Source organism: Trichoderma breve, chromosome 3 (assembly GCF_028502605.1).
Source record: "Trichoderma breve strain T069 chromosome 3, whole genome shotgun sequence".
Taxonomy (NCBI): Eukaryota; Fungi; Ascomycota; class Sordariomycetes; order Hypocreales; family Hypocreaceae; genus Trichoderma; species Trichoderma breve.
Genome location: NC_079234.1, coordinates 619,400 through 753,408, shown reverse-complemented (window position 1 = coordinate 753,408; position 134,009 = coordinate 619,400). Strand labels below are relative to the sequence as shown.

Genomic DNA, 134,009 nt, shown 5'->3' with positions numbered 1-134,009 from the left:
CACCACAACCGGGTTAGTTATGTCACCATCGGCGTTAGTCTGAGCGACAGAGAGTCGAGCGTCTTCGTAGCGCTCTTTGCTGACCAGCCAACGGGGTGATTCAGGAATAAAAGGCAGCACGAGAATACAAGCAAAGGAGAAGATTCCCTGGAGCAGCGATGGAACACGCCAGGCCCACGTAGACTGCCACTGGCCTGTGCCAAGAGTGACTCCGGCAGCGATTAGCGAACCAACATAGTAGAAGTTGTTCAGAATCTGAAAACAGTAAATGAATGGTCAGCTCTCATAAACAACTTTTTTTGCCTGGGTGAGTGAGATAAAACAGGTGAACACATACACCAACACCCCATGCGCGATATCTGCTCGCAAATGTTTCACTCAGATAGACGGCGCCTGCAACGGACGAAATGGCACTACCCCATCCAAGGATGATTCTCGCAACAACAAACATGGCAATGTTTTGTGCTGCGGTTTGCAAAATAATGCCCAATAGCGTGACTACTGAGCCCCAGAAGATGGCGGGACGACGACCGAGACGATCAGTCATGACACCAGCGAAAATCGGGCCAAAGAAGCCGCCGATAAAGACGGACGCGGTGTTGAGGCCGGTAGTAGCACTGTTCAAGTTGAAGTAATCTGTGTATGAAGGCAAAATGTTCAGGCCGTTGAGCATGGAGCCATCGTAGCCACCAGTTGCGGACTGAACCATGGAGCAGATCAACAGAAGAACAGAGACGGTTGTGGTCGATTCCGGGACCCAGGCCGGGATCCAAGTCCCTGTTGGGGTGCTGCGAAGCATCGTGTACGTTCGTCTTGCTCTCAGCAAGTATGTAAGTACATGTAGCTATACCGATACTTGAAGGTGTCGCATCAGTCAGAGTTCAACTGATGAGTGCTGGCGCTGGGGCGATTAATATTAATTCCCCTCGACCTCTATCGCACCTCCTCCAAATTAATCATCTGCAATCATCCCCTCATCCCCGGCTGCGGGCCCTCGGCAGATACCAGAGACATCTTACACATCTAAAGACATGCCTAACTCACGGATGCAACGTGAGCAAAACCAGTCCATTGACACCGCAGACCGCCTGATAGCCAACAGTTTCCCAATCAAAAGTTCGCCGAAGGGGTTCATCGGGTACCGGCAGCGTAGCGGGACGCCACCCGATGGAGAAGTCTTCATGGCTGATCCCCAGATATCGTGAAGCCGTCTTGTTCCCTCATCGCAGATTGGCCAGATCAACTTTAACCAAGCCAAGCCCCGTCGGGTAAAAGTGGCAGACCTGCATCTGATTTCCATTTACGGACAATCTTTTACTTATCTAAAACCTCAAGCTTGTTGGTCGTGATACCCCGCGCTGTTCCCCCACTGATCACCAGACGTGGAACGAGTCTAGCCTCGTCTCACTCGAAGCAACTGGCGCGGGTAAACGGCCTTTAGTGATAACCAACGCTCCGTATTGATGACACGAAATCGAAATCGTCAAGATAAAAGACAAGGACAAGGAACGGAAGACAACAAACAAAACAGCTAGTTACCTCCCCGCCCCGCTCTTCTCGACGTCTGGATAATACCTGCGAGGCTATAAGAAGGGTGGAGGAGGATAGCAATAGCACCAAGCCAGGGCTAGCAGAGATACGGTCAGCAAGCCGTCAGCCAACCAGAACATGTCGAAGCGTCCGGTTATCGCCGTTGCTGGCCTTGCCTGCGAGACATCGACCTTTTCGCCCGCCGTCACGCTTGCCCCGGCCTTCCACCCCAAGCGCGGCGATGAGATTGTCGACCGATACGAGTTCCTCCACGCCGATAAGCCGCTGGGGATAGATGCAGAGTGGAAGGGCGCGCTCATCGGACATGCGCTCCCCGGAGGCATTGTGACTCGCGAGGCCTTTGAGACGCTCTCCAAGGAGATTGTGGAAAGGCTGCAGGTGATTGTCGCAGAGAACAAGGTCGATGGCTTGTGGTTCGACATCCACGGCGCCATGTGCGTGCAAGAGCTGGACGACGTAGAAGCCGAGCTGCTGAGGCGCGTTCGTGCTGTCATCGGCCCGGATGTCATTGTATCGGCGTCGATGGATCTGCATGGCAACGTCTCGCGGGAGCTGGCGCACATGTGCGATCTCATCACCTGCTACCGCATGGCACCGCACGAAGATGCCATGGACACCAAAGAGCGAGCGTGCCGTAACCTCGTCAACATCTTGCAGGGAAAGGAGCCTGGAGTGCGGCCGTTGGAAGCTTGGATTCCTGTGCCTATTCTTCTTCCTGGAGAGCAGACCTCGACGCGAATTGAACCTGCCAAGCACATTTACGCCGCAGTACCAGAAGTGGAAGCTGAGGATGGCGTTTTGGATGCGGCAATCTGGGTGGGCTATGCCTGGGCTGACGAGCCTAGAAACCGCGCCGCCATTGTTGTCACCGGATGGGATGAAGCGGCAGTTGCTCGAGGAGCAGAGAAGCTGGCCAACCTGTTCTGGGATGCGCGAGCTGACTTCAAGTTTGTTGCGCCCACGGGCAGTTTTGCCGAGTGTCTGGATGCTGCTGTCAAGTCACCTCCTGAGGAGCGTCCATACTTTATCTCTGATTCCGGTGATAATCCCACGGCTGGCGGCTCGGGAGACATGACTTGGGGACTGACGAGATTGCTTGAGCGGCCCGAGTTCAAGTCGCCTGATTCTGGATACACAGTCATTTATGCAAGTGTTCCAGGGCCCAAGGCGATTGAGACGGCCGTTGCCGCAGGTGTTGGAGCAACTGTTACTGTGACTGCTGGAGCCGACGTCGACAACCTACACGCACCTCCGCTTACAATGACTGGTCGAGTTCACTCCATCAAGCACGGCGATCGTGATGCCGTAACCGAAGTTGTCTTGCAAGTTGGATCAGTATACGCCATCTTGACCAAATTGCGAAAGCCGTACCACAAAGAAAAGGACTTTACCGATCTAAATCTCACCCCACGATCCGCCGACATTGTCATTGTTAAGATTGGGTACCTTGAGCCGCAGCTGTATGATATGGCCAAGGGCTGGATGCTTGGGCTGACGCCAGGCGGCGTTGACCAAGATTTAAAGAGGCTGGGTCATCATCGGATACGGAGACCTATGTGGCCTTTTGACGAGAACTTTGAGAAGATGCCCGACTTGAAGACGGTATGGATTGATAAGTCAAATGAGCCGTTGAGTGGCCCAGACGTTTGAGAGGTTAAAAATGTACATGTACGATGAATAAAATAAGGTACGAAAACTTTTAGACTTTTTCACTCTGTATGTCATTCTTCTATATCGATCGTAGGCCAGCTAAGAGGCACAACTCTTTCTGTAGAAAGGATTAACTTCAAATGCGCAAGCTGAATATGCTAAACTTGTTCACTCTACCAAATCAGTGCTGGAAATGACATCCTTCCACTCTTCCAGAATCCGAATCGTCTTGTCGCACTTGTTCTTGATGACCTCATAGCCATCAGGTCCAAGCGGCATGCGCACAGGAATCGTCTTGCCCTTGGCAGTCCCTTCTTTTCGAACGAGATCCACGACAATAGCCACTCCTTTCTTCGGGTCACCACTCTGTGCGTGGTTCTTCTCCTGAAGTAGCTTGTTGAAACCCTTGGATGCTTCCTTATAATCGGGGATGCTTGATTCCACAGTCTTGAGGTTGGCCTGCGAGAGGAGGTCGGTCCTGAAGAAGCCGGGTTCTATCAACAGCGTTCGGATTCCGAGATCCCTCACCTCTTTGTTCAGACTTTCGACCATTCCTGTCCATGGTGTGAGTAATTGGAGGTTTCATACTAGTTTGTTGGAGTGATCCTGGTGAAAGCTTTACCTTCAAGTGCAAACTTGGTTCCAGAGTAACCTGCGTTGAACTGCATCCCGCTCCATCCCGAAATCGAGCTGATAAAGACATTCATACCAGTCTTTCTTTCTCTGAAATGGGGCAACACAGCCTTGGTGGTTTTCAGGGGCCCAAAGACATTTGTCTCGAATGCATCGTGAAATTGTTCGTAGCTAATAAGCTATCAGCATTTGTTCCACCTTCATTATCCAAATGTGAGAATGAGCTCTTACGAAAGGTCTTCCCATGCACCGCCCAAGACATATGCAGCATTGTTAATGAGAACATCCAGTTGACCATAGATCTGGATGGCGTTCTTGAAGGTCTCGTTGATACGTTCCTGGTCCCAGGTAACGTCCAATTGAAGCACCGCAGCACCCGTCTTCTTCAAGTCCTCGAGGCTCTCCAATCGGCGAGCGGTTGCAATTACTTTGTCCCCACGACTGAGAATCTCATTGACAAAGTCTAGTCCAAAGCCGGAAGAGCATCCAGTCACGAGCCACACGAGAGGTGCCATTGCGATAAGAGCTGATATGTTGTAAAGAGTAGAAGAGTGATGTATATTCGAAAACGAAGCTGATTCTGAGAGTTTTCAATCATCATGACAGTTGTTATTCTTCATCGACTTATATACACAATGGCCAATATCTCTTTTACAAAAATATGAAGCTATATCCGATGCGATCGCCTGGAGCGGACAGAGCGGACAGGGCGGAGAGTGGGTACCTTTTTGGAGCGGACAGCCCGCTCGTCTCTGGCCCAAGGCATTTCGTAGGACAACGCCGAATGAACCACTTTGATTCGGATATAAATGTAGAATCATCTATAGGAGTTTAATGTTTATACTCCGAAATAGTTAAAAACCGATCATTTCACGGAGCACAGAGCGATCTCGCCAAGACTAGATCATACCATTTTTACTGTGCCTTGTAGTGGCCTGGTTTTACGCTGTGCTATCGCCGAAACGCATTTTTATACAACACAATGTCTGTCCAAAGACGTCACATACCTAAATTTTCAAAGTACAGTATGTGTAGCATTCCATGGCAATGAAACTCCAAAATAACAGCATATGACTTCATCACGGCCTTAAGCTGTTCATCACTGGAGATAGAGAGCGAAATCCGAAGAGTTGGCTGCCGAGTTCCCAACAGAGAGTCATACCAACTCATGAGTGCTACCATGCAGCCTTTAATTTGTCTCCCGTCGTTATACTATTAATTTGTCTCTCCATCATCAACGAAATAGTCCAACTCTATAGATGTAGCCCGCTAAAACCCCAATGACATAATAAGATGAAACAAGATAGACTACATATATCTATGGTTATAATATTCGTGACCTTCTTCCTCCCCCTCTTCCTCTTCTCCCTTCTTTTTGTCTCACTCTCTCCTGCTTCTTTTTTTCATCATTTATTTTACGATGGAGCAAACTTTGAGGCAGTTTCGCAATTTCTACTTCAACGCAAGATCTGAAAAGAGTCACATCAACCAACATACTCTTGTCCTAGTTATCGCCTAATGGGACGAGCTCAGCCTTTTTAATCGCTCAATGCAGTGCTCTCCATGTGTCGATAATTTATAAAACGAGAAATAGGGAACAGAGACATGAATCATACACACACCTGTAGGTTCATAACTCACGCTGGAGGGAAATGGTCGATCCCAGTATATAATTAGCCTAACTACATTTAATTAAGCATAATCTATACTATTTCCCCGATCCCAGCACCTATTATCATCGCTATCGTCTTCGTGAGATGACATGGGCAGGATTAAATAGCAGAGGTGAGCCGGAATTAGTGATGACTAATCGGCATTCTTAAGCACAAAGTTAGCTTTCGGGTTACGTTACTCAGCGGCCTAAGCCCAAGCTTCAACTTTAACTCCGCGAAAATAACAGACATGGATTATTCAAACAAAAACAAGCAGATAGTCACGAGTTGAATATCTTGATTCAAGGAGGAACATACCCTATTGTCTCTAGCAACTCTCTCATCACCCTGACGCGATGCCGCCAAAAGTCTATGCTTCTCAAGCCTGTCGAGCCTGTCGGTATATGATCCACTCCTTCACCATCGCTTCCTATCCTCATCCAACAGCCCTGAGTGCTGACACGATTCATTACAGTCGTCTGAAGAGAAAATGTACTCGAGAAGTTCCTACATGTGCTCTGGTTAGTCACTCCCTCTACGAGCAGCTTCATTGGCCAACGTCCCAGCAACTCACGAGTATGGCAGTGCTACCGTCTCGGCAAGAACTGCGAGTACGCTGAAACTGCAGCCTCGGACTCAACCCTCTCTACCAGGCTTAGTCACATTGAGCAGATTCTCCACGTTGACGGGGTCTCTCCGTCAAGGAGCCTGCCGGGTATCAGTCCTGCCGCCTTCTTCCCTAGACCAGCGGAGGCCTTTCCGCTGCCCTTTTTCCTGGATTCGGAGTATTTGTCTCCCCAGGGGCTCAACTCTCTCTCTTGGAGTCAAAATCCACAGCTTCATCAGGTAGTGGCTGAACACCTGGACGATGATCGAGTGGCGCTCTGTGAAGAGTACCTCAAGACAGTGCATAAATGGCTGCCCATAGTCAGCCGGAAGCGCCTCCTCAACGAGCTTAATAGCGATCCAGCAGAAGTCGATGGCTGTCTTGCCATTTTTCTCCTGTGCATAAAAGCATTCAGCACAAAGGATGGAGAGTGCGCCAAGACCTCATCGTGGTATTTGCTGGCTAGATCGCTTTGTTCGGAAGCAGAATCAGCGGGCTTTGTATCCCTACGACTTGTTCAGTCTCTCGTTCTGCTAGCAGTCTACGAGCTGTCGCATGCCATCTATCCCGGCGCATACTTGACGCTTGGGCGCGCGTCGAGATTAGGTATTCTTCTAGGTATACATGACCGGAAGAACAATCAATTGTTTAAGCCCGCAGAGACCTGGACCCTTCGGGAAGAGCAACGCAGGACGTCGTGGGCGATATTTTTACTTGACAGGTCTTTGCCTCTTTGGTATTTCTGTTTAGTCGATCTAATGTCTAACTCTCATTCACAGGCTTATGAATATTGAAACAAATCTACCATTCACCGTTCCCGAACCTGTTCAAGACGAGCTACTGCCGATCAATGATGAGGACTGGGATGAAGGGAAAATTGTTCCCAGCGAGCCGCTGTTCACATTATCCTTTAGCAGCCTGACAGCTGTGGGTTCTTTCGCAAAGATGTGCCAGGCCGCCCACATGCTTGGCAAAGTCTTGTCTCACAGGGCGAGTAAACGTTCTTTGCAGGATGTCGGGAGTCTTCTCCCTGAAGCCGTGGCCCTTCATTCAGCGCTGTCTGCGTTACATCTCTCTATCAAAGAATACATTTCTGGAACAACATCTTCCGACTTTTCCATCTCCGGCATCATATCGCTTTCTTTGTGCTGCTCTGCTCAGCTTCTCCTCTACAACATGTATGGCTGTAACGAGCCGCTCGTTCTTATCGAGCAAAGTCGGATCGCCATGGAGACGGAGATGCAAAGCGTTAGCCTCCATGGAATCAAATCAATCTCTTTCGATGTTATGCCGGCAATCGCGCGCGCCAACATCGAATGCCCACTCATAACGCAATGCCTATACCACGTGGCGACGGAGTGTGCGTGGTTTGTACGAGAAGACCATGAGCCACAGATGTACAGCGCCTTGGAGGACGTTTTACGAGAGCTAAAGTCTACCGGAGAAAAATGGAGGATTGCCATGGAGTATCTTGCGCTGTTGCAGCAAGCTGGTGTTTTGAGTCTGATCACTGTTGACACGGATGCATCTTCCACACTAACCCCATCATCTGGATAATTCTACTCCATCTTGTGTGACGAGGCACATAGATTTCTTTTCCGTAAGATATATTCTATATGAAGCTGAAATACTATGTGGATAGAATTGCTAATGATGATTTCGAATACAGCTATTTTGAATAATACCTAACGCTGGCCTTTGTTGAACAATCTCAGCACTACTCATACATCCGTCGACTTTGCCACTTCAGCCATCCTCTCATACCCTTTCTGCAAACCGCTAAGCGTCTGTCCATATAATCCATAACAATCTGACCCTAGTTGGACTCTCAGGGCTTTGCTCTTGTCATGTTGGGCCCAGATGCTCTCAAAGAGGCCCTGGCTCTCAACAGCATCAACTACCCTGTCACCGAACTTGGCTGGATCTCCATTCACCAAAGTCAAGTCTTTCGACGCCTCGCCAATAAAATCTATCCAAGCTTGGATTGGCTTCTTGTAGTCTTCTGAAATGCCGCCATCTGCCTTGGAGTTGTTGCCCGGGAAAGGAGTTCTAAACCCTCCAGGCTCAATAATCATAGTCCTAATGCCATGCGGCTCTAGCAGAGTAGCATAGGACTCGGTCAGAGACTCAGTCGTCGCCTTTGCAGCGCTGTAGATCATTTGCTCTGGTCGGGGTGCGAAGCCAAAGATGGATGATATGCTGATGAGGGTACCCGTTCTGTTGCGACGTAGAGTCGGCAGCAAAGCTTTCCACACGCGGACAACACCCAGCAGGTTAGCCTGCAAGTACTGCTGGATCTGATTATCGCTCATATCTTCTACCGCTCCAATCAAAGTGCTTCCAGCATTGTTCACAACAACCCAGTGGGCCGACTCCTTCTCCTTGCCGAGCCGCTGCTCTTCTTGCGCGACTAGCCCTCGTATGGTCTGCTCAGCATCGGGCTGGGCAACGTCCAGCTGGAGCCATTGGCCGCCAAGTTTGGTGAATTCTGGGTGTTCAGAAGAAGCCTTTTCAATATTTCGGCCTGTGCCAATGACACGATGACCAGCACGGAGGGCGCTCAGGGCCATGTTGAGGCCAAGGCCCGAGGAGGCGCCCGTGATGAACCATATTTTCTTGGATAAGACAGCGGATGCCATTATTTTGCGTAATTAAAAATAAATTTGATCAAAATTTCAGGAGAAGTTGTGTCAGTTGGAGAAAGATACAGCGAAGCTGAGGGAGCCGATAGCCCTCTTATACGAGGCCAACCATCACTCCGTGTCCAGTCAATATCCATCTTTAAATGGATCAAATATACAAATGAGGTCATTCGGATTCTATCAACTTCTTTTGATAGACAATTGAATTATTGTTTAACTCCTTTTACATCCGTAATCCGCCTCTATGTCCGCTCTGTCGTCCGCTTCACGCTACCTCTGGTTCTGAATCCCTTCAACTTTATGTAATCAGGATCGAAGTCGCCAAGAAATGGATCACATCTCAGATCCTTCCAATAAGGCTAGATCCAGACTAACAAGACCTCTCTGCTATCGATACCACGGGAATGTGTAGCTCCCGCTTGTGGCCGCCGAGCAAGCGGACGGGGGAGCGGACGCGAAGCGGATCACGGCGGAAGATTCCGCCTCGCTCATGGAAGATTACGGGCAGTGCGAATTGAGACGTGCGTACGGCCTCGCTGCCCCCGTCTCGGTGACGAATAGACGCGGAAATAGCTTCTGATTGCTGTAGCAATTAATAATTTAATTTGTTTGTGGACGGCCCTTTTCCGTTGTGGGATTATTCATCACTCCGTTTCTGTCAGTCGATCTAGATCTGATAATACAGATGGCGCTAGGACAGCTTCATGAACTGCTTTGCGAAGGATATAAGAGTCCGCGGTGCCTCATATGTTGTGACAAGTCTGAACTCATCAGATCAAGTCAATCAATACAACAGAAGATACACTTCCAAGAATTCCAAAATGGCTTCGACTAAACTGATTGTTGTGGTTGGCGCTACCGGCAACCAAGGTGGTTCAGTTGCCGACGTCTTCCTCTCAACCCCTGGTTGGCGAGTTCGGGCTCTTACACGAAACCCTTCGAGCGCCAAAGCCAGAGCCCTCGCTGCCCGCGGCGCAGAAGTCGTTGCCGCCGACATGGATGTCCCATCGACGCTTGAGCCTGCTCTCCAAGGCGCAAACGCCGTCTTTCTCGTCAGCGACTTCTGGGGCTTATACGGAGATCCAGCCAACAAGGACAAGGCCAAGCCAGGACAGCCGCTCAACGTATGGGCCGCGGACCACGAAGTCCAACAACTGAAGAATGTCATTGATATTGTGGCAAAGCTCCCGACCCTGGAGCGCTTTGTCTACTCGTCTCTTTCGAATGCGACGAGGTGGTCCTTTGGGAAGTACACTCATGTGTACCACTTTGACTCCAAGGCTAGAGCCGAAGACTACGCGAGGGAGACTTATCCCGATTTGTGGGCGAAGACGAGCATTTTCCAGGCTGGTTGGTTCCTGAGCAATTTCATCCTTAACCCGATTTTGGAGTTTGTCAAGGTAAATACGCATCAGTATGAATCCGCTGACGAGTACTGACCGCCGGTTATAGGGAGATGATGGCGTTGCCCGATTCACTGGCAACCTAGATGTAGACGTCAAATTCCCCTTCATTGCCGCCGAAGAAGATTCAGGCCCCTTCGTCAAGGCTCTGGTGGAAGAGCCCGCGGGCAAGAACGTCATCGCCTATAGAGAATGGCTCACTATCCGAGAGGTTGCTGCTATCCTTTCCAAGGTAATCGGTATTCCGACCGAAGCTGTGCAGTTGCCAAAGGGCCAGTCCAAGGTTACTGAGCCACCTGAGCTCAAGCTGGAGCTGGATGATAACTTTGCGTACTGGAGCGAATATGGCTATGAAGGGCGGGCTGACCCTACCATTATTCATCCGAAAGACGTAAGTGGCCTCTCTGTTTAAATCTCTGTACATTGGCGCTGACATTGGAGTTGCTAGTTGTCAACCCTGGGTAAACTTGATACCGTGTTCGACTATTTCAAGAAGCAGGACTGGACCAAGCTGAAGGCTTAAACTGAAAGAGACGGATGCTACAGCCAATTTTTCGCTGTTCGGCTTGAAAATAGTATAGTCGAGTGGCCTTTTTAACAGATTGCCGAATACATGTACATTTGTAGTTGTCGTGGTAGCAGCAACTTCAGCCGACAGGGTCTATTGAACAAAAGTTTGCGTGTTGTACACACTTCAGAAACTCTGACACCATGAAGCCTTGGCTCTCTACTTGTACACCATTTCCCTTCTAGCATCTTGCAATAATAACTGGCTACGAAGTTGGCCTACCTTATTTGCTATCAGCGCCGCGTGAAACGTGCCAATTTGGGGCAGTAAAATGATTCAGACTGAGTTGCTGTCAGACGCGAAATGCGCAGCACATTCCACAGCTCCATATGTGGACAAAGCAGACAAAAGTAAATTCCCACGCACAAATTCCAATAACTTGCCTAAAGAAAAAAAATCGAACAGTGACAAAAAAATCCGATCTCAGAATTCGTTCGACGGGAAAAAAAAATGAAATCCTATGACACCTGAGGGATTCGAACCCTCGCCTATTACTAGACCGCGAAGCAAGATAGATCCTGAACACGGCGCCTTAGACCGCTCGGCCAAAGTGCCTTTGATTGGTTGTTGTGGGAAGTAGGCGACAATTCGATTTTGAAGCTGGAGTGGGTGGTGTGGAGACGGGTTTGTGTACCCTAGACCTCAGACCTGGGTGGGCGGGAAATTGGAATTGGAATTGCGAGGAAATAAGAGGCATGTGGAAAATATGGATTGATAAGGCTATAGACTGATTTCGATTGTGTATTTCATAATGGATTATCAGTTGCCTCAGTCGTTGGTGGAGTGGTTGTTGGAGAATGGACACTTCGGTAATGATCAGACTAGAGCACACAACAGCATCAGATGCAAAGCTCTACTCTACTGATCACTGCCCAAGAAGAATAATAATTCCAGGCTCCGTTTTATTGTATATAGATGACAGGCTGATACAACTCGTAACTTGATCAAAGAAATGTCTTCACGCATATTGCTAGTCTTTCTGCACATAGTATTCCAACGCTTGTTGGAAGTCTATTCTTTAAATCCCGACCCAAGAAGTTGCAATGAACTCTCTGGACTAGCCACCTGATCTACCGGTCAAATCTTTGGTCCGCATCCTGGTGGCTTGGAAGACTCGTTGAAGAATTGACAACGAAGAGAGAAAAAGAGACAAAAAAAGAACAAAGCAGCAGCAAAAAAAGCAAAAGATGAAACACTAAGCTCCTCCGGGAAGGCTCGAACTTCCAACCTCCTGATTAACAGTCAGACGCGCTAGCCAATTGCGCCACAGAGGAGATTTGCTTGTTTCCGAACTGCGTAAAACAGCTATGAGAACCTTCCAACAGACAGACAGATATCGTCAAAGTGATCCATCTCCAGAATATTGAGTTGTCATTGTTCCACAATCAGCTTCCTATTCCTGTTGGGGCTAGTTTTCCGACGTGAATCATTGTTTAAAATAATAGAGAGTTGAAATTGATACAAATATTCCTAGGTACCTCCTAATGTAATTGCTAGAAAGTATTTCCTTGATTGTTTTTCATGTCCCAGCCTGGATACCCAACCACCAACGCTCAATCATGCCTCTAGACACATATTTACCTGCTTTGTACATATATGAACGAACGCCGCCCGATAAAACTTATCCCAACATTCTGTGTCCCTCTTCGAGACAAATCACCTCTTGTACAAAGCAATATCCAATCCCAAAGGCTTCCTCAAGAAGCCCTCTCGCGTCTCCATAGGCCCCTGCAGAACCTTGGCACCATATCTCCTCGCCCAGGTAGCCGCAATCAGCTTCATCTCCATCTCAGCCACGTTTCGTCCAACACAAGCTCTAGGGCCGTGGCTAAAAGGAATAAACGCATCCTTCTGTCGCTGGGTCACATTTGCCCATCTGTCAGGGTTAAAGTCCTCGGCATCGGGGCCCCAAATCTCGGTGGAGTGGTGCATCGTGTAGGTAGGAACGCTGAGGACGGTGCCGGCCGTGAAGAATTCACCGCAGATGGTAACGCCGGGAGATTCTGGGGGAACTTGACGAGGGAGACCAATGCCGGAAGTCGAGTGGTGGCGGAGAGTCTCGTTGATGACGGCGGCAAGGTAGGGCAGATCGCGGACCATTTCGAAAGTGGGAACATCGACGCCTTTGGGAATGGCGGCATCGAGCTCGGCCTGCATCTTGTCGAGGACACCGGGAGTACGGACAACATAGTTCAACAGCGCGCATGACGAGTTGGAGGTCGTGTCACTGCCGGCGATGAGCTGAGTTAGAGCCTCTGCCGTCAGTTCTTCTCGTCCAAGAGGCTCGCCCTTGTCGTCACGACCTTCCATCAACCGAGCGAGGAGATCCTTGCGTTCAACGTCAGGAGGGTTGTCGATGCGTCGCTTCACACAGGCAATGGCGATTCCGGCAAGATTCTGGATGGCAGCGAGACCGTTGCTGTAGAAAGGATCCGGAAGGTACTTGGCATAGGGCTTCAAGGCCGGGAAGCAGCCCAGAGTTGCGCTCACTTCACCGCGGCGGTTCAGAATCTCAATAGCGGGTGCATAGATGGGCGGGCTGTCGGGAGCATCTCGCACTTCGGCAAGATCAACACCCTTTTCAAGCATACCAAAAGGAGCGCCGAATGCAAGGTCGCCAATGACATCAAAGGCGAGATAGTTGAACCAAGGAAGACAGTCGATGCGAGCCTCCTTCTTGCCATCCTGGCCTTTGAACTGGCTGGTGTCGACCAGACGATCCATCTGCTTGACAAACAACTCGAGGTTCTGGTGGATATACGGCTCAAACTGAACAATGGACTTTACGGAAAAGGTGTGAGAAACCATCTTTCGCTTGCGAGTGTGTTCAGCGCGGTCGCGCGTGTTGAAGAGGCCACGACGAATGGAGACAAAAGCATCGTAAAATTCACTGCTGCAAGTCAGCACACAACTCATTCAAAGGTCTGAAACAAGTGAGCCATACGACTTCAAGAAGCCATTGCTGTGGCCGTAGACGAGGTTGATGGCCTCGTCATCGGCGATGGAGACGTGGTTTGGCTGGATCCGCACAAATTTGCCCAGCTTCTTGTGCAGCTTGTCGACAGTAGCGTATCGATCGCCTCGACGACACACGGACAAGAGCCAGAGATTCGAAAACTGCGCTGGAAAGGGAGCTGCAAACCGGCGCAGTGGTGCGTATGTGACAAAGTACTGGTAGAGATACGATGCGACCAGCGCTCCAGCAAGAGCAACAATCGCCCAGGGCGAGAGGGCGTATTCAATCAGCGCCATGGCGGCGGCTGTCTTTGTTGTCTTTGAACACTTGGCGCAGAGATTGTTGCGAAAGAATGAATAACTTGGCCAGGGAAAAAGATAACGATGCGATGCTGCAGCTTTTTCTGGGTAGGGAAAAGCTCTCTATATGCAGTTTAGCCCCGGGGATGCGGAGACGGCGCCTCTTTTTGTCGTCAACGGCGCTGACCAACCGACGGCGGTAGGGCTTACAGCAATGGGAATGTGGTGGGATGCCGTGATGATCGCTGGATGGAGATTTAACTTTTGATTCCGGCTCTCGTCGCTGACAGGCACAGCTCTATCACTTGATGTCGATAGGCAGCACACACAACACCACGAATGTCCAGGACTCTTACGATGATGCTTCGAACTGGCCGTTGATATATATATATACCAAACCCCAGCCAACCTCGAGCTAAACACAACACCATTACACGCAGCCAATACCGTCTCCCATGAAACTAAACATCCATCATGTCCTAGTCTCAAACCCCGCAATCTGCCCCCCCAGACAGCCATGGGGTAAATCGGTAGACAGTAGCGGCTTCTGGCATGGCCCAGCTTTGGAATCCTCAAGTCTCCGTGTGTCGTGTCGCCAAACAGAGACAGGCACAAGGGCTGGCCGGTTTAGTTTACCCACCTTCCCGCAATGGAGGGGGGCTTGCTGCGATCGCTCCGAGGCCCCGAGGGATAGTTCAAGTCTCCGGCATGCGGTGTCGGCAAACGAGATTCTCTCTGCTGTGTTGCTTTTTTCGAAGGTTTCTGGTGCCCTTCTCCCTCTTTGTTGCTGCCTCAGGATGCCTGGTTTGACTCCGCGGGTATTCCGTTCCTGGCCGTGTTCTGCATGGAGAGGCAAAAATGAAAGAGTTTCGGTAAGGGAGAGCGGGAATGGCGAAATTGGTTATGCGTTGCGGCTGATTGGCTGCATTCTGCGGCATACTTGATGTGCTGCTGCAACCGCAACCTCGGCGCCGCTGGGCTTATGAGAGCCATCTATGCTTCGTAGGGTAACCAGCACGTAGGATAAACAGCATGGATTACTGGGTAGTATCGGGATTTTTTGGTAGTATGTAATCAATATTCCTGGATCCGTGTCGAAAGGGCAAAAAGGAGAGTTTGTTAGCCAAGCTCACTGAGACAAGATGGTGTGGCGAGAATCCCGTATGAAGCCATCTAGAATCGCGATGCGAGCATGTTATGACGCGCATTTCTACAGTGATATTATGTATGATGGCATAAAGCATATACGACAGTACTTGATTCCATTTGTGTATAATTTACACATTTTTCACGTGGAAAGCAAGATATACGGTAAGCTGATGTGATGGGTTGCGAAGTCACCTGCGAAAATGCATCCAACATCGTATCCACCTGTGATGCTATACACGTTCGGTTGTGAGCGCCATTCCTCCGAGTCAACGTTCGCATCCTCTTGTTAGCAGAATGAGGGACTTTGGACCACTGCTCATTAATTGCTCAATCCCTAATTAACTCCTTCAAAGTTCAAAGCCCACCGGCGAGATCCCGTTATGCCCGCATCATCGGGTTTATCGCCAAAACACTCCGGAGCGAAGTATAACAAAACCCTCCCAAAAATAGTCCCCTCCCCTATTATGCACTGCAGCCTTTCTTCTGCCGAACTTAGCATCCGTATCTTAGTCGGTGGAGTCGCCGAGTCACGTCCTTGGAGAAGACTCCGCACCTGAACCACCTTCGGCCCCGGTTCTCCAACTCCTCCCTTCCGAGCCCCTTCTTGTCTTCTTCGTCATATTGTTCCGCTCCTAGGAATCGCCTACAGGTGGCTTCTTCTTCATCATCAACGTCTTCCAGAACTTCCATTTCTCCTCCGCGGACGAATTCCAGAACTTCGGCGGTTGGGAACATGACGTAGTCCAGATGGTCAATCACATTCAAGCACGAGTCCGTCATCTCGTCTTCTTCGTCTTCGCTTTCTTCTCCCTCAACCATGACACAATCTCCTAGTTCATTTCCCTGATTATGGTCCTTTGAGCGTCTGTTTTCTGCGTTGCTCTCGATGTTCTCATCTTCTGTTCGGAACACCGGCTGGCTTTGCTCATGGCGGCATGATGTCCCTCTTTTGCCACCCTGAATTCTTGCATCCAAGGTCTGAAAGTAGGCAGGAAATGTCGCGTCTTGTAGACTGATGTGGCCGTCATGCGCCGGATTGAGGGAAGAAGACGATTGTCGAGTTGTCGACAGGCATGGACTGACATGATCCAAGACTAAAGGATCAATTCGATCGACGACCCCATTGAATACGTAATCACTAAAGTCGATGCAGTATCTTTCAATATCGTCTGCAAAATGATTCTCATCATTCTCATCATCATCGTCGTCGTGTTCGTCATCTCCATCATCGCCAGAGTCATATGGTGGCGGCATGTGTGCGTTAGCAAGTGTTCGTTGTGGCCTCTCCGACTGCTGAAGGAAGAATTCGTCGCCAATATCTTTTACCCATTCCTCTCTGCTGGGTTTTGTCGACGCAGAGTTGGAAAAGAAGCTGCCAAAGGTGAATGGAAAGCTTCGTGATGCTTCTTCCGCAAGAAAATCGCCATGACTATTTAATGTTTCAGATCTCGGTCTTCTGAATGTATAGATTTCGCCTACGTACCTAGGTCTCCACGACAACTCCATTTCACCAGTGTCTTCAGCGATATGGTCTCGATGGTGAGTTATTTAGTCTGTGTATCGACTCGAAACGTGCCGCTATCTGCTAGAGTTTGTCAGCTTTCGTGCCTGTATGGCTCTCCAAGATGATGACCGTGGCACACAAAGGCCCAAAAGATTCAAGTCAATCAGCAATGCTGACTTGCAATGCTTGCCTCACGGCACCGATGATGATTAGGTCGATTATCGAGTCTTGTATTTATATTTCTGCTTTCTTCTAGTCAGTAGAAGACGAGATTGGCAGCCCGTAGCTCTTACAGGCTGATAGCAGTACCTATCCAATTTATCGACGCGGACGATTATCCTAATACTAAAGATGACCTACTAGCCGTGATTGTCAAGGCTGGTTCTTTACCTGACGATAGTATCAATCCGATTGAAACCATCCCTTGAAGCCTGATAGGCGACATAGGCCTCTCATCTCTCTTTCATCTGTGCAGGACAAGGCCTCGCGATGTATCTCGAACGCGGTCGAAGAGCGACGAACAAAATTCGGCAAGAAGGAAACTTGGGCAGTTGGACTTACTCTTAGGAATTATTTCCCTTCAATCAAAACAACGATGATTAGGGCAAACGTCGGTTGCTGATGCCTTTGCTTCTGCTGCAGAATAGTTGCAGGAGTGTGGAAATGCAAAGGAGAAGAAAAAAGCAACAAGGGCATGGAGAGACTCAATTCACATAGCCAAGGTGGCTAAAGGAAAATTTTTCGTTGAAGCAAAGCGAGACTGAACGCTGGCCAGCCGCCATCAGCCCTCTGTGACAGTTGCCATATTATCTGAACAGCCCGCGCCCAAAGAATGGGAGTTGGTAACACGGCTGAACGCTTCGAGATCATGACCTGTATGTTTCTTTATCTAAGATGTAGTGTCGGAAATCATGAGTGAACGTCCTTATATTGAGATACTATGCAATACGGGCCTGATTTGGGACCAGTTGTTGATGGAAGCGATTCGGGAGTCATTTTTTGTCTGGCATCGCCATGTCGATGGAATATGTGCGCCAGTTACGTAGAATCGAAGAGGAAACGATGGACTTGAGGCATGATTTGACCAATCGCCAAAATTGCCAGGAGTGACAGAATGCATATTTAGGTACACACTGGGGATTCAGCAAGATTGGGATACGGATATTATAATGGATGCTGCTCTAGCCTTACACCAAATATGTGATGCGTATCAAGGTATTATGACCCAATAGCAAAAGTAGGTTAGGAGAAGTCAGAAATAACAGCGTTTTTGCTTATTGGAGCAGCAAAGCTATTCAATGCTTTTTTTCTTATATTCTTTGTTTCAGGAACGCAATTCTTTGATGCGTGTATTTTTGGCACCTGCACTGAACTCCTCTCTTCAACTCTTCACAGTCCACCAAAACCTCACGCGTTCAATCCTTTTCTCAGCAACAAACTAATCTGCGCAACGCTCTCCTCCATCGTCTTCTGGCTCGCCATCAGATACAGAACATTTCCAAGAACTCTGCAATGCACGTTCCACGAGCCATTAGCGCCCTCCGCATCGCCCGCAATGAGGCCATCCCGAAGACTCTGCGCAGCATCGCTAAAGTATCCCGTGCTGCCCGCTGCATCCTTGACATGGATGGCAAGAACGCTTCCAAGAGCCCAGATTCCAGCTACACGATCCGTCTGACGAGACAGATCCTCCACGAGATTTCGCGGCCAGGTTGACCAGATGTCGACCGCGGGCTGGCCACTTGCGGAAGAAGAAGCCTCAGGGGTTGTCCAGCCTTGTGACTTGGCCCAGTTCCAGGATCCGCTGTGGTCCATCCTTTGCAGTTCCTTGACGGACTCTACGGCGACCTGGCAGCCTACGGGATGAGCCGTGTAGCTGTGCCCGTGGAGAAGCGCATCAGTCTTATCCGGAGAATTAAACGTCTGGAAAATATCCTCCGAAGCAAGCGTCGTGCAGAGCGGAACCAGGCCTCCAGTAAGAAGCTTTGCATGAACAGAGATATCGGCATACGTCTCAAGGAAAGAAGATGACGTGAAGCGACCAAGACGGTAGAGGCCAGTGAAGACCTCATCAAAGATGATTGGGAGGCCAGTCCACGCGGTGGAACTGCTGGGAGATTCTTCGATGGGCGCGTTTGGCTTGCGGAAGAGGTCTGGAGATTTGCGAACAACGTTGACGAGGGCGCGCTGGAAAAGAGGATCTCTGCACAAAGTGAGTTAGCGACAGGTCTCGTGTCTGATAAAACTGTTAGAGAGAGATGCTTACACCAACGCCATGCCTCCAGCACCGAGGACAACTGGTTCGATAATGACAGAGCCAAACCTCCGGCCCTGCTTCTGAAGCCTCTCCAACGTCTCTCGAATAAAGGTCTCGTATCGAAGATGGTGGCCCTTTTGTTCTCTCCCACGAACATCAAAGATTTCCGACAGCGAGCCAAAGTCTGCATCTTCGCCCAAAGCCTGCCTCAGCTCTTCAGGCACATTCACACGCCACTTGCCACCAACACACAACACAGTCGGGTAGTCAAACCAGTGGCCTTTTCCAACATACCACTCGACCTTTTCGTTATATCCACTCGGCTCCGAGCAGTCCATGGCACCAATGGTATCGCCGTGGTAAGAGCCCTTGAGGCCAACAACCCCGAGCTTCTCCTCTGCAGCCCATCCGTATCGGAGCTTGGCTGCTCGAAGACCCATCTTGAGAGCGACCTCGATACCAGTGCTGCCATTGTCAGAGAAAAAGACCCGACTAAGTCGCGGACTGTTCATCCCCTTGAGCAGTCTTGAGGATAATTCTGCGGCAGGACGATGAATACCACCGGCGAACATGACGTGGCCGTACCGACCGGCGGCGTAAGCGGCAGCAAGAGTGAGCTTGGGATTGGCATGACCGAGACCTTGCGTCCACCAGGAAGCAGAACCATCGAATGAGGCTCGGAGTAGGCTATCGGTCTGTGATGTTGGAGAGGAAGGGGCCAGCGTCTGGAAGTAGTCGCCGTGGGCTGAATCGATGACATTAATGTCCTTTGGTCCAGTAAAAAGACTGTGCTGGGCAAAAGGATACCATATTTTCTGCAGAGCTTCGGTTGCCATGGAATTGAGAGATGCAATGCGCTCCTCGTGACGGCTGTCCAGGTGGGAAATGACATTGGTCGTGTTTCCATCCTGAGATTGCTCTTCATAGTACTGTGACATTGCTCGGACATCCTCCTCGAGGTTTGATTTCCTTTCCGGCGGTTCAATCACGCCCGCGACGGGCACATTATGATGCTCCGCGAAGTATTCTGACAGATAGGCAAAGTTCTGATACTTGTCCTCCTTGAACAGCACCACCGATTCAACATCATAGCCTCTCATGCGGAGTGACTCAAAGGCCGATATCGTCTGAGAGATGCCCCCAAGACGAGAATCACCCACAAGAACAACTGGAAGTCGAAGCGGTGCGTATAGATCCGCTTGAGTTGTGCCTGAAGGGCCGGGAGAGTGAACGCCTCCTGCGGTTTCGACAAACAGCCATTTCCTGCCGATGTTGGCGCATTGAGCTGCGTAGTCTCGGCATTGGAAGAGAAGGGTGTCGTTTGAGGGAATTGTCTAAATTGAGAGATTGCACCATGAGATGAGGTACAAGCAAGGTGAGATGCTTCTTATGAAGCTGTGATGACTTACGGTATTGGAGACCCGAGCTGCAATGTGTGGGCTAACTGGGATTTTATACTGAAACAGAGTCTTGTTGGAGACATCCGAGGCGAACTTAGAGATGTGACTATACAGATAATGAATTGGTCAATCAACAGCACTACACCATCAAATCCAAAGTGTTGGATCAACATCTTCATCATCTACCCATGTGTTAACCGCAATTCCATAAAACACAAACACACTCGCTTGACAAGGACCATCACCTACACCGATCATCAGCCTCGCTATCCGGCCCCGTCGAAACCGGCTTCAGAAACGCTACGCCGCCAGGGCTCCGTCTCGCAGCAGCCTTGCACAACAGCGTTGAGAAGACCGTCTTCCCCACCTCGGTATTGGCACCAAAGATCTGGTACGATCGCAGCGACCGCCAGAGCGGCGATGCCAGTGGCGGCGGCGGCGGCACCGGCATATCAATCGAAACAAAGAAAAAGAAGAGAGACTAATTGATTGACTATTCTGCTAGACAGACAAACCAAACAGTCCACGAGAAGAGAAAATGGGCTGATCTTTTGTTCAACTTCAAGAGCCTAGAAAGTTGGAGGGGAAGAGCCGAAGATGGAATGTGGAATTACACCCAAAAGGGTAATGGGCGGGATACGACGAGCTTCAAGCTTCCCATCTCACTTTAATTTTTTCTTACACAGTTTCTTTTGTTGGGGGCCTCTTTGCCGATCTCCGTTCACCCAATTCTGGAGTGGAGTTTGACTTTTTTGCTCCAGCCCTGAGCCGAGAAAAGAAACTAAACAGACAAGCTCCCAAAGCTATCGATCGATCCCGGGCCGGCTCAATGACAAGAACTCGAAATCCCTCACTGTCCCGGCAACTTTTAGTAAACAGCCTCAACCGGGTCTCCGCGGGATGAGCTTGTCTTGTCACATTTGCCCCAACACGGACAAGCGGCAATTCAATCGTTTTCTGTAATTGATTAGATTACGGTATTAGATTGGCAATTTTTGGGAAACTGTGAGATTGACAGCCGAAGTGGATGTGGATATTTGGGGGGGTTTTTCCTAGTTTAGACATGTGATGGGTGGTTGATGCATTTTCTGCATGGGACGCCGATACAGGCCGCGTTTGACTGCATCTCATATTCGGCTTTGTCTATGAGCTGAACTAACCAGTTGCGTTTCACGGCAAGGGCGTGCATGCAATTGATCTACATTGAACAGCAACAGTGACAGTATAGCAAACATTCAGTTTGAAAGAGTCCTCCAATTGAGCTCGATCAGCAACTCCAAGCAGGAGAAAAAAAAAAGTCATGCCTCCAAACCTCGACAACACCCTCGCCGCCATCCTCTCATCCCGCCTCACCCAAGGCCGTCTCCGCCGCCTCACAATCCCATCCTCTGACTCCGTCGATTTCTCTTCAAACAGCTACCTGTCACTATCCTCCAATCCCGCCGTCAAAGCCGCCTATGTGTCATTCATCCTGCCCCATCTGCAGTCATCCAGCCCCAAAGCCGGCTTCGGCCTCGGATCCGGAGGTTCTCGCCTGCTAGACGGCAACTCAGCCTTCACAGAGGATCTGGAAAGAAGAATCGCCGAGTTTCACGGGGCAGATGCAGGATTGTTGTTCAATTCAGGGTTTGAGGCTAACACGGGGCTGTTTGCTTGCGTGCCGCAGAAGGGAGATGTCATTGTATACGATGAATTGATCCATGCGAGCGTCCATGATGGAATGAAACTAAGCAGAGCGCAGAGAATCGCCTTTGCGCACAACAAAGTATACGATGATGCAGCTACATCCTCTGCATCAAGCAAATACCCAAGCCTAGACTCTTTGTTGAAAAGCCTAGCAGAGGATACCCTAGTATCAAGCAGCAAGAAAAACATCTTCATCGCTGTTGAAGGTGTATACAGCATGGACGGAGACCTCGCACCTTTACAAGAAATCGTCGAATGCGTAGAGAAAAGACTACCGCAGGGAAACGGCTACGTGATTGTCGACGAGGCGCATTCCACGGGGATATTTGGTCGCCAGGGAAGAGGTCTTGTCTGTCAGCTTGGACTAGAAGACAGGATATGGGCGCGCGTACATACTTTTGGCAAAGCCATGGGATGTTCTGGCGGTAAGCTTCTCTTCTTAATCTTTTCCCACTCTTCTAGTTCAATATGGATACTAACAAAAGCTGCATAGCAATTGTCCTCTGCTCATCGACGACAAGATCCTACCTCATCAACTACGCCCGCAGCTTCATCTACACCACAGCCATGGCCTTTCCCTCCCTCGCCAGCATACGCACAACCTACGACTTTCTCGCCCAAGGCCACGCAGACTCTCTCGTCCAAAACCTCCAATCACTCATCCATCACATGCACACACTTCTCAGCCAGCTTATTGAACGACATGGCCCATCACCAGAACTCTTCCGTATCAATCCCGAAGCACCACAGTCGCCCATCCTGCCGCTGCTTACAAGTCGGGCAAGGAATCTGGCGCAGTACTGTCAGGAGAGAGGCTTTACGGTGAGGCCGATTGTGGCACCTACGGTTCCGGCGGGACAGGATAGAGTGAGAGTGTGTTTGCATGCTGGGAATACGGTAGAGGAAGTAGAGGGACTGTGTAGAGCAGTGGAAGAATGGGTGACGGGCGCTATAAAAAGTAAATTATGATGATAGAGACATGCATCTGTAAAATAAGTATATGTATAGATTTATATATTGATGGTGAAGGCTCGCTAGGACCGTCTTCACGCCATTTTTCCTGTAACGACATTTTTTTCCCGGGCTTTGCTTTTCATTTATTCTTCTCATAAGACATCTAAAGACTTGTACTCTAGACCTCCACAGGCTTCTTGTCAAAGCTCTTCATGGGCTCCAGTCCCCATCGGCCAAACATGGCGCTGTCCTCGTCCCAGCCATTACACTCCGTCGTCAACATCTTCTCTCCAGTGAAGATGGCATTGGCACCAGCCATGAAGCAAAGCGCCTGCTTCTCCTCCGACATAGTCTTGCGGCCAGCAGCAATGCGGATGATGGTCGCGGGCATCAAGAGACGGGCCGTAGCGATGGTGCGCAGCATGCTTGTAAAGGCAATGGGCTCGCGATCGCCAAGAGGAGTTCCCTTGATGGGCACCAGAGCGTTGACGGGGAAACTCTCAGGGTGTTTTGGGAGCGTGGAAACGGTGTGCAGCAGACCAACACGATCCTCAGATGATTCTCCCAAGCCGAGGATACCGCCAGAGCAGACGTTGATGCCGGCATCGCGAACATGTCCCAGCGTAGTCAGGCGCTCGTCGTATGATCTAGTCGAGATAACGGAGGGGTAGAATTCGCGGCTGGTGTCGACATTGTGGTTATAGGCAGTCAATCCAGCATCCTTGAGCTGGCGAGCCTGTTCGGCATCAATCATGCCCAGCGTGACACATGCCTCCATGCCCAGAGCCTTGACACCTTTAACCATCTCGACAACGTTCTTCAGGCCCGACTTGCGGCCGCGCATGTCACGCCATGCGGCGCCCATGCAGAAGCGCGTGCTGCCGTTGTCACGGGCCTGACGGGCCGCCTCCAGCACGGACTCGACCGATTCCATCTTCTTGGCCGCGAGGCCCGTGTCCTTTGAGTAGCGCGTCGACTGGGCGCAGTAAGAGCAGTCCTCGGAGCAGCCTCCAGTCTTGATGTTCATCAGGGTGCATAGCTGGACTTCGCCAGGGGCGTGGAAGCGACGGTGCAGTTGTCCCTGTTGCACAATCAATCGTCAGTTTCTGGTGTCCAGCATCAAATTCATGTAATTAATTGGTCGCATTCTTACCGATTGGTACGTCAGCTCCAGCAGAGGCTGGTAGTAAATGGCGGCAATCTCCTCCCTGGTCCAGTTGTTTCGCGGCTTCGTCGCTGCCACTGCATCTGCAAGCAGCTTCTTCCCATCCAGGCCCGATTTCTGCTGCTGCGGGGGAGGGGGAGGGGCAGCTCCAAAGTTGAGGGGAGTCTCGACGGCGGTGCTGTGGCTGCGGCTGTTGATTCTCACGGCCGCTGGAGCCTGCAAGAGCGGCCGTGAGAGGGATTGGGCCAGTCGCCCAGCTCTGAGTGTTGTCGAAGCCCTCATTGCTGCTGTGATGGGTTGTGTTTTTGGAGTTGCTGGCTGTGAGGATTGAAGAGCAACAGCTGAGACAACACTCCGGCTATAGCGACAGAACGAACTCGGAGCTAGTTTCAACGGGAGGGATGATTGATTGGCTTCGGTTGAGAGATGCGCACTTGAGCTTGCCGAGCTGCGGATCCCAGCTGTATGTACTGTAAATCAGAGGCGTCAGACTCGGCCCGGGGAGGAACAGAGAGGAACAGGGACAGAGTCACAGCAACGTTGCTCTACTCCGTACCGTATTTCCTATCCTATCTCGTCCTATCACTACCAGTAACAGACACAACTGCCCTGTAGCTCTACAGTATTAGCTCGAATAACTTAAAAGACGCTGCTAATACTCTTCCAATCCGCTGCATTGGCTTACCTTCTCGGAACTCCGCATTGGCGGCTCATCGCCAGCGGGGCCTCAACTATTCGCACCGTCTTGCCATTTTGTTGGGCTGGCCCTTGCTGGACAGTTCCTCGAACGGCATAGCACAATCTGTCTAGCCGGTGTCATTTAGATGCGTAACACGATTCGAATCGGCTGCCGCGCTAGTTCTGCGTTCTGCAATGATGCGATGGATGTGATGGGCAGAAAAGGGCCTCGGCAAGGATTCGTCATTTCGGGGAGTTCAAATCCCAAACGCGCGGGTGGCTTCGGTCCAAGTTTGAAGCAGCAGCTCGGCACAAGCAAAAGCAAAGCAAAGCAATGAGAGAGCTTCTCTGTGCCTTTGGGGCGGCATAAAGACGATTGAAGATCCGATCGTCACAAGTCTTCCATTGTGCCGGAGAGGGTGGAAACCGCTGCTGCACAGACCAGAAAGATGGGATGCTGAAGAATTGAACCCGCTGCGGTCCGGATGATTTCAGGCCCGAGTTAAATCCAGTCACTCTTTAAGTTTCAACTCTGGCAAAACAAAGTAATAGTACGGAAATTCCTGCAGTTTGGATTATTCACCATGAATAGGTTCGAGAAATATGATTCCAAATCTCAGTCAGCAAACGCGGCACAGGAGTCTCCAAATCTGGTAAATGGTGCACCTGCAGCCACTGCCGGAGATTTATTTTGGTTCTGAGTCATGCCCGCCGACTGCCATCTCTGGGATGCTGGACAGCCAGATCGAGCTGAGAGCATCTTCTTGAGAGACGAATTTTGGAATCATAGAGTCTGTTTGATGCGCTGCATCTGTGGGAGTTTGAATTGGTGATCCATCAATTTGACAGCATCAAGTGAACTTCGATGGCTGTTTGATCAATATCAGCATTGTTTGAGCTTCAAGTCTCTCATGATGCCTGTTGCTCTACAACCAACATACATGTAGCCAAAGCGACAGCCGAATCCCCCCAAAACCCAGCTGCATTTCCCCCTCACACACACACATACAGCCATTATTTATACTCACTATCGGTACCAATTACCACATCTCTGCAACTATTTCCGAATCTCGCAACTGCTGCCCTAGCCCATGGCGTCATGCGCCTCCATATAGCGAGCTTGCGGGGTCTCGCACTTTGATGCTTAGCTATCGCATACTGACAAACCCTTTGAAGGCTGGAATGACACAATGTGTACTGTAGCTAGTAGTCCTGTCACGCAACTTTAAAATCCTGGGCCCTGGATTTTCTATATAGATGGCGCTGTTGCACGTCACGTCTCTTCATTGTCCTTGTTACCATTATCTCAATCTTATACCCCCAGAATCTGTAAATAAATCATCATCAATACATATTTGCTGCCATCATGCCTCTTCCTGGAGCTTCCGGATCAGAGTATGTCACTGCTTACATTCTCACCTCTAACCTCTAACCTCACCATCCCCATCACCAACACAACTCTTCACATTCAATCACCAGCTAACTCTTAACTCCTCCCATACAGCCTCTCTGAGCTCGCAACCCACCTCCTCAAACAAGGCCCCAACAAGGTCCTCCCCACGCCTCGCCGCATCCGCATCGTCTTCAACCACGTCGTCATCGTCGACACCACCAGCGCCGCCCTCGTCTGGGAACACGATTACTACCCTCATTACTACGTCCCCGAATCCGAAATCAAGAACGCAACCCTCAAAGATGTCCAGCCCGTCAAAGGCGAGGCCGATGCCTCAGCACGAGTTGCCGTCGCCGAACTCACCGTCGCCGGGAAAGACGGCATCCCTACGAAGACGACGAACCGGGTGGTGAGATTCGACAGCAGCTGGGGAGAACTCGCAGGGCTGGTGAGGATAGAGTTTGCAGCAGCGGGTGAGTTTTGCTTCGTATCTTCGCTTTTCCCTCTTAAATTCTCATCCTACATATACTAACATTCATCTTCCGTTAAAAAGACACCTGGCTCGAAGAAGACCTCCCCATCTACGGCCACCCCAAAGACCCCTTCAAGCGCATCGACATCCTCCCCTCCACCCGCCCCATCGAGGTCCGCATCGCCGGCAAGACCGTCGCAAAGGCCTCCTTCGCGAACCACCTCCACGAGACCGGCCTCCGGGTCCGCTACTACCTGCCCCTCGGCGCCGTCGATCCCGCCATCCTCCGCCCCAGCACAACTACCACTTACTGCCCCTACAAGGGAACCGCCGAGTACTACGACGTTGTTCTTGATGGAAAGGAGTACAAGGACATTATTTGGTATTATAAGTCGACTCTTCATGAGAGTGCGGCTATTGCTGGACTCGTATCGTTTTATAATGAAAAGGTGGAAATCTTTTTGGATGGCAAGAAGGTGGAGTAAACTGTTGATGGGATTTGCATCACAACGATGGGAGATATAAATCACTTTACTCATTTATGATCTAACGACTTCAAGATGGGATGTTGGTTTAAAATAATGACAATATGGGACTGAGGAGGAAGGAAAACCGATGCTGTCATGACCTCGGATTGCAACGTCTACAAATTCAGAATGAAGCATTGCAGTTTAATATCCTTCTCTAGAAATTTATTTATATTACAAGTACAAGTAATCCATTTTCTCATATTTTTCGCCATCATCGTGTATATCCAAACCATTACCCGTAGAAAGTACCACGCAGGAAAAAGACGCTATATGTATTACATGACCAAATGCTCAGTCTCACATCATACCCTCTGCTTTCATACTCACATTCACCATCGTCGACTAACAGCCGTCTTCTTCACATACAGCTGCAGCCTATTTCCAGCACCACAGTATTCCGTAGAGTTTCCAGGGCACACAACATTACACTCGTCAACCGTCACATTCTTGCCTGGCGTAGAGTCTTCCCAGCCTGCAAGATCCAGAGTGTCGCCACACCAACACTCTTGGCCATACTCGACACCAGCGTACTTGTACTGCGCACAGTGAGAGAAGCAGACCTGAGGTGTCATGGTTGTGTCGTTGTTGTAAGCTTGGTTGTCCATCAGCTTACCTGCCGAAGGCTCTGAGAAACATCCATAAAAGGTAAAGTTCTTGTTGCCCTGGAAGATGACGGGGTCTGTAATACCACTAGGCGTTGTCGGGGTGCTAGATGGTTCACTAGGCGCCGTTGGACTGCTGGATGGTGTTGCGGTTGTTGTAGCATTCGTTAAGAGCTTGTACAGTTCGAGTCTGGACCCAGCGCCGCAGTATTCCTTGTCGTTACCAGCGCAAAGAAACGAGCAGTCATCTTGATTAGCGGCCTTTTGGCTGCCTTCCTTCAAGACATTACCACAGTAGCATTCTCTACCGTACTCAGTGCCAAAGTAAGTGAAGCCTTTGCAGAAATCGGCGCAAGACTCGAGTGTCATCGAGTCGTTAGCATACATCTGCTCAATGATGGCTCGATCATTAGGCGGCTCCTCCCAGCATCCCTGGTATGTGTAACCTCTGACGGATTTTTTGATCGCGGGGCCAGTAGGAGTTGCAATGGCTGTTGCTGATGAACTCGCAGAGGCAGTGGTCGCAGGCACAGTAGTTGCGGGCACAGAGGTTGTGGTGGCCAACTTCTTGAGCTGGTACACATTGAGCCTGTTCGGACCACCGCAATACTCTGTCGAGTTGCCGTTACAAGTCATGCTGCAGTCCTCGATAGGTGCGGGAACGGATCCCTTGCCAAATGAATTATCGCACCAACATTCTCCGCCATATTCAAGGCCAGCATAGGTATAGCCGTCCGCCTTGCACACCTGCAGACAGTCCGCGACCGTTTGGTTGGCTGTCTCGATGAAATTGGCAAGAGCTCGAGCGTCTGTCGCTTCGGTATAACATCCAATGCTTTTGTAGCCATCTTGGCCAGGATTAACAACCGGACCAGTGGGTGTCGGGCTGCTGGAAGAAACACTCGTTGTAGTTGCAATTGCCGTGGTACTCTCATCTGGAGGAGAAGTGGTTGTGCCCTCGTCAGGGGGAGAAGTAGTGGTGCTTTCGGCCGGAGGAGAGGTGGCTGTACCAACAGTGGTAGAAACCGTCGTAGACACAGCAGTAGTGTCGAGTTTATATACGTTAAGACGATTCGGGCCGCCACAATATTCGGTAGAATTATCATTGCAAGTCATTGCACAATCTGTGATGGGAGCAGAAACCGCCCCATCGCCAAAGGAATCACCGCACCAGCACTACGACACAAAGTTAGCAAACTCACAACCTAAAGTTGGCGTTGTTCATATGACTCACCTCGCCCCCATATTCAACACCGGCATAAGTGTAATGACCAACTTTACAGGCGTCAACACATTGAGCCACAGTCCGCTTATCAGTGTCCACTTCGTAAGGAAGAGCACGCGCGTCGGTGGCTTCAGTGTAGCATCCAATGCTAGCATAGCCATCAACGCCGGGATTCACAACAGGGCCTCCGGTTGGTGGCGGAGGATTCGTAGAGCCATCTCCCGGTTGAAGGGCATCGGCAAAAACAGAGATATACGCCGCAGTGCCATCGCCGTTTCCACCGCACACCTGATTGATATCTCCACCGCAGTAGTAATTACAGTTAGAGTCGTCCACCTTGAGATTGGGAATGGTGTTGCCTCCCCAGCACTCTGTATGGTATTGAGTGCCGCAGTAGGCATAGTTCTTATCAGCGCATGCAGAGACACACATGGCGTTGGTGCTGTCATCACTTCCGTAAAGCTGGTTGGAAAGTTGGCGGCCTGGGTTGTTCTCCTTGTAGCATCCAATATATCGGTATCGGCTCTGGTCGCTGTTGGGCAGCAGAGGGGGAGCCTGCTCTGACACAGCCTGACAAAAGAACTGTATAAACTGCTTTCCAAGGTTCGGGTCATTGGTGTTCAAAGTCCATTGTGCAGTGCCGTTGTAAGGATCGACATCCCACTGGGATTTGGGGACGGTACAGGTGAGGGTGGCGTTCGCACTCTCTCCTGGAGCCAAAGATGTTCCCTCTGCAAGGTCTACCTGGTTGATGGCTCGAATGAGACCGGCGACGCCAAAAGGTGGCTTTGAAACGGTAAGGGACAGGTTGACGCCGCCCTTTGTTGCATTGTTGGTAATGCGGAACTTGAGCGAGCGACCGTTGTTCTGGGTAACATTTCCAAAAGTAAAGGGAGTGCCATTGACATATTTTGTCCAACCAGACTCATCTGGGGTCTGAAACTCAAGCAGTGCAACGGCAGCAGGGCCGGAAGAACCAGCGATAGAAACAGTTTGGTTGCCACCGTTGGATACAAACGTGACAAAGCCGGAGAAAGTACCACTTTCAGAGCCATCAAACTGAATTTGGATAGCAGCACTCGATTGAGGTCCGAGAGAAGTAGGCATCTTTTGGAAAGTAAACTTGCCGACTGTCAAATTGCCCGATCCATTCCATGTTTGCCAAGGGCCAGAGGAACTAGTTGATGAATATTGAACGCTCTGGATAGTCAGAGGTCCATTTCCAAGATTGTTGAGTATCAGAGTTTCCGTAATGCCGTCAGGGTCCTGCCCAGTAACAACACCTTGGAAGGTAATCGTGGTTGGGGCGGCAGATAGTAGAGGACCAGGGCTTTGGCCAGTTCCAGTCAGTCGGGCGTGGGTATTAGGGCTGTAGCCGCCAACACCATTCGTGGTGTTAACGACAATATCGTTTGAAATGAGTCCGACGACGGTAGGGCTGAACTTGGCTTGGATAGTAAAGGACTCCCCTTCTGCTAACTGGAGAGGTGTATTGGGAAGACCGGATATGCTAAAGTCTTTGGTAGAGTCAAGCCCAACACCAGTAACGGTAACGTCAATCAGGGCCGTGCATTCAACAGACTGGGAAGCGCTAGATGTTTTCAAGTCAACATTGCCAAATGCAACAGGGGATGTGCAGTTGAGAGGTGCGTTAACGGGCGATCCGAAACCATAGAAAAGGCCCTGGTTGGTACCAACGTACACAATGGCATCTCCAAAGACAGGTCGGGTGAACTTCATGACGCCAGGGATGTTGAACGAATTGATCATGTTGAGCAGTCCATTTTTGGGGACGGCGTCGTAGATGCGGAGATTCAAACCTTGAACATCTGTCACCCAGAGAAGACCAGTTCCTGGCTGACCGTTGAGGGATGTGGTGGTTCCATGGCTGACGCCGAGGATGTAGGCATTCGTTTCCGGAGTCGTGGCAACTTTGGTAAACGAAGGAACGCCATCGGTACATGAAAACTTGAAGACATTGGACGGGTGTTGAATAACGTTGATGTAGATGTAGCCGCCTTCTAGAGGATAGACACCGGCGCCAGCATAGACGGAGTTGTCGTTCTGGTAGACTTGAATAGCATCATCCAAATTGTTGGGCCCGTTTCTGTAGCCACCCAAGTTGTCCAAATTCAGCCAGTATGTCTTGCCACTTTTGCCAGTAACAACACCGATGCGCTTTACATCGCCACAAGCGAATTCACTCGGCAGGATCTCGAGAGGACTAGTGCCGAGATCTTTATCGGCGCCGTCCAAAGCCTGTTTCTCCCATGGCATGAAGAAATCCACCAGACTCAGACTACCGTTTGAGTTAATTGTCATGTGAACAGCAGCCTCTTCCAACGACGTGGGAGGATTGAAGCCCTTGACAGGAACATTGGCTAGTTGAGACGCGTAGCCGTTTCCAGTCGCGTACCAAATAGAGCCAGCGTCATCAGAAGCAATGCCTCCGCCAGACATCCAAACGCCAGCACCTTTGATATCGTTTGCAACGCCCTTGCCTTCCATGGCGTAGTGCTCAACCACCTTGCCGGTAGTCTTGTCCCAGCCCATGATCCAGCCGGTGAAATTGTACTGGACGCAATGTGACGCAAACCCACCGTAGATAAACTGGCCGCTATGAAGCAACGCGGTTCGTTGGAGGTGAATTCCACCAGTGAACATTCGCAAGTCGTTGTTGCGGGCAATAATGCCATCAAGAGGAACTGGAAAGTTGGGCCGCTCGCTGAGATCATTGGCGTCTAACGCGTGAAAAAAGTATCGGCCAGCATCACGACCCTGCGGTACACCCAATGCGGTTTGGTCGACATATGTCTTTGAGGTGTAGTAGATGGTATCGGTATCAGGGTCAATCACACCCGTTGCCGTGATTCCAATATTGGGGTTGATGTCAACGCATCCATCAAGGTCTGCAGCCAAGAAAGGGATGTGAAGATTTCTGGAGGCAACAATGTCGCCCGTCTTTGCGTCGAGCTTGTAAATATTGTTCTGTTGTGTAGCTATATACACATACTGCTTAGTCCCGCCGCTGGGCGTATAGACGAGAGGCTGAGAAAAGATTTGTTCGGCAGAACCGGCATAGGTGCCAGGAAGTCGAGTTTGGAACAATTGACCAAATGAAGAACTCCCAACGACGGAAGGATCCATGTTGTGGTTGCTGTTTGCACATTAGCTGCTGCACGGATTCAATACGAATAAGGGATTTATCCTACGTCTGGTATCCAGTTCTGGAATTGTCACCACCCCAAGTGATGGTATCGGTCGAAGCCAGGCCTTTGGCCAGGCCGATAAAGGCCGTGATGAACAGCACAGCCAGTCCCATTGCTGCAAGTCTCAACGATAGGACAAGAAGTTGTTGATGGTTAACAACAAGCAAAGCAGGGGAGACTCGCTCCTCTTAAGGAAACGAAACGATCGATAACCAAGCCGTCCATGGATAGTTCAGCGCCAAGCAGTTGATACCGGGTTTCGGGTCACCAAAAGCTGAACCACGCTGCCTGACCAGGGGATCTCGACCAGGGGATGAGAGGGCGAAAAGTGCCATCGAGCCGCAGGGTCTATACTCGGCATCTTGCCATCTTATCCGGTCCCCTGCTTTGCACCTTTGCCAGTGGAGACGCGGCTCGACGATGCTGGCAATATTGGAAGCGTTAGCCATCGGTGCGACGTAGACGGCAGACCTTGACGGCAGACCCTCTCAGCAGAGGCAGCCCGAAGCCAGCTGGAAACATTGAACGCACGAGCCCAATCCCACTCTCGCCGTGTGCCGGTCCATCTGGAAATGATAACGAGCCAGGGGGTTCAGCAAGTCTCCGCAGCGTAGAGATTCAAGGTCGAGTTTGGCTTCCGGGGAGCAAAGAAGAGAACGTGCGTAAGCTAAACACTGCCCGAGGACATCGGGACCTTTGCAAGACGCCATGACCAGAGCAGTAGCCGCATAGGGCCTGGCGTCAGGCCTGTCAGTGCTCTAATCAGAGCCATCCGCGCTCTAATAGCGGGTGCCTGACAGCATCTGACCCCTGCAAGCTCGGTGGCGCATGCGGCACAAAGGTGCCAGGCATTTAGTGAACATGCAGCGTGGACATTAAATCGATCTCAAGGTCCAAGACATTTGATGCTGTAGGCATGCAGTAGAGCCGCATGGATGCCAAGCTGTCGTAGTGGTACTGTAGAGAACAATGGAAGGGTGAATCATGGATAGATGCAGCTATGAGACAATGGACTACAGACGAATAGGTGGTGACAACGGCAGAACAAGCAAGACAGATAACATCCATGTACACGAGTGGATGTAATCAAGGCGCAAAGAGTTCGTGCCAGGGGGTCCCACAGTGGACAAAGAAGCATGTTTAGATGCATCATTCAGGTTCGCCGATCCATCCTTTGTACAAGCCAAGCTGGATTTATCACGCATCCACTGTACATACGCAGTGCTGTACAATTCTATTCTAGGATTTCAGATAAATATAATCCTTGAAATACTACTTGCACTAGAAACATGAACATTACCGTGGACCGAAAAAAGACGGGAAGCATCGCGATTTCAGCTTCTTCCCGCTCCCCGGCACTCTCCCAAACGCCTCACCAGGATTAATTTCCACCGCCGCTCACACAATCAGTCAGCAATCAATATTTGGCGGCACAATCAATATCAATAGCCGCCATCCCGCCGCACATACTGTTTCCCCTTCAGCTGAACCGCAAGTTCACCATTGAGGCAATCTCGCCCTTGGGATTCCCAGCTGAGGCTGCTTGCGCCCCCAACATGCCGCTGCCAAATTTGGTAACCAAGGTCTGGAATCTCTTAATCTGAGAATATTGAATGCAGGTCCGTGTATGCAACTAGGTAACACTTCTCCGATAATATCTCTCTCAATAACTTTCCACCCTGGAAGCGCGCAGGTGAGATTGCAAACCCCTGCCTCAACCTGGGCCCACGTGGTCGGAAGATTGTTATCATGGCTTTTATTGGTGGCGCGCAGGATATTACCATGGCTCTCTCATCTTTTTCCGGCAAAAGAGAAGAATGCCAATTTTGGAATATCACCATCGTGATCCGGCGCTCAGCACAGACAACCAGCACGGTTCAGATATTTCTATGTTACACATACTCCATGCCCCAGCCGAACAGCTGAACAGCTTTGGATGGTGGGAACAGCTGAAAAGAAAGTAAAGAAGAGTCTGGACGCCCGGCTAAAAACAGAAACACGGGAACAATGGTCAATTCCAATCCCGCTCGCTTCCCAATTTAATTCCCGGTGGCAATGGCAGGTCTTGGCTGCGTCAAAAAACCTATATCGCCTACCATCTTCTAGGGTATGTTCATATCAATCAAGTGCGGTAGCATTCATGGGAAACATTCTCGTATCAGCAACCACATTCGAATATATTGGTGGCGAAATAGAAAAGAAAATTTCACTTGCCAATCTCAGCTTCGTTGTTGTCGTGAGTATATGCATACCAAGAAATCATTACTAGTGCAATTTGAGTACATGAACTCGCTAGCATTAAAATAGGCGATCTGTCATTGCACTATCCCTACAGGTTAGATGCAGTCACACATATTTAAATCTCATACCAATAAACTTCAATTCTCTAAGAAGTATTGATGATAATGCTGGACAGCAATACCTAAGTCATTGGCTCAATTTGCATAAACGACGGAGATAAAAACGAGGCCGCCCTGAAAGCGGGAGAGGATTTCCAAACGTTCCAAATAATAGCTGGCAAAAGATTAATTATGACAATAATACCATACTACACTGATCGCTTGATAAACAGCAATGACTGGCGATTTAAAAAGTGGTTAAGATTTCTCAAACTACAAAATACTATACTTTTACGTAGCCTACAGTAATAGGAATTTGGTCGTCGAGACTAATGCTGGACCCGAGGGTGATCTGTGGGATGATGTACTGGACAAGATCCGAGCCAACATAGGGGATATAGAACAAGGCACTGCCAATTTTTAGAGCAAATAAGAATGTGACGGTAATCGGGCTCGGCCTCAACACTCTAGACATGAACGGCGCGCTCCATAATGAGAGCAATACTGTTCGGAGCCGGGTAGGCGACTAGATGTTGGGGTACGCAGCCGACGTAGACAAAACGACCCCAAAAGAATATTTGTAAAGTTTGCCATTGAGGAGCGACCTGACATCAACGGTGATGAAAATGATCTCACTGCATCAGCCAATGTCGTCCAACTTGCGGAAATCGCTGTAATTCTAAGAATTGCCGTAGCCGCGATGTCCTGTTGTAGATATCATGTTGGCAAACATATTACTAGAGATGAACCATAAGGAAACGATGTTAGAAGTGTTCACCAGATCTATCATAGCCATTAGAGTTGCCAGGAACATCAACAGAGTCAAGATCAGTCTTAATCCTTGTGTATACTCGGATACGCATCTTCCTTTTCTTCATTGTTGGGTTTGTGATAATCGAGATCCTCAAACACATTGTTGGTGGCTTGAAGCTGTTGTTTGGTTCAGCACTTTGATCTGTTCTGATGTCTTTTTAGAAGGTGAATCACGAGCTGACATTTGAGTTGAAAGTCGACACTACCCTCGTTTTAGAGCTAGAAGAGCAATATATGTTTTAGTGTGTTATAGCTATGCGGAGCATAAGAATCAAGAGGTATTTGGGCTTGACAGTTCAGAGAACCACGCGAGTTTGTGCACATATGAATTGAACTCGGAGACATTCACAAATGTCCCTTTGTCAGGCTGACAAATGAGTTCCTGCACTCCTTGCATATAGCACAACCTCGGAGTTCATTTGATGTCCATACTATTTGCCCTTGATCAAGGGGAAAGTTCTCCGCCTGTACATACATGTATCAATCACATTGACGGTAGCTCTAACAAAGGATTCCGGAGCCTGGCGGCCGAAAGCAGGGGTTAAGCAACCGAACCATTCAACTGTCAGATCGACTTACCCGCCCGACCCAAACCGTATTGTCCGAGTATCCACTTTCTACAACAGCGAGATGCGTTGGTTGCTTTGAACCAAGAGAATCCTTCTAGTATTGGTAATCTGCTCGGCGCTCGGACTCGCTAAGAATACCGACTTGTCCATCTTGTCTACATCAATTCGTACCATCTAAAACGTCAATCGTTATGATTGTATAAAGGGAAGGGAGAATAGTATATATTCACGTAGATTTCGTTAAGTTTTGCTACAACTTCAATCAAGCAAGGCCCGCCACAATTTCTCATTATTACCTGCCAGCTTACCCATCCTTCAATCAATTGACTTTAACCCCCAAATTTTATACACAATGCCCGAGCATGTGCTAGTAATTGGAGCCACTGGCAACATTGGTGTATCTGCCGTTAAGGGTGCTCTGAACTCTGGGCGTCAGGTCTTGGCCATCGTTCGTAATCAAGCCTCGGCTGAGAAGCTCTACAAACACGTCGGGTCAACCGAGGGCATTAAAGTTATTGAGGCAGATGCCACGTCTGACACTGGAATTAAAAGTGTTGTTGACCAGGTCAAGGCTGGTAAACTACCAGACTTCCAACATGTGTACACATGCGGTTAGTTATTCTCCTTTTGCTATGCAATCTGGACTTTCCGTTTTGCTAATACCGGTTGTCTCGTTTAGTCGGCGGTGAATACACAAATGTTCCTCTGAAAAGCATTACTACTGAGAGGCTTCGTAAAAACATAAACATGTCCTTGGAGGCCAACTTCTGTGAGATCCCCCATTCATTTCGCTTCAAGGTCAATTTTCTAATATACTTGAAACCACAGTTGCGTACCGAGACACCATCGAGTATTTACAAGAGCAAGGCCACCCTGACAGCACATGGACCATCTGCACGGGATCACAAGGCGACATGGCCATCTTTGCGCTGCCAGCCATAACACAAGGTCCTTTATTCTCGATGGCAACGGCGGCTGCCCGCGAGAACGAGAAAACTAATGTGCGCGTGAACGAGGTGTACCTCATGTTCCGTGTCGAAGTTGATGAAGATGCTGCACAGCACGGCGTCACAAGCAGCTCCGAGTTTGCTGCCAACTACGAGGGTATCCTTTCCAACCCGGAGATTCGCAGCTCGCGTGTGCGTGTTGCTTCTCCGGCTGATATCAAGGACCTCAAGTGGGCAAAGAAATTCTAAGACGGTTGTTTTCTATCCATTGGAAAGTCAATAACGTTGAGAGAAGTATTCAAAGTTTCTATACGCTCTAAAGCACCCATGCACCTAGCTAAAGTATCCATCTGAAATAATGTTAAGTTATTATGCATCATATGCAGGAGGTCAGTCCCACCGCGAGAATCCATATCGTGGATTGTGAAGTGGCCCAATTCTCCGTTTACTCATATTGTCGTATTTGTTCGTCAGTCCATTCCAAAAAGGCCTTGGAAGTCCCCAGACCACCTTTGCTCTCTTCCTCAGAGGCCTTTTTCAGATCGCCTCGTACACTCAAAAATCGCCCCCATGGACCAACTATGACTATTAGCTTGTGTAATAATGTTTAGAAAGGACGGATAAACTTACCCCAATCGCCACTACGCTCCATTGTGACAGCTGGCGATAACCCAGCGAACAACTCTGTATAAGCACCATATTTAGGCGGATGCAAGACAAACGCCTTGAGGAACTTTGAAGCAATCGCCCCCTGGGTCCTCCACAGCTCCGAATCGAGATTCCCTGGATTCAAGGCGATACTTACTACCCCTTTATCCTTGAAACGCTTCGCCATTTCAACGGCATGCAGATAATTGCCTGCTTTGCTAAGAGCATAGCTTGTAAAGTCACCCATCTCAGTCCGCTTACCAATCGTTTTCATGTCAACGCCTCCCTTGGGGACGGCCGGCGACTCAGCAGCGGATGAGGCGACCCATATCACGCGTACGGTTCCAGGTTTCTCTGACTTGGCTGTTTCAACGAGGATAGGCGATAGAAGTTTAGTGAAGAAGTAGGTGCCGATATTATTCACTCCTAGTTGAAGCTCGTAGCCTTGCTTTGTAATTGATCCTTTGCCTGGATTCATAACGCCAGCATTGTTGAAAAGAACGTGCAGCTTGGATTCCCTGCCGAGGAACTTCTGGGCTGAGGCTGGAATTGTGGTCAAATCTGCGAGGTCGAGCTGCAAGAATGCCAGCTTGCCACTGGACTGTGGTGAAGATGTTTCAATTTCATTTATGGCAGCTAGGGCCCTTTCTTCTGAGCGAGCGGCGATGTATACGCTGGCATTTTTGGCGTAGAGGATTTTGGCGAGTTCTTTGCCAACACCAGTGTTGGCGCCGGTTATAAGGTACACCTACGATGGTGAGTATGAGCCTATGCCGTGGATGTGAAAGAAGTTTACCTTTCCATGGAGGTCTGATAGTTCTGTTTCGACAAAGGATGGCTTTGGTGGGTAGACCTGCGATACTTGGTCGATCAAGTGGTCAAACATTGTGCCGTGCTTGTTTGTGTCTTTTGATGAGTCTCGTTGGTAATGTAGAATAGATTGCGATTGAAACTCGGGATTGACGTGGGCAGAGTTTGTCTATTTATATGAGTTTGCGGTCATGAGGCTGAATATAAGTCGTCATACATACATTATAGCATGCAGAGTGAAAACATAGCCAAAAGGGGCCATATAGTGGCGAACGCGAATAGTAAACGCGCCAATGGTCCGACGTCATTAGTTCAGCCTGCTGTCGACGGTATTGAATCCTGCCTCGGCAAGGGAGGGATAGAAAAACGGAGACTAAGAAGATTATAAACACACGCGCCTTAAATAATACGCCTACAAATCCTAACTTTAAGCATCTACTACGAAGTACTATCCTATATTTCTCTAGTAACTGCTATTACATCTATATTTCTTTAGTAACTGCTGCTACATTTATATTTATCTAGTAACTGCTACTATCTATATTTCTTTAGTAACTGCTATTATATTTATATTTATCTACTGCTTAGTATTATTTCTATACTACGCCAGTCTAATCTACTAATCAGATGCCTATATTGTTAGATGTATGCACTTATTCATTTTGCGGTCTCGCTTTTTCTGACCTCCGCTTGCTCAGGTTGTGGGTTCCGGCTCATGCAATACCCTTGTCGCGATCGCGCCACATATCGCAAGCGAATGCGAGTGTAGCCACACTAGACGAGATTGCGCTAATCGTAACAAGTCCTCCGAAGGCCGAAATATATGTGCTCTGTTACCTCTTCAGGAACCGGGCGTCGGGTAGTTAAGATTTCCAGGGGACCGGAGACGGGTGGTTGAGAGTCCTTGATATCGTAATTCTTTGTGTCTTTGAGAACAAGGAATCGTAAGGAAATGTAAGACTGAACGCAAAGGGTTAACAAACATCATTCTCCGAGTCCGATAGCCCCATGCCTTACTAGTTCAAGAGCCTATCGGAGAAATTGCACAGCAGCTCGTTTCGTGGATCGCATGGGTTTCTGGAAAGAGTAAACACGTACAAGTTTGCCAGAACTTGACCTCATCGTTCACAAGTTGCAGTCTCTCAACGGCGTCTTCCGCAGTCAAGGTCTCTACCGCAGGTCCTGCAGCCTAAAAATAAGCCGATATGAGTGATAGGTGGAAAATTCGAGACGAGGCATGCCATCTGATGACGACAAGGGCAGGTTCAAGTTATCAGCAGCTGGCAGTGATTAGTTATTCGCAACCGGCTGGACCTTTCTGGCCAGCTGCTCGGCTCTCGCAAAGTCACTCGACAACACCCTGACAAACGGACTCACATTTTCAATCATCGACATGGTACAATGGAATTTCAGGAAAAAAATAACAGAGACAGCTCTCATGAATAGTATCAATCTGCCGTTTCATTAATATTTCCCCAGAGGCCCTGGATGCAGTTACAGGCGTTCTCTATCAAAAGGCTTCAAATCACCGCCTCCCTCCCCAACCCTCCCTAATCATGGTATATGCCCCCCGCTGACTTTGATCTTCACCTCTACCACGTATAGTATTCATTCCGTATTTCGAATTCATCCGCATCTGGCTGCTGCTGACAAGGAATGCAAGGCTCGCTGCTCTGCAAAATCGGCTCTGCCCGCTCAGTCGATGTCCAGAGGTAGAACTGCGTATCCTCGAATTTATCGGCCGTTCTATCCTTTGCGCATCGGGGACATTCAAAGGACCACCCAAGAATAGTGAAGATTTTCTTTTGCTTGTCCCGAGACAGTTGCCGCTCTGTCAATTCCTCCTCGACAATGTCCACGATCTCTGCAAATGGAACGCCCTCCTCTGAACTGAATCTGAGCGACCTGATCGTGTCAAAAAGAGTATAATCCCGACCATCATCCCAAAAAATTGGACTGTCGAGAACGCTGAGAACGTCTCTATCTATGCGTCTTCTGACCAGTCGGGCACGGATAGCTTGTCCCTCTGATGTCGTCGGTTCAGGCATTTTCAAGAGTGTTTAATGATCTTTTGTTGCTAGAAGATTGCTTTATATGTTCGGGTTATGGTATCCGAGTTCTTTGAATGCCATTCTACCATCGACTGTCGGCGTCCATATTCCATGGTTAAATAGTTCTCCAAGGAGCTGCCGTTGTCGATTCACACATAGGCATTTTGCAATGTCCCTGAGGCAGAAATGCTCTGAATTGGAATCTCAGCTTCGTCGCCACATGCCGTGTTACGATTCACACGAGCCGTTCTGTCGTTCGTCAAGCAAAAGCACCCTGGCTTAGCATCTGGGGTTGTTACCACATGTCGTGTCACGATACGCAAAGAGCATACCGAGGCCAGAAAGGTATTGGCCGATGCAGAAAACACCGAACTTGTCAGTAGCCTCGAAACCAGGAAGTGGAGAGAGGATACCTTGGGTCAGAATAAGACCATGAAAGAGGGAGGACGTCCTTTCTTTGTTTGAACGCACTGAGAGACATACAGTCTTTGTTATAGACCTCGCTGAGGATAGTAAATAGGACGTCCCTTCAAACACCTCTTTGTCTTGATCACTCCTGTGTTTGTGATCCAGATCTCTGAGAGACATGCCACAGGACGTGTCTGTGCCACAATGGTATCACCTTTATTTGGCATGTCTGCGCTCTTCGAGTGAATTGCTGAGTACCTCGTAAATAGTCAGTCGACCTCTTGGACCGAATCATGCGAGCTCTCCTTTAGGCTGAGACATGTGAAGACAGATGTCTGCTCTTCTAACAATGGCAAACATCAGTATAATCTCGTAAGAACCACAACATGATTACATAGATCAGAGTCGGTATTATGCTAAAAAACTAGGCCAGCTTGGCTCAATAATTACACGTGCAGCAAATGCCTATGCGAACTTGCGCCCGTCGCAGTCTTCAACAAGATTGTATGTTGGGTAATAATGGCGATCAAAGCAGGCGTTAATGACCACTCCCAATATCGCAATGTCAATTTGAGATGATACTATCTCCTAAACATGCCAAACTAGCTAAAAGACAAATGCTGGCTCGTCCTCCATCGACCTAATTCGCGTATCCATACTTCATTATGGCCAGCACCGCGGAAACGAGGGGACATATCCCTAAACACTCAAAAGAGGATTCCGGCTCTCCTGGCAGCCATGTGAGCTTGGTCAACCCAGGTAGCGCACTGGCAGATGTTGTTGACATATTGAGTGGTGGGAGCGCCAATAGCGCCGCAAATATCCGCCAGCATATCCAAGTCTTCAAGTCTAACGCTGCCAAGGGGGTATTTGGAGACAAAGGTAGAGAGTGTCTCTGGTCCATGACCAACATAGTACTGTCTCTCAAACATCATGCCAGTCTTGCCAACGGCGCAGCGGACGTGGAGGAGTTGTCCGGCGTTGTTGTCGATGACAATGTACATGGCAAAGTGCCTGCTGCCGCTTGCGGGGCACACTTCGACATTGTAGACTCGGCAGATTTGGGAGTCCATCGCGTCGAATGGGGAGAGTGGAATGCTTTTCTTTGGAGAGCGACCGCGTGTGGTAAAATAGAGAGTTGCAAATGCTAGGGGTAAAAGGTAAGCTTTGGCTCCCACAAGGGTAGAGAGAAGGGGGGAGAAGCAGAGGAATTCATACTGATCTTTGCGAGTAAAGGCAGCAGAAATCGTGAATCTCGTCGATTCTTCTCTCTACAGTGGGTGAAAATCGAAAAGATGGCTGGAGACAAGAGACCGGAGCAGACAAAGGCGTTGGGGATTGGTTGATGTAATGGAAATTGCAGGGACCGAAGGATTCTCTCTCGAGAGGTTTGTTCAAGAACGTGTAGAGTGAACGCTTTGCAGGTATCTGGGGGAGAAACCCAAAGTCAAGATGGAGAAGCAGTATGGGGGCTTTATCATTGCCTGACAGGTGCACCAAATCAGCAGGACCGGCACGTCCAAGGCCCGAGGGAGCTGTGAATGGGGAGCTGGGAGTGAAATCACCTCCTTCCTGAGATCAACTGCTATCAGCTGTCCACCGCTCGCTTCTTGGCGCAAGTTTGACGCGGGAAATGTCGAACGCTTTAGGGGGTGGGCACGCACTAAATTGACAATTCTTTCTGATACTGAGGTGAATTGATCTTGACCCGGACCAAAATGCTTCACGCATCTATTGTCGGTCAAGTAAGACAGTGTGGTGCATCTATGATACATATACAAGGCAGCACTGAGACCCCTACTCGGCGTCATAGTGTCTCTCGCGCAATTTCCACGTGGACCGCGAAACAAGGTCGTGCAAATAACGTATCTACGTACTCCAACGTTGAAGATATCTTGCTGAACGCATCATGGTAGGGGTGCCAAATCCACAGAGGGGCCCTGAGTTCAAAGAATTCTACCTCTGTATGCAGATCCTGCTAGAAAATAATGGCGTGCCGATAACAGATCTACGGATGCAAACGCGGGGGATTTACAACTAGCCGGGAAGTCTTGTCACAAGATCCGTCTGACTCTGAATAATCTTTGAACAATAGGATATGTCTCCTTTCTCCTTTGCCATGTTGTCTCCACACCATTGGCAACGATATCGGGTAGTGACACTGGTGGTTGGCGGATTCTCGGGCCGAATGAGCCAACATGGAGTTTAATTTTAGTTCACAGGCGAATGTGTGACATTATTTCTTGTATTTGCCTCTCTGATGCGAATCACTGAGACTAGGTAGTCATTTATTTCCCGCTATTCAGGTGAGTTCCATCCTTTGCCGGCTTAGATCTTCATATGATACCTTTGACTTTGATACGACTGCATCTTGGAAGGCTTCGACAGTTAGCACTTCTTCCCCGCTATGACAACCATGGGTACAATTTGACAGATATCGACGCCACTTCGGTCACTGTCTCAAGAGTCGACTGGTCTGGGCGGTGCCCTGAGATTTCGGTGGATGCGCACATCTTGTTACCCGTTGATGTAAGGGAGTGGCTATTCAAAATCCGAAACAATATTCAGTGTTCCGTGTCTCAAACTGAACTGGTGATAATGCTAGATTAAAGAGGACTATGATTATACTAGGAATCGATAGAAGCAAGATACGACATCAGCAGATACTCAAGATATAGTGCATCTCCTACCAGTAGTATGGAAATAAAAAGCTTTCATCGCACCGTGTTCCGATGCTTGAACTCTGAGTGTGCTGAATAGTAGCCATCCTGGGGGAGTGAATGGGTACTCCTTAATTTAATGATCAACATACTACATGAATTGGCAACCGTAGAGCAAGCAAATCGCTTTGGTTCTACAAGCCAAGGATCCATATGTGCGTTGGTGCATGGTGTAGAAGTTGCAAGTTACAACCCCGTTAGCTTTCCCTGCATGTGGAAATAAGCGAATAATGCAACAAATTCGCGATCAGCTCAACTTGAGCAGTGACGACACACTACAGCGAGCACTAATTCACTGTATTCCTTTCTTCTTACCTTTGGTCTCTATCCTCTTTGTTTCAATCCGCGGCTAGCCGTGCTACCAGAAGAGCGGGATTAGAATGGGAGGCACCCTTTTGGTGAAAGAGAACGAGCAGAGTACATGTAGAGCAGAAATATTGATACCAGAAACAAAAAGGAACGCTGAGTCAATATGTCCTGATCAAATCCACATAGACATCCGTTTCAGTACTACAATTGCTCTATGAACAATGCGGGAAAGGGGGAAAAAAATGATTCAACAGTTTCAGTGGAGCAAGAAAAAATGATCGTCAACTGGAGGCTAGTACAGTTGATGGATTAGATTGATAGAGGAGAGTATTTCACCAATTACACGCTTCACAGTTTCATGTACCAATTACAATTACATTACTAGTACAATAATAGAATCAAAAGCCATAGCTTCAGTAGTTAATGCTAATTTCAACAGCCAAGAAATAGCTCATATTGTTGGATCAAATGAACAGAAACTTTTTCTCGTGATGCTGCCGCTACGGAGAATCTTTGCCGTGACGCATGGGCAGCAAAATTAGTTCAGCTTGATGTTAGTGGAGGACAAGCCAGTACCTCGCCTCAGACCACAAGCAGAGGCGAAACACAAGTACCTCCAAAACTGGACGAAACATTTCCTGGCTGAGCAGCGGCCGATTGCCGGTCCGAAAATTTTCACCCCACCAAGGCTTGACTGATAGATAAGAGAGGGGCAGAATTTCATCACAACTTTTGCTCTGCTTGGGGTGCATCGTCTCCTCCGGTACAAAAGCAAAAGCTCTATTTTTGTCTTATGGCATTGAGTTGTTCTGCTCAGTAAGCAGAAGTCTTCACTATGCCGTACGAGGTTCTTGTTGGAGGCTCGTGCTACACGCCTTCGGATGCCCAGAAGCTGCGCGAGCTCATCAACAAGTCCAGCCCCTCCAAGGTCAAGGACATCCAGGGCCAATGGATCTACTATGTGAACCTGCAGGTGTCGTCTCACGATACTCTGGAGCAGGTTGAGGAGCTGCTGCAGGATGTTCGCGGCTGGGGGCTTGGTTCCGAGGGTCCCGGAAACGCCCTGACGATATACGCAACGCCTCGCTACATTTCGCCATGGAGCTCCAAGGCCACCAGCATTGCCCACGTCTGTGGCCTGAGGGAGCGAGTCTTGCGCATTGAGCGAGGCCGTCGCATCTCTATCCAGTTTGAGGAGCCCTTGTCCGAGGGCCAGGATGCCACGTTCCGCGATGTGCTCTACGACCGCATGACGGAGCTGTGGACTGCTGAGCCGCCGTCTTTGGTGCAGATGTTCGAGTCCAAGGCACCTTCTTCTCTGGTTGCTGTCGACATTTTCGCGGACAAGGAGGACCCTCTTCGAATTCTCAGGGAGTACAATGTCAAGAAGGGCCTCAGTCTTGACGAATCCGAGATGCAGTACCTCGTTGACGTGTTCACCAAACTTGGGCGCCCGCCCCATGATGTGGAGCTCTTCATGTTTGCCCAGGTCAACTCAGAGTATGAGTGTATCCTTGTTTAACTCTCGAGTGGGATGCTCACATTTGTATCCAGACACTGCCGACACAAAGTCTTCAACTCGGCGTGGACCATTGATGGCGTCCCTCAGGACAAGAGTCTTTTTGAGATGATCAAGACGACCCACAAGACCACGCCTGACTTTACTGTCTCAGCTTACAGCGATAATGCGGCGGTCCTTGAAGGCGACAACGCCAACGTTTGGGCTCCTGATTATTCTACTGGCTCCTGGAAGCTCACTCCAGAAGTCGTCCACATTCTCACCAAGGTTGAGGTAAGGCTGCTGACTGTCGATTGACTCTTTTGGCCTGTTGGTTGCTGACTCGGTTTAACAGACTCACAACCACCCCACTGCCATCTCGTAGGTTTTCCAAACAGAGTTTCCTATTTGCTAGGGGATGAGATTTGCATCCTCTGCTTGTCATCTATGATTACAGCACACGGGAAATTTGACATCTATCTTGATTTTGGAGTATTTCATGATCTAGAAAACTGACTCTGTTGCCACTAGGCCCTTCCCCGGCGCAGCTACCGGTTCAGGTGGAGAGATTCGAGATGAAGGTGCCGTTGGACGAGGTTCTACGACAAAGGCTGGCTTGAGCGGCTTCTGGGTCTCAGACCTGCTCATCCCCGACAACCACGCCCCTTGGGAGAGTGACATTGGCCGACCTCGCCACTATGCTAGCAGTCTCGACATTATGCTCGAGGCACCTATTGGTAGTGCCCGGTTCAACAACGAATTCGGACGTCCGGCTCTTGCAGGTGTTTTTAGAACTCTCCTGACACCCGAGGAATCCAAGGAAGACTCCGACGTCTCAAGCGTTGCCAACTGGCGCGGCTACCACAAGCCTATTATGATTGCTGGTGGTCTCGGATCTGTACGACCTCAGCACGCCCTCAAAGAGGAGCGATATGTCCAGGAAGGTGCCCACGTTATTGTCCTCGGAGGTCCTGCGATGCTCATCGGTCTCGGCGGCGGTGCTGCCTCCAGCAGTGCCGGTGGAGAGCAAAGCGCCGATCTCGACTTTGACAGTGTTCAGCGCGGTAATCCTGAGGTAAGCTTGAATGACGCTGTATGATTTCTAAATTGCGTGGCATCTAGCTAACTATACCACAGATGGAACGACGCGCTCAAATGGTTATCAACACTTGCACTGCCTTGGGTGAACACAACCCGATTGCCATGATTCACGATGTTGGTGCTGGTGGATTGTCCAATGCCCTCCCCGAGTGTGAGTACCTGAACATCAATTACATGTTTAATGCAGCTCTAACGGTCACTAGTGGTCAAGGACGCTGGATTCGGAGGAAATTTTGAGCTTCGCCAGGTGGAAAGCATGGACCGAAGCATGAGCCCATTGGAGATTTGGTGCAACGAAGCCCAAGAGCGATACGTTCTCCTGATCAACGCCGACAGCATGAACCGTTTCACAAGCATCTGCCGCAGAGAACGATGCGGATTTTCAGACGTCGGAACCGTTATTTCCAAGAACGAGCACGGAGCTACCAGCCTGATCCTCACAGACAGAGAGTCCAAGGAGTACCCCCGGCCCATCGATCTCCCCATGGACGCCCTTTTCCCTCCCAAGCGCTTGCTTCAGCGGGATGTTGCTTCCAAGAAGCCCACTCTGCTCCCATTCAACGCCTTTTCCAGCCTCCAGAAGGCATATGGAGAACTCAGCGGAGCTGAACTTTTCAAGAAGGCCGTTGAGCGTGTTTTCTTGATGCCATCAGTTGGTTCCAAGTCATTCTTGATTACCATTGGCGATCGAAGCGTCGGTGGTCTCACCGTGCGTGATCAGATGGTTGGACCATGGCAGACACCGGTTGCCGACGTTGCGGTAACAGCTACGTCGTTCCATATCGGTACCAAGCAGAAGACGGGTGAGGCCATGGCTATGGGTGAGAAACCTACTCTCGCCATGATTGACCCAGCAGCCTCTGCCAGAATGGCCATCGCCGAAAGTTTGATGAACATCGGTGCCGCTGATGTCACAGAAGATCTGCGTCGCGTCAAGCTTTCTGCCAACTGGATGGCCGCCGTGAACCACGCTGGTGAGGGAGCAGCATTGTATGAAGCCGTCCGAGCGGCCATGGAGATGTGCACCAGGCTCCGAGTCAGTATCCCCGTCGGCAAGGACTCGACATCGATGAAGGCATCATGGAAGAATGAGGAGGACTCAAAGAACGTCACGGCACCAGTTTCTGTCGTCATTTCTGCCTTCTCGGCAGTTCGTGATATTCGCAGCACTTGGACTCCCCAGCTCCGTCGCGTCGAGGACGTGGGCGAGACTAGTCTCATGTTCGTCGACCTTGCAGAGGGACGAAGAGCCATGGGCGGTTCCGCACTCGCTCAGTCTCTTGGTGCCGTTGGCGACAAGGCACCCGACATGAAGAACTTTGACCTCATCACAGACTACTTTGATGCCTTGTCCCAGCTTCACCGAAGCGGCGTTGTCCTGGCTTACCACGACAGATCTGACGGTGGTCTCATCACCACCGTTGCTGAGATGATGTTCGCTGGCCGCTGTGGCGTTGACATGATGCTGGATGGCATTTCCAAGTCGGGCAAGCCCGAGGATATCATCGATGCCATGTTCAACGAAGAGCTTGGTGCTGTGTTCCAGATCCGCACCGAGGATGAGATCAACTTCAAGCGATGCTTCGCTACCTGCGGACCTCCACCCGGCCTGATTCGCAAGTTTGGTGTTGTCCGATCGACCTCGAAGCAGAGCCTAAACATTCGCCACGCAGGCATGACCTTTGCCACCCTGGACCGAACCGAGATGCAGCAGTGGTGGTCCAAGACGTCGTACGAGATGCAAAAGATCCGAGACAACTCTGCCTGTGCCGAGTCCGAGTTTGGTACCATTTCCGATTCTGCGGACCCGGGCATCACCTATAAGCTGTCATATTCGCCTGCTGAAAACATTCTCCCCATCACCTCGTCCATCACTGGCTTCTTTGGAAGAATCCCTCGTGTTGCCATTCTCAGAGAACAGGGTGTCAACGGCCACGCCGAACTGGCTTATGCCTTCAAGGCTGCCGGCTTCGAGCCCATTGATGTCCACATGACGGATGTCCTTGACGGACGCTCTCTCGCCGACTTCACCGGTCTGGCTTGCCCCGGAGGCTTCTCGTACGGTGACGTGCTCGGCGCCGGCCAGGGCTGGGCCAAGTCGATCCTCATGCACGACAACACGCGCAGGGAATTCTCCGCCTTCTTCAAGCGCCCGGACACCTTTGCGCTCGGCGTGTGCAACGGCTGCCAGATGCTCACCCGCATCAAGGAGCTCATCCCCGGCGCGCAGGACTGGCCCAACTTTGTCGACAACACCAGCCAGCAGTTCGAGGCCCGCTACAGCATGGTCAAGGTGCAGGTCGACAAGTCCAAGCCCTCCATCTTCTTCCACGGCATGAACGGCTCCGAGCTCCCCATCGTCGTGTCCCACGGCGAGGGCCGCGCCAAGTTCGGCTCGCCAAACTCTCTGCAGACGCTCACCGAGTCCGGCATGGTGCCGCTGCGGTACGTCGACAACCGTGGTAACGTCACGGAGCAGTACCCGTATAACCCCAACGGCAGCCCGATGGGTGTCGCCGGTGTGGCCAGTCCCGATGGTCGTGTTGTTGCCATGATGCCTCATCCTGAACGTACCATCATGGCTGACATTACGAGCTACGCTCCTCCTGAGGATATCGAAGAATGGGGCGAATTCGGTCCCTGGCTGAGAATGTTCCGCAGTGCCCGCAGATGGGTCGGCTAGAATGCTGCGAATAAGGACCTGGTCCTTTTCTTTTTATTGTGTCTTGCTATGTTTCCTGTTTTTTTCTGTAAAAAAGATAACCTTAGAAAATATCCAACATTTGATGGAGGCGCAGGGTGGGTTGATTGATTGATTGATTCCGGCTGGTATATGGGATAGGCTATTTCCATATGAAACAAGATTGAACTAAACATGAACAACAATGATCTAAACCGTGACTACAAAAAGATGTTTCTTTGATTCCCTGCCTTACAGTGTAAAGCTACTACTTGTACATATTTCCATACTCTTTACTCTTCCCACCACCACCAATCTTTCAGTTTAAAACAACTTATATGGGTATTTCCTGCCATGCTTCTTACCATTCATAACTCCAGAATCATTCTACAATAACACTTTCTCTTCTTTCTCAGAATGCTGGCCCCTCCCACGTATCCCGCCACAGCCTGACATACCACGACTGTTTATGCGGAAACGAAATCTGCCTCTCCTTGCCAAAGCCCGCCTCATCCAAATGCCGCAGCATCCTAATCCAGCATTAGTTAAGAGAGACATCAACAAAATCTTTCCAAATAGGATCCAAACTTACCTCTCGTTATCAACCCGCGGCTCCAGACACACGCTCATAGTCCGGTTATCAGCTATAAAGCACCAATGCACAAGACTCGTCAACCACTGCGGCACTCGACCCCTCGCCCACTCCTCACCAACAAAGACATGTATCCCACGATCAAAGTCCCCCGCAACATTCGCCAAGTGCCGTCCGAGAATATCCTCCTTCACCCAGTAAATCTCAAAGTATCCAAAGGGAATACCATCCCACGAGGCGATGACGGGAAACGAGTGCCGCAGCTTGAGCACGCCCTCCAAAAACCCGGGCTTGTATTCGCCCCAGAACTCGCTGACGCGGGGCTTCGCCATCCACATCTTCAGAAGCTCAATGTCCGTCATGCCGGTCAAGTGTGCGTGCTCCTGGGAATTGTTACTGCTCCCAACGGGGCCCAGATACGGCACTGGCTTGGTTGACGTGGAGGCGACGCGGAATGACAGGTATTTGCCAACACTAGGGACGAAGCGTGAGTAGAAGATCTCTCCCATTCTATGAGGCTTCGGCCGCACGGGATGTCGAACGCCGTCTGAGAAGGTGTACTGCAGCGGAGGAGGAGGAAAGTACGTCGGGAGATGCGAGGTCGAATAAAAGGGCCCAATTGGAACGGCAGGGGTCTGAGGAACGCTGGTCGGCATAGGCCCGCCCGGCAGGTCGCTATCGAGACGAGTGAGGCCATCAATGGACAGATAGTGGGTAAAGGAAGACTCGCCTCGCACGGGAGAGCTCGGACGACTATTCACGGGCGATCCAGGGACGGACGAGTTGGCCTTTTGTGTCGGTTGCAGCGTAAAGAGGAACAGGTGGCCGGGGATCTGCCAGAACATGCGTCTCGAGACATACATGCGCGCCCACTCATCGCCGCTATCGTCGAGGCCGGTGCCGCATGAAGTATCGCCAGCGGCAATCAGGCCCATGCGCTCCAGCTTAGGAATCAAATTGCGCCCGCGAAGCACGCCCTCCCGCTTGATGTTGATCCTCCACTCGCCATTGGGCTTCGCATTGTCCGGTGTATCCTTCGCCGCCTCGGTATGAAGCTGTGGGAGAGGCTGCGGCTGGTGAAAGTACCAGTACAACGTCACCCACATCATCATGGCAATCTGCCTCGTTGGACTAGCAGCAGGCTTGAAGTCGGAGTTGGACGGGTTCGAGATGGACGAGATGAAGAGGGTGTCGTTTTGCAGCGTCGGGCGAATAAAGGGATGTACTCGAGTCTTACGCGAGGGCGGCCGTGAAGGATCCGAGGGTAGATCTTCTGCGTCGTTGTCGGCGGCGGCAAATGGCGATTCAACTTCTTCTTCGGTGTGCAGGACGACGTTCCAGCCGATGGGGAAGGCATTGGGGTGCATGTTCATCTCGTGGCTCTTGAAGCCCAGCCCGGCGAAGACGGGCGTGACGGTGAAGGTCTGGCCATCTGGCAGATGCAGCAGCTGCGGCGCCATGATGGAATTGAATGACTCGAGTCGATAAATCTCAAAGATGCAATGAAGAAGAAGAAGAAGAAGAAGCTCAAATTATACAAAAAAGATATGGATGGGTTATCGTAGCATGCAGGGGTTTGATATCACCGACGATTTACGAGCAGTCATGTGGAGTAAAGCAGAGTAGCAAGAGCAAAAAGCAAGCGGGGGCGGGGTAGAAAGCAGATAAAAGTTGAAGCTTCTAACTGTAATATGAGCTGAGCTGAAGCTACAGCGGGCCTAGAGCTGCCCCGGATTTATATCATGGGGTCATGCGCGTGTAAGTTTGGAGGAGGTTTTGCCACAGTGCGACTCGACATCGCCGGGGTAAATCAAATCAAACAATAAAAAGCAGTAAAAACAATAAACATCCATCACGTGCTTTGTCTCTCTTTCTCTTCTCCTCTGGAATTTTTCAAGAACAAAAAAAGCTTAATCCTCCCTGCTCGTCCCATCCCGCAGCTGAGAACAAAGAAACGGCGATCCCGTCATGGCCTGACCAAGACAAGATCCTACACAGCCGTTTTCTTACCAATAGTGCGACGGTCCATCCTCACTAACACGATGTGACAGCTCATTGTGGCAACGCTAACAAAAATAATCTCCAGCTATTGAGCGGTAGGGCGAGGCGGCTCGGTTCAGCGGATCGCATCGCCGATGATCTGACCCGGCGATATCGACGACGTCAGCCCTTTGAGCCTGTTTTCCATTTATTAGTGGACAAGCACATGCATATTGTGTTTAGTATGGATTATGAATCTTCATCTCATGAATTGTTCAATTCAATTGCTTGTATCATCTGTTCGCCTGCTCTTCCAACGCCTCATCCGACAATCAAACACACATACTTCGACGCTACCGGCGCCATGATCAATGCTAACAATACCTGTAATACATACATCCCTCATCAAATCATTCCTTCTTATGCGAATCCGAATGCTGCTCCTCTTTGCCCTTCTTTTCCATCTGCACCCCTTCATCAGCTTCTTCATCAGCCTCCTCATCAATATCCTCCTTCTTCTTCTTGCCATTCTTCTCCTTTTCTAAAATCTTCTTGACACTTTGTCCCCCAAGATCCTTCATCTCGTCCCAGTCAACATCGTACTCTGTCGCCACCGCCTTAATCTCTCGCCGCAGAGCATTGGCCTCGTGCACCAAGTGCTCCCACTTCTGCGGATCGAATCCTCGCTCCTGATACAGCGCGTGCTGCCGTCTTGAGACTGTCACATTCATCGCCGCCTTGTAGCTTAAATCCCGGCTGATGAAGAGGAACCACAGGTATCCGCCCATGATGGTCGCCAATCCAGCCAAGTACGTGATGGGCTCTACGAGATCCCATCCAAAATCCGTATGAAAAGTAACATAGTAGACGACGCCCCACCAACCAGCCAGAGCAGCAAAGCCTCCCTGTGCCAGACGATGGGCTCCCTTGTGCGCCAAAAGATCGCACTCCGACTTGATCTTGGCCATTTGATCGATATTTCTCGACATCCGCCGCAACTGCAATCTCATGTAATGCGTTCGATCTTTGAAACTGGGCACAGCTACCCGCAGCTCCTTGCTGAATCCCTCAATGTTAATGGCAAACTCTCGTCCACGAGCCGCATCTCGGATGAAATCTCCAACTTCGGTGCTGCCACTCCATCGAACCCAATTTGCCTCTTTGTCCTTTGTAGGGCCCTCGCGACCTAGGCCAGAATACGACGCCACATTACTTTTGCCATGGTCTTCGTTCGATTTTCCTGGGGATTCTTCGTGGTCGGCTTCAGCCCGAAAGATGATGTCGGGCAGCCTTTCGCGACCGTTGACCTGCAATGGAGGGATCTCGGCCTGTATAAGTCGCTCGAGGTAAGATAGCGGCTGCTGGGGATGTACCAGAAGCGCCAGTGGTTCTATCCTCTTTCCGTTGTCTTTGTGCGTTCCTTCTTCGACCTCGTTTATGGTATCTTGCTCGGGGTGGAACGGCATGGGTAAAATGAGCTTCAGCAAGCGGGTTGGTGTCGTAAGCAGTCGTCCTACAGTCTCGACATGTTAGCTCCAAGTCGGCAAAGCTTCATTGCTAGCATTAACGTACCCTTTGAATCGTCTCCTCTAGAGGGATCTGGCGATGTCTCCTTGTATTGCTTGCTCCCACTCAGCCGATGCCAGGGTCTATCGTCTGCCTGTTTCTGCAATTTATGGCGCTCGGTGTCATGGTGTTCCAACTCGTCGCTCTTCTCATGTAGCCGTTTCGCCTTTTCCGTTGCCTCGTCCTCACGGACACTCTGAGACGCCGTAAAATGTCTCACGGGAAGTTGAAATCTGCACTGATGGCCAGTCTGTCTGAACAATTGCAGTGATCTCTGCCTTTGTCCTCCGGAAACCAGCGGCAGGGCGCGGAACACGGCTCTCGCGCCGGTACATGAAGCCAACATTGTGCTACCGAACGCGCATTTGTCTTACGCGGGGATTTAGCTTTCCAATTGACAAAATATCGAAAAGGTTTCTTTTATCTGGGGGATTTCCAGTGCATTGAATTGCATTGCAGTCATTAAATGATGATGGACGAAACTTGCTTCCATAGCCATGACGTCACGAGATGGTAGCGACGATCATTTGTGGTGCTTCCATAAAGCAGCGGCCAATCGAGTTTTAGTCTTGCGCCTAAAGCTCAGCTGGACTTCAACCGCTAGCTTCAGGCACCTTCAACGACTGGGCTGCCAGAAGCTTTGGAGTTGCCCTGCCGATCACAACTTCCAAGCCATTGTTTACTTTCAGATATGAGTCAATGTGCGAAACTCAATTAATCCACAAACCGTTTATATGATAAACAAACTCAATCGGATAATTCAGCTTCTATCTAAGCCGAGTCCCAAGCCATGAGCTCATCTAGAGATGAACGAGCCAAGGCGGCCAAGCAATTTCTTAACAAAAAGCTGCCTTCCATATTAAAGTCGAATGCCAGAGCTAGAAAAGGCATTGAAAGTGTTCAATTGATTGTAGATCCACCTCGAATAGTTCCAAAGGGACCCATTGCATCAGCAGCAGCAGCAGCTACTAACTCAGAGTCTACCAAACAAACAGGCGACAATGGTACAGCTTCAGCATCACATGAAGCTCCCTCCACCCTTTTACCTCCCAATTACATACGAATTTGGCCTGTCGATACTCTAGAAGCTGCTTCAAGACTATCTAAATCCAGCCCATCCCGAATTGCCGTCCTCAACATGGCTTCTCCCCTCCGTCCCGGCGGCGGTGTCCTAACCGGAGCCACATCACAAGAAGAATGGCTATGCTCAAGAACTACGCTATATCCATCTCTTCACGAAGAATTCTACCGCCTCCCTGAAATAGGCGCCATTTATACACCCGACGTCCTCGTTTGCAAGACTTGGGACACAGAGCGATCTGATCTCAAACCAGCGGATCAGGTTTTTATCGATGTCATTACGGCAGCCATGCTACGTCTTCCAGAGGTTGATACGAATCAACAAGGAGAGCTTACGTATTCGGAGCAAAAAGACAGAGATATGGCTTTGGCCAAGATGCGTTGCATAATGCGTATCTTGCGGGCTCGTCACATCAATCGTGTTGTTCTAGGGGCTTGGGGCTGTGGCGCCTACGGAAACCCAGTCGACGAGATTGCCCGGTCGTGGAGGAGGGTGTTACTAGGACCACAAGCCAAGAGATCTGAGCGAGTTGAAGTTTATGATGATATGGAGGTAGTTTTTGCTATCAAGGATCACGACATGGCTCGTAGGTTTACAACTGCCTTTGGGGCTGGGGCCGTCTTCGAGGAGCTTGGTGGTGATGGCGTCGATTAGGACGAGGTTGCTTGTCTGTTGATATGGCAACACGTTGTACTTCATGAATGTATCTGATATCGATGTTTATATACATTTCTCTTCTCTGTATATTGCTTCTTTATGCGTCCATGTGGCTGTTAAGGCGTCGATATCTCACCAATACAGACTTTAGCCATGCCTTGATAAACAAATCCAAGGCTTCATATGCTTTTGTAAACAGCTATTTAATGGTTCCCTCCCCCCCAGTCTCTCCCATCTTTTCTTTCTTTTCCATCTACATCACTTCTAGTCAATCAGTCAGTCCAGCACACAAAGCTTCTTACCAGCTTCTAACCACTCAATTCCACTTTGTGCTTCACATTACTTGCTACATCCTTCTCTTATACACACACACACACACACCTTACTATTATTCTATCCGCTTATAGCTTTAAAGCAAACACTCCCTCTTCTGTTAACGGGTCATCTTTATACCCCATTACTTATATCCTCTATTCACTCTCCGACCCACTATTATACACCCACTATCACACACCAACCGACATCATCTCTTCCGTCTTTTACAACATGGATATGGATCTTCCAGTCACCGGAGATATCGACATGACCATGGACAACCGGGACATTCTCGCCCCGTTTGATCAATGGGCAGAAGAGTCTGACTCGGAAATGAGTTTGGGCGACGACAACAAGGAAAATGAGGAGGTCAACGAGGATACTCCCAAGTCTCAACCCCGTCCTGGCAAACGGACCACCTGCCAGCCACCCCCGACACCAACAAAGTATCGTCTCGGGCCACGCAGAAAATTGACCGAAGAAGATCTCGACTTTGAGATATACAGAGACGAGACAGCTCATGACATCCCCCCCTGGCGCAGAGAGTACTACGGCAGCAACCTCCCTGCCCTTGGCGAAATCCACAACGGCGTCAAGTTCCAATACGCCGCCAGCCACACTGTCCGCCGTCATCACCGCATTCTCATTGCGGCAGCCGTCGAAGCTGGGGACGAGCAGGCGGCCGACGACCTGTGGAACCTTGCCCAGGATGAGCCCACCAATCTTGAGCGTCTGGCCGCCGCGTATGTCTGGGAATTGGACTGCGACGCCCTGGATGTCTGGCTCTGGGTCCAAGACAAGGGCTACGATCGCAACTGGACCGAGCACCAGAAGGAGAGATTCGTCGAGTTCCTACAGTGGATGAAGCCACTCATGGAGATGGCCATGACCGTTGCCGCTGTCGACCGCGAACAGGCAGAACATATAGACGAATGGAACTGCCATCTCATACGGGGGCAATTTGACAGCCTCGGCCTCACCAACCTTGACATCACAAAGAGCAACCTGGCGCAAGTCACCTTTGTGCCCATCGGAGTAGACGAGAACATCCTTCACCGGGCTGACTTTACGGAGGAGGATCAGGCTTGTATAGATGAGCAGTGGTATGGGCCTGGGCGCTGGGCTTGGGGGGAAGAGGCGGTGCCTCCATTGGAGGAAGTACAGTCTCCGGAGGAGACTGATTGGGAATCTGAGAAGGAAGACGAAGACGAGGAAGACGAAGAGCCCTACGAGATTGAGCCGGGGTTTGAGGGGGATGATTTGATTGCGTTTTAAGGCCATTGGAGATGATGGACTGTTATGAATTACGACGTTTGGAATAATATTTGGCAGCGATACCCGACTGATTTGGGAGTTTTGGTGTTTATATGGGATTTGATACCACATTGGTTTAAAGATACCCTAGGACTGGCTTTGTCTTAATGGAATTGTCTTAAAAATATTATTTCTTCATCAGTGACACTTATTGTATGCTTTGGTAAATCTGCAACCAACTGACTGGATGTTGTGGTCTTTAAGTGATCTACGTGCTGGCAATAGTGTCTTGTTTTGCTAGCTTGTGATAATGAAACTTTCAAGCGATGAATTACACTTATTTCCATGTAAGCAGAAAGCAAGAGTTCTATATCAAGAAAACGAACCCGGCTCGTCTATCCACACATCTTACGCATTGGCATGTCAGGCAGTACTCGCCTTCATATGCCTCATGAGTGGCTGATGAGAAGTTGCTGTGTGTGTGGCCATTGTGAGGATTGTAGTAGAGGGGCTTAGGCCCAGGAGTAGTTGGGTGTATGAAACCATATGACGGCATCGTGGAAGCTTGGAAACTGATATATCACCGTATACGAATTGATGGTTAAAAGGACTCAAGTGGAATAATTGTCTTCTTTGATGTATTCGTAAGTGGTGTAGTACCAAGTGAACGTGGCAATGTGAGATGGTCTATAGTACATGTAGTCAAGATATGGCCAGGAAATTTGACATGAAGAACTGGGGCATTTTGTAAGCTGACAAGTTTCACCGTATGGAATCACACATCTCAAGCAACGATCTGGTGTAGCATCGCCGGTGAAGTTGCTGAAAGCCAAGGCTGTTGCTATACTAGAATCTCTTGAATCTTCCTCTTCTATCCTCCCATCTTCATACAATGTCGGCAATCACTGCTTTCAAATGTTTCGGTCTCTATAAAATGCGCGCAATGTTGCAACTCAGCAGCCATGAGGAGTCAATATCCATCCTTGAAGAGAACCTAATACTGCATTCCCTCCATCGAAATCCATTGGCCCAATCAAAAGAGGCGTCATCCTCCATGAATCTCGCTCTTGATGCATCATTCTTACGAGCCAGCTCCTACCAAGTCATACAGCGTCGAATCACGCATCGATAGCGGCTCGTTGCTGGTTCAGCCCGCCACAAATTTCGTCGGCGCAGGCAACAAATAGCCTTGTCTGAATGCATCAGGCAGATGCGAGATATACATGTACAGCATGTGCGAAATCGAATCGAATCCCATTTGCCACGTTCCGCCTGATGTGATGGGATGAGATGCAATGCAATGCAACTTATACTATCAGTGCGCTGCAGTAAGCAAGGCTCTCGTGTTCGTATCCTTGATGCAACGTTCGTGTGGTGGGGGTTGATTCAGCCCCGCGCCCAGCCGAAAACGAGCGTCTCTTCATCACATTTGGCGTTAGTTTTTAAGGGGAACAAAGATAATAAATGGGATGGATCTAGAGGCATTGGATTTAAAATTGGCGCCGATATAATAGCGGCCAGGCCAGGTACTAGTACTAACAATCTGCCTTAGTCGTGCTCTAGTAGTGGCAGTTGGGCGGTGTAAAAGTCCGGGTGACATTTTGCCTTTGCGCCCAACCATCAATTTCCTCTACAGACTACTATTGGATCCCTATATCAAACCTCCTTTCCTCTCCTCTCTTCTTCTGCCAGCCATTGTTTGAGTCTGTGATATCTCTCTCTATCTAGAACGCCAAAAGTGAGAATCAAACAGATAATCCGCCCACTTCGTTGTCGATTCCACCAAACCATCGCCATGGCAGACACAAAAGTCTACCGCGCAAGCACCACCGCCCCCGTCAACATTGCTGTTGTCAAGTATGTCAAGCCATTGGGCCCCGATGAATGAATAGACAACGAAATTCAGGCCAGAGAATCAATTACTAACCATTATCCTTCTCCCTCTAGGTACTGGGGCAAACGCGACGCAAAGCTCAACCTCCCCACCAACAGCTCCCTCTCCGTGACGCTGTCCCAGAGCGATCTCCGCACCCTCACGACCGCCTCCTGCTCCTCCACCTACACCAGCGACGACAGCCTGCTGCTCAATGGCGAGCCCTCCGACGTTTCTGGCGCCCGAACCCAGGCTTGCTTCCGTGAGCTGCGCGCCCGCCGAGCTGCCCTCGAGGCTGCCAACGCTGCGCTGCCCAAGCTGTCGACCTTCCCCCTGAAGATTGTCTCCGAAAACAACTTCCCCACGGCCGCTGGTCTGGCTTCGTCTGCTGCTGGTTTTGCTGCCCTCGTCCAGGCCATTGCCAACCTCTACGAGCTCCCCGACTCTCCCTCAGAGCTGTCCCTCATTGCTCGCCAGGGCTCTGGCTCTGCCTGCCGCAGCTTGTTCGGTGGCTACGTCGCCTGGAGAATGGGTGAAAAGGAGGATGGCAGCGACTCCAAGGCCGACCTGGTTGCCCCCGCCTCGCACTGGCCGAGCATGCGCGCGCTGATTCTGGTTGTCAGCGCCTCCAAGAAGGGCGTCTCGTCCACCTCTGGCATGCAGCAGACCGTCGCGACCTCGGGCCTGTTCCAGCAGAGAATATCCACCATCGTCCCCGCCAACATGGCCCTGATGGAGGATGCCATCAAGAACCGCAACTTCCCCCAGTTCGCCGAGGTCACCATGCGCGACTCCAACTCGTTCCACGCCACCTGCGCCGACACCTACCCTCCCATCTTTTACATGAACGATGTGTCCAAGGCCGCCATTCGCGCAGTTGAGGCCATCAATGCCCAGGCTGGCAAGACTGTTGCTGCTTATACCTTTGATGCCGGCCCCAACTGCGTCGTGTACTACCAGGAGGAGGATGCGGCGACGGTGCTGGGCGCCTTTGCGCCGCTCCTGGCCACCGCCGAGGGCTGGAAAGATGGAAGCGTCGTCAACGCCAGCGTCAAGCTGGATGAGGGCATCGCAGGCACTATCAAGGAGGGCGTCAGCAGAGTCATCATGACTGGTGTTGGAGAGGGCCCTCTCAAGACGGATGAGTTCCTGGTTGCTGAGGATGGCACGCCTGTGAAGCGATAGATGGGAGGCAATAGAATCTGGCGTTCGTTGGGATACAAGCCGTAAATGTACATGGCAAAAAGAATTATATACCAAAAGTTTAATATGTCAATAGATGGATTGAAGAAACAGCATCTCATGCATTTTTATGCCGTTTTATTTCTATTTTCTGCTGTAGGTGACCTGCCAGCTGTTGTGCCAAAATCGCTGCTGGCCAAGTTCATTCTGCCACCTGTTACTTCATCTACCCGACACAGTCACTTCAACCTTCTGTTGTCAACTTTCCTTTTGCATCATTCACCACAAACCGCGACCTAAATTCACTGTGCATTCGTTCTTTGACTGAACATAACCTCCTCTAATTCCATTCATTTCCTCATTGTTGAATTTGTCCTTTTGCGCGCAACTCTCGTCCTATGTTTGCGACACTTGCATTCATCGCCTTCGCCGCTGCACCTCTGATTTGACGGTGACCAAAAGCTCGGCGCGCCCACAATGGCGGTACATGACGAACCTCACGACGAGCCAGCAGAGAAAATCACCGATATTCTAGCCTGGGGCAACGATGTTGACATTGTAGAGCTCGACAAGTCCGGCCATGTGCAACAGCAGTGGCTCCACGCCCACGACGGCCACATCTTGCCAGTGAGCATCTCCTCTTCTCTTTGCTAGATATCAGGTTCTAACAACGCTATAGGTCCAGCTCAAGAACAAATCCAACGGCATAATCTACCGCTCTGTCCGAGAATGGCGCAAAGCCTTGTTTGACTCGTTTCTCCCAGTTGGATTTCCGCACTCCGTTTCCAAGGACTACTTGGCGTATCAAATGTTTGATTCCCTCCAGGCCTTCTTTTCAACCATTAGCTCTCTTCTTGCCAATCGTGCTCTTCTCAAAGGTCTCGGCGTTGGAGATGCATCGTCTTCGGCCACGTTTGCCCTCCTTCTCACCATCCTCAAAGATACCACGTCTCGCATTGCAACGATTGTGTTTGCCCACCGCTTTGGCCTTCGAATCGAACCAGACGCCAAGCGATACCGATTTCTAGCCGATCTTTTCAACGACAGTGCCTTCTTTCTGGAGCTCTACAGTCCGTATCTAGGCTCCTGGGGCAAGGTTATCGCGCTCAGTACTGGTCAAGCACTCCGGGCGTTGTGCGGTGTTGCCGCTGGTGCCAGCAAGGCAGCTCTTAGTGTGCACTTTGCCAGGCAAGATAATCTCGCTGAACTCAATGCAAAAGAGGCTAGCCAGGAGACAGCCGTGGGCTTGATCGGCCTGCTTGTGGGAACGTTGGTGGTGAAGGCGATTGAGGATCATTCAAGTGTTGTGCTTTTGATGATTCTCCTCGTCCTTGCCCATCTTGGTACAAACTATCTTGGCGTTCGCAGCGTCTGCATGGCTACGCTCAACCGACAACGCGCAACAATCCTATTCAGCGAATACCTCAAGAGCGGCGTCGTTTTATCCCCCGAGCAAGTCGCAGAAAGAGAGAGCATCGTCTTCTGGAGCCCCATAATCCGCAATAACCGTGGAAACAAGGTAGTCCATCTCGAATTTGCCGAGAGCTACGGCCATGCCATGAGCTGCTGCGATTCACACGACAAACTCATCATCGTCGATGGCCTCAAGCATACCCGGTTTATTTGCTCTCGCGTTCCCGGCCGTCTGACTCCCATCAAGATGCTCCTCTGGGAGGGTGCCCAGCCGATCGATGCCATACGCGCATGGTTTGCCGCAATGGAAATCGCATGGCTCATGGAAGATGGTGGTGTCTACACGCAGAAACTGGATGAACTCTTCTGCGATGCTGGCGTCGAAGGCAACGGCAGAAAGTTTAGCATTGCCGGCAAGGACAGAGACAGCGAGTTTGTGCCACAGTTCAACAGCTCGAAGCTCTGGGACGAGTTGGTGCAGAAGGGGTGGAATCTTGAGACGCAGGCTTTGGAGACTACGGCTCCTGTTCGGCTGCAGATACGGAAGAGGCGAGCCAAGGATTTGTAGATGGGTAGATATTCCGCTGCTCACAAATGAGGGATGGGATTTGCTGGGGCAGCACTGTTGTACTATACATACCAGTAGAAGCATCATCGAAATGATGCCACGAATTGACGCAATGAATGACTCGAGAAACCACTCTCAGGATCGTACAGGAGATTTGTATTGTACAAGGAGCCCTTCTAGCTCTATCTATCTTTATATGCTTATTCCCACACAACACATCATTACCGACCCAACAAAACGCCATTTTTCTATGCCACACGTAAATCATATTATACATTCATTTTCTCTCCATCTCTTGTCCTTCCAAGACCTCGCCCTCAAGCCAACCCTGTCCACCTCATGACCCGCATCTTGACTCCCTCCAAGGTATTCAGCTTCGGCCTGACATCGAGATAGAAGCTCGGCGCTCCAGCCGTGCCGCCAGGTCTTCCAGCGTAAAAGTCGATGACATAGTCGACGCGGACGCCGCAGCGGTCGATGACCCAGTCGTGCCGGTCAAAGGGCGCGGTGTAGCCGAGGATGGTGTTGATGCGGGCGGTTGGGGTCATGCGGGTGCTTTTGTTGGCGAAGGAGGAGAGTCTTGGACCGTCGCATCTGTGGTGTTCTTCTATTAGTTATCATGCTTCATAGGATTATAGCTGGAGTATGGATGGAGAGGAAAGAGGAAGAAAGAAACGTACTTTGAGTCGGTCAAGTAGGGAGCTTCCCACTCTTTAATATGCTGCCACGCGCGCTCATTGACGGCATTGTGGATAGGCACGACAGTCTTCATGTCCACTTCTCGCGCATCGTAGCCCTTGCGCTTCATCGCTTCAAAGAACATCTTCTCCGAGGGATAGACCCAATTTCCCGAAGCGTCTGCGCCGGACTCGATTTCCGCGTTCGAGGGATTCGCGGAAGCTCCGTGGTCGACGGGACATTCATCGGAGTTTGTAAAGGAGCGAGGAATAGTGGACGTTACGCGGGAGGTTTCGAGGTTTGATGGTGAGGTTGTTGAAGGTATCGCGGGGTGGTTTGCGGGGAGGTTATCTGCGGTGGGGGAGGGAGAGGACCAGATGTAGGAGGAGATTGTCTGGGTCCATGAGGAGGAAGGCTTCTTGGCGGCGGAGTGATCGACGGGGCATTTGGATGCTTCGCTTTGGGCGGGAGATTGGGGTTGGGATTGCTTGGAGGCTTCGGCGGCGCGGGCGTGGGCGAGCCAGGCGTCGCGGGTTTTGTGGTCGACGGGACAGGCGTCTTCTGCCATGGTTGATGTTGATTATGAGGCCTGAAAATGAGGAGGCGATTCGATTGCGATTCGTCCTAGGTCGAGGCTATGAAAACAGCGGAGTGTGGTTGTGAGGGTAGCTGGGAGTGGTTGGATTGCAGATTAATAATTTTTTTGGATAGCGGCGCAAAAGAGTATCGCAACTTTGCGATTGCGAAATCTTGGTGTTTGGGCCGAGAATTTGCCGGACTGATACGGATGATGGGGAATAAGATCCATTACTTCGTGAGGATTACTATCGAATAAGTGGTGTAAAAATTGATATCAATATAATTAGGTAATATCCTAGTTTGGTAGCTTAAAGGATGCATGTTAGGCGAGCTGTACGTGAAGACATTCGCCATCTGATGTCATCCTCATCTCGAAGAGACCTACCTCTACAAAGCCAGGCCAGGCTTTATCAATGCTACAAAATGGCAGATGCTCGTAGCAGCATATCACTTTTATTACAAATTCATCCTGAGAAAGAATCTCGATTTTGAGTATATATCTGCTGTGATCAGACTTTCTGGCCCACATTTGTTCTCCATCATGCGGTGTCATGAAATCATATACCGTTGATCTGAGGTCATCGAGAAGCCATCGTCCAGAGTGCATGTAAATACTGTATAAATACTGCCACCTTCCAACGATTTAATCGATTCCCGAATTCTCACAACTCTTAAGCTTTTAAAACTTGACAAATTTCACTAAAAGACTTTACACATATCAAAATGTCCAACTACGAAGAGATTTCGCGCCGCGCTGAGGCTGATCTCAACACCTACCAGGCCAAGACTGGCAATGCTCGTCCACAGGCTGATGATGACGCCGGCGTCAACTCTTATGTGGAAAAGAAATTTGATTCAGCCAATGTCACTTATGGAGATGATTTAAGCACAAACAGAGGCTACAACAAACGTATTCCTCCTGGTGAGGGAGGAGATGTTGACGCTCGTGGAAGGTGAGTCCTTATCGACCCATATAGTCACCTCGGTGCTTAGTAGTGAGAATGGACATTTACTGAAGGTTTCAACAGACAAGCTACTGGAAATCAGTATGAAGGCCAAGGCGGACCTGGTGACAAGATTTCCGAGTCATATCGCCAACAAGGCGGCCAAAACGACACCGATGTTGTAGGCGCAGACACCGAACGGAACGTGGGCAGCAGCGGCGACATTGCCGCTCAAGGACAAGCCGCGTCCAGGGCAAACGTAGGAAGAAACCCGCCGGGGGTTGGAGGATCAAAGTACAAGGGAAGTGATTATTATACACCTGAGAGTGTGCCGGATAGCATCTCTGCAGAGGGCTGGATTGCGCCTGAGAGTGTGACGCAGGCGAGTCGGGAGACGGAAGGATACACGTCCAGAATCCACGAAGACGAATAGGTAGTTTATGTGTCTGCTGAGAGGCAAATATTGTAAGTTAGGAATAAGATTGTATAAGATTGTACAATAGTTTGTGATTTTATGGCAGAAAATAATGGGACATGTGATGGGCCTTTCATGTGTTCTAAAAGAAGTGGCTGCGTCATAGCTCTAGCACGGGTTCCTTATCGCGACCGTTATCTACTCCGTACAGTGCTCCGTATGGCCTCCAACCTCGCGTGACCTATTTCAGCTACTCTTCCATCAACATCTTCCAAGCTTGCTCACTGCAAGGCTCTTTCAACACAGCAATGCTCTTCTCTTAGTGATGGGATTTCAATCAATTTGAACATAGAATGTCAAGCCGCTCCCCGTCTGCGTCCGGGCTTCTCCCCATGCCCGGCGCTCCGTCATCCTCCTGGGCCGTCTACAGCGCCAGGCTGAAGAGCTTGGTGAAGCATCCCAACATGAGGGTCATTGTCGCCTTTTGGTTACTTGGTGTGCATCCTGTCAAGCTCTGAGATTTTCTAATGATATATAGCTAACCGTGTAACTTCCTTAATAGGTCTCATCAACAATGTGCTCTACGTAATCATCCTCTCGGCCGCGCAAGACCTCGTCGGATCGCTCCCGAAAGGCGTCGTCCTCCTCGCTGATGTCGTTCCCTCGTTCTTCACCAAGCTCATTGCTCCATATTTTATCCATCGCATACCATATCCGATACGAGTCCTCATCTTCATCGCGCTGTCTGCGGGCGGTATGCTGATGATTGCTATTACGCCTCCGTCCAGGTCGGTGCCAGTGAAGATGGTGGGAGTAATCTTGGCGAGTTTGGCCAGTGGAGGAGGCGAGCTCAGTTTCCTGGGACTGACGCATTATTACGGGCATGTGAGCTTGGCCGGTTGGGGATCTGGCACTGGCGCAGCCGGTCTGGTCGGGGCAGGATTATATGTGCTGTTGACCGATTGGTGGGGGTTTACTGTCCAGCAGAGCTTGCTGTTCTCGGCTTGTCTCCCTGCCATCATGTTCATCAGTTTCTTCTTCGTCCTTCCCTTAGACCCGCTGCGGAAAGGCAGCGCTTTGAAGGAATATGATGCTGTTCCGGAAAGAGACGTAGAGGACGAAGTGGATGGAGACCACACAGAACAGGAGATTGCAGCTAGCACTTCTGCTCTGCTTGTCCCTGAGCCGTCTGTCCTATCAGCAAACACTGCATATGCCATGACGCGAGGCGAGTCGAATTCTCTTCAGAACAACTTGCGGAGAGCCAAGGCGCTCTTCATCCCGTATATGGCCCCCTTGCTGCTAGTATACATTGCCGAGTATACCATCAACCAAGGCGTCGCGCCAACGCTGCTCTTCCCACTCGAATCGTCGCCATTCAACGAGTTTCGTGAATTCTACCCGTTCTATGGCTTTCTATATCAAGTCGGCGTCTTCATCTCGCGATCGTCCACATCCTTTATCCGTGTCCACTACTTATACCTCCCATCCCTTCTCCAAGTCGGAAACCTGATTCTCCTAACGCTGCATGCCATGTTCTTCTTCATTCCCTCCGTCTACATAGTATTCATCATCATCTTCTGGGAGGGCCTACTAGGCGGCGCCGTCTACGTGAACTGCTTCGCCGAAATCATGGAAAACGTGCCGGCCGAGGAGCGCGAGTTTAGTCTTAGCGCTACAACGGTAAGTGACAGCGGAGGTATTTGTATTGCGGGCTTGATCAGCATCGTGATGGAGACGAGTCTCTGCGATTACCAAGTTGCTCATGGGCGCGATTGGTGCCAGAGGGCTGCGGTTTCACATGGCCGAGGATTATAGAGACAAACAATTGACAGAGTTGACATCGAAAAGAGTAGCGTGAATGGTTTAGTGGTAAAATTCTCCGTTGCCATCCGAGCAACGTCGGGGAGCCCTGGGTTCGATTCCCAGTTCACGCATGTGATTTCCTTTTTTTCTCTTTTTGCCATTTTCATTTAGTATTCAGCTGATAGGAAGAAAACGTCTATAAATTGAACATTACTGCCGAATGCAGCAATTGATTAAGTGTCGCAACTTGTTCCTCCTTCTGTTCGCTATCAAGGCCCCAGTGGGCTGAGATATACTCGAAGCTAGCGAGGAGACTTACTGGATGCAATTGTGGCGAGCCCCAAAGTCTTCCTTTTTCGGGAGTATAGATGCGGTTTTGTTTATATATATCAGGTATTAGAGTTTTCCAACGTCATCTGTACTCGTACTTTATCTCTCGCCATTATTAGTTACGTGTTTAATTCTGCGAAAATTATCAGTATTTTGTAATCTCTCTTCCAAGGTTCTTGCATTATATGCGGTTACGCGGCACGGCGCCGATGCCCGATGCAGCCAGGAGAGGGAGCCGATTTGGGAGACGCGGGGCGGGAGGCAATTCAATACGAGCAGACTAGCACTGCGATCGATCGTGCAGAATATATCTGTAATAGTACATACTCGTATTAATAGTATACTGATCGATTACCAGCTTAAGAAGATGCCACGGCAGTTGCTCGTATTGATTCTTTGCATCTTCTTTATTCCCGTAGCGTCTTTTACTCACACAGACCACGACATCCACTATAAAGTTGCGCAGTAAGACGAAGAAGAAAAGCAAAATGCAAAGCTGAAACAATAACACCCACGCTTAACATCTTACTCATCAAATAAAGCAACCTAGCGCCAATCCTCCCAAAGTACAGCAAAAAAGACTATTGGATTGCATCCGTTTTATTTGTTCTCCCCTGCTTAGCCCCTCCAAACCGCCTCCATCAGTTGGCCAGAACCGGGTCAAACCCAGGCAAACTAAAAAGCTAGTCGCGCTCGTACTGCACCGAGATTCGATTTTCCCCCGTCAACGCCAAGCCCCCGAGTCTGGCGCTGCCTTGCTAGCGACCGGCATCGTGTCCTGTTAGCAGATACCCGGCGATGGCGCTGGGGGTACGTACCTGATAACATAACCGTGGTCTCCAGTTTCTTTTCTGCCCCTTTTTCCGTTCCGCCAATCCAATATTGTGCCTCTTTTCTGCAGTCTGTCTCTGTCTCTGCCTCTCAGGTTGTCTCTTGTCCGTGCTTCGCCACAACGCGCCGCTACGCCAAGCCAATCTTGGGGCTTCTTTTTTGCCGGTTTGTCGCCAGCTCTTTATTCTCTTTTTCCTTCTTCATTTTCCTGCTTCTTGTCTTTTCTTGTTGATTTGCGCCTTCACCTCTTCTCTCCTTTTCTTCTATACTGTAATCCCCGTGTTTCGGTGGGCACGCGGATCATCGTTCGCTAGGATCCACTCCCTCATTCCTCCCTCTGCCCTCTTTTTTTCCCTCTTGCGCCTACATACAACAAGGGCTTTGTCCTCTTTATCCGCATTCCATCGGCGGAGTATGCAGCGATAATGTTTGTCGGTGGTGTTCGATCTTCAAAGCTGTCGGCCTTATTGGCCGGCGCCATCATCTTCATCATTGTCTTTGCTGGCCTCGTCTACAACCAGCTGGACTCGGCTGAATTGCCCAACAGGTACGTGATGTGGTGACAGATCGCATCGTGGTCCCTGTTGAAGATAGCGTATGGGTATGGCTAACGCAGCTACGCTTCTAGGACACAGCCAAACACAAACTCCGGCTCAGTGCCTCCGCCATCCGAACCAGTCAAACCTGTCGAGCCAGTGAAGCCCGTCGAACCTGTCAAGCCCGTTGAGCCTGTCAAGCCTGACACCAGCTTCCGCGATGTCTGGTTCGAGGTCCACAAGCCTTCCATCAAGCCCAACTCCAGCTTCTACCAGCCCTATGGCGCCTTCAAGTTCGATCTCAAGCACGACATTCACTTCCCGGAGCCCCTCGGCGAAGATCTCTGCATCATCGACCTCGACAACCGCCCCTTTGATGCGCCTCACCAGATCTTTGGACCCGATGTCATGAGCTGGGAGAAGAACCCGGAAAAGGTTCACGGCCTGTCTGTCGGCGTGCTCAACCACTGGCTTTATGGTACGCTACCGAATTCCACTCTCACAGCATCATTGCAAGCCAAACTAACGTGACCACGTGCAGCCAAAATCCACGGCTACAAGTACTACTTTGTCGCCATTGAGAAGCCCGAGGATCGCCGCGCATCCTGGAAGAAGGCCCCCGTCATCTCCACCATCCTCAAGCAGCACAAGGTTTGCTTATATCTCGACTCCGACGCCATCTTCCAGAACCTCGACCTTCCCTTCGAGTGGCTTCTGAACTACTGGGACCTCGACCCTCGCAATAACTCCCTCGCCCTGGCCGTCGACCCCAACCGCGAGTACAACAAGGACAAGTTTGGCAAGCTCATGCTCAACACTGGCTTCATTGTTGCGCAAAACAACGCCAAGACCTATGAGATCATGGACGCTTGGGCAGGATGCCCCGAGGAGAATGGCAAGCACCCCGAATGCGTTGAATTCCGCACCAACTCGCCCGGCCGACCTACCGACCAGGGCGGTTTCGGCACCTTTATTCGATACGATTTCCCCGAAGACATCAGGCAGCTCGCTTGTACCGACGCCAACGGTTTCCCTAACAGCGATTCCGAGTGTGAGGGCCGCTTCATTCGCCATTTGTGGACCGGAAAGGACAGCTGGATCAAGGTCTTTGTCGGCCAGCAGGTTCCTGGAGGCTATCTCGAACTGTTCCACAAGGAGTTCTTGGACGAAAAGTCCGACTTTTACATTACTGAGAAGGACCTCATGGCCAAGTATCCGCCCAAGGAGGAGACTCGGGATCCAACCCCAGAGCAGTCTCAGGAGGAGTCTCAGGAGAAATCCGAGAGCCAACTTGAGGAGAAGCCATGAACAAGAGACCGCCTTGATCCTAAATGACTCCTCATTATTCATTGCCACGACAGGATTAAGAAATAACATCTACACCGGCATATAACAAGCACTATTTAATACGGCCATCTTTTCTTTTCGCTCGGCCATCTGCGAACCGTGTTCCTTGGCTTCTTGACTGTCTTTTTATATATATACGAACATGTAGGCGTGGCAGGAACAAGAAAAAGGCTCGACATTGTTTTTGTTTTGGGAAACGGGAACTCGGTGCAGGAAGCACGGTTTGTATATATAATCACGGGGCTTTTGTTTGGTTTTTTATTTTGTCAAGCTTTCACGAGGGCGCCGAAAGACACGAGAGCGAAAGCGAATCCGCGGGAGGGAGCCAAGGGTGCATCATAACTGAGTGAATTAGCGGCAGCTGGTCAAGATGCTGCCAAGTAATATTTACGACGAATTGATGACATATCGTTTATTAGCTGTGTGCGTAGATGCCGAGGCCTGCAGCCAAGATTCGTGGACGGATTTGATACCGAGGTGATTTTGCTTCATTTGTATGGGAGATTTCGTAACATTGAGGTTTGCTTGTTGAAGTCCCGTGCCGCGAGGTTTATCCAGACTGGAGTTCAGGTATTGGTACCATGTTATGTTCTGAATTTAGAGAAAAGTTGACTGCGGTGAGATGAAGACGGTACATGGAATGTGACGATGTTGGTCTCTCAGGTTGGCGTTGTAAGGTCAAAACGCAAAGAGAATGACAATGTTCGTTTTTAGCAGGGATTTTCTTCTAGAAACTATATCATATTTTAATCTTAGATCGATCCTCTGCCAAGAATAACGCTGCTTCACATGATATGGTGCTGGTCTTTGCCAATGTTTGTATGTTGAATGCCGGGTAGCTGGGCCGGCCATATGACTTGATCAAACAGCTTCAAGCAATGCCTCAAACGTCATCTGTAACCCACGAGAAGAACGCACAAAAGAATAAAATAGCAGGCAGAATATTTGTACCACAGCGTTGTACTAGTCCCTCTCATCATTTCATCTCCACCATCCCCGTACTTTGGTTTCATAAAGCGCCCTCACAACATGATACACACATCCTACCACACACACACCAAAGTAGAGGAGAAAGGGAAAAATTACCCGGCAAAGCTGACCGCCCTTGAAAAACGGTGTCGATACTTGGGTAACGGTTATTTCTGCGAGGGCCCGGTTTCTGTGTGACGGCGTGTTTTGGGGGGAACAGGAGGCCGCATGTGGCTGTTGTTTATTGAAGACGCGCAGGGTTTGGTTAGAGCTTGGTGTTACAAATTTTGATTCAATCACGATGAGGTTTTATTAGAATAGGAAGAGGGGGGTAAAGGGATGGGAGTGGGAGGGTTGAAAAAGTCTAGATATTATTGTAAAAGCTTGGTCTATGTTGGACTTCACAGCATCCTTATCCTCATGCGAAGATGCCTCTTCCCCCTTTTGCTATTTCCACGTACACGCAACACCTCCCTAAATGACCATAATCTCATAAACACACCACTAATATCCGCCCGTCTCTTCATCGTCCCAGCCGTAGCTCTATTTCCCATCATCATCCCTCTCAGCACCCGCGCCTCCATCACATCCGCCTTGCCTTCGGCGCAGTTTGCCGCTGCCTCCATGTTGCATGATTCGCAGGACAAGTGCGTGTAGACCTCGTCGTCTGCGCGCTCGTAGCAGCCGCTGCGGCAGGACAATCCGTGGCGGTGGATCCGCCAGCGGGAGAGGGAGCCGTTCCAGCAGGGGACGCGGTTGCAGCGGCGGTTGAAGGTGAGGAAGCAGGATGAGCAGCGGTTCCAGGACCGGAAGTGGACGCACATGGCGGCGGTGGTGATTTGTGATTGTTTTTGTATATGTCTGGTGATGATTGGTGATTTGTTGGCTGGGATTCTCAGTGTTGAGGTTGATAAGCTTGGATGAAATGGAGTAGCAAGTAGAGGTAGTAGCTGGGTATCTTTCATTCATGAGGGAGCTTCTTGACTTGGAAAGGATCAGGAAAGAGAATCTCGTTGCAGGCTGAATCAACAGGAGAAGCAAGATGCAAAGTAGGCTGACCGTCTGTATTTGAGTTCAAACTGAATCAAAAAAAAAAACAAGGCGGCCTCTCTGCAGGTATGACAAACCAGTCTGGTTCGAAAGAGACGGAGGATAATGAAGTGAATCGAAATTTTTGCATGGTTCATGGATGGAGCTTGGAACGTGCCATTTGCGAGAAATGTTTGCTTCGTAGAATTGCCTTTTATAGATGGCCTTGTGAGAGGTGAGGGTTTTGGTGTACCCGTGGAAGAAGAAGCAGAAGATGCTTTTTTAGGATTCCCGATGACCCGGAACTAAAAGAGGTGCGTGCTTGTTCCTTTTTATAGATTGATTTGTGTAAGTCGGAAGAGGTCCGCTGTAGCTCTAACTCAGCGGTGCTTCATCATCATCCTTTGTGAACAAACCTCTCCTTCGTTGGGTTGATTTGGTGTATGTGTATATGACACTTGCTCGCATCCCCTGGGACATTTCATCTCACACTCAAGCCCCCCATCTGAGGGTCACACCAACATGTAACTTGGGATGCAATATCCACGGTAACACCAGTGACAGCTCATCCAACGGGCAGTGCAAAGAAATTGGCGGTGTCTGTCGCTTACCAGCTCACAAGGACGTCCACACGATTTCTCTCTCTCTCTCTCTCTCGCTCAGCATTCCAAATCTGCCCACACGACCATGTTTTCCGGCGGTTCGGGCATCTCGTTGAAGAATTTTGCGATTTCGGCGTCATCGTACCGCATGCTGAAATGCGTTAGGACAAAGGTCGTCTTTGGCCACTTTCTTATGACTTTTTCTAGATCTCGCCAGGATGTGTGTTTGGTCTTTATTCCCTGTGCTTCGTGTTCTTCGTAGAGGAAGCTGCACTCTGTGATGACGACGGGAATACCCTCTTTCAACCATGACGGTTCATCAGCCAGCGTCTGGGCTGTCGTATCGCCTAAGAAGGCAAATATAGGCGTGGTATGAGGAGCCGTGAGCTCAGTGCCGGCCTTGCGCAGTGCTTGAAGTTCGGAACCCGGCAAAGAGGCGAATTCGGGCTTGAGACGCTGCGTGGTTTTGCTAAAGACGTAGCCTAGGCAGGGAACTTGGTGGTCACAATGAAAAGCCGTGGCCGTGATGCCCTGAGCGCGGCGGAGAGGCACAACATCGCCGGGACGTAAGCCGTGAGTGAGATGCGTGTTGAGAAAAGCCGTAGAAGAGGGAGTCCGGCCCAATTCCTCGCTCCTCGCAACTATTTGGTCGTCTATGGGAAGCCCTCGTATATCTGCGTCTTCAGGCCCAATCTCGCCTCCAAGATTGAGTATCGTCTTGGCGAGGACGAAATTGTCAAAGGCAGTCCTCATCTCAATGGGACAGAAAATATCGGGCGGATCATCGCGCTTCACGAATGCCGGCGCTAACAGCGTGTGGTCGCTGTGGCCGTGTGTCAAGAAGATGTGCTTGGGACGCTGATTGTTGACGACGAGGCCGGCGTCTAGTAGAAGATTGAGCGAGGGAATCACGAATGATGTGTGCCAGGCAGCTCGGGACCGGCCTGTGAGGACGAGCTGGCTGTGCGGTTTGGGGAATTTCCACTCGAGCACGTCGGATCGAGGGGATTGCGGTAAAGGAGTGGCGAACCGCGGTTTTGGTCGGTTATCCATTGAAAGGCTTATGAAGAGTGTCTGCTTTTATGTAGGGCGTTTATCATGTAGCGGTGATGATGAGAGTTGTATCCAGTGATGATGTTGCTGAATTGAAGCAGAAGGTTGAAAAGCCAGCTAGTTTCATATGGTGGATAATTCTTAGCACCGCTTATCAACCTGTCCAGAGTAGGGTCTGGTTCTTCTGAAATGCACATCTTCGCAGTCTATTCAAGATAATATATAGTCCAGAAATATCTACTCCTCGCCCACAATACCTTTTTTTCTCTTGGCCGTGATGGTCATATGTTTTGATGGCTTGCTAGGCGCTGAACGTTGAATCCCCGGCATGACTCAACCGCCGCTCCGGCGAATGAGTGCATGTGGGTAAACGGCTTCAAATACTCGCAACTCAACCTCACACTTTATTAATTATTATCAAGAAGCGGAAGATAACGTGCATAAGGAAAATTCGCAAAAGCATATTAAAATATAGTCCAATCGCCTTGGCCACAGTAAGCCTACGGGTACTTGTGCAGACGTATGGAAAGACGCCGATCGAATAGTGGCTGAACTATGTATCGGCCTGTTCGCAATGCATAGATAGGTTCTTGTAGATAGAGGTCTAATCAATGAGGACAAGACTCAGATTGGTATCATTTTAGGGTACCTTATTTTCAGCTACAAGTGATAATATGCCTCTTCGAGCAAGGTAAGCGATGATATGATGATTGAGCCGTGTGAGATATATGAATACGCTATGACGCGAATAGGAAAATAGTCCGGCCAAAATGGAAGAACCCTGTGTGTTTCTTACGAATGATAAATGTGGCAATTGAGAACACAGCTCGACAACTCAAATGAATAGATACCAACATTATCGGTAGTTAGGTCATGCTCTAAAATAGAGCGAAATGGTGTACCACTGCGTTAATAAAACCAAGAAGATCTGCCGATTCTAACTGCCTAGCTAGCACTGCCTTTTACAATACCCTGCTCAACTCGACCACTCAAATGGCTCTTGGGATCACAGTGACATATTAGGCTATGACAGAATGTGTTTAGGCACCAGTATTTAATTACTCTTTTATTCCTTCGTGCAATTCGACAATTTCGCTCAATTTTTAGATCTCTCGACACAGATAAAGCCCAACGCTATGGATAGGATGTTTAACCACAAAAGGCCCAAGGATAAAAATGCGAAGTCCAAATCAAGGCTATCCATGTTTGGCAGAAAAAAAGACAGAGCTGATCAGCAAGCCCACGACAATGGAGGCACACCAGAACCCAGTCCCTTGATCAGTAAGATTGGAGGTTTTGATATGCCTCTTACTAGATCCAAATAACTTATATATTGCATCAGATTCTGCTTTTCCAAATCCTAATCCTATCGGGTCCTCCAATGCTCCAGCGCAGCCCTCAACATCTGACACGTCCTCATTGAGTCCTGATGACGAATACCAAAATACGCCAATAGTGGAATTGTGGAACTCAGCATACGAGAAGCTACGCAAGGAAAATAAACAACTAATCGACGAATATGAGACCAAACTCCAAAATAGCTCGGATGCCGCATTGGATCCTGTACCAGATACCAAAGAAGATAGACAAAATTGGATGGGCCGGCTATTGCACCAAAAGATGGAGCAGGTCCAGAAAGATGCCTGGAAGTTTATGTTTCTGGGCTCTGAGATTCGACCAGCTGAGACGGTTGAATCTGTTCTGAGAGTCATTAAGATGGCTAACGACTCGATTACAGCCACTGTTGTTCCAAACCCTTATGCTTCGCTTGCCTGCGTTGGTATAAGCGTGCTGCTGTCAGTGCGTAATATTCTATGCATAAGCATCTTTATAAGAGTTACTAAACGACTTCAGATTTGTTTAACGCCTAGCAATCAAGCGGTGTCTCTCGCAAACGAGTTCAAATACGTCTTATCACTTATTATTCAGGGCCGTATGAGGGAAGATCTCTATCAGCGGCGATACGAAGGTCAGAACAAAGTCGATGAACCATTTCTAGAGGCACATTCAAAATATAAGTCCGCGCTAGAGAACTTATACCAGCAGATACTGAGATTCCAGATACATTGCTATTGCTATTATACTCAAAGCAAAGCCTCTCGTCTTGTTAGCGACTTCTCTCAGAAGAATGACTGGAACGGTTTAGTTGAAGACATACGCCGGCAAGAAACCCAAATGGCCGCCATCGATAAGATTTGGCGCGATCAACGATATGATGACGAATCTGCTGCATCTGAGAGACGGTATCAAGGGACTATACTTAACATGAAAACCATTGGTGCCAATATCTCAAGTCTGCGAGAGGCAGTGGAGAACGCCAATCGGGACCGAAACCAGCAAGAATTGCTTGACTGGTTATGCGACATAGACCCATCGGACATGTATAACGCCGCTCGCAAAAGACATAAGGCTGGGACGAGTGAATGGCTAATTAAAGAGAATGCAGAATTTGCATCTTGGGTACAAAGCCCTTCTTCTTTTCTATGGCTTCATGGGAAAGGTAAGTTTAAATTCCTCGTTTTCCTCGTTTAACTTGATATTTACTTTGTTTGTATTGCGCAATACCGAGATCGGCCGTCTGACAATTATTAGCTGGATGTGGCAAATCAGTGCTAAGCTCCTCTGTTATACATCACCTCCAAAGGGAGTTTAAAGACGACGCCTCTACCGCAGTTGTCTATTTCTATTTTACCTTTAGCGATACAACAAGGCAAGAAAGCGACGGGATGCTAGCGTCCCTTATCAAGCAAGTCTGCTGTCACCGACCTAACATACCTGATACGGTCAATGATTTGGGTGAATATAAGAAAAAGGGCATGCGGCCGTCGACAGAGGAGCTCCAGAATAGCTTCATATCAACCCTTCGCGGATTTACTAACGTATATATCATCATCGATGCTCTGGATGAATGTCCAAATATTAATACGCAGCGAGAAGAACTCCTCGAAATATTGCATTATATCCTCGATTCTAACCTCAACAATCTTCATATGTTCTGTACTAGTCGCAAGGAGTCTGACATCGATGTCTCGCTCCGTGACCAATTTTCTAAGCCGGGTAGAGAACCTCTTGATATAACCTCTCACTTGAAAGAGATCGAACGCGATATTGGCGAATATATAGACTCAACTCTAACAAACGCCAAGTATAGCTCTTGGCCAATCCTTATTAAGGCTGAGGTTAGAAAAGCTCTGATTGAAAAGTCAGATGGGATGTATGTCTTCTATTGAGCGAGTATAGCAACGCCGGCGCTAATAACAGGGAAGGTTTCAGTATATTCGTTGCCAGTTTGAAGCTCTACAGAAGCTTAGGTCTCCTAGAGATATTCGTCGAGCATTAGAGGATCTTCCCAAAGGACTGGATGAAACATACGATAGAATGCTTCAGGGAATAGACGATCGTTACAGGAAATCAGTGGCGAATTCTCTCAAATGGCTCGCGTTCTCGATGCAACCATTGACGGTAGATGAGCTAGCTGAGATCTTCATCATGCATCCAGATGATGCTTTTATTATCGACAGTACGGAGCGTCTTTTTACTCCACGGGACGTGTTAATGTATTTCTCTGGCCTCATCGTTGAGAATCAAGAGACCGTCCGCTTGGCTCACTTTTCGATTAAAGAATATTTGGTATCTAGTCGAATCCAGCAGCATCTTACCTCCACCTTTTCGATTCGCGACATCGACGCCCATTTGTTCATTGCATGCTCTTGCTTCTCCTATTTCAGTTACATGAGTGCTTTAGTCAACGAGGGCGATAAACAAGCTCACCCCCTGAAGGCTTACGCGTCTTCGAATTGTCTAATCCATCTCGAAATGGTCCCTTCCGAGTACTGGCATGCAGATGTTATCAACAAACTGGTTCAGACACTTGCTATCCGAAGCCAAAACCTCTTACATGTCATCTCTGGACATTTTATGAAGAAATTTTCACAATTAATCAGAGATTCTGATATACTTGGAGATTTTGATATACTTCGACGTTTTGGATCCGCACGGTTGTTAGACCTGCACCTGCGGCCATACTGTTTAGCCGCTTACCAGGGTTTCGTTCGTATAACCGGATGCATATTATCGCAGGCGTTCAGTGCAAGCAAGTATTTGACACAAGGAGACTTGAATACAGCGCTCTGGTATGCAGTCTATGGAGGCAGAAAGGAAGTGGCTGTGCTTTTGTTAGACAGGGGCGCCGATCCGAACACATCAAGAACAACCACAAGTGATATTGGATACGAATTCGAGAAACACGGGGACGTTCTGCAAATAGCAGTATCGAAGGGCGACGCAGTGATGGTGAACCTCCTCTTGGATAGGGGGGCCGATATCGACGCTCAACGATGGGGCTCAGCTTTGCAGACTGCAGTGGAATACGGGTGTCTCGATATCTTGAAGCTTCTCGTGAGACGCGGGGCAAACATAAACGGTCCTTCTAATGAAAAAGGAAGTGTCCTTTCTACAGCAATACAGTATGATGACCTGGAGTGTTTTCAATTTTTGCTAGACAGTGGAGCAGACATCAACATGCTTGGTACTGCCGAGGGGGCCCGGACAGCACTTTGCGAAGCAGCACGATACAAATGCCGGAAACAGTTCGAGCTGCTCCTCAGGGGAGGTGCCGATGTCAATATAGGTGGCGAAGGCGGTTACCCCCTTGAACAGCTCATAGAACTAAGTTATTTCCCTTACGGTAATATTCGGTCTATGCCCCGTTTTGGGAAGACCAGCGATGTGCTTCCGATGATCGAACGCCTACTCAGCCTTGGTGCAAATCCGAACGCTCAAGCGAAGCATCATCACACTGCACTTCACGCGGCAGTCGCTGGCTGGGGGGGCGATGAGAGCCCTTCTTTTTATCTCGGGGTTGCAAAGCTTCTAATCGACCGTGGCGCCGATGTAAATATACGCGCATGCACGGGAATTGGGAATGAATATGCGACAGAGGGTGAGAAGCGGGACCCTCAGTCACTCTTATACCACTGCGCTTACGATGGTTCCACGTCCATGGCACAACTCCTGCTCGAGAATGGTGCCTCTGCGAACGTGAACTTGCAAGCAGGACAGTTTGGTAACGCACTCCAAGCGGCTTCATCTCATGGACACATCGAAATGATGCAGCTACTCCTTGATCACGGGGCCGAAGTCAACTCCCAAGGCGGCTACTACGGGACGGCACTAAACGCAGCCTGCCAGAGTCTCTTCAGTGATCATGCTATTCATGCTGTTCGACTGCTACTCGAACATGGCGCTGATGTGAACATTGGAGGCGGCGAATTCGGGTCGGCACTGCAAACTGTTTGTGCTCGATTCATCCCCAAGACTAGCAATGCTCTAGCCCAGATCCTGCTTGACTATGGAGCGGATGTCAACGCCCGAGGCGGCAGATATGGAACTGCACTGCAAGCTGCCTGTGTCCACAGCCCTACGACAGTGCAGTTGCTGCTTGATCGTGGTGCTAATGTGAATGCTGAAGGCGGCGAATACGGAACTGCACTGCAAGCTGCCTGTGTTCACAACCCCTCGATAGTACAGTTGCTGCTTGACTATGGCGCCGATGTAAATGCTGAAGGTGGCAATTACGGAACCTCTCTACAAGCTGCTTGTGCTCGCAGTCCCATGACAGGGCGGTTGCTGCTCGATCATGGTGCGAATGTGAATGCTGAAGGCGGCAATTACGGAACTGCTCTACAAGTTGCATTGCATTCTTGTCATCTGGACTTGGTTCAACTACTGGTTGATCGCGGTGCTGATGTGAATGCCAACGGCGGGCCATACGGATCTTGTCTGCAGATTGCGTGCGCAAATGGGCGTGTTCTTCGGTGCGAGGGTGGCATGGACGTGATACGCACACTGCTTCAGCGCGGAGCAGATCCTCTGATACATAAGGGCCAATACCCTAATCCATTCCACTCTGCTGCTGTACACAACTTGTCCTTTGACGAATATGTTTACCCACACATTAAGTCATCATTCCAAGTTGATACCCTGTTACAATTGCTATTGGGGCATGGCGCTGAACTCAACCTAGTTGATGACAAGCGAGGTACTGCCCTTCATTACGTGCTTTCTCTTGTGCAGGATTCCAGCCTATCGTATCGTTGGCAGGATGGCTTTGAAACATGGTGGATAGGGAGGATCCTCTTTCTGCTTGACCATGGTGCCGATGCCAATCTCAATCTGGGTGAGCTTGGGTCTCCTCTTCATGTTGCATGTGCAACTCAATATGACTGCGAATCCCTACCGACTTATTTGGATGAGGAATATGAGCAGTTGGTAGAGAGAATCGACAAGCGGGGCGTCATAATGAACTTAATGACGAAAGGTGTGGAAACTCTCCTTGATAAATGCCATGATATTGATATCAACGCACATGGTGGCGTCTTCGGTACAGCTCTGCAGGCAGCGGCATACTCCGGCCAGCTTAAAACAGTTCAGCTCCTATTACGTCGAAAAGATCATATCATCTATAATGAACGACATGGGAAGTATGGAAGTGCGCTTAACGCGGCTGTTATTAGAGCCAATTGGGATATTCTTGATGTTCTTCTTGAAGCTGGTGCAAAGCCAGATTGTCATATGCTACAGGAGCCTGATGAGGAATTTCTTGCCCGAATCCGAGAAGAGCATGGCTGGGCTGCAGAAGAGAGATACAAAAAGTTCTGGGAGGTGGAAAAAAGGAACTTGTAATTATCCAGGCTAGCTTTTTGTGAATTTATTTATTTATTTCATTAATATCTAACATATCTGATAGTAAGTGTAGTACCCAGTCGGTCAATAAGTGATAACCGTCAAGATGGATTCATTAATGTAAGTTACAAGATTCAGCTGTTATATTACTCGAGCGCAGTGTTAAATAATAAATTGGAGTAGCCGTTACTCTTTTATATTGCTGAATTATATATCCGCTATTGAAACTGTCTCTTGGGTTTAGAGGTGTTTTCTAGGTCTTATAATAAATGCCCTGATATTTAATATGTGCCGTTGCTCGAAGTTATATTCCTGCCATTCTCAATTTGCGCGTAATTAACCTCGCGGATGTTTCCAAAATGGTCACTTGGCGTCAGGTTGAACTGATGTAGTAACTGTGACCAAACTTGGCATGTCGTGGAATTGATCAGGACCCTTGACAGAAACACCAAGGTTCTCTAGATACCTTTTTGCGGCTTCGTCATGAACTGGGAGTCTTACAGTGTGTTTGCAGAGAATGGGTGACATAAGGTACTCAATACATTTACATCCAAGAACGAAGCCGGTTTCAAGCAGTTGTATCAAATTGAAAGGGAAAATGCCATTATACTCAAAAAGGAAGAGAACCACGGCACCATCAGGCTTTGGGCAATGCCTTTCCACAAACATATTGTTCCAGCAACTCAACAATGCTTCTGCAGCGTATATAAGCGCCAGACACGCTGTACGCGCCTAAGACGCCAGCAGTCTGGCCAAACCTAGGTACATGTACCTAAGACCAATAAACTCGCCCACAGCCGTGCTCCTGGCGTTAAGCGCGTGCACGCGATCCAAGGTGTTGCAGCGTATGAAGGATTCAAGATCAGGTATCAACGTATAGATATGTTTATTTATATCGTGATAGAAGCCGCAGATGCAGGCTAGACTCCAGAACTCATCTTGGCTCCTTTGACTGTGCTATCTTTGCTGTTAGCCCACTACCAAAACACTATCGATAGCCAAAGCACTTGCATCGGACTACTACCAACCATGGCTCTGACAGATATCCCAGACGAGATGGAGGCGTGCCAGGTTGTGGAGGTAAGCAAATCTTGCACCTTGGCGAGCTGTGAACGATGACCAAATCTGTTAACGCAATTGCCCATAGTTCCACAAGCCCTACGTTGTTCACAAGATCCCGACCCCTAAGAACTTGAAAGGATACGAGATCCTCATCAAAACGGCAGTGGCTTCACTATGTCACACCGACTTCATGGTGATGGAAGGCTATTTCCCAACCCCGATACCCTGCACAGGATCACACGAAGGCAGCGGTGTAGTCGTGGCTGTCGGTCCAAAGGTCGATAACTTCAAGCCAGGCGATCGTGTCATGTCTGGCATGGGTAGGGGGCGATGTGGAGACTGCATCGAGTGTAACTCCCATGACGACCAGCGTCAATACTGCCAGAAGGTCGATGGGTACCTGGGCATTTTGATAGACGGAGCGTTCGCCGACTATCACATTTCTGACAGCCGAACCACGGCGCATCTGCCTGACTCTGTCAGCTTCCTCAGTGCTGCACCGCTAGCCTGTGCAGGGACTACTGTCTACCGCACAATCAACATGAGCAATGTCAAGGAAGGGGGCTGGCTCGCCATTGTTGGTGCCGGTGGTGGACTTGGCCATCTTGGCATCCAGTTCGCATTGGCGCGAGGTATCAACGTGGTCGCTATTGATGCGCGCGATGAGGGCCTTGCCCTTTGCAACAAGGCTGGTGCCAAGGTCGTCCTTGACGCCCGCGAGGGGCTCCAATCAGTCGTCAAGGCTGTTCATGCTCTTACCGATAATCGTGGTGTTGAGGCTACGATTAACCTGAGCGACCATGATACAGCTGCCGCAACTGGTTGCGCAGTGACCAGAATGCATGGAACCATGATCCAGGTCGCACAACCTGACGTGGTCAACATCCCTTTCAAGGAGCTTGTTTTCCGTGATATTCGGGTTATTGGCACTCTAGGGGCTGGACAAGAAGTTACCCAGGCCATGGTGAACGATGTAGCCAAGTACAATATCCAGGTGGAGGTGAACAAGTATAACGGTCTTAAGGAAATCCCAAAGATGGTCGAGCTGGCACACTCTGGGAAAATGAAGGGCAAGGCTGTCTGCGTCGTTGATGAGTCTCTACTTTAAGGTCTCTCTCCCTTGGTGGACTGAAGAACAAACAGGTAGATAGAAAATGAAAGAGAAAAAATCAGAGAACTGAAGAATACATGTATCAAACGTGCACACTATTAGCCGCTCAATGATATGCATTCGCCATGGCTGCCTCCTGTTGCAACATTTTGCACATCCCCGTCATGGTTATGGCAACTGTTCTATGATGTGTTCACAGGCGCAAAGGGAGTCTCTTTGTCTACGGAGATCCCCATAACCGTCTCGTAAGGCAGTGAGCGCGAAATTAATTCAGTTTAAAAATTCACGACGACAAACTGTTGCGATATATGAATTCCATTTGGAACTCTATTGATTCTGAAGTCAAGGTTCAAGCATATATAATAGTAACTATAGAAGTTGCGGCACCAGTTCGGGGTCCTTGAACCATGGCGATGCTTGTGAACCCTTATGGCTCCATACAGCATGTATACATGTATATTGCCCTCAATCCAAGTCACTGGCCTCCGTAACCCCATGATGGAAATCGAAGCCAAATGATCACGATGTGCTCGTTTCCGTTTGTTTCTCCACAAAATCATGAGCGTTCGCATTCAAAACTTCAAAGTTGATATTCGGGCCTTTGAAAACATATTTCTGGTTGGTAACCCAATTGATGAGAAGAAAGGCGATGATTCCCACTGTCACAACACTAGAAGCCGTGTTAGTTGATATTAGAAAAAGAGATAGAAGGCTTCGGTGCCAAAGGGCTCTTACGATATCCAGTTCATGTTCTCGAGGGTGACTGGGTAGGTTGTAGGAATACAGTAGACGACATTGATGCAAGCTACCCAGACACAGCTCAAGATATTGAGGACTAGGCCCCATCGGCCCAGATTCACAGCTCGAGGTGGGAGAACCTTGTCTCGCCCGCGCCATGCCAGGATGCCTTGAGGAATGGCGTATGACGTTGTCATGAAAACAATGCAGGCTCCGACCATAGAAGCAAATGCCGCGGAAGAACCCAGGAATATGAGCCCATACAGCTGGACAAGCCATTAGCTTCAGCACAATCTCGGGTCCAAGGCTGTCTCCGTAACTCACCGTCACGAGAGTGCCAGAGAGACAACAGGCATTCACGGGCATTTGCCAGCGTGGGTGGATCTGCTTCCAGTATTTGGAGAACGGGAAGCAATCATCTCTGCAGGCCGACCACATCTGCCGACTAGAGGTGGTGATATTGGCAGTAGCGCATCCAAAGAAGCAAACAGCAAATGCGGTCATCAGAATGGATGTGGCAACCTTGCTACCAGTAGCTTGATAATAGACCTCGATCAGGGGCAGTCCAGTTGGTGTGGTAAGGACAGCTTCAAAGTCGGTGATGACGAAAGACAAGGCAATAGCAAAAGGGAGGGCTAGGCAAAACTTATTTTAGTCAAATTCACAGTATCGAGAGGAACTGCAACCTACCACTGATCACACCCATCAAGATCGGATACATCTGCGGAGGGTTAGTGCTGGATCGAAGGCAGGAGTAGATACTAATCACTTACCATCACCTTCGGTACGTTCACTTTTGGATTCGGCACTTCTTCACACCTAGAGAATACGGTCAGCCCATGGAGAGGCAACGTCTTTCGCGTATATTTACAAGTGGGCTCCAGCGTCTCCGCCGAGGAATCCGTATAGTGCGTTTAGGATAGCAAGCAGGAACGCAAAGCCGTCATTGCTCCAGCCTGTTGAGTTTGTGGTATCCGTAAAGACAAATTTTGCTGTCTGGAAGTTGGGCGCCGCACAAGCAAACAGGGTGACTGTCGTGGCAGTCATCGTAATTATAGAGAAATATACTGAAGGGTGAGTTAGCAAAGGGACTGACTGTGTGTGGTGGCGAGAACTTTGCTTGCGCATAAACTTATTCCATAGGGGCAGCCACTTCGTGCAGAACACGTTGAATCCAACTGCAAGCCATGTGATGGCCACGAACACGAGCCAAGTATGCCAGCGGGTGATGGTATATTCGGGATAGCTAAGCTGGGCAATACCAAGAATCATGGCGGCCACAAAGTTCGTGACACTAGCGAGGCCGAGCCACCAACCAAGAGTGCTGACGCCGGCAGCCCTTTGAAGATATGGGTCAGTAATTCACCGATTTGTCAGTGCTTGGGAGACGGCATTTGGCTTTTTCTCACATGTACGAAGCGAATGGAGCCCAGTCCGGTCTGGATACGACAAATGACCAGTAGTACTGGGCTCCAGCAACGGGATAGGCCGAGGCAAGCTCAGCCATTCCCGCATTTGTTAAGGCTGTCATGGCGGCAGCAATGATGAGGCTGTACAGTGAGCCCGCAGAGGAGGCTTCAGTAAAGCCTATGCCAAATGAGCTACCGTAACCGTTCCATGTAGAAAACAACGCATAGGAAAGCGAGATCAGAGATACCAAGGAAAAGCGCCTTGGCATCTCACGATCGTAACCTTGTGCATGCAGCTCCAGATCATCATTATTGAGACCATCTGCCGTTTTGGCATTCGTAGGGGTAACCTCGTCCATGATGGTGGCGAAAAATAGTATGGGCAATGGCTGTTAGTTTTCAGAGAATGAACATGAATGGACCGAGGTGTTTCTTCTCCTGGAACGCAATAGTTGACGGACTATATATTCTCTCAGTATCCAATCGTAACTACTTCCCAGGGTCATCAGAAAGGGAGTAACTGGCTCGCCTGTTAAGGCTGCAGCATACATGTAGTATGCTCTGGCTAACAGACGCAGCACATCCCCATAAAGCTGGGGTTGTAGAATCTGGGGGGTCCATTACCCCGGACTGCGACCGAATGGAGTCCATGCAATCTGGAACTACGACTAGTTCAGCCATTGGCGTCTTCGGCGTATCCGGCGTGCCAGGCGCTTCGGCTGCGCAGCAGTTCGGGCGTCTGATATCAATGATATTAGAGGGCGTCAAGAACTTGGTATCTTCTCGTATCTACACGGTTAGTTTCGTGCGTAATTCGGTGAGTCCCGGCGACAATAGAAGCAAACCGCCCAGTCGGGGAGAAGCCTTATCGCAACGCCAAAGATCAGCGCATGTCCCCAGTCATTCAGGTATTTTCAGCCGCTGTCTGCTCTAAACGCAAGAGGTGATAAACAAGCGGTGGCATAACTCAATTCATGGCGTACATGTATGCAGTAGACACTTTGCAATTGATTGGGACTCCGATCCTTCTTACCATGACCTTAACGCAATGTTGGCGAGGTGAACGTGGGTGGCGGCGCTCGCTGTATAAGTTAATGTATCAGTCAACGCTAAGATGAAAGCACTGTGGTGTTGGCTAGGAAATGTCGGGTCTGTTTGATTTATCACGCTATCTAGGTAGAGGACTACATATTATAAAACTTTTTGCATCCCAACAGCTCCATCGCAGCGCCTACGACTCTTCTCTTCACCTTTTCGACACATACCCTGGAGCTTTTTAACTGAGATCTCCACCAGAGACAAGCTGTTGGCCGAGCTTTACGACCCAAATGCGAGTAGAAGCCAGCACGACAAGCCTGTCCCCAGCCAGAGCAAAGTTTGCAACCACAGGGACTGTTGAATTCTCCCGCAGGTTCCAGGTGTTGATGGATCCCAAAAGCTTGCCCTTCTTATCGCGGACAGAAATAGCATCATCCTCAGCAGTCCAAACTCTTCCGAAGTCGTCAAGATGGATGCCATCGACAGCAGCATCCCTAGCCATGAAGAAGGGCCTCTTATTCACCGGTCGAGCATTCTCGTCCAAATCATACTCAATAACGGACGGACCGCCAAAGGTTTCGTTTGCTGCACCGATCACTGAAGTGAGCGAATAATCACCCACGAACAACTTAGTCCCATCCGCATTGACCCGAACGCCATTTGGTGCTGCGACTTCAGAACGAAGGATGACTGGCATCAGAGTTGCATCTTGAGGATCAAATCGCCAGACAGCATTAGCGATTTGAAGCTTGCCCTTGTTCGCAACTCCTGGGAACACCGCTGGTGTCCCATAGTCGGTGAAGAACATGTAGTTCTTGCCACAGCGACGGGTCCATGCAACATCATCGATAAAGTTGAAGTTGAGTCCGAAATAGGAGTTGACAACAGTAGTAACCTCCTTGGTCCTGGGGTTGATACCGACGACACCAGCGGGAGACGTCACGTTTCCCACCGTGCCAAAGTATGCCGTGCCATTGAAATAGTATCCACCATTTGGTGTAACAAAGTCGTCCCCATGGAATGAAGGCGTGTGGATCGTATTGTCCTTCAACTTCAGAATCGAGATCCAAGTTCTGTTGTATACCACAACGGAGCTCGTCATCCACACCTCGTCGCGGTCAGCCACCCAGAGACCGCCTTCGTATGCAACTACCTCGTCATCTTGAGCAACAAGTTCGAGAGTAGGGTTTTTGCCAAGAATATCTTTGAATTCGGCATCATAAATAACGAAGTTGGCATTAAAGGCCTCTTTGAGTAGGCGTTGAGTCTTCTTAGATGTGGTGACTGTGCCTCCGAGGAACCCTTGGGCGAGATCCGAGTGAAATGTTTGAGGAAGGTTGTACGTCAGCTCACGCGGCACTTCAACCTGCTTATTCGCCGTGGCAACACCCTCAGAGGAAGGGGCTAAGGCGACAATCACACCCAGAAGCGCGGAAAGGTTAAAAAGGCGGGCCATCTTGACGTTACAATGCATGAAGTACCTATCCTGTTGGAGGAGGTGTGGCAAATATGCGACTTTGTAGCTCATATATACCTTTGTCCAATGGAATCATGGATTCAGCATCTGAGATATGGGGTTGAAATCTACCGGTGTACTGGGGTCTGACCCCCTTACCCCAGGAACGAGACCCTCAAACGCGCCATAGACGCCGAAAAAGATGGGCGAGTTTCGCGCCCAGTCATCGCGCTAGCCTTGGCTCAGTCCTACGTCGAATGAGATTGGCCAGCCTCGTACCGGTCTCTACGATAATAGCCCCCGGTCTGGTCATTTCAGTTGATAAGGATTGGAGACTGGTAGTTGAGTCGCTCCAGGTCTTCTTGGAATGGGAAGTCTCTGGGGACAATTCGAAGCCTGACTCCGCAAAGATGAGTTGCCAAGGCTTTACACATATTTAATCAAACACAATGATAGAATATGGGCAAGATAGTAGTTCGTATTGGCGAGGTGGCAAGAAGATCAGCGCAAGCGGCTACAGAGACTACTGCAATTACATGATGCTCAAAATCTCATTTCTAGAAGCTTACTCAGGCCCAACAGCGTGATGTGATCATAATCTTGGGGATGTGTTTATATTATTAACACTGACGTGTCACTGATATTCTAGATAGAGCTATTTCGCTTAAAATCGGGGAAGTACTTGGCATTAAATTCATCCACTGACTCTCGCATAGCCTTGACAACTTCCAGGGCACCAGGTGTATCCGAGTGCGCACAGATAGTGACCTCGTGGTTGGCCAGAGGGAAGTCATACTTACCGCCCTCTACAGTGTCCACCTGGCAGTTCTCCATTACGTTGTTGATGTTGTATTGAATTTCCTCCTTTTTCCATGGGCTGCGAACCTTCAGCTACCGGGGCTCAGAAGCGAGTTTTGGGTAAAACAGCGTGACATACCTCATTCTCCTGTTGACCACCGGAATGCCACCGTTGCCGTATCTGATATCAACACATGTCTCGGCAATATACGGAACACCCAGTTCTTTTGCTGCCTTTTCAGTTAGGGTATCAGTATGCAGGAAGATTGGGACGCCTTTAGGTATAGCTCGGCACACGGCGAGAGCGATGTCGTAATCCTTCATCATCATGCCGTAGAAAACTCCATGAGGCTTCACATGATGAAGTGTCATGCCTTCGGCCTCCAGGAAACCTTTTAGGGCGTTCACCTGGTAGACGGTAATCGCATAGGCCTCATCTGGCGTGATATTCATGACACGCCGTCCGAATCCGACCAAGTCTGCAGAACAAGCGTATCAGCGACAGTGAAACTTGGTGAGACTAGAGAAGAGTAAATACGTACCAGGGAGGCCAGGATGGGCGCCAACCTTGACACCGTACTTTTTAGCTTTGCGAATAGTCTCCATCATCGTGACCGGGTCACTTTGAACTGGTTAGTCCATGCTGACGGACACAAAGCCAGCGACGTCGTATGGGTATACGACTGTACTTACCCCCTGTCATTCGTCAGCAGAAGCTCAAAGCATATCAAGATCTTGTGTATCGTATCTGGGGTTGGAATTAACAATGTTTCTACTCACCCATGGAAGCCGCATGCAACATTGGCATGATCAATCTACCCAAAAACAGCCTAGGTGAGCTAGAGTCCAAGTAACCTCATCAGAGGACCAAACTCCAGGTCCGGATATTTTCTCTTACCAGAGGCAGGAGCTCATCGTCAGGCCCCATCTTCCAGTTTCCAAAAGCTTCGCCCAGATCGACATTGATCTTGGCGGGCTGCTGGATTCTCGGCATGATTGTAACGACGTTGGTTCAAAAAGCTTAGACAGGCAAAGTAACTCTGAACGGGGGAGATTGCTGTAGGATCTAGGCTATGAAGTTGACGGCAATTTGGCAGTGCACAACCTTATCAATCACACACGGATTAATATACGAACATACATATAACGATTGTCTTTCTAATTCTCCTCTCCATGCGGGGTAATATATATCTATACATAGGCCCCCGGACTGACAAGAGCGTTCTCCAACACTTGTTAGAGGGGTTATGTATGTTCCCAAGCGTTATCACGCTACCCAGGATTCTCGCCACAAACGCGATACACGATTCTTGGGTTATGGCAAGCTTTCCGCTAGCGTGGGCCAGCCCCCCTAGATATGCCGCAAGTCGATGGCTTTGGTTCCAGATTAGTGAGCCACATTAAGTTTACCGCTGATTGCGTGGTCTCGGTGAGGTGGAGGAGCTTCATGCATGCATTCCGGACATACGGATGCTGAACACTCCGTAAAATATTAAGTACATGTAAACGGGGCAACATGCCAAGGCAGGCCTTAATGCACAGTCTCATGCCTACCTCAAGTACCGATCCATAACAATCTACAGCAGCACAACTGGTTTGCACAGTTTGAAGACTCAGGAAACCTTGATCCATGCGAGATGCATGAAAATCGAGAAGACCTATTGAGGAAGCATGAACAATGATACTCAACCTCAGTAGAAGACTACCGGTGGTAGAGTAGATTGCACAGCCTTTTTAAATTCAAAATAAGTTAAGAAGCCAAACAGCTTCGATCTTATACTCATGTGATGACGCTCAACCGCAGTAGAGGAATACTTGTGGCAGATAGTATAGCCTTTTTAAATTCAAATTAAACTGACAAGGCAAACAGCCTCGATCTAATAAGGGTGTAATTGCCCTTGGTCTTTATAGATAAAGGTAAACTACATACGTGTGACAAGTAGTTGCCTGGTTGACCTGCCCTAAACCGTCTCCTGCTTGGTTGTTGCTCCATCCTTGCTCACTGATACATTTTCTGTCATACTGACACCTTCTGTCTTTTCATCTTCTGCGTTGGCCTCATCGAGATGAACCGCAACGGACTCGGAGAACAGCTCTGCAATCTCCTCCAAGGACTTGAGGCGAGTCTCGGGGAACATAAAATACACGATCCAGAAGTAGAAGAAGGTCGGCACGATAAAGACAATGAAAAATCTCCAACCAATGGCTGCACACGCGAAGTTAGTAAGGCTTTGCACGGTGTCGAAAGCGAGGGCAGGAGGGGATGCTTACTGCTGAAAGCGGTCGGTGCGGCTACCAAGACGACAATAGACGCAATGAAGAGATTGAAGATGCCAAACGCAGTACCTTGGCCCCGTAGATAATTAGGGTATATCTCAGCAAGATAGACATACTGCGTCCCATCTTGGCAGGAGCTGTAGAAAGCAATCCACAAGAAGAGGAAGAATGCTGCGGCGCGTTTTCCAGGGATGTTGGAGTTGGGGTCATTGTTGACGGAAACAGCCTGGGTGATGCATTCGCCGAGAAGCGCAGCAAACATACCGGCGATACCAACAAGCATGAAGTTTCGTCTGCCGAAACGATCAAGGAACAGCGCGCAAATGGTGTTGCCGCCAACCGACACGACGATCCAGAGAGCCAGAAGCAACAAAGGCATATACCCAGTCATTCCGAGCGAGGCAAAGATGATTGTTCCGTAATTGGCGATGACAAGGTTTCCGGTCATTTGATTTCCCCAGAACAGAAAGACAGCAATCAAAGCCCTCTTCCTGTTGCCTGGAGTTCGGACCAGCTCGTACCATGTGGTGTGCTCCTTGACCGCCAGGTCGGCCTCGGTTTGCTGGCGAATCTGGTCAAACTCCCGATTGGAGATGGTGTGATCGTCACTATCTTTCAAGGTATGCAGGCTGCGTAGGACTTCTTTGGCCTCTTCATACCGTCCTTTCTGAACGAGCCACCGGGGCGAAAATGGAAGCCTAGGCGAGCCCACCAGGAGAAGGATGGCTGGGACGATCTGGAAGCTGATGGGGAAACGCCATGGGAAGCTGGAGTCGGAACCGTTGGCAGTGATGAAGTAGACGCCAAATCCGATCCATGAGCTGAGGAGATAGCCAATGGCAATCATGATTCCGTGCATAGAGACCATGAAACCGCGGGTGGCAGGGGTGCTCATCTCACTCTGATAAACGGGGATGGCCTGGTAGTGAAGACTTGTCAGCCTCGTCGAGCACATGGAAGGCTGCATGTAACATCTAGAAAGGTCTGGGAAGCTTACCGTATACAGAATTCCAATAGCCCAGCCCACGATGAATCTACCAGCCAGAAACATTCCTACGTTGATGGAACCAGCGCAGAGAGCACCGCCGATGATCTGGATGAGTGCCCCAAACTGAATCGTATATTTTCGAGAGTATCGTTCCATCAACCAAGCGCTTTGGATCGCGCCGAGCGCGGCGCCAGCGGAGTTGACGCCTGCTCAGCTGTATCAGTAACTCGACCACAGTCCTGATATGTTGCATGGGGCGAATGTAAATAGGCGTACCATTGAATGCGCCGATCAAGTGATTTGTCCTACTGTATCCCGGCTCGCCCTGCATTGCGAGACCGAGAGACCGGTAGAACGACGGCTGGCCGGTCGTGGACCTGCAAAGTGGTTAAAATACTGGATCGAGGCACCGGGGAGACACATCAAGCAGCCCATACCCGATGACAGCAATACTGTAAGCACATGCCGCAGATCCGAGAGCTACGAAGATAACAATCCAGAAGTTGTACAAGTTTGGGACATAGCGAGACATGGTGAAAGCGGGTACTCGAAAGCAAGGTGACTTTCTGTTCACGATAAAAGACCAAAGGGAGAGAAAGCTGATGGCCGACTGCCAGATGCCAGATGCCAGGTGATCGTGGAAAGCTCCCCTTTTTAAGTTCTGTGTGTCTCGAGGTGATGAATCGATCGCGACCACAAGCTGAAGATAGAAAGCCTACCCCAGCCTTGACCGATTCATGTCGACAACATGTGAACCATACACATAGGGGGAGAGAGACCCTGCATTTCGCACCAAGGGCTACAGGCAGAACGCCACATGTTTTGCGGAGACCAGACCCCGGATCGACACGCTCTATCTGCTTGGCGGTGCCCACATTCTCCAAACTTCAGGTTGATAACAATAGACGCTGTAAACGCCAGAGATACGGAGTACGATACGAGTAGAGAGAAAGCTAATTCCATGCGGCGCTTGTATTGGCTAATCGGAAACATGGCCCCCTTGGTAGCATGGAGCAGGCGGCTTGGCAGAGATATCAATGATCATTGATACTTGCTCCACCGCCATGTGCGGAGCAGACATGGAGTCAGTTCGGACAAAGGTCTTGCTTGGAATCTAATACATTGCCACAAAGCTGTACTACTTGCATGTCCATCTATAGTGGTCCACAATACCCTGCTTGATTCAATCGCGTGCGTGCCCCTACCAGTTGGTTGACGGGGCCTACTGGTGCCAAAACTCTCCTTCAATGCTCCCATACTGATCCACCGTGTTGAGCGCGTCCTTGAGAATCGCCAGTCCCCTGTCCAGCTCCTCGTCCGTCATGATGAACGGGATGGATACGCGTATGCGTGGATGTACGGGGAAGATGGCCACGCCTTTGTGCATGAGCAACGCTCCCAGACGCTCTGCCCTGACACCTTTGACGAAGATGTTGCAGTCGGCACCGATCTGGCTCACCCAGTCTATGTGAGGGTGGTTCCACGATCGGATCGTCGACGCCCAGCGATCCCCAAGGACTACGGCACGCTCCATGAGGTTCTCGCGGTCTATCGTCTCAATGGCCGCAGTGGCTGCTGCGATGGCAACTGGCGTATACGCAAACGTGGATGCGGTCTGCCCAGAGCCGATGAGCGACATGACTGCCTCCTTGCCCATGACAAAAGACTGCGGATAGACGCCGCCGGTGATGGATTTGCCCATGGTTACCATGTCGGGCTTGCAGTCGTCCCCCAGATGCATGTATGAGAAGAACTTTCCCGTCTTGCCGGCTCCGGAGCGTACTTCGTCCGAAATGAACAAGATGTTGTACTTTCTGCACAAGTCGTAGACTGCTCGAGCATAGCGGCCTTCGTCGTGTACGTCCCTTTGTTCATAGGTGGTGAGCAAGCAAGACTCAAGTATATAGAGCATCTCCACGAAACACATACCTGGTGACGCCGTGATATGGCTCCATCACGACGGCCGCAATGCGCTGGTGATGCTCCTCGATGCATCGGCGCATCGGGTCGATCTCTGGGTACGTCAACGGCTCGCCCGTGGTAGGGTTGATGTTCATGTGGATTTGGCTATCGAGGCCGTATGCTGCGACGAGAAGCGTCAGCCGCCAAACGAAAAACAAAAAACGGCATTGTTCAGACTTGGGGTTTAGCTACCTGTGCGCGCCTTGGACGGATCCTGAAGATTCCACACGCCCGAAGTCATGCCATGGTACGACTTGCCCGTTGCCAGGACCAGGCACTTCTCTGCCGGGATGCCTTTGACTCCGATACCCCACTTGCGGGCCGTTTTGCAAGCAGTGTCGGCGGCTTCGGTGCCGGAGATCATGGCCAGGATCTTGTCGTAGCCGAATCTTTTGCACATCTTCTCCGCGAACGGGCCCCATTGAGGGTTGTGCGCCGAGATGTTGACCAGTGCAACTGTCGCCAAGGGGTCAGAACCGGCGTTTGCCATGCTAGATGTAGACGCTCACTGACTCTTTTCATATTGCTCCCGAACCTTCTTCATGATGTAAGGGTGGCCATGGCCCTGGTTCGCGGCGCTGAAACCAACGATGAAATCGAGATACTCTTTGCCGTCCACATCCTACATCCCAGGCAGCGCAAAATAGGTATTAGTGACGCGTCGATCCCCATCTGCATGATTTCAGTCTGCACATGAAACCGGGGTTGTGAGATCCAAGCTTACCCATATTTTCGCCCCTTGGGCTCGCTCGGGGAAGATGGGTAGGGGTTCAACGCCGCCGACAATGTACGCCGCCTCCTGGCGGAGTAGCGAGCGCACTTTCTCGGACAGCTTCAGATCCAGCTTCTGGGTGGATCCCATTTTCAGGAGATTGACGCTCCCGGTACGTGTGGGGAGAAGTGTAACACGTAGGCAAAGATACCACTAGTTGAGAGGCTGGTCCTGGGAAGACGGGGGGCGAGAAATTGATGCAGGGAAGAAATCAGGTAGTTCCTGACAACAAAAGACTATGGTAATCTCTGCACCCTTAAGTTATCTCTAAGTAGTAGATAAAGAGTTTACCTCCGGGCCACAATAGCTGGTAGAACGCTGCAGGACTAGGTTGAGGCGAGGCCAACCCGGAGGATGCGTTTATGGCGTCTGGAGCGAGTATGACTACATGTATGGTGTAGACCAGTATAGGGCCCCAACTCCTGACAAACTAGGACAGAGCCAGCTGATCATTATGTTTTTTGTACCTTAAACTACAGTACTACGTCTATACTCATTTAAAGTAAACAGTTCCGACTAGGTTTAAGCAAGGCCAACCTGGGGGATGCGTTTATGGCGTCTAGAGCGTATATAACTATAGTGTAGACTACATATACCTAGGGAGTATAGGTTCTTGACTTCTGATAAACTAGGATAAAGTTAGCTAATTATTATAAAAGTCATACTCTTAACTTTTTAGATATACCTTAAACTGCAGCACTGCATTTTAGACTGGACGTAGTAAAGGCTCTGGCTGATTCCTTAATGATATTAATTAGTAACATTATGTATAAGGCTTAGGTATACTTATGGAAAGTGAACGTTTTTAATAATATATTGAAAATCTTCTGTTTTTTCCAAGCCTCGAAAAGCTAGTGCAGCGTGCAGGCATCTGCCTTGATAAAAAAAAAGTTGGATATAGATCAGCAAGCAGACCATATTTGGAGGTACACATATGCATTCACGGTTCCAGACGGTTCGGCTCCAACCCCATCCCCTCGTCAACCCAGGTTGATAGTCCAATGCCTTGCGCGCATCACCTTGAGCCAGTCGGTCGAAATTTTGTTTTGTAACCTGTCGTTCCATACATGACGCAAAACCTCCTCGGCCGGCGCAACGTTCATCATCTTGATGCCGTCCTTGATGCTCCTCAGCCTGCTTGCGCACAATGTAATATCCACCTCCGATGTCAGCTCGGCGCCGGCCAGGAACAGGATGGGGGTCAAGGCGGGAGCCACGGGGCTGTCTGGGCTTATGCGGGGGATGATGGACATGATCTGCGAGGCCAGATCCGGCAGATAGTAGGATCGGCCAGTGTGTTGACGGTAGAGCAAGATGAGGGCCGTAAGGCGATGACACTCGGCCAGTGCGATTAGATCCAGACGAGTGTTGACGTCCAGGGAGGCAGCCAGATCGTTGTTGTATTGCCAATTCGAGATTTCCGTCTCGAGCTCCCAGAAGTGTGAGTCGTCGGCGCCCGGCAGCCAGTAGCGGGCCTCACGCAAGTCGCGTTGTCTCATGATGAGCTTGAACAGATCTGTGGACAAGCCGAGAAGGCAGTCGATGTCCATGTTGGTGTTGCCTACATGTACATGTATGCTCGGGACCACAGGCGAGGCAGGGCCGCAGGATGAAGCGCCGAAGCAACCCTGGCTGGAGTGAACTGGGTCCATCGGCAGAGGCGGCGGTAGAGGTGGCATAGCCAACGGCGGGCTGTCAGCCAAAGTAGAGTCATCAGACAGACCAGAGCGGGTCTCTGGGTCCAGGACATCTTCCATGATGAGGCACATGACGTCGTGATAGACGAAGTGGTTCAGAACGCAGTCCACTTCCCAAGAATTCCAGACATCCGTTACGGATGCCGCCTGTCTCTGGAGCAGCTGCCGAACCCACTGAATCTGCTGCATCCAGCGCAAGCCGCGGCCGCCGGTCTGCGTCTCCAGGCCGACGAGGAGCAGCAGGACCACCACCACCTCGAGCTTGTAGTCGCCCTGCTCTCCCACGCCGTCGGCCATTGACGGGTTCTCCACCTGGCTCTTGACGTAGTCGAGGGCAAGCCGCTGGCGCTGGACTACGACCTGGTGCAGCTCCTGGCTTTTGTGGAAGCTCTGGGTGGACTTGGCGAGGTGGGCGGCGGCGCAGGCGATGATGGCGTCGAGGACGCCGGAGTGCTGGAAGGACATGGGGATGTAGAGGGATGTGAAGACGTTGGTGGACGACTTGGCTATGGTGACGCGGGGGATGAAGCTGTGTACGTAGTAGGTCAGCAGGTGGCGTTCCAGGGCGGCGTCCTTGGCGGAGAGCTTGCGGTTGAAGCGGTTGGGCAGCGTCGAGTAGCTGGGAGCCTGAGGGACGGTAGCCGTGGAAGAAGACGAAGAAGACAACGAAGACGACAAAGAGGCAGCCATATAGTCCGAGGTGACGAAGGAGCCGCGTGCTGCGGCCTCGGGTCTGGCCGGCTGCTGCTGCTGCTGCTCGTCACAGCCGTGCTGGTGATCGTTGGCCTCGGTGTCCAGATCACGGCGGTGATAGTCGGAGGCGCGCCCCTTGCTGGGCCACTCGCACTCGACGTTGACACGGATACAGGCGCGACATACAGGCCGCTGGGCGTCGCAGCGCTTGCGGCGGGCGCGACAGGTGAGACATCCGTGGCGGCTGCGCGGGGCGAAGCGCCTTTGCCGCTGTTTGGGGATGCCGGCGCCGCGTGCCTGATCCGCGAGGGCCCAGTCTGCCTGGTCGTGAGAAGCAGGCACGAGTGCGGTGCGGTGGTTGCCGGCGGCGGCGGCGGCGATGATGTGGACATCCGGATGGCCCGCGTTGGCGGTGCCGGGGATATGTGTGTTTGGGGAGGCGGACGGGATGCCGCCGGCTTCAAAGGGCAGGCCAATGGCGTCGGGGAGGGCAGTATTGGCGAAGGTGAAGTCCAGGTTGAACTGTGGCAGCACAGTCGGGTCAGCCTCAACGTCGAACAGCCTGTACAGCTCGGGGAGATCCATGGTGGCGGCGTTGGCGGAGCTTGGTAGAGGGGCAGGGAGAGAGGGAGATGGAGGGCAAGGGAACGTTGTTGTCGCCGTTGTTCTAGTTGTTACTGTTGCTATTATTTTGAAGAAGAAGACGCTGCCTGTATCCAGCTGAGGACACACATCAAATATATATATATAGATAGATGGATAGATAGATAGATAGAGATAAACAGAGAGGGTGGGGGAGAGAGAGGGGGGGAGAGAGAGAGGGGGGAGAGAGAGGCACAGAAGGGAAGACGGTGTAAGGCTCTGAGGCTGGAAAATACAGAGACTAACAAGGCCGAGGCCCAGATAGAGAGAGTGAGGTCGGGCCAGCGGTAGGATATAAGCCCTGGGACTGTCGCTAGCCATGGATAGATGGCTCTTGACTTGGGGCTGATAGCAGCAGAGTTGGGAGTAGCGGAACGGAGTTAGGGCAGTACTAGAGCTTGCGCCAGTACATGGCAGTACCCAAGCGGGACATTTGTGTACATGTAAGTGTGTAAAACACTGTGAGCGTGTGTGTAAGCCACTGTGAGTGTGTGCGTGTGTTATAAGAGTGTAAGCCACTGTGCATATGCCTCTCGGTTTATATATGTGTGTATACTATGGACATGGCCCTACGCAGGGACTTCAATTAATCAGCCATGCGTTAGCTACATGTACGTAAATTATTATTACTATTATATTACCTTCGTTTATAAGGGGTCCCCTGCTTGGGCTCAATGGATGGAATTCAAACCGGCGCCATGATTCTAAGGGGGCAAAGGACAGCACAAAAGGATCGCGCGTGTGGCCAGGTGATGGATGAAAAGCATATATTTCTGCCTACATGTATATTCTTCTATCTGCGGAAAGTGCCACAAGTTGTTCATACAGAGAGACGAGACCCAGCCCGCGGCCAAGAACAGCCAGCGAATCTGTGTTTGGCCCCCTCCCTTTTTGACCCTGCCCTCCGCCCCAGAGTTCGTTACCAACAGACTACCGTATTCTCTCGTAAACTTCGACTGTGCATCTCCCCAGAATTAAACCCTGTCTTGGATAGGATAAATACATGTAATTGGCTAATTTTCCTCGAGATTTGCGAGAGAATACGAGTACGGTAGTGATACTACTAGCAGCACTGCAGTTAGTCTATCATCAGTCTGTCGTCTACTGCTTGGCCGACGACAGCGGGTGCATGTTGATGTGGATGGTCTTGGCGCGCAGATAGGCCCTCAGGCCCTCCTCGCCGCTCTCCTTGCCGGTGCCGCTCTGCTTGAAGCCGCCAAAGGGGGTCTGGGCGCTGGTGATGAAGACGCCGTTGATACCGACGGTGCCGGCGTCCATCTTGTCGGCGACGCGCAGGGCCCGGCCCAGGTCGCTGGTGTAGACGGAGGAGCCGAGCCCGTAGCTGGTGTCGTTGGCCAGGCGCACGGCCTCGTCCTCGTCGCGGAACGTGTTGATGGACAGGACGGGCCCGAATATCTCCTCGCGGTAGACGCGGCTGCCCAGGTCCGGGTTGAGGAAGACGGTCGGCTCGATAAAGGTGCCCTGGTCGCCCAGTCGCCCGCCTCCCGCCAGCACCTGCGTGCCCTCGGCCTTTGCGTGGTCCAGGAAGCCCATGATGCGCTCAAACTGCTTGCGGTCCGCCACGGGGCCGTACACCGTCTCAGGCCGCAGCGAGTGCGCCATCTGGAGCCGCGCCGCCTCGAACGCCGCCTTGACGCCGCGCACGTACTCGTCCGCCACCGACTCGTGCACCAGCACGCGCGACGACGCAAAGCACACCTGGCCCGAGTTGCGCAGGAAGCCGGCCGACGTGTGCTGCACGGCGTTGGCCAGGTCCGCATCCGCAAACACCAGCGCCGGCGACTTGCCCCCGAGCTCCAGCGTCACCGTCTTGAGGTTGGACGCCGACGCCGCCTTCATGACGGCCCGGCCCACCGCCGCCGAGCCCGTAAAGGCCACCTTGGCAATGTCCATGTGGCTGGCAATGGCCGACCCCGTGGGCCCGGCGCCCGGCACGATGTTGACCACGCCCGGGGGGAAGCCGGCCTCGGCGAACAGCCGCCCGTACTCGAGCAGCGCCAGCGGGCTCTTCTCCGACGGCTTGAGCACGTACGTGTTGCCCGCCGCCAGCGCCGGCGCCAGCTTCCACGCCGCCAGCCCGTGCGACCCGTTCCACGCGCAGATGCCCGCGCACACGCCCAGCGGCTCGTACTGCACCAGCTTATACGACCCGTCCGCCTCGGTCGGCATGAAGCTGTCGCCCCGGATCTTGCCCGCCCACCCAGCGTAGTACCGCCACACCGACAGCCCTCCCGCGATCGCCTTCTTGGCCACGCTGACCGGCTGCCCCATCGCCACCGACTCCAGCTCCGCCATCCGCTCCGTGCTGGCCTCCAGCAGGTCCGCGAACCGCAGCATCAGCCGCCCCCGCTCCGATCCGGCCGTATTCCGCCACGCCGGGAACACCGCCTTGGCTGCCGCCACCGCCTTGTCCACGTCGGCCTCGCTGCCTGCCTGTATTTTGTCCGTCACCAGCGAGTCATCGTTGGGCGAGTAGATGGACAGCGTCTCGCCTTTGACAGACGGCACGTACTGGTTCCCGGGGAGTGGGGGTGTCAGCGCTACATAACCGTCTCTCCAACGTACCAACGGGCCTACACTACTGCCTCGGCTGTGGGTTCATGTAATGTACTTACCTCGCCGTTGATGTATAGGTTCGTCTGCGTGATTGTGGGCGTCATCCTTGCTTATTGTTGTTGTTGTTTTTGTTATTATTGTTGTTGTTATTGTTACAAGTATTGTAAGTAAGCTCGGTAGTTAAGCTGAAGGCTGTTATGGATTACAGAGAGAGCCAGCCGAGCTAAGGGACGAGGTAAGTCAGTGGCTGTTGTTGATTGTAAACAATAGGAGTCAGGCAAGCAGCAGTAGCAGTGGCTGGCCGCGTTAATAAATCAGTCAGTTAGTAGCAGTAGAAAAACCTCTGCCTCTAGTATTGGATCATTTGCGTCTGCGAGCACGGCTGCTCCGTAGAGTTTGTCCCGGCACTGGGTTCGGCGGGGGCCAGGCAAAAGTAGGACAGGGCCAGATTACGGGCACTACCTACAGTATGCGCTGCACACGCCAGCCCCGCCGCAAACGCCCAACACTGGCGCCATACGGGGATGGATAGTAGTGGGTGAGTGAGTGACTAAGTAAGTAATGCTGGGCCGTGAATTGCGAGCCATGTGTTTGCGCAAACAGCTTATTGTGTAATACTATGATTCATAGATAGATAGATACTGTGAGAGGAAGGAATTTACATGTATCAATATACAATGTGGTAGGCAATAATCTATAGGTAAGGAGTAGTATAATTAGTAATTCTGTATTAAATAGGTACCTTATGCTTCTGTCTTAGTTAAGGTACTTAGGGTAGATACATAATATACTTATGAAGTCCACGTAGTTTACGCATTACTTGGAAGTATAGAGTACTAGGTATTTACTTACATGTATATACCTGCTTACTTATTATCCTTAACTACTACTACTACTATTATCACTGCTGTCATTACTATTAGTATCACTATTAGCATCACCACTATCAGCATTAGCATCACCTCCTCCAGGTCCTCTACTACCGCCTCCTCCTCCTCCTCCTCCTCCTCCTCACCCGTCTCGTCTCTCAACACTGCCAACCCTCGTCGCTCCCCCATTAGAATATGGCCACGGCATTCGAGGGACTCGCCACGCCCCCCGGCACATGCGTCGGCATGCTTACGAGGAAGAAGCTCCAGCGTCCCAGCGCCTCGCAGCGCTTGCTGACCTCCTCCAGATCCCACATCTCGCCAATGTTGCACCCCCAGCCCGCCAGTAGCACCTCGTGCAGGCTCCAGTCCAGCGGCGTCGGCCACCGCTCGAAGCTGGGCTGGTCGCTGGCCACGGCGCTGAAGTTGTCCCAGATCCACTGCAGCGTCCCGCTGCTCTGCTCCAGGCCGCCCACCGGCGGCGGCCGCATCATCCGCAGCTCCGCCAGGCGCTCCTCGCTCAGCGCCCGGAACGCCGGGAACCAGCCGCTGCGCACAACCAGGATGTCGCCGAAGCGCACCTCGGTTCCCTGGTAGGCCAGCGTCTCCTGGATCCATTCCAGCTTGATTGCGCAAGTCTTGAAGTTTTCAAACTCGCCGTTGACCGCCCGGGCGCCCTCGGGCGTGTCCTTCCACCGTGCAAAGTCCACCAGTACGGCCCGTCCCGTGATGCCGCCGCGCTGGACCACCTTTCCCATGCCCAGCTTCTCCGTAGTGGCAATCTGCTCGAGAGTCGTGCCGTTGTGGAACAGCCCGACTTTCTGGTACGCGTAGTGCCTGAGCCCGTCCCACTGCGAGCTAGTCTGCGTGTTGAAGGACCACGTGTCGTCGTGCACCATCTTGGGCTTCTTCTGGTACATGTCCTGCTGGAACGCCTGGCGCCCGAACAGAGGCTCCGCGCCCTGGAAGCTCAGCGGTGCGTCTAGTGCCACTCGGATCCCCGTCTTGATCTCGCTGGCGGCGGCGGCGGCAATGATGTCGGGCGTCTGGCGGTTGAGGAAGCCCACCTCGTCGTCCGGCCCGTACACGCCCCAGGCATTGAGGCGAGACAGCGGGTTGTCTTTGTTGACGGGTAGGCTGGAGAATGGAATCGGCGGTCCAGACATGGCGTCGACGACGGGCTGGCTGGCTGGCTGGTTTCTGTTGCCTGGCAACTCAGAGCAGTGCTCAAATACATGTATGTACTCAGACTCCTTAAATGTTGCTTGCTGCGCCGAATCTCGGGCTCCGGTAGACGATGAGAAAAATACGGAGATGGATATCTCAATTCTAAACTATCTGGTATGTGTTAAATCCCGTCTCTTCGAATCCCCATCTCCCCCGCCTCGTGTCGTGTGTCCCTCCCTCCCCACCTCCGAATCGATCGGTTCGGGCGTCTACGGCGTCTCAGCATCTACATGTAACTGGCGCACCTCGACACAGCAACGGCTTGCACCGATGCCTCTGACATCAAGATACATGTAATTCTACCGCGCACGCCCGGCCGTGCTTTTTGCTTCTGTGAGCTAGCCACGAGGTAATCATGTGATGGTGCCGCGTTGATCTGGCTCCGCGAAGATAACTGACGTTGAGTCGCTGCCGTTGCTGCATTGCCCAACCGATCAGACTTTCCCAGCATTAACACCAGACATCCATCATGCAATTGTCGGAACCCCTAAACCACCCTGACAAGGGCCTCAGGCCCGTCAGAGTCGCCAACTGCTCCGGTGCCCAGCTGGACCCGGGCTGGCAGATGAAGAAGCAGGCCGAGCTCGGGCAGGTCGACTTCATCACAGGCGACTGGCTGGCCGAGAACAACCTGGCCCAGGAGGCCGAGTCCATGGCCGCGGGCACCGGCGAGGGCTTCAAGGCCAACGCATGGGATGCTCTGCAGCAGAGCATCGACGTCATCGCGCAAAAGGGCATCCGGGTCGTCATCAACGGCGGCGGCCTCGGCGCAAAGGCCCTGGCGGTTCGCTGCCAGCAGCTCGCAACCAGCAAGGGCCATCAAGTCAGGGTGGCTTTCGTGTCCGGGGACGACAGGCTGGAGGACGTCCGCCGTTGGACCTCGCAGCAAGGGAAGCTCCCCTTGTACTTCCACCAGGATGTTGATGTTCAGGGCAGCACCCACGCCTGGGGCGGCCCGGAAAAGAACCCGCTCCTGGCCTGTCGCGCCTATCTCGGGGCACGGGCTATTGTCGACGGTCTGAGCAACGGCGCCCAGATTGTCATTTGCGGCAGGGTGGCTGATGCTTCACCCGTCATCGCCGCGGCGTGGTGGTGGCATGACTGGGCGAGCACCAACTACAACGAGCTGGCTGGGGCTTTGGTTGCAGGGCACCTCATCGAGTGCTCTGGCTACGTGACGGGCGCCAACTTCTCCGGATTCCACAGGTATCCCCTGGACCGCTTTGTCGATGTCGGATTCCCCATTGCAGAGATCGACGCCGACGGAACGTGCGTCATCACCAAGCACCGAGGCACCAACGGCATGGTCACCGAGGACACGGTGCGGTGCCAGCTTCTCTATGAGATTCAGGGCAACGTCTATCTCAACAGCGATGTGAAAGCTATCCTGGATGACATCGAGATAGTGGCTGCCGGCGAGGACCGCGTCAGGGTCAGTGGCGTTGTGGGCCGCCCGCCGCCCCCGACGACGAAACTGTCCATCTTCTACAAGGGAGGCTTCGAGGCCGAGTTCCTCACAAACGCCGGTGGATATGCGACGAGCAAGAAGTACCTCCTGTACGAGCGACAGATGAGATACCGCATCGCCGAGGCTGGGCTGCAGGACGCGTTTGACGTGATTGACTTCCAAGTGTGCGTGTGCCGCGCGCTGAGCCCCCCCCCCAATACATGTATTGAGTGCATCCCGATTTCGAAGCTAACCTGATCACTATGTTGAGTTGAACTACAGAGTCGGCAAGCCACAGGATGACCCTCAGAGTCAGCTGGAAAGCACAACATACTGCCGCACTTATGTGCAGGCGCTTACCCAGGAGCCTCTCCTGGCGTTCCGCAAGATGATCCAGAATGAGTCCATGCAGCACTTCTCAGGTCAGTGGCTAATGCGGCAGTTCACTTGTATTGCACGGGGGTGGTTTTATCTAACAGCAGCAGGTCGCTATCAACCGCAGGACTCGAGAACGGGCAACCCGAAACCCTTCTACGTCTACTATCCGTCCCTCGTACAGCAGAATGACCTGCATGAGGCCGTGCACTTCTTAGACGCCAGTGGCGAGGTAATTCAGACAGTGGAGTCTTCACCATTGGCTCAATCTGAACCTGTTGAACCACGCGTGAGCTACGATTCACCATCGCCGGTGTCTCTGGCGTCTATGGGCCCAACCGTCTCCATGCCTCTAGGTAATTTAGCACTGGGCAGATCCGGCGACAAGGGACCGAATCTGAATTGCGGGCTATTCGTTCACACGGCTGAGGTGTGGGACTGGTTCCGCTCCTACATGACCATTTCCACTTTCCGGGGACTCATCGGCCGCGACTGGAAAGATTCATATAGCATTGAGAGAGTGGAGTTTCCCAAGATTTACGCGGTACACTTTGTCATCTATGGAATTCTAGGGCGCGGCGTTAGCAGTTCTACGCTGTTGGACTCGAGAGGCAAAGGGTTTGCGGACTATATACGAGCGAAGAGGGTTCCTATCCCCCAGCGGTTCGTACCTTACTGCTGGGAAGAAGATTAGAGAGAAACATCCATAGATCAGTGACTCAGATACAAATAGCAACAATAGTAGTAGCAAATCGGATGCCATCTTCTACTGCTCTTCAACATAACTGATGGTGTACATACCCTTATGTAATTAGATGCTGACTGTCAAGAAGAAGCCAACTTTTTGGTTTAGTCCCCAACCTGCGCTGTACCCGCCTGATGGAGGCGTCTTTTCTTCCTTGCTATCGTATTGACATGTAGTTACCACGGACGGCACTCACGCTACACTGCGTGGCAGCCAAGGAAATTGTAATGTACATTTGGTCGACGTTGGAAGTACCTCATTGTACTTACATGTATGCGGGGAGGCCGATCCAAACGCAACAGACGCCCTTGACGCCGGACACGCAATTGTAGTCCATGAATTATCGTGCCTGGCATTAGTGTTAAACTCTGATCCATGGGAACAGTCGGGCCCCACATACATACTTTATCCATAAAGTACACCTCCCGAAACCCTTGTTGCTGTTGATGGTGAATCTTCATCGATACATGTAGACATCAAGGAGTTCTGCTTCACACGAAATAAGTGCAGTTGCAAAGATGGCCTCTATGTCACATATATCGCCGGTGCTTATTGCCAATCGAGGGGAGATTGCAGTCCGGCTCATTAAGTCTGCCAAGTAAGTGAAGAATTCCCGGATACTAGTGCAGTGGTCGAAGAAGCCCTGACAAGTTAAAAAAAAAAAAAAGAGCTCTCGGAATCAAGACTATAGCAATATATACGCCAGTGGACCAACAATCTCTTCATGTTCGTCTTGCAGATAAAGCGGTGCCGCTGACTGGAGGAAACGCCGGTGGCTACCTGCAAACGTAAGTCGTGGGGAACAAAAAAGCGCTTTGAGATCCTAAACTCATATGCTCAACAGCGCGGAAATTTTGGAAATTTGCCAGGCAGAAAATGTTGCCAGCGTAATACCTGGCTATGGCTTCTTGTCGGAGAACACCGACTTTGCCGAAGACGTAGTAAAGGCCGGCATGACATGGATTGGGCCCAGCTCCGACACGATCAAGTCATTCGGAATCAAGCACACGTCTCGGATTCTCGCGGAAGAGGCTGGCGTTCCTATTGTTCCAGGAACCAAGGACTTATTGAAGAGTGCTCAAGAGGCGAGACAGGCGGCAGAGGCGATCGGATTCCCGGTGAGTTCGCATGAAGTAGTAGGCTGCATTTCGACTCATTCCATTCACATCACAGGTCATTCTCAAAGCTACAGCCGGAGGTGGTGGTATGTAAGTCTCGGACCTTTCAACAGATCGCATTGTTTCCCTGCTGAAGTCTATTTTAAAGGGGCCTCCAAGTTTGCAATAACTCGGACGAGGTGCAGCATTACTTCGAGACCATTGTTTCAAGAGGCCAGACGCTGTTCAAGAATGCTGGTGTCTTCATGGAAAAGTACATTGCTCAGGGTCGTCACATCGAGGTCCAGATCTTCGGTAACGGGCTGGGCGATGCCATATCCTTCTTTGAAAGAGAGTGTTCCATCCAGCGTCGTCATCAGAAAGTCATCGAGGAATGCCCCAGTAAGTTTCAAATAGACTTCTTCGTGCAAGCAGAAGCTCCTGATGGCAGCTAATTCAACGGTGCGGATAGGTCTATTCGTGGGGAAGACTCCAGGGCTCCGCCAAAAGCTGAGTGATGCGGCCATTCGGCTTGCCGAGTTGGTCAAGTATAAGTCCGCCGGTACGGTAGAGTTCCTAGTGGACGATGATACCGGCAGCTTCTTTTTCCTTGAAATGAATACCCGTCTGCAAGTGGAGCATGGAATCACGGAACTGTGCTACAACGTGGACCTTGTCGCCATGATGTATGAACAGGCGGCCGCGGAAGCCTCGCCACTTGGTGGCATTAAGCATCTGAAGCAACGCCAGCCAACTGGGCCACAGGGTGCAGCTGTTGAATTGCGGCTTTACGCGGAGAACCCAGTTCGCAACTATGCGCCTTCGCCCGGTCTCTTGCAAGATCTAGAGTGGGCTAAGGGGGACATCCGTATCGACACATGGGTGACGAAAGGTACCAACATATCGGCATATTATGGTGAGTCAACTACATAGTAGAGCACGGGTGGAGTAACGGAGCAACTGCTCGGCTGCTGTAGGTTTTTGCGCTGACAGCCGATGACCAAGATCCCCTGCTTGCCAAGCTCATGGCACATTCGCCAACTCGGGAGGAAAGCAGCGAGAAGCTGATCCGCTTCATCGACGATTCCGTTATTGCTGGACCACCAACAAACGCCGACTTTCTGCGACAGATCCTGGCATCACCGCCATTCAAGGCTGGACAGACAACCACAAACTTCCTCTCGACCAAGTTTAACTACAAGCCTTGCGCAATTGATGTCATCTCGGGGGGGCCTCTTACACACATTCAGGACCTCCCAGCCTGGTTTGGTGTACGAAATGGCGTACCTGAGTCCGGTCCTATGGTATGAACACGAAACATCTCTAACACGTCCGCAATTCCTTATATGCTAACATCTGTCACAGGATCCACTGGCATTCCAGAGTTAGTGCCCCAGGATAGAAATGGCAGATGTGACACGCTGACAGAAGTATAGTCGCGAACATCTTGGTTGGCAATGAGCTAACCACGGAGGCTCTGGAAATGACCGGTGCTGGCCCGGAACTCCGCTTCTTGGCAGACGCCCTGGTTGCCGTCAGCGGGCCCGATATTGCCATCGAATTAGATGGTGAACCCAAGAAATCTTGGGAGAGCTTCGCTGTGAAGGCTGGTCAGCGGCTATCACTTGGGAAAATCAGGGGTAACGGTTGTCGGGCATACCTGGCCATCTCGGGGGGCTTTCCGTCTGTGTAAGTGTGTCAATGGAGAAGCCCATTACGGCAACGCTTGCTAATTGTTCTACAGCCCCAAGTTCATCGGCTCCAAGTCCAATGCAATTGCTTGCAATTTTGGCGGATATCAAGGGCGAAGGCTGGCTGCAGGTGATTTGATTTTCATAAAGGAGCAAGATGTCAGTCGGCTGTCTCAGTTTACAAGGGCCTTCCCGTCTGATCTACTTCCCAAATACGAGTCGGACTGGGAGATTTATTGCGTCCCTGGTCCACACGATGTAGGTTTCCTGACCAACAGTGGAATTGAGACTCTCTACAACACAAAATGGTATGAAATGACGCTGCGAGGTGGTCTGTATGCGCCATTTGCTGACGTATCTTGAAAAATACAGGAAAGTGTCTCACAACGCCAGTCGAAGCGGTATTGCGATTGTTGGCCCAACGCCAGAGTTCAGCCGCCAAGATGGTGGAGAGGGAGGAGGCCATCCGAGCAACGTTCTCGAATATGGCTATCCCCTTGGAGCCGTGAATTGGGCTGGCGACGCGTGTGTCCTCCAAAAAATGCCAATTCCAATAGAAGGATGTACTCGGCTAACAGACTGCCAACAGCGCAAACATTCTGCCATTAGAAGGCCCAGATATGGGTGGTTTCATATCCACAAATACCGTTGTTCGCGCAGACTTCTGGCGACTCGGCCAAGTATCACCTGGTAACACCGTCACGTTCAAACCTATCTCTTTTGATAGCGCCATAGAGCTGCGTAAACGTACGATAGATTTTATATCGGCGATTTCTGAAGCCTTTAAGCGACCTGGAGGCATCAAGGATTTGAGACCCCTTGATTGGGTTGTCCCGAGCGACCATGTATCTGCTGTCATCAAGGAGATTCACGAGACAGATTCACGACCACCAACGACGTACCGACAGGTATGGCTGTATCTATTATACCATGGCGTTGAACTATCTTCTAACAAAAAATGCTGAGCCTAGGCTGGTGATACATACATTCTTGTGGAATATGGGCAGCAAAAGTCATCGCTCAACCTTCGGGGTCGTGTAGAGCTTTTGGCCAATGAGATAGAATCCTGGAAAGACGATCGCATCTCTGGATGTGTCGCCACTCACATCAGTAAGTCGGATCATGACGCGTCATAACAGGCCTCACTGATGCTTCTTTCAGACCTCCTCGTTCAGTTTGACGGCACTCGACTACATCAATCTGAGTTGATGGAGAAACTCATAAAGGCCGAGCAGAGAATCCCAGATGCATCTCAGGCAAAGCTCCCTAGTCGAATAATTCGACTACCATTGGTCTGGGATGATTCTGTGACCAAGAAGTACATTCAGGACTACGCTGAAGCTGTTCGCTCTTCTGCTGTGTATTTGCCATCAAACATTGATTTTGTTGCTAGAAATAACGGAATCACTGCTCAGGATGTCCTTGATACTTTCATCAAGGCTAGATGGATCTGCGTCTCTGTTTGCTTTTACACTGCTGTCCCTTGTATCATCAACTTGGATCCACGAAAGCAGCTTAGATGTCCCAAGTGGAACCCTCCTCGAACAGCTACGCCAGAAGGATGTGTTGGTGTTGGAGGTATCTCAGCATGGTATGAATCTCCCCGTTACCACCCCTACGACTCAGGACATCCACTGACGAAGGACTGCACCCGATAGCCTGTACAACTCGCTATCGCCTGGCGGCTTCCAGATGATGGGCCGTTCTATTCCAGGCTGGGACTTTTTCAGCCTTAATAAGCAGTATCTAAGAAACAAGCCTGCTTTTTTCCGAACATTTGACCAGTTTGAGTTCTATCAAGTCTCGGAAGAGGAATATAACAAATTTCTCGATGACTTCCACGCAGGTCAATTCACATACGACATTCAACCTGCTGAGTTTGATTTGAAAGAATACAACGAGTTTTTGGATAGCATTCAAGATGATTTGGTACAAGTTCGGAAGAGACAAGACGAAGCGGCTGCGGTATTGGCAAAGGAAGAAGCTTCTCTCCTTGCAGAATGGAAAGCTAGTAAAGCAGCAATGGTTACATTTGTCACTGACGATATTGAAAAACTCAAAGCTGGTACGTTGACTATATCCTGCGCCACTCTTGATTCAATCGTGTCTTTCCTCTGCGAGTAACCCATCCAAGCATACGTCAAATGATTAACTGAACCCTCTCATAGATCCAAAACTCTCGTATATTGCGTCGCCAATGAACGCCAACGTCTGGAAGCTGCAGGTTAAGGAGGGTGATATCATCCAGAAAAACCATTTGATTACCATCCTTGAAGCGATGAAGATGGAGATCAGTGTCTTCAGCGAAGATGAGTTCATCGGTACCAGAGTAACCAAAGTCGTTCAGAAACCAGGGTCCATTGTTTCACCAGGCGATCCAATTTGCTTCGTTGAAGAAGTTCAGTAAAAAAAGAAAAAGGGCTATAGAGCATTATAGAATGTCCAAGTTTCATTTGCTGCTGTAAGAGGTTCAGCTTGGTTGCATCTACAGCAACTATCGGGGTGAATACATGCAATCCGAGGTCCAACAAACAACAGCTCCAAGACTGTTCATAGCCGTCAAGACAAGCAAGGTCAATCTAGGACACAAGATGTGTAGACTCAGTCAGTGTGGCCAAATGACATGGTACGAACAGTCAACTTGAGTATCGCCAGTTGTAAGCTTGTTGTGCCAAATGTACCAAACTTGTATCGTGCTGTTCTCGCTCTGCCGCTAATCAGAAAGCCACGTATGATTGATATTAAGGTTTTCTGCCCTAGGCGCTGGAGTCGCCGCACACGTCTACGAAGATAGAGTTTACTTGTGCCAGGTGGCTGAATGAGCATGTTGGCAAAGCCACAAACGGGGATGAATTTACGCAGATGCGAGGTCGTCGGACTTTCACGTGCTGCGCATCATTTTTCCGTCCTCATCTTGTTCAAATCATTGTTTAAGATGAGCCGTGCTTGCTCTGACAGTAGCTACAGCTGCTGAACCACTGCCTAGATGGCCCCATCTGAAAGTCAGCGCAGAGCGCTTATCATCATCACGCGATCCACAGCGTCGCTGTCGCTTGTGTCCTCAGTGTTCGTCGTGGCAAGCTTCTTACTGAGCAACCGGTTTAAAACCCCGATCAATCGACTCATCTTTTACGCGACATGGGGAAACATTATGATCAATATATCGACCTTTATAAATGTCGATGGAGTCAAGGCTGGCGCGGGTAGCTCACTCTGCCTATCGCAGTCGTTCTTCATACAATGGTAATAGCTGTCGGATCTTAACTCGGCCCCTCCGTCGATTATCTCTCAGTTGTCGCTAACTTGTGTCTAGGTTCTTCGCTTCCGATGTTTGTTGGAACCTCTGCTTGGCCTGCAACGTCTATTTCACAATTTTTCGACGCTACAGCACCTCTGACTTACGCCGTCTTGAATTCCCATACTTCCTTTTTAGCTACGGGGTTCCATTTATACCCGCGCTTGTGTTATTCTTCATTCACACTGAAGAAAGGGGTTACGTGTATGGACCTGCAGTCGTAAGTTGCTTCCTAGGTTGACTGTTTATCTTGCGTCAATGCGTTACGCTTTGTACAAGTAGTTGACAGGAAATCAGTTGTGGTGCTGGGTGAGCAGCCAATGGAGATATCTGCAAGTAGTTGTCTTATATGGTCCGGCTTGGACTATCATCGTCTTCGTGTTCACAATATATATTGCTGCCGGTATCAGAATATACTGCCGCCGCCGGCAGGTGCTGAAATTTGCAGCCAGGGGCGGCACAGTAGTAGCTGACGGGATAGTTCGATCCAATACGACCAACGCTACGCCGATTGAACCCTGTGGAGAGCTCTCATTCGTTGCCACTAGGAGCATCCCGCCACAGCTGAATAGCGCTCAGCTCGATGACATGGACGAAGAAGTTCTGGTATGTCACAGTTCGTGGGAGAATACGGCTGTTCCACTGTCAAGTCATGGAGGTGTTATGTCGCGACCGAGGTCTCATCTTTCGCCTTCGTCACTCTGGCACAAATTTGATCGAAATCATCGCATGTCAGTCAGATCAGCTCAACCTCGACGACGCCAGTCATACCTGTCTGAAGCATCCTCTGCCTACGTCAAATACGCCAGTCTAGTTTTCATCTCCCTTATCGTCGTGTGGGTGAGCTCAAGTTTCCACCTTGTCACTCCATGGATTTCTAGCACTTCATACTCTCTAACATATTTTGACTGTAGATACCATCGAGTGTCAACCGTCTCCTCCAGATCTTCCAGTACCCATACCTAGTCTTTGGTCTTTTGGTTACGCAATCTGTTGCAGGGCCCCTTCACGCGCTCTTTAACAGTTTGGTGTACATTATCACGTCTTGGGACGCCTTTAGGAGCTTGATGAATGATACCGCGCAATTGATTAAGAGCTTCATTCATTCTCTGGTTCCTAATTGCCATAGATAGCCGCAGGCATGCCAATTTCATGCCAATGTATATTAATGTGGTCCAAAGCATATGTTTTATCATTAGTAGACATCTTGAATTAATTATTCATGTCAATCAATAACTCATAAACAAGTTTTCTTACTGGAGAATTCAGTTACGCTTCAGATATGTAATCAAGTGTTATGTGCAGGCAAAAGCAGCCAGCTCGTCGGTTGTGACGGAGTAGCTTAGATAATTAAGGTAATCCAGAGGCATAAGACTAACCAGCTTTATAAATTATATCACTAATTTATAACAAACTGATCTTTATGTGACTTGAATAAGACTGAAGAATCCAAAACCTCTCTTGTCTCAGACTTAATAAAGTCAATCTGCATATGGTTTTTATCCAGAAGCTTGACCTTAGCGAAGCTGAAGTCCTTATCGTTACCGTAAGCACTGAATGGTAGGCTATCACCTAAGTCAGCCAACCCTTCAATGTTTCCGGCCCCTCCGTTAACGATATACATAGGCGCCTTGGGATCGTTCATTCCGTTAGGGTCGGCGGTATTATTATACATAGGGGAAAATCTCTCAGCGTTGTGCTGGTGACCGTTTAACAACCAGATCCACACCATACATGTATACAATTTCTTCAAAAGCCGCTTGGCATTGCTGGCACTGGTGGCCACCGGTAGCGTAGAACGGACAGTGGCCTGAGACGAGGACCCAAGGAGTGATGTTTCGGTCGACTGATGTAAGATAGCTTAATTAAATAGGCATGGTATTAGAAGCTGTAGAAGCGTAAGTTATATAGAGTGTTTTTGTATTATAGTAATCTAGGGATATAGTAGATAACTTTATCACTAACTTAGTAATAGGGCTTAGTATAGGTTATATCAAGTTAAAAGCTTTAGCTTATGAGAAAACTTTTGAATTGAAGTAGCACATCTTCGTTGCCATCTCCTAGATGATATATGTGATTCTTTAAGTATATAATGGCGTATACGAGCAGAGAGTGGCTTGAAAGATGTTTGGCCGCCACCTTTGCTTGTGAAAAGGTATTGCCAGCCTCCGTTTGGAGAATGGGAGCTGAATGCAGATGATTCGGCAACAAGTGATTACAATCTCCACATCTCCGTCAGCTTCAGTAAGGTAGTAGGGCTCGGCAACTTTTTGTAGGAGGAACTCTCGGGCTGTTTGATGTATCAGCTGAACGATTCTATCTAGAGATGAGTCTCGCACCTACAAGCAAACTGGTCAGCACAGATATCCAGAGACTGAAAACTAGCAATACCAACCTCAACAAGCCCCCCGCAAGCCGATAATATTCCACGATCCAATTCAAGAGGTCTGTTGTCATGAAAATTATAACTAGACAAGTCCATTTCTTGCGAAGGAGAAGGGATTGCCAAGACGTCCTGAAGTTCTGCAACTGAAATGGGCCTCTTCGGAAAGGTTACCCAATAGAATATTTTTCGTCCTCGATCTTGTTGATACAAGCCTTCTTGGTACTTCGTGCTCAGGGAGAGTATCATTCGTTGGTAAAATCCATACTTTCCACCAAGCTCCATTGGTAGTTGAAAAAATATCCTGGTAAGTTCAGCTTTGCTGCTGAGGCCGTTGTCAAATCTATCCAAGACTCTTCCATATCCAATATCAGATGCCATGCGAAACTTTGGCAGTTCCATGTGATTCGCCGGAATTGTTTCCCAGTTATATCCTGGTATTTTCGCTGAATCAGGCTCCACGACACGCTGCATACGTTAATATTTGTTCTTTTTGGTAGCCTGTGTGGGATAGGCTTACACGTTTCAGAAAACGTATAGGTGGTTCCTCAATGAAGGCGTGAAGCTCGATGGGCTCGGGGCTACTCCGGCGCCTTACAACCATGGTATGAAATCCGTCTTTGATGTTTGCTAAAGTCTCAGAGTTTCTCCTGAGAACACCCAAGAGTTTCTTATTTGGCTTGTTGACGAGGCTAACAACGTTCGCTACGGCCGTTACGAACCTTTCGAAGCTCGATGGGCTTGGGGCCTTGAAACCTCACACAACGCTATATCGCGCTAACTATTCGCATTACATGTAAACGCTCGCAGTACAAAGTGTTTAGGCACATGTGTAAAACCAAGCACATGTGTGTACCTGAAAAGGCGGGGCGGGTTGGGCACATTCATTGTTCCACAGGCAGTCGATAGCCTCACCCTTCAATATATCAGGCAGAAAGGCCATTACTATGAATGTGGTCCTTTTCAGTGAACATCTTCAGAGTCTAAGCTGTTCCATCCATGTGTGCGATTTCTCTGAATCTCATCACTCGTCCGATATAGCAAGGGCTAGACGGTGATCTACACCATAAGATTTGCCTGATAAAAACTACAACGGCGGCTATTTAGGGCCTGTCCTCTCAATCCTGGAATGCAGAGTATTTGGGTTACTTTCTCATGTAAGTGAATATTTAATTTTAGGTAGGTAAGCATAGTATGGCTGTTTCGCATATCCTGTCCAGATTTACTACTCTGCTAGAACGCGCATTCAACCGCCCCGCATTCTCGGAGACTTGTTTGTTCACAGATTTATAGCAAGTCACTGTGAGATTGGACTGGATGTATTGCAACTGGGCATCTTCTAGGGTGCTTATATACATATTTTTTTCTCTCTATGTATAGTATTTGTTGCACTACACATTTCCTCTCCCCAGCCCATCTGAAGCATCTTCTTCCACGTCTCTTCCAGTACCAGACGCCGTTGCTGCGGAGAATACTTGAAATTATTTATCAAAACATGAGATTTCTTAGAGTTATGGTGTATCTGGTGGCTTCGATAGACATTGGCAACGTAGGGTGGCTTCAATGCTTGAGAAACGCGTTGCTCTTGTAACATACGTCAGCCATATCTTTATACCCCAGAATTTTGACGTTTTCCTATCAATTTGATCTAGAGGCTGCGTCTTTACTTTCTAAAGGCAATTTTTTTCAGTCTAAAAAAGATACCTAGAAACAAAACGAAACAAATAGAACGTGATACGACATGATTCGCTCTCGTATGATTCATTGCCTCGGTATCTGACTATCAAGTACTCTCTTACATAAATGATACTGTATATCCTTCCGAATTGTTCCCAAAATAATGACTAAAAATCTTACATTCTACCTACTATATTAATTGTTGAAAGTGAGGGTGAGGCGAGAGTGTTTGCAATCACCAAGAACAGCATCTTCGACTAATTGGGCATATACTCCATCTCCAGAGCTAGTAAAGAAATTTCCATAAAGTACAAGACGCACCTGTGACTCATGAATCTGTCTGCTATACGTATTGAACTTGGAGAGTATTGTATTTCTTCTTGTATAGCTATTGTTTCTTTTAGACTGTAGGCGGGTATATTCAGCATATTATACCATAGCGTATACCTCTTAGGAAAAATACGAAGTGCATGGATCTAGTATATGTGCGAGAGAAACTTAACTTGCGCATATGATACACCAATCTGTGAAAAGAGTATCTATCGCAGATTAGTTTTCAGGGCTGCTCGTTATCACCACCATCAAGCCACCACCTTCGAAGTGAGTCAATACGATAACGTACTCGAAGCCAAAACCTGGAAGCTGCGGGAAGGATGGCGTTCTTTTGTCTTTTAAGATTGACTATAAGAGAATTCGTTCCCCCCGAGGTTTTTGTTTTCTTTTTCTCCTCCTACACAACCACATCCAAACAGTCAGATCCAAGCATTCAGCTCAAAGCATCCAGCTTCAAGCACATATTTACAAGTTCTAAGCTCTAAGCAATACTCTGAACTTCTATACTCTCATACTCTTCTGCTCTTCTGCTCTAGCAGCTATCTACTACTCTCTCTACTATCTTCCACTCTCTCTACTATCTTCCACTCTCTCTACTATCTTCCACTCTCTCTACTATCTTCCACTCTCTCTACTATCTTCCACTCTCTCTACTATCTTCCACTCTCTCTACTATCTTCCACTCTCTCTACTATCTTCTACTCTCTATTCTTTACCACAAACAAACAAACACAGTCACAATGGGTTGCTGCTTTTCTGCCCCCAAGACTATCACATCTGCTGGGTTTAAATCTATCCCATACACAGCCACTACTCCTGGGCCTAAGCCCTTATACTACAATCCTCACAACGGGCACACACACCGCAACTTCTCATCAGCCACTCATGAGGGCTATGAAGGCGAGTACTGCCTGACATGCCAATGTCTGAGGTGTGTGGACAGAAGAGCCAAGGGCTTCAAGTGGTCACATCGGGAAATGTGAGGATTGGGAAATGTTCAGCATTTGGAATTGTTTAGCATTTGGAATTGTTTAGCGTTTGGAATGGTTTAGCGTTTGGAATTGTTAAGCGATTGGAATTGCTCAGGGTTTAGAATAGTTAAGCGTTTGGAATTGATAAGTGTTTGGAATTGATAAGTGTTTGGAATTATTAAACGTTTGAAATCGTTCAGCCCTTGTGCCAGATCTGGTAACCACTGGATTGAATAGTTTTATACTCGTTAACCAATTTTCGAGTTCAATTCTTCTAATACAGTCTTTTCCCAAGTGATGTTGAATGTAATTTGCCCAGTAGAACAATGTCGGGTAGCAACATCGTGTCCATCTCGACACAGTGCATCATGTTTGTGTACACGCATGTAAACAAACAAAACAAAGTTTTCGAATAGTGACGCGTCCCGTTGATTACGTGTAGGTACTTTGATGATATGGAGAGTATTACGTGTATTTCCAGAGATACTCGTATCTTTGCTATAGGGATTCATGTTGGTATGTCTTTGACGATGGGTTGGCAGAAATGATCGATACATGGCCCAGCCGCATTGTCCCCTTTCGTCAATTTATCTGGGCAAAGCTCAGGGCAAGGTGCTCAATATCACCTATGGGCAGTCAAGCTTTCTTCCCTGAATCCCGCGTGATTCTTGACGAAATCGGCCACAGTTTTCGGATCCCGTTTGGTTCGATGTATGTCGTTATGGGTCGTTTTGATCTGTCACTATCCCATCTTACGGCGATTTTCTTGACATATTAATGGGATGCGGCAAATCCCAGCCTCCGTAGTGATTTTCTTGCGTAAATCTCCTTGCTGAGCGTCGTGCTGGCAATGTCGACAACCTTGGGCGTTACCTATACTAGACTGGAGTGAGTATGTCTGGCATGTACTGTCCAACACACCGAGACTGGCCGGTGTTTAGTAACAGTGGCACACTAGTTATGCAAAAGTAGAATAATGCGGTACATTAGTCCAAGAAAGAGAGAGAGAGTAGCCATGACAGGTTGTTTTCTAGGTAGTTATTGGTTGTGTATGCTGGAGGGTTGGTGGAGCGGGACATGGGAGGATGTGGCTACTCCGTAGAGGCAGCGGATGTCCAATGCTATTAGTTAGGCTGTATAGAATAGCTAGAGTAAGTCAGCTTCAATCTATTAAAGACACATTAAAAAGCAAAGATAAAACAAGTTACCGATAAAGATCTCGGATCTCGGCTACTTGGACTTGGATCTTACGTGCGCATTGTCCCGCGAATAAATGCATAGAAGCAGCACTCCCTGTTAGAGCAGCGTTTTGGTGTCAATGATAAGACAGAACAATCCTCCCGTGCCTGATTTGGAGCCACGTCTTTATTGGCCCACTAGGTCTAGAAGAAGTGGACACTGGCTGTGGTCTGGGGTCGTATTATGGCATAAGAATGGGCTAGTATAGACCCGTCTCACTGCTTTTTGCATCGGTGCTTTTCGTCGTCATCTTTGGGCTTCTACCGATCCGACACGACACGAGTTCACAATCTCATTCCCCCTTAAAACCCTATAATTGTGTCTTTTCTCTCTAAAGATCTAAGATGATACGTGATTTCTGAATTGTTGGGTATAGAAGGAGAAGTCTGGACAGCGGCCATGAATTTCATCAAGAGGATTGGATATGCGGTGCTTTTGGCACTCTACGTGGGCGTCTATCTACGAGTGAGTTTCCTGATGGCAGGATACTGCACTGAGATGAGTTTTTGCTGACCAGTTTTTTTTTTTTAAAGGTGTTGCATTGGAAGAAGCAGCCAGTATTACGGGGCGTAAGAGAAGCTGATGAGGACGAGAATGAGAGGGAGTTTCGCTGAGACGGAAGGCCGGAAGTCATGACAAACTGCTGCGAAGCTACACGAACACTGCTACTAGTAAAGAGGAGCAAATGTGGAACATGAATTCAATACTGCGCTATCTTTCTATTCTCATGCCAGTTCTTACCACGCCGTCGATCCGCCATCAACCCGCAAATCAGTGCCCGTAACATATGAGCTCGCGTCCGCTAGCAGAAAGATTACGGCCCCGCGATACTCGTCCGGAGTGGAGATTCGTTTGAGCATTGCTTCTTGCCGCCATACTGAGGTCCATTCTTCTTTGGCGAGGACGTGCTGTGTCATGGGGGTTTCGATGACGCCGGGGCTGATGGAATTGACGCGGATGATTGGGCTTGAAGGTGAAGATGGAGATGAAGAGCCCCATTCGCCGGCGAGGGAGCGAACGAGTTGGTGGACGCCGGCTTTGGATGCGGAATAAATTGCTGTTGGGGTAGCCTGGGGGAAACAAGACGGATTAATATGAAGTTGTTTTTGCAAGTTCTCGGGCATGTACACCATATAAGAAGAACAGAAGAGAGAAGCAATAAACTCAACTCACCTTGTTGGAAATGTACCCGCTCATGCTCGCCACAAACACAAAGCTCGCTCCCAGACTCTTCCCCTCATGATACTGCTTCGTCACAACCTTTGCCGCTGCCTGCGCAACATACAAACTACCAGCGAGATTGACATCCAGTGTACGTCTCGTTTGATCCTCGGGGTAAACTATGGAGTCGCCCACGGTTCCAATACCGGCACAATTGATCAGACCGCGGACGGGATATCGGGCTTGAGCGGCTGCTACTTCGAAGACGCTGGTGGTAAGAGATTGGGAGGAGATGTCGCAGGCATGGTAGGTGAGGTTGCGGGAGAGGGACTTTGCGAGGGATTGAAGGGGTTCTGTATATATCGTGTAAGTAAACAGTGATTTAGGATGTGTTGTCGTTATTATAGCGGTTTGGTAGTTTGCTTACCCCATGTTGTTGGCGTCACCTCGCCGTAATCGATGGCTATGACATCGCCGCCGGACTCGAGGATGGCTCTCGTGAGTTGCGAACCGAGACCGCCAGTCGCGCCAGTGACTGAAGATTTAAATTAACATTATTGTTGTGAACTCGGGTGATGTTAGACAATACTTGCCTATAATTGTTCTGTCATGTAGGGAGAAGAGATTCGGGGTGCTGGTGTTGACGAGGGTTTGATCGGTGCTCGACTCTGTAGAACCCATGATGGTGTGTATGCTTATGTTTGATCTCGTGAGGGTGATTCGTCCAAAAAATTGTCATTGGTGGTAAAACATTCCTTTTTTTTCGTGACATCAGCTGCCGTTATTATACTCCAACAAATAATTATCGCGATTACCACCGCTCTATGCTTACACGAAACACAGATTGTGCCATCTATCGGCCTCGTTCCGGGCGGCGGCCCCAGTTGCCGCCGGCCACCTCAAACTCGTATTCTAGCAAAGAGAACGATGCCAGGCAACTATATGACAAATGGTCAATTAGTAAGAGAATCCTGCGATGATCCAAATGTGTTGTCAAGTGATCCATCTAGTTTGTGTTTGAACCGAGAACTTGGTCATTACAAAGCATGATCATCCCAATTAGTCTGAGCAACATGTGGATATTGAAGTTATTGAGGACAGTACGAAAAATAGTCGTAAATCTTCCCACACTTGATGTATAGTCGTGTGTGCTCCTCTCACGCCGATTAAATGCAGAGTGGAACATACAGTGCATAGCTCAACTCGACATGTCACACCACAACTACCATATCCATCTTTCTAGTCCTAATCTATTCTTCCAGAAACCCAAAAAGGACAGATTACCAAGACGAATTGCCAATATCGGTCCAGTTTTAGTCGAGAATCCCCCCAACTCTTACACGATAAAAACCGGCGGAGCGGCGGCCCGCCAACCCACCAAATATTTCTTACACCGGTAACGCAGCGGAACGGCGGCCCGCCCGCATTAGTCACGCGGCTGATATGTGCCCACCCAATTTAAACTTGGGAGCTGGACGCAACGAATGCAGCAGGCGAGCCGAGGCGGGGGAACACGAGAGTCACGATGCGGTGGTTCGTGTGGGTTCATCCTGGAGCTGATATCCGTGTTGGTTTAACCGGTGGCGGGTGTATGTATTATCGTCAAGTAAGCCCAATTAAGTAAAATAATGTAAAGAAAATAAATGCACAAGAGCATATATAACGTTGCCATACCTACTCCTGTCTCCTCCCATCACCTCTAAACAGCGTCACAGCTTCACTTACACCAACACCAACAGTTCCATCTTATACCAAAGACTACCTATCGTATATACAGCGTTAATTGGCATTTACCTCATCAGCCATGGCTCGCTCCATGCTCCATCGCCTCGAAGACCTTTGCAACGTCGACGTCGACAGCGCTGATACGGAGCTCATCAAGAGCATCCCATTTACACCACACAACCGTACATCTTTGCCCCTGTCACCAACTTTCATCATTGCAAGACGAACAAAAGACTGACATAATAATTGTTTGTCATCCAGAAACATCCAATCAAGCCATCATCACAAACGAGCTCCTGGCTGATGAAGCTCTCCTGAAAGATCTTGTTAGGCAATACGGCTCTCAGGGGTGGGAGCGAGTCTATGACCAAGCTGTATGTTCAACACACTCCTTCTCCTTCACCCATTCACTCCCCAGCTCCCTCCTTCAAAATTTTCCTCGCTTGATATGAAAACTCCCATGCATCATCATCACCAAAAACTCACAAAAACAACCAGGCCGTCGCCCTCACAGCCCGCAACATCCCCCTCCTCTCCGGCCGCGTCCTCATCCAAACCTCCCTCCGCCACATCTCATCCTCCTCTGCCACAATCGCCCACGCCCGCACCCTCGCATCTCTCTACGAACAGGCCGGTGTCTCCCGCGACCGTTTCGCCATCAAGATCCCCTTTTCCGGCCCCGCTGCCGCCGCCGCACAGGTGCTCAACAAGGAGGGCATCCGGACGCTTGCCACCAGCGTCTTTTCGCTCGAGCAGGGGATTGCGGCTAGTCAGAGCGGGTGTCTCTTTATTAGCCCTTATTACAATGGTACGTCTAATTATACGAAATTGTGCGGCGCTTCTTGTAAGTCATTGTACGGAAACTGACAACTGATCGAATTAAAAAGAAATCGCAGCACATCTGGACTCTTCTCTGCGTCTCGCTTTCGAAGATCCCGCTTTAGAGGTATAAACACATTCTATTGCTTCTTTCCCTTTGCAAGTAAAAAGCGTTAGAGAATTATCAAGACATTCTAACAGTCGAAATAGCATCCCATGTCCCCTCGTGTAATCCACATCCTCGAGGCATTCGCCAAACAATATCGAGAAACAGGCAAAGAACAACCCATCATGATCATTGCAAGGTAACTTCCACCCGTTCACCCCAAACAAAACAAAAACAAAACGAAAAGGAATTGTACACTAAAATACAAGTCTGCCCTTTGACGAAAACAGCCACTTCACCCCGGCGGAAATCATGGCCATGGCCGAGCTCGGCTGCCCACACGTCACCATCTCGCCGCACCTCATCCGAACTCTCCTCGAAACCCCTGACAAACTGCCTCCCCTCACCACCAAGAAGCCCAAGGCTGGCTATGCCGAGTTCGCCACGGTGCAGCGACTCACAAAACTGTCCACCATGGACCCCTTTGCTCGTCCGGACTGGGACGGCAAGCTGGCGAATATGCGGACCGATTACGTTGCCAACGACGGCGAGAAGCTCGATGAGGCCATCAGGAACGATCCCATCGCGGCGAATAGGTTGAAGGATGTCGAGATATTCTTCATCGACATGGAGAACAAGGCGAAAGAGGCCATTGAGAAGGAGATTGCTGCACAGGGTTTGTAAATACCACACATAGATAGCCGACCACCATAGAATTAAATGACAAATAAACACAACTTCATATCGCATGGTCACATTGCAGTCGTTTGGAACATGGTATCATCGTCGTTAAAACCTCCGCCGGTCATCGCGAAGACGAAGTTTCCTCGCAACTGAATTGGCAATCTCTAGGGCATGTTCGATGCTCGATCCCGGTCGCGCCCAAGGTTCAAGAGCTTCGACAACTATCTGGTGGTTCGAATCAATATCTTCTGCAAGATGACCGAGATGTGGCGAGTTTGCAGCCAGGGCAAGCACCAAGAAACAGTTGAGAGTGCTAAATACGATCCAGTCAGTCTTCGTCATATCCAACATCTCCCCTTTCTTTCAACTTCAGGCATCGAAATCGAAGAACTTACAACTGCAGTGAGCTATATGCGTAGGGCGTCCTCTCCGAAAGCAGATATATCGCCCCGTGGAGGAAAGCTCGGCACGCTGCCAGGCACACCTTGCACTGAGCTACCACTGCCAAGGGCACTTCTACGCCTTCCTTTTCATACTGCGACGACGTGGCGTGGATCACAAACGGCCTGAAGATACATTGCTTCGCAGACCAGTATCGCAGACGCAATATGCACGCCTGTCTATTTCCTGGCGCGCGATCATACAGGTCAGGTTTAATATCGACCGGTAGGCCTTCGTACCATCTATCGAGCTGAGAATTAAGCTCGCTGCAAACTCGCAGTAGAGATGCGTCCGGTTGCAGCGAAGATTGCTGGGAAGAGGCGAGCGAGTCGAGAGCGCGGCCCGCGTATATCGTAAGGCTGTCTGTAAAGTAAATGGCGTGATGCATCCGGTTGAGAAGAGACCGAGCTGATATCTCGGCCAGAACGCAAAGGTGCTCAAGCTTCGGGTTGGTGCCGTAGTTGGGGAAGGGCATACGATCAACAAGGACATCAATGCCGCTCCTTGGCTGGTGAAACTCTGCAATCAGATCACTGGAGTTGGCATTTTCGTTAATATCAGGTACCTCGACAAACATGCGTAGATCCTCCCCCCTGAGTTCATCATATCATTGGCCTCACCTTTCAATGATAAAAGATATCCAGCTAAGCCGGGTCAATTCCTGAATCTCAGCCTGGCCCGACAAGATATCCTTGCACCTGTTGTCCGTCAGCAACAACCTCACCACACCAAATCGCAAAATACTTGCCGAATCAAGAGCTGTTGAATGCTTGTCGACGCCATATAGATCAACCTCCACGCCGTCAACGGCTGCACCACATATGTAAAGTACAGCGCACACAAAATCAGCCCTTGTGTCAACTGAATATTGCCACTAAACGAGAGGGTCCACGCCGGCACGAGGATTCGGAGTGCTCTTTGCATGCAAGCATCACCAGTATTCCCATTGTCCCCGTTATCAATCGCATCCGAAGCCGTTGCGCCAAGGGCCAAAACCGCGAGGATCACGCCCGACCGGACGTCAGAGCCCAAACCCTCTCTCATGGCGGCTTCGTAGTTTGCGAGAAGATCGTCGCGATCAAAGATGGGGTGGCAAGCGTGTACCAAGGCAAGAAAGCTACTAAGATAATCGTCCGTAACTGTTCTGTCAATATCTTTCTCTTCGCCTTGTAGCCCTGGCGCAGTCATAAAATCCATGGCCGCAGATGGTGATCGGCTCTCCTCGACCCGGAAGATGAAGTCCTCGGGATAATCACCCACCAAGGGACGCATCTGAGGGAGCGTCAATAGATTGCTCGTGCTCGTCTGATGTCCTAGCGGTATGGTAATTGGAGGCACATCGTCGCCGCCATCACCATTCACTCCACGTCTCGACGAGTCGCCTCCTTCGTGCGTGGTGAGTGCCCAGGTAGAATGCGGCATTGATGCTTCTCGTGGAAGAGAGTGCGGACTCTCATCGTTTTCGGTAGTTTCAGCTTGTCGATAAAAGTCGGGCAACAGGTGTGGCGTCATAGATGCTGATAAATCTCCACGATGCTGCGACTGCTTCTCCTGCTGCAGTATCCTCAGCGCCTCGGCGTGCTCTCCAAGCAACATCTCGATGCCTTCCAGGCGCTGAAGCAACTCATCCGAAGCCATGGTTCCATTCTGGTGATCCAACCCATTCAACTGGGAGCGTAAAGTAGTGTTTCTATTTCCACAGGTTCATCAGAATACGCAAAAACAATACAATACCTCCTTTGTGGTGCACCCAACGGAAACAGCTTCACCTCATCATGCAGCTCTTTTTCACATTCACACGTACCTGGGAGGAGCAGCCTCTGTGTACACACACTCCAATCCTCTCTGCCTACAGCCCGAACATCGTGGCGTCATACCATCGCAGCGTCTCTTCCTACTCTGGCGTCAGCCCACGCAGACAAAAGGAAGCACAGAGCTGTCGAGTCTGAACCTACCGCTGGCGACAGTGCTTGCAGGCCACCATGGCCCTTATTTTACCGGCACTCATAGTGGGCGGTATCAGCCAGGCCGTGGCCAGTGATTGTGCTGCTTTCTTTGTACTAACAGCTGGAAGAGAAAAGTTGAAGTTGTGAATCTTCAACTCAGTATCATGTCCAAGAGAGACCCGCGGAAGTGAAGAGCCGACTGGCCAATTGAAATGAAGAGAGCAGGTCGCGAGCACGAGTCAGCAAAGTCTACTGTACAGACGATATCAGCGCTGTGCTAGCACCGAGACAGGTACTCTGTACTTGAAAGCGCACAGTGCTTTCTGACTCAGCAACTTTGTCAGTGACCAACCTCTCGCCACAAGAACATGAAGCATTTCACACAAAAGACTTGACCAAACACTCAACACACAACTTGACAATAAGAGTTCAATAATTGTTGATTTTCTAGCTTCAAAATCCGTCGCCCTTTCCTCACCCACTGAACCAAAAGTCCCGTCCATTGCCATTTCTAGCGCCTTTCGGTTCGCATTTATACAAATCTCTAAACGCCTCGTTTCCTTGAAAGAGTGGGCTTTGCTCTTCATTTCAGTCATCTCGTTCCTATCAGATCAACATAGGGGTATAACTCGTCCCATTCCTTCCCAGAGGTAGAAAAAAAAATAAACAGCAAAATGGAATAAAAACAGACAAAATATCAAAAACAGACCAACATGCTTGTGAAGCAGTTCCCGCCATGTGAATGCTCCCTTCTCCCTTTAACTCCACTATGAATGACTCCAGCGCCGAGTGCCTTTCAATCTTACACTCTGGCGAAGATGAGAAAAAAAAGAAAAATGCCAAAGCTGAAAACACAAGTCGCGCCATTTTCTATCAGTCAAAGGTGCCCATGCGCGGTCCAAAATATTCCCCTGGTGCAAGGTGCTTCAGCGTGCACCCCTTGCCCTCGCAGCCCATATCAGACGCCATGTTGCCCCACCAGTGGAATTGTACGTCGGTGTATTGCAAGGCGAAGAAGATGATGATGCCTGAGATGGCGATGCCGCAAGACCAGGCTGCTGAGAGAACAAAGTTGTACTGGGGAAAAATCAGTCAGCATAAGTCGGAGAGTTATCAAAGGGAGTTTGGGGGAAATCGCTTACCTTGGACCAAAAGGACACAAATCGAGTCTTAAGATAAACCCAGGAAATCCACGCAATGGGAACAGATGGCCAGACGTACGACATGTTGTACGGTGCCCATACGATGCCGCCATACATGATGGCCACTGGATGGATTTGCCGAGTCCAGGTCCACTTGGGGAACTTTTTGTTGAGCCCCCAGAAGAAGACGACGACGACGATGCCCAGGGGGAAGCCGACCAGAATCTCCGTATACTGTCCGGAATGGCCAAAAATCTTTTGCGGTCCAACTGTTCCCCACAAGACGGAGGCGGTGAAGAAGGTGTTGACGCCTGGGCAGGTGAGCTTGAATTGCGCATCGGGTGTGCAGACGCCGGTGATGCTCTTCATCTGGAAGTTGAGAACGCCGGTGCAGATAACGGTGCTGATGAACGTGGCAATGATTTGGGCGATGAAGGTCTGGCGAGGCGGAATCTTGACATAATGGGCAAGCTTGAGATCGTTACAGAACCACACGGCGTGTGCGCAGGTGACGTAGCCAAAGGACTTGAAGTAGTTCATGGCCAGCGCATTGCCATCGACAAAGGAGCCACCAATGAACTCGGCCAGCACGTTGAGGGTGACCTCAATGCCCGTCATGGCCTTGATGATACCCACGGGAATGACAAAGATGATGCAGAGTGCCAGGCCATAGAACACAACGCCGGGAGACGTATTTGTATTCCACCCGGCGATGCCAGCAACGCCCAGGGCAATAGCAAGCACGAGGCAAATCAAGTACCACCACTCCGGAACCTCGGGGTATGCCTTCATCAGCCGGTTGTGAACGTCGAGAACTCTCTCGTCCTTGATCGGGTTCTTCTTCTTTCGGAAGCTGGCGAAAAGAGACTTGAACCCCATGACGATTTCGTGACGGTGGTATAGCACAGCGTAGGTCAAGGTCGATGTGTAGATGGCGAAGAAGAACATGTAAATGACAATGTTGCCGGCGCTCAAAAAGGGTGGCGAGTATGCTTTGTATTCTTCGGCGTGGAACAGTCCCCGGTCGTCAACGGCTCGGCTTATGTTGTAGAGCTTGCCAAAGTGATCATATACGCGGTTGCTGTTGATGGGAAGGTAGCCGGTGTCGTAGACATTGCTGTACCAGAAGGCGAGGACCACCCAGAAGGAGATGAAGACGCCGAAGAAACGGTTGAGCGTGCTGTAGAAAGGGACCATGAGAGGGTCGGCCGAGTCCCAAAGCAAAACGTTCCAGTCAAAGGTCGGGAACGGGTTGACGCCCAGGCCATGGTTGATGCCGGTGATAACGTTGAGGTCGCGGTTGTGGGGGGCGATCCAGGTCAGCCAGTTGAACCTAGACAAAGCAGTGAAAATGTAGTTGGGGAACCAAAACCAGACAAACATGGCGCCAAACATGAGGTAGAAAAACTTGATGCGAGAAATCTTCCACTTCTTGCCAAAGGGGCCCTCGACCGCGGCATTGGATTCGTTGTGAAAGGCCTTGTTGAGGGCAATGGTGACGAGAGAAGCCGGCCATACGCAGTACGACGGATAGACGAGAAAGCGGCGACAGATACCAGCCATGCCGTAGCCAATAAAGTTTGTGGCCAGGGCAATGAGGAGCTGGTAGGCAACGTGGGATGCGTACGGTTGATTAAAGTACTGGGGCAAATACTGCACCCAGATGATGTTGTTGGTATAGGGCGTGTTGTAAGCCACGTTTGCCATGATGGTAATGAGCATGTGCTCCTTCTTCGAGAATGGGCCGGGGTTGAGGGAGTGATATGTGCCAAAGAGGGTGAAGCCGACGTCTGGCAGCCAGTTTTCGCACGCCTTGCCCACGGGGTAGGACAGCAGCTGGGCAACATTGGCCATGACACGGATGGCGGGCTGCCGAATGTCGAACAATTGGTTGATGAAGGCTAACAGGCAGCTAAAAGCCAGTCCAATGACCCAGCTGCGGATGGTTGAGCAGGGTGTTGTGGGATCGTCCTTGTTGCTGACAACTGCACGAACTTCGGCGTAGGGGCTGTTGCTGGTGACGAGAGCGGCTTCCAGCTTCATCTCCTGGATCAGGTGCTGGTGCTTCTCGGGGTTGGAAAAGACAGACTCATTTTCGAGAAAGGCCTTGATCTTTTGGATGATAATGGAGGGAAAGTTGTGGTCTTTTTCGTGGACGCGAAAGACTCGAGTCATGATGTCGCGGACCTCTTGGAGTGTGTATCGGGAGGCGAGCTCCTGGGCCTCGAGCAAATCATCTTCGGTGACGTTGAGGTCGTGCTCGGTGGTGTTTTGCGGAGAATAGTAGTCGCGATCGTCTTCGTCGTAGGAAAAGGGTTCCTGCGAAAGGGGCGGGCGGCGAAGAGCCCAAACAGTCAGTTGTGCCAGTTCATTGAGGAAGCTGATGATGAGACGAGGAATGACAGATTTTGAAACAAGAGGAAACGAAGAAAGAAAGGACAGAAGAGAGGGGAGAAGGCAGCGGGAGACTGTTGAAGAGCAAGACGGAGGACGCAAAAGCAGGCTGAAGCAAACGAATGGCGTCGTCGCTGGCCCATCCAATGGCTTTTTTTCCTTTTCATTTTTTCCAAACATGAACCCTGGTGGCGATGCTTGCTCCCAGTGCAGATGCGACACCGCCCGCGCAACAACATTCCCAGCGCAAAAACAGAGACAAGCAGAATTGCTTCGACCGTGGCATCCTTACCGAAATAACGTCCTTGATACCGTCGTCGACGATGGACGGACGAGACGAATTGGGCGTCATCTCGGCCACCCCGCCAGTGGCAGCGGCCTTCTCGTCGTCGCTCATCGGACAGGGACAGGGACAGGATGAGCCAGACCTCGACCTAGACCTGGGGCGACGAGTCGGACGGCGCTCCTCGCTGTCGTCTCTCGATTCGGGGGGGCGATGAGGCCGGCGAGGCCAGTGGACAGCACGAGGCAGAGGGTCGAGGGCCAAGGCTGCAGAGCGTAGAGCGAGTGGACGGGATAAGAAGAAAAAAGGAAGACGAGATCCAACGCCAACGAAAAAGACGCCAAGGGCAAGGCCTGGACGCAGGGACGGATGGCGGATTGGGGATGACGGGCTTTTGGCAGTGGTCCGTCCTAGCGCCTTTGGGGCGGCTCTCGAGGCTTACGGGGGGCCTATTGGGGCCCTATTGGGGCTCTCTGGGGGACTTTCTGGGCCGTTCTCCAGCGGGCTCACTCACTGTCCACTGAGCACTGAGCAGGGCAGGGCACGCAATTGATGCCGCTAGGTATCCCGCAAGGTACTCGCAGGTCGTCCTAACGGGCACTTGGTCCGCTCCAGGTACATGCAATTGATCGGATGAATGCGTGCCAACTAAGTGCCAATGAGCGCTGCTTGGTGAGACTCGGTCGGTCACACTCTGACGCCCGGGGGTACCTGTGCGGTACTTTCTTCTGATTCCGAAGCCTCAACGGCACCGCCAAGAGGCTCTTAGCAATGGAGGATGGATACACGGTTGATGGCCTTCCCTTACGAGAGAGTACCTGCAGCGTCACCTTGCCAGAGCCTGCTGCGCCTCAATGCGACATGCACACTACACCATTTGCTGCGGGCGGCACAAGTACCTGCTCGAAGCATCTGGGGAGGTCTTGGCACTCCGACCAAGTACACACCAGGTTGCGGGTACTTGCCGCTGTGGTATCGCGATAAGAAGCCCGCTGATTTACCTACAGATACAGACGACAGTACGGCACAGATGCAACACAACATCAACATGGATGAATATCAATCACCACCTCCTCACTTGACAGCCTACCGAGTGCGTGAATTGATTGCGATACCGTCATCTCGTGGATACATTCTACATTGCTCTATTTTCCTTTCGTCTTTTTCATTTTTCATTTTTCAATTTTTTCATATTTTTCTCTCTTTTCCTCTTCTGCCATACGACCATGCAAGTTCTGCTCCTCAACGGCAAAATCGGCTCTTCAGCCCTCATCCCTAGTGGCGAGATCGTCACGTCTTTTCCTGATACCCAGCTCTCCACTGGCTAACAAGGCATCAGGGCGTTGCATCGTCTGTTTCCAGCTGCATGACTGCTAACACAGTCCCAGATAGTGCCTATGTTGTCTACGCTACAGAGTGTCTGGTGCTTGTTTCCATCCTTGGGCTTTTGCTTGGCTTGGGCTTCAGACATCAATGCAACCACCAGTGACGGACCAAGGTCTCATACTTCCCGCGTCTCTGTATCGCACATGGCACAGCTACAGTACGAGTACAGAACAGCAGCACCCGAGAAGCAACGCTTCTAGCGGCTCTTTTCGAAGTCTTATCCCTTGCCCAATGCCTCCAATAGGGCGCTAGGGGCTGCTAATCGGCACACGGCAATCATGGCTCGTGGTCGAGGTCCCACTGGACGGATGGCGATCGGCTTAGACGGCACGCGAGAAGCCATCCGGCATCAGTCATCAGTCATCAGTCGACAGCTCGGACAGCTGGCGAATGGAGAGCTCGTATCGGCTTCCAGTGCTTTGTCCAACACCATTCAGACAGGAGCTGTCAGTGGCTGGCACAGAATCTGAGGCAGGCGGGAGGATCTATCACGTACCAGGTGCTACATACGAGCGGTTTCGTATGTACAAGTGGCTTCGTACAGACGACAGGCCATGTCATGTCATACCTGATGGTCGCTCTACACTGAGTCTACAGAATGTACAATGGGGCGGTGGTTCTGTGTCTCAGCCTCTGTTTCTGGCACTCTAGCCTTGTCGGCACAAACGATGAGAGGAGATCCCACCCGCCTGTCGCATTTGCTGCCCTATCAACTTCTGAATCTCCGCGCCATCACCACAAGTTGCATCTCAACAATCCCGAGCGATTGCCGCAGCGGCCCAGCGGTCGGTAGTGACGGCGCAAGCGCGGCTCCATCCTTGTGCGATCTGACTTCCTTGTATGGAGTACCGCGAGGGAACAACTGTGTCGCTGTCATCAATGTCATCCTGGCCGTTGGCTACGCTGGGCGGGACTCGGCATAGTAGCGCCTCCATTCCAGTTGCTAGGCCTAGCCGTACGACGCCGAGTATCCACGCTGCAGAGGACGTGTTCCATGTTTTGCATCTGGTTTTCCCTCTTGAGCTTTGCTGAGTTGAACAGACGCTGAATATCCAGCAAAGCCACAGGCATATCCGCAACCTCGGGCTCACTGAACTGCCTCTTCTATACAGGCCAGACACGCACAACGCACGTTGCCTGCAACCAAGGCGCAATTGGCCTCAGTCAAAGACCAAAAATCCCCCATTTCCCCGGCTCAACTCTCGGCTCCACATTGCCGTCTTGGCATTTCTCCCTGCTGACGCGTTCGAAGATCCGATGTCATGATGCTCTGCTTATCAGCAATTCGGGAAGTCGGTGAGGATATACAGAGTATCAAGCAGGTTTGATGGGTTTGTATATATATTCAGGTTATTCTACTTGGCGTCTTTCCGCCAAACAGGACGCCGCAAAGTTTATAACAGGCAATAGTCGCCACTGTTAAGTAGATACAGCCACCACGCTGCAACAGGCCGCGGAGTTTCCAGTATCCTACTAACAGACAGTCACGCAATTCCCAATGATACCAACAAAATGGACCGAATTACCGGTGGCTGGTACCTGACAACCAGGCACTACTAAAGTACTAAGGTAGTCAGGTCCATGGATACATGTCTGGTGCGTATTTCTATAAGTAGGTGGCTATATCTCGACTCTGCAGCAACAGCACAGACGGCAGAAGGCAAGTATCCCGTACTATAATGACAAGTGAAAAGCTCAGCCCCCCATATTGCTTTTGCTCTTCTACGTCCACGAAGAAAGTTGTACGAAAATCGCAATAGACGTAATTGAATATCGAGACTGAAATCAGCCCATATTATAATGTTACCTACCTTGGTGGAGCTCGCATTCCAGCTGTACGGGGAAGACAAAGAGATAGCATCATGCATGCCCTTTCCCACCGTTCCTTGTAAATGAATCAGCGGCCCCAGTTAACTCAATAATCATATGTCATCTAACAAGCTGAACTTGGTAAGCATTGGTGCAAAGTCACAATAGATTTATGCCCCAAGGTGATGCAACGGTCCAGGGTGATGAGTAGAGTGTTCATCACGACCTTCGAAGCATCTTGTCTCGCTTGAATCAAGAATATCATGTCAAGCCGGGCATATCGCATATAATTCGAAGCTTGATTGAGAGTAACAAGCGGACTTATTTGCTATTCTTTATTATTATTATTATATACACACAAGTATCATGATGAAAAGCTATTTCTTATGCTTCTCTCCATGAGCCTTCATTGGAAGATCCCCCAATAAGCAATATCTGAATACTCTTCGTATACAGATTGCACCATCGTCTCCCGATTCTCTGTCAGTCTTTCAGAGCTATAACTCGATGGCCCAATAATAGACCCAAGGGGATTGTAGTGCTATTAGATCATGTATGCAAGCTCCCAAGCAAACAATGAATGAGGGAAGTGAAAAAGGCCGGTCCGTAAGTCGCCTAGCTTTTTCTTCCGAGATGTATACTGTCATATAACCACGACATGGCCACACGATTAAAAGAAATCTCGGGATAATCGTTCGGTGGACTCGACCTAAAGCTGAACGCATTGCATATAGTTGAGTTATTTCGGCGGCTTGGGGATCTTCTCCCACGGGCGGTCATCAGGGGAAGCGTCTTTCTGACCCCGATCTTCCTCGACTACATGAGCGCTGAACCTCCTCGTCATCTTGATGCCGTCAAACATGAGCTCTTCTACGCTATCGCCCTCCGCATCGCGACGGCTGGTGCGTGCTCGTGCACTGCTGACATGGTTGTGCGATCCGAGGGCGTAGGCAGACTTGCTCGTGACTGTCGTTTCCTCTCCGCCGAGACCTAGCCATCGAAGCACCTGTCTAGTGAGAGGTACCCAGACGATCGGTAGACCTACAGCAACTCTATGGTTAACATGGAACTTGAGTGGTTGAGAGAGGAGCAAATTGTTGGAGGTTGGTTGATCTGATAAAGAATTAGAAGAGACTTACAAGCACAAATGATTCCGACATTAGTCTCGACAAACGTCCAGCTGTTGGACACGGCTTGATAATCTACATAGTTCAACTATTAGCACGTGTTGTAGAAGTTTAGGGGAGTTGTGGTAATCGTTGACTGACAAGTCTGATCCGAAGCGGTCGTCTGCGGCGATACAGTAATCATTCGTATAACGGTACAGGCAATGACAAAGATACCCAGGCTAAAGAGAGCACAAAGCAGCAACTTCTTCACCAGCGGCAGTTGGAGTCGTCGAATCTCGTTGATCGGCAACCCGATGATCAACATGTCCGTCACAATGTTCAACACAGACGTCGCTATTTTAATAGCGGTTAGTTGGCAAGCTCCCAAATAGACAACATGAACACAATATAGGCAGTATCCGACTCACAGTACCAAATGCTGATAGAGTTGACGCACTTGCCGGGCAAGGGCTTGTTCCAAGACTTTTCGATGGGATTGCAGGCAAAGATCGTCATCAGCACCGCGGCCAGCGTGTAAGCCGCAGTCACCGCCATGACGCTGATGACGGCCATGCGGAACTTGCGGTCCGGGAAGATTCGCAGGTACAGCATGCCCAGGGACATTTTGGTAAGGCATGTTGTGATTTTGTATAGGATCTGGGCGGCAAAGAACCACTGTTTTCTTTTCGGTCAGAGAATTGCTATTCCTCCCCTTCCATTTCGGGCCGCTGATCGTTTGCTGGTGCTTACCTTGAAGGCTAATATCTTGTGGTGCGCATCGATCTGGTCACTGTGAAGTCCAAATCCATTCCCAGCCTCTGTTTTGTTTTCCTTCGTATTAGTCAAAAGATAGTAAACGGGTTGCAAAAGAAGCGAAACGAACCTCCGTTGTAAGCAGCCGTCATGCAACAAGCAAGAGCCTAGCAACGAGAAAGAAGAAACAAGTCAGACCATCAATCCCCATCCAGCGATATATCTTAATATTTAAAAACAAACAAAAGGGCATCACGTACCAGTGCCGCAACAATCAAGACATCGTCAGCTCCCCAGGCCTTGGTGTGAAAATATCTCGTTACCATCCGCAATATGACGAAGAAGCCCGCCAGAGAGACGAATATGATGGACAAGTGCGCGAGACTCTCGCCGCGAGGATTCGGATCCCCATCATCAATGGCATCGCGCTTGCCGTACGGCGCGTCGATGCCGAAATCGATCATGGCATGCGAGGCAGAGCTCCAGTAATTAATTCGATTCGATGGGGGTCGTCGATCGCAAAATGCACATCACATAACAACGGGCTGGAATACACGGGCGGCGGGACCGTGTTGGCTTAATAGGTCCAGAATTCCAAGATTTGTCTTCTACACCCCGGCTGTTGAGCGGCAATCGTCGAGAAGGATTCGGACTGCGACGTTGCCATAACTGGGGAGAGGCCGAGCAATACTAGCCCCTTTCATGGTCCCCTGCGTTAGGCTGGCTGGAAGCAGCCATGTCTGCAATCACTAGCAAAGAGTAGGTAGTATTACCACTATCACCTCAGCTCGGGGATGAAATCTGGGGGCCTTGTCACAGAGTCGTATTGGTGAAGGGTTTCGTTTCCCGTCACGACAGATACAACCCTGCGAGTCATGCGGGTCTGCTCCGTAACTAATCCCAAGCAGTTCGTCTGATGGAGGAGCCTCTGAAATGCGAAAATGTAACAGTAGCCCTTTCGGTTACAAGATACGAAATGTTGTTGGTTCGCTCTGGCTTGTCCTTGTTCCTTGTGTATCAAGAGCATGTTGTTGGTTCATGGGCCTTTGCTCAAAGAGAAATAGGCCGAATCCTAGCAGTTTTAGTCGGCCTGCCAATCGTCTAAATTGCCGGAAACGGCCTTCCGTCGACAGAGAATCAGTCTAAAAGATCAGCTAACGACGGGCTAGATCCACAGGCTCGGTTCTCGGTGTTTCTTCAAAATGCCCCTCTTTGCTCACTGCGATATATATTTGCAGAGTCCCGAACCATCTATTGAGCAGGGCCTGCGTTCTAGGTTCTCTCAAGACCAGCAGCCCAGTCAGTATGCATAAATACAATCTCCTTTATACATACACCAGTCTCCTATGCATCCAATGGCAATAATGAAAGAAAGAAAGAAAGAAAGCCCAACTTGTGAAAAGTGCCCATCAACTAGACAAATACGACTAATACGAGACTCCAATCCTCATTTTCGTCCCGTTCCCGGTTTCGGAAGCGAGCCGTCTGGCACCGCGTGCTACGAGATAGTTGCGTTTTACTTCGACTTGCTAAACCCATTCCTGAATCGGCGTCTCAGCTTTCACCATGTTAGAAGACCGACACTGGGCACTTTTGAAAGGCCAGACCTATTTCTCTCCTTGCACATTTCGGGGTAATTACCGGCATTCCCCGGTGTGTCATTGCAGGGGCCGAATGTCGCCAGCCCGAATCCTTCGGCCCTCTGGATAAATTGGGACAACGCCATTGGACGGAAAAGAATCAAACAACGGCGTTGACGAACACTTAAGACGCAGCTGTCTGTCAGTGGCGCAAATGTTTATTGCACGTCGTCTTTTTTGCCTTGTGTGACAGAACGCCAGTCGTCTTGGTTTTTTTCTTGTCTCAGAATTTTTAACGAGCGGCTTCTCTTCCCACCGGGGCTAGACAAACTGTCACCACTTACAATATCCATGCCGTGGAAGAAGTAGAGCAGCTCGTTGACGTCGGTTAAAAGGGAAGAAGAGCTCCAGAAAAAGTGACCTTTAAGCCTTCGACTAAGACGGGCCGGGCCAAGCCGAAAAGTATGAGATGATTGCATTGCTCTCTTCTCTCCTCATCTTCATCAAAAACTAGGAGAAGCCTGACCTTCAGATCATGCGACGATCCACCGCACCGTAGCTAAACCGACTTACTATTCTGTTCTCCTGCCCCTTCTCCTTACTGTGGTGGCAAATCCTAAAAATTACGGCCCTCTGATAATTATTGTCCTGGAGAATGGTCATGAGTTCCGGATATCCCGAGTTCATGCAACAAGATGCGTTTTACAGCCTATCGACCGCATGCTATGCTTAAGAGAGCA

General features: G+C 50.1%; 46 protein-coding genes across 46 annotated transcripts in view; 19 read left to right on the top strand and 27 right to left on the bottom strand.

Annotated features, from left to right (window-relative positions):
• The window catches only part of T069G_04657 (sugar transporter domain-containing protein), a gene marked incomplete at both ends in the record, with an annotated part of 1,798 nt that extends 999 nt beyond the window's left edge, over positions 1-799 (bottom strand). Inside the window, 2 exons of the mRNA XM_056171867.1 lie at positions 1-255; positions 338-799. The exon at positions 1-255 is cut by the window's left edge and continues 225 nt beyond it. Coding sequence (XP_056028725.1) covers positions 1-255; positions 338-799 — 717 coding nt within the window. The remainder of the gene's footprint in view (positions 256-337) is intronic.
• Positions 800-1,668: 869 nt separating this feature from the next.
• On the top strand, positions 1,669-3,201 carry T069G_04656 (metallopeptidase family m81 domain-containing protein; the record flags this gene model as incomplete). Its single annotated transcript, XM_056171866.1, has 1 exon — positions 1,669-3,201. One exon carries the CDS (start codon positions 1,669-1,671, stop codon positions 3,199-3,201), a length of 1,533 nt encoding a protein of 510 aa, XP_056028724.1.
• Positions 3,202-3,369: 168 nt separating this feature from the next.
• On the bottom strand, positions 3,370-4,349 carry T069G_04655 (short chain dehydrogenase domain-containing protein; the record flags this gene model as incomplete). The annotated part of the gene is made up of 3 exons (XM_056171865.1): positions 3,370-3,755; positions 3,824-4,005; positions 4,066-4,349. The coding sequence occupies 3 exons, from the start codon at positions 4,347-4,349 to the stop codon at positions 3,370-3,372; spliced, it is 852 nt and encodes a 283-aa protein (XP_056028723.1).
• A 1,493-nt stretch (positions 4,350-5,842) lies between these two features.
• Positions 5,843-7,650, top strand: T069G_04654 (fungal specific transcription factor domain-containing protein; the record flags this gene model as incomplete). Its single annotated transcript, XM_056171864.1, has 4 exons — positions 5,843-5,886; positions 5,962-6,007; positions 6,072-6,814; positions 6,873-7,650. The coding sequence occupies 4 exons, from the start codon at positions 5,843-5,845 to the stop codon at positions 7,648-7,650; spliced, it is 1,611 nt and encodes a 536-aa protein (XP_056028722.1).
• Positions 7,651-7,814: 164 nt separating this feature from the next.
• On the bottom strand, positions 7,815-8,732 carry T069G_04653 (short chain dehydrogenase domain-containing protein; the record flags this gene model as incomplete). The annotated part of the gene is made up of 1 exon (XM_056171863.1): positions 7,815-8,732. One exon carries the CDS (start codon positions 8,730-8,732, stop codon positions 7,815-7,817), a length of 918 nt encoding a protein of 305 aa, XP_056028721.1.
• An 824-nt stretch (positions 8,733-9,556) lies between these two features.
• Positions 9,557-10,661, top strand: T069G_04652 (nmrA-like family domain-containing protein; the record flags this gene model as incomplete). The annotated part of the gene is made up of 3 exons (XM_056171862.1): positions 9,557-10,135; positions 10,188-10,529; positions 10,587-10,661. 3 exons carry the CDS (start codon positions 9,557-9,559, stop codon positions 10,659-10,661), a joined length of 996 nt encoding a protein of 331 aa, XP_056028720.1.
• A 1,701-nt stretch (positions 10,662-12,362) lies between these two features.
• T069G_04651 (cytochrome p450 domain-containing protein) lies at positions 12,363-13,958 on the bottom strand (the record flags this gene model as incomplete). The annotated part of the gene is made up of 2 exons (XM_056171861.1): positions 12,363-13,596; positions 13,651-13,958. The coding sequence occupies 2 exons, from the start codon at positions 13,956-13,958 to the stop codon at positions 12,363-12,365; spliced, it is 1,542 nt and encodes a 513-aa protein (XP_056028719.1).
• Positions 13,959-15,602: 1,644 nt separating this feature from the next.
• Positions 15,603-16,616, bottom strand: T069G_04650 (uncharacterized protein; the record flags this gene model as incomplete). The annotated part of the gene is made up of 2 exons (XM_056171860.1): positions 15,603-16,539; positions 16,594-16,616. 2 exons carry the CDS (start codon positions 16,614-16,616, stop codon positions 15,603-15,605), a joined length of 960 nt encoding a protein of 319 aa, XP_056028718.1.
• Positions 16,617-18,021: 1,405 nt separating this feature from the next.
• Positions 18,022-20,722, bottom strand: T069G_04649 (aminotransferase class-III domain-containing protein; the record flags this gene model as incomplete). The annotated part of the gene is made up of 5 exons (XM_056171859.1): positions 18,022-18,817; positions 18,881-18,951; positions 19,027-20,205; positions 20,281-20,377; positions 20,523-20,722. The coding sequence occupies 5 exons, from the start codon at positions 20,720-20,722 to the stop codon at positions 18,022-18,024; spliced, it is 2,343 nt and encodes a 780-aa protein (XP_056028717.1).
• An 849-nt stretch (positions 20,723-21,571) lies between these two features.
• T069G_04648 (aminotransferase class I and II domain-containing protein) lies at positions 21,572-22,926 on the top strand (the record flags this gene model as incomplete). The annotated part of the gene is made up of 2 exons (XM_056171858.1): positions 21,572-22,382; positions 22,451-22,926. 2 exons carry the CDS (start codon positions 21,572-21,574, stop codon positions 22,924-22,926), a joined length of 1,287 nt encoding a protein of 428 aa, XP_056028716.1.
• Positions 22,927-23,089: 163 nt separating this feature from the next.
• Positions 23,090-24,358, bottom strand: T069G_04647 (biotin and thiamine synthesis associated domain-containing protein; the record flags this gene model as incomplete). Its single annotated transcript, XM_056171857.1, has 2 exons — positions 23,090-23,992; positions 24,065-24,358. 2 exons carry the CDS (start codon positions 24,356-24,358, stop codon positions 23,090-23,092), a joined length of 1,197 nt encoding a protein of 398 aa, XP_056028715.1.
• Positions 24,359-26,120: 1,762 nt separating this feature from the next.
• Positions 26,121-27,104, top strand: T069G_04646 (uncharacterized protein; the record flags this gene model as incomplete). Its single annotated transcript, XM_056171856.1, has 3 exons — positions 26,121-26,149; positions 26,259-26,620; positions 26,701-27,104. The coding sequence occupies 3 exons, from the start codon at positions 26,121-26,123 to the stop codon at positions 27,102-27,104; spliced, it is 795 nt and encodes a 264-aa protein (XP_056028714.1).
• A 374-nt stretch (positions 27,105-27,478) lies between these two features.
• Positions 27,479-32,298, bottom strand: T069G_04645 (WSC domain-containing protein; the record flags this gene model as incomplete). Its single annotated transcript, XM_056171855.1, has 4 exons — positions 27,479-28,686; positions 28,762-28,927; positions 28,986-32,133; positions 32,189-32,298. 4 exons carry the CDS (start codon positions 32,296-32,298, stop codon positions 27,479-27,481), a joined length of 4,632 nt encoding a protein of 1,543 aa, XP_056028713.1.
• A 3,960-nt stretch (positions 32,299-36,258) lies between these two features.
• On the top strand, positions 36,259-37,102 carry T069G_04644 (short chain dehydrogenase domain-containing protein; the record flags this gene model as incomplete). Its single annotated transcript, XM_056171854.1, has 3 exons — positions 36,259-36,517; positions 36,586-36,675; positions 36,735-37,102. 3 exons carry the CDS (start codon positions 36,259-36,261, stop codon positions 37,100-37,102), a joined length of 717 nt encoding a protein of 238 aa, XP_056028712.1.
• A 196-nt stretch (positions 37,103-37,298) lies between these two features.
• Positions 37,299-38,387, bottom strand: T069G_04643 (short chain dehydrogenase domain-containing protein; the record flags this gene model as incomplete). The annotated part of the gene is made up of 3 exons (XM_056171853.1): positions 37,299-37,432; positions 37,484-38,249; positions 38,298-38,387. 3 exons carry the CDS (start codon positions 38,385-38,387, stop codon positions 37,299-37,301), a joined length of 990 nt encoding a protein of 329 aa, XP_056028711.1.
• A 1,516-nt stretch (positions 38,388-39,903) lies between these two features.
• Positions 39,904-40,359, bottom strand: T069G_04642 (uncharacterized protein; the record flags this gene model as incomplete). The annotated part of the gene is made up of 1 exon (XM_056171852.1): positions 39,904-40,359. One exon carries the CDS (start codon positions 40,357-40,359, stop codon positions 39,904-39,906), a length of 456 nt encoding a protein of 151 aa, XP_056028710.1.
• A 1,118-nt stretch (positions 40,360-41,477) lies between these two features.
• T069G_04641 (uncharacterized protein) lies at positions 41,478-41,843 on the bottom strand (the record flags this gene model as incomplete). Its single annotated transcript, XM_056171851.1, has 1 exon — positions 41,478-41,843. One exon carries the CDS (start codon positions 41,841-41,843, stop codon positions 41,478-41,480), a length of 366 nt encoding a protein of 121 aa, XP_056028709.1.
• A 2,791-nt stretch (positions 41,844-44,634) lies between these two features.
• T069G_04640 (cobB/CobQ-like glutamine amidotransferase domain-containing protein) lies at positions 44,635-49,081 on the top strand (the record flags this gene model as incomplete). Its single annotated transcript, XM_056171850.1, has 7 exons — positions 44,635-45,299; positions 45,354-45,591; positions 45,653-45,678; positions 45,829-46,372; positions 46,435-46,549; positions 46,602-46,981; positions 47,021-49,081. The coding sequence occupies 7 exons, from the start codon at positions 44,635-44,637 to the stop codon at positions 49,079-49,081; spliced, it is 4,029 nt and encodes a 1,342-aa protein (XP_056028708.1).
• Positions 49,082-49,490: 409 nt separating this feature from the next.
• Positions 49,491-51,130, bottom strand: T069G_04639 (acetyltransferase (GNAT) domain-containing protein; the record flags this gene model as incomplete). The annotated part of the gene is made up of 2 exons (XM_056171849.1): positions 49,491-49,608; positions 49,671-51,130. 2 exons carry the CDS (start codon positions 51,128-51,130, stop codon positions 49,491-49,493), a joined length of 1,578 nt encoding a protein of 525 aa, XP_056028707.1.
• Positions 51,131-52,060: 930 nt separating this feature from the next.
• On the bottom strand, positions 52,061-53,562 carry T069G_04638 (mitochondrial calcium uniporter domain-containing protein; the record flags this gene model as incomplete). Its single annotated transcript, XM_056171848.1, has 3 exons — positions 52,061-52,978; positions 53,024-53,163; positions 53,223-53,562. The coding sequence occupies 3 exons, from the start codon at positions 53,560-53,562 to the stop codon at positions 52,061-52,063; spliced, it is 1,398 nt and encodes a 465-aa protein (XP_056028706.1).
• A 792-nt stretch (positions 53,563-54,354) lies between these two features.
• Positions 54,355-54,951, top strand: T069G_04637 (uncharacterized protein; the record flags this gene model as incomplete). The annotated part of the gene is made up of 2 exons (XM_056171847.1): positions 54,355-54,507; positions 54,559-54,951. 2 exons carry the CDS (start codon positions 54,355-54,357, stop codon positions 54,949-54,951), a joined length of 546 nt encoding a protein of 181 aa, XP_056028705.1.
• Positions 54,952-55,500: 549 nt separating this feature from the next.
• On the top strand, positions 55,501-56,544 carry T069G_04636 (uncharacterized protein; the record flags this gene model as incomplete). The annotated part of the gene is made up of 1 exon (XM_056171846.1): positions 55,501-56,544. One exon carries the CDS (start codon positions 55,501-55,503, stop codon positions 56,542-56,544), a length of 1,044 nt encoding a protein of 347 aa, XP_056028704.1.
• A 1,774-nt stretch (positions 56,545-58,318) lies between these two features.
• T069G_04635 (uncharacterized protein) lies at positions 58,319-59,581 on the top strand (the record flags this gene model as incomplete). The annotated part of the gene is made up of 2 exons (XM_056171845.1): positions 58,319-58,380; positions 58,471-59,581. 2 exons carry the CDS (start codon positions 58,319-58,321, stop codon positions 59,579-59,581), a joined length of 1,173 nt encoding a protein of 390 aa, XP_056028703.1.
• Positions 59,582-60,055: 474 nt separating this feature from the next.
• T069G_04634 (vitamin b6 photo-protection and homoeostasis domain-containing protein) lies at positions 60,056-61,559 on the top strand (the record flags this gene model as incomplete). The annotated part of the gene is made up of 3 exons (XM_056171844.1): positions 60,056-60,205; positions 60,258-60,341; positions 60,405-61,559. 3 exons carry the CDS (start codon positions 60,056-60,058, stop codon positions 61,557-61,559), a joined length of 1,389 nt encoding a protein of 462 aa, XP_056028702.1.
• Positions 61,560-61,876: 317 nt separating this feature from the next.
• T069G_04633 (cytochrome c/c1 heme lyase domain-containing protein) lies at positions 61,877-62,805 on the bottom strand (the record flags this gene model as incomplete). The annotated part of the gene is made up of 3 exons (XM_056171843.1): positions 61,877-62,153; positions 62,240-62,417; positions 62,478-62,805. The coding sequence occupies 3 exons, from the start codon at positions 62,803-62,805 to the stop codon at positions 61,877-61,879; spliced, it is 783 nt and encodes a 260-aa protein (XP_056028701.1).
• A 734-nt stretch (positions 62,806-63,539) lies between these two features.
• Positions 63,540-64,193, top strand: T069G_04632 (uncharacterized protein; the record flags this gene model as incomplete). The annotated part of the gene is made up of 2 exons (XM_056171842.1): positions 63,540-63,769; positions 63,845-64,193. 2 exons carry the CDS (start codon positions 63,540-63,542, stop codon positions 64,191-64,193), a joined length of 579 nt encoding a protein of 192 aa, XP_056028700.1.
• Positions 64,194-64,528: 335 nt separating this feature from the next.
• T069G_04631 (CLN3 protein domain-containing protein) lies at positions 64,529-65,993 on the top strand (the record flags this gene model as incomplete). Its single annotated transcript, XM_056171841.1, has 2 exons — positions 64,529-64,670; positions 64,738-65,993. 2 exons carry the CDS (start codon positions 64,529-64,531, stop codon positions 65,991-65,993), a joined length of 1,398 nt encoding a protein of 465 aa, XP_056028699.1.
• Positions 65,994-67,567: 1,574 nt separating this feature from the next.
• On the top strand, positions 67,568-68,986 carry T069G_04630 (galactosyl transferase GMA12/MNN10 family domain-containing protein; the record flags this gene model as incomplete). Its single annotated transcript, XM_056171840.1, has 3 exons — positions 67,568-67,689; positions 67,771-68,156; positions 68,220-68,986. The coding sequence occupies 3 exons, from the start codon at positions 67,568-67,570 to the stop codon at positions 68,984-68,986; spliced, it is 1,275 nt and encodes a 424-aa protein (XP_056028698.1).
• Positions 68,987-71,682: 2,696 nt separating this feature from the next.
• On the bottom strand, positions 71,683-72,678 carry T069G_04629 (metallo-beta-lactamase superfamily domain-containing protein; the record flags this gene model as incomplete). Its single annotated transcript, XM_056171839.1, has 1 exon — positions 71,683-72,678. The coding sequence occupies one exon, from the start codon at positions 72,676-72,678 to the stop codon at positions 71,683-71,685; it is 996 nt and encodes a 331-aa protein (XP_056028697.1).
• A 1,136-nt stretch (positions 72,679-73,814) lies between these two features.
• T069G_04628 (ankyrin repeats (3 copies) domain-containing protein) lies at positions 73,815-79,362 on the top strand (the record flags this gene model as incomplete). The annotated part of the gene is made up of 7 exons (XM_056171838.1): positions 73,815-73,959; positions 74,021-74,478; positions 74,533-75,178; positions 75,271-75,714; positions 75,772-75,892; positions 75,945-78,856; positions 79,067-79,362. The coding sequence occupies 7 exons, from the start codon at positions 73,815-73,817 to the stop codon at positions 79,360-79,362; spliced, it is 5,022 nt and encodes a 1,673-aa protein (XP_056028696.1).
• A 1,029-nt stretch (positions 79,363-80,391) lies between these two features.
• On the top strand, positions 80,392-81,532 carry T069G_04627 (alcohol dehydrogenase groES-like domain-containing protein; the record flags this gene model as incomplete). The annotated part of the gene is made up of 2 exons (XM_056171837.1): positions 80,392-80,442; positions 80,510-81,532. The coding sequence occupies 2 exons, from the start codon at positions 80,392-80,394 to the stop codon at positions 81,530-81,532; spliced, it is 1,074 nt and encodes a 357-aa protein (XP_056028695.1).
• Positions 81,533-82,054: 522 nt separating this feature from the next.
• On the bottom strand, positions 82,055-84,041 carry T069G_04626 (amino acid permease domain-containing protein; the record flags this gene model as incomplete). The annotated part of the gene is made up of 8 exons (XM_056171836.1): positions 82,055-82,205; positions 82,271-82,539; positions 82,598-82,908; positions 82,964-82,994; positions 83,047-83,092; positions 83,145-83,340; positions 83,398-83,612; positions 83,683-84,041. The coding sequence occupies 8 exons, from the start codon at positions 84,039-84,041 to the stop codon at positions 82,055-82,057; spliced, it is 1,578 nt and encodes a 525-aa protein (XP_056028694.1).
• A 917-nt stretch (positions 84,042-84,958) lies between these two features.
• On the bottom strand, positions 84,959-86,176 carry T069G_04625 (SMP-30/Gluconolaconase/LRE-like region domain-containing protein; the record flags this gene model as incomplete). Its single annotated transcript, XM_056171835.1, has 1 exon — positions 84,959-86,176. The coding sequence occupies one exon, from the start codon at positions 86,174-86,176 to the stop codon at positions 84,959-84,961; it is 1,218 nt and encodes a 405-aa protein (XP_056028693.1).
• A 645-nt stretch (positions 86,177-86,821) lies between these two features.
• On the bottom strand, positions 86,822-87,968 carry T069G_04624 (lamB/YcsF family domain-containing protein; the record flags this gene model as incomplete). The annotated part of the gene is made up of 5 exons (XM_056171834.1): positions 86,822-87,053; positions 87,114-87,453; positions 87,517-87,596; positions 87,755-87,789; positions 87,873-87,968. 5 exons carry the CDS (start codon positions 87,966-87,968, stop codon positions 86,822-86,824), a joined length of 783 nt encoding a protein of 260 aa, XP_056028692.1.
• Positions 87,969-88,935: 967 nt separating this feature from the next.
• On the bottom strand, positions 88,936-90,771 carry T069G_04623 (sugar transporter domain-containing protein; the record flags this gene model as incomplete). Its single annotated transcript, XM_056171833.1, has 6 exons — positions 88,936-89,180; positions 89,246-89,859; positions 89,911-90,170; positions 90,249-90,445; positions 90,516-90,616; positions 90,677-90,771. The coding sequence occupies 6 exons, from the start codon at positions 90,769-90,771 to the stop codon at positions 88,936-88,938; spliced, it is 1,512 nt and encodes a 503-aa protein (XP_056028691.1).
• Positions 90,772-91,461: 690 nt separating this feature from the next.
• On the bottom strand, positions 91,462-93,063 carry T069G_04622 (aminotransferase class-III domain-containing protein; the record flags this gene model as incomplete). Its single annotated transcript, XM_056171832.1, has 5 exons — positions 91,462-92,104; positions 92,169-92,322; positions 92,394-92,657; positions 92,715-92,823; positions 92,926-93,063. 5 exons carry the CDS (start codon positions 93,061-93,063, stop codon positions 91,462-91,464), a joined length of 1,308 nt encoding a protein of 435 aa, XP_056028690.1.
• An 890-nt stretch (positions 93,064-93,953) lies between these two features.
• Positions 93,954-95,948, bottom strand: T069G_04621 (fungal specific transcription factor domain-containing protein; the record flags this gene model as incomplete). The annotated part of the gene is made up of 1 exon (XM_056171831.1): positions 93,954-95,948. The coding sequence occupies one exon, from the start codon at positions 95,946-95,948 to the stop codon at positions 93,954-93,956; it is 1,995 nt and encodes a 664-aa protein (XP_056028689.1).
• Positions 95,949-97,106: 1,158 nt separating this feature from the next.
• On the bottom strand, positions 97,107-98,686 carry T069G_04620 (aldehyde dehydrogenase family domain-containing protein; the record flags this gene model as incomplete). Its single annotated transcript, XM_056171830.1, has 2 exons — positions 97,107-98,537; positions 98,642-98,686. 2 exons carry the CDS (start codon positions 98,684-98,686, stop codon positions 97,107-97,109), a joined length of 1,476 nt encoding a protein of 491 aa, XP_056028688.1.
• Positions 98,687-99,639: 953 nt separating this feature from the next.
• Positions 99,640-100,617, bottom strand: T069G_04619 (putative cyclase domain-containing protein; the record flags this gene model as incomplete). The annotated part of the gene is made up of 1 exon (XM_056171829.1): positions 99,640-100,617. The coding sequence occupies one exon, from the start codon at positions 100,615-100,617 to the stop codon at positions 99,640-99,642; it is 978 nt and encodes a 325-aa protein (XP_056028687.1).
• A 530-nt stretch (positions 100,618-101,147) lies between these two features.
• On the top strand, positions 101,148-103,194 carry T069G_04618 (acyclic terpene utilization family protein atuA domain-containing protein; the record flags this gene model as incomplete). The annotated part of the gene is made up of 3 exons (XM_056171828.1): positions 101,148-102,310; positions 102,408-102,547; positions 102,605-103,194. The coding sequence occupies 3 exons, from the start codon at positions 101,148-101,150 to the stop codon at positions 103,192-103,194; spliced, it is 1,893 nt and encodes a 630-aa protein (XP_056028686.1).
• Positions 103,195-103,763: 569 nt separating this feature from the next.
• On the top strand, positions 103,764-108,440 carry T069G_04617 (carboxyltransferase domain, subdomain A and B domain-containing protein; the record flags this gene model as incomplete). The annotated part of the gene is made up of 16 exons (XM_056171827.1): positions 103,764-103,843; positions 103,914-104,033; positions 104,090-104,363; positions 104,419-104,453; positions 104,512-104,744; positions 104,815-105,258; positions 105,348-105,646; positions 105,708-105,726; positions 105,779-106,031; positions 106,087-106,341; positions 106,406-106,558; positions 106,623-106,941; positions 107,005-107,143; positions 107,195-107,624; positions 107,692-108,098; positions 108,202-108,440. The coding sequence occupies 16 exons, from the start codon at positions 103,764-103,766 to the stop codon at positions 108,438-108,440; spliced, it is 3,699 nt and encodes a 1,232-aa protein (XP_056028685.1).
• Positions 108,441-116,668: 8,228 nt separating this feature from the next.
• Positions 116,669-117,773, bottom strand: T069G_04616 (enoyl-(Acyl carrier protein) reductase domain-containing protein; the record flags this gene model as incomplete). The annotated part of the gene is made up of 5 exons (XM_056171826.1): positions 116,669-117,001; positions 117,105-117,203; positions 117,288-117,445; positions 117,520-117,627; positions 117,686-117,773. The coding sequence occupies 5 exons, from the start codon at positions 117,771-117,773 to the stop codon at positions 116,669-116,671; spliced, it is 786 nt and encodes a 261-aa protein (XP_056028684.1).
• A 1,123-nt stretch (positions 117,774-118,896) lies between these two features.
• T069G_04615 (transaldolase/Fructose-6-phosphate aldolase domain-containing protein) lies at positions 118,897-120,426 on the top strand (the record flags this gene model as incomplete). The annotated part of the gene is made up of 6 exons (XM_056171825.1): positions 118,897-118,999; positions 119,079-119,191; positions 119,316-119,625; positions 119,705-119,763; positions 119,847-119,941; positions 120,033-120,426. The coding sequence occupies 6 exons, from the start codon at positions 118,897-118,899 to the stop codon at positions 120,424-120,426; spliced, it is 1,074 nt and encodes a 357-aa protein (XP_056028683.1).
• A 105-nt stretch (positions 120,427-120,531) lies between these two features.
• Positions 120,532-122,505, bottom strand: T069G_04614 (fungal specific transcription factor domain-containing protein; the record flags this gene model as incomplete). The annotated part of the gene is made up of 4 exons (XM_056171824.1): positions 120,532-120,739; positions 120,822-121,400; positions 121,488-121,565; positions 121,616-122,505. 4 exons carry the CDS (start codon positions 122,503-122,505, stop codon positions 120,532-120,534), a joined length of 1,755 nt encoding a protein of 584 aa, XP_056028682.1.
• A 1,181-nt stretch (positions 122,506-123,686) lies between these two features.
• T069G_04613 (OPT oligopeptide transporter protein domain-containing protein) lies at positions 123,687-126,746 on the bottom strand (the record flags this gene model as incomplete). Its single annotated transcript, XM_056171823.1, has 6 exons — positions 123,687-123,890; positions 123,956-123,982; positions 124,058-125,288; positions 125,349-125,608; positions 125,654-126,274; positions 126,642-126,746. The coding sequence occupies 6 exons, from the start codon at positions 126,744-126,746 to the stop codon at positions 123,687-123,689; spliced, it is 2,448 nt and encodes an 815-aa protein (XP_056028681.1).
• Positions 126,747-130,566: 3,820 nt separating this feature from the next.
• Positions 130,567-132,153, bottom strand: T069G_04612 (uncharacterized protein; the record flags this gene model as incomplete). The annotated part of the gene is made up of 7 exons (XM_056171822.1): positions 130,567-130,868; positions 130,967-131,029; positions 131,096-131,290; positions 131,365-131,593; positions 131,687-131,754; positions 131,820-131,856; positions 131,950-132,153. 7 exons carry the CDS (start codon positions 132,151-132,153, stop codon positions 130,567-130,569), a joined length of 1,098 nt encoding a protein of 365 aa, XP_056028680.1.
• Between the last annotated feature and the right edge of the window lie 1,856 nt (positions 132,154-134,009).